This window comes from Schistocerca cancellata, chromosome 11 (assembly GCF_023864275.1).
Source record: "Schistocerca cancellata isolate TAMUIC-IGC-003103 chromosome 11, iqSchCanc2.1, whole genome shotgun sequence".
In the NCBI taxonomy this organism is placed as follows: Eukaryota; Metazoa; Arthropoda; class Insecta; order Orthoptera; family Acrididae; genus Schistocerca; species Schistocerca cancellata.
In genome coordinates this window covers 95,534,358-95,678,536 of record NC_064636.1, presented here as the reverse complement: position 1 = coordinate 95,678,536, position 144,179 = coordinate 95,534,358, and the positions used below count along the sequence as shown (strand labels likewise).

Sequence of the window (144,179 nt, the reverse complement as noted above, 5' to 3'; positions counted from 1 at the left end):
GAAAGAACGCTAGCAGGAAACAGACTGCGTCCTCCACGACGTCAGCCACAACACAGTGGCCAAGTATGTGTAACACGGAAATCGATGGCATAAACGATAGATCGCAAGCCCGTACCCGTGTCATTACATAGTGGAGCAACTTAGAATCTGTAATTTTTCTCAGAAGGGACTGGTCCACCTTTGTCATGTCTTATCCTGATAAATATTACATGAAATGAAATGTTCACGTTTTGTATATGCGGCAGGCCAAACGCAAGAAACATTTCTGAAATATCTGAGGCAACCTGAAGAACACTACGTGAATTTTAGCTGTAGAAGGTTGCCTTATAGGAAGGAAAATGTGTTTGTCCTCGCTCGCCATGTTTCCAAGCGGCGCAGTTTACTCTGAGGCATACATAGTTCTCGCCGGGCGTAAGAAGCGACTCAACTAACGAGGGGAACTCGCCAGGTGTCGTAGGCTGATTGTCCGGAAACTGCTCAGTGAAGGAGAGGACAAAATAAGAGAACCTGTGGTTCGGCTTATATGCAAACACTCGATCGTTTCCGAGAAAGCTACGGTCCAAGTTATCAACACGCTGTTACTATGGTGTAGATACAGGGTGTTTCAAAAATGACCGATATATTTGAAACGGCAATAAAAACTAAACGAGCAGCGATAGAAATACACCGTTTGTTGCAATATGCTTGGGACAACAGTACATTTTCAGGCAGACAAACTTTCGAAATTACAGTAGTTACAATTTTCAACAACAGATGGCGCTGCGGTCTGGGAAACTCTATAGTACGATATTTTCCACATATCCACCATGCGTAGCAATAATATGGCGTAGTCTCTGAATGAAATTACCCGAAACCTTTGACAACGTGTCTGGCGGAATGGCTTCACATGCAGATGAGATGTACTGCTTCAGCTGTTCAATTGTTTCTGGATTCTGCCGGTACACCTGGTCTTTCAAGTGTCCCCACAGAAAGAAGTCACAGGGGTTAATGTCTGGCGAATAGGGAGGCCAATCCACGCCGCCTCCTGTATGTTTCGGATAGCCCAAAGCAATCACACGATCATCGAAATATTCATTCAGGAAATTAAAGACGTCGGCCGTGCGATGTGGCCGGACACCATCTTGCATAAACCACGAGGTGTTCGCAGTGTCGTCTAAGGCAGTTTGTACCGCCACAAATTCACGAAGAATGTCCAGATAGCGTGATGCAGTAATCGTTTCGGATCTGAAAAATGGGCCAATGATTCGTTTGGAAGAAATGACGGCCCAGACCAGTACTTTTTGAGGATGCAGGGACGATGGGACTGCAACATGGGGCTTTTCGGTTCCCCATATGCGCCAGTTCTGTTTATTGACGAAGCCGTCCAGGTAAAAATAAGCTTCGTCAGTAAACCAAATGCTGCCCACATGCATATCGCCGTCATCAATCCTGTGCACTATATCGTTAGCGAATGTCTCTCGTGCAGCAATGGTAGTGGTGCTGAGGGGTTGCCGCGTTTGAATTTTGTATGGATAGAGGTGTAAACTCTGGCGCATGAGACGATACGTGGACGTTGGCGTCATTTGGACCGCAGCTGCAACACGGCGAACGGAAACCCGAGGCCGCTGTTGGATCACCTGCTGCACTAGCTGCGCGTTGCCCTCTGTGGTTGCCGTACGCGGTCGCCCTACCTTTCCAGCACGTTCATCCGTCACGTTCCCAGTCCGTTGAAATTTTTCAAACAGATCCTTTATTGTATCGCTTTTCGGTCCTTTGGTTACATTAAACCTCCGTTGAAAACTTCGTCTTGTTGCAACAACACTGTGTTCTAGGCGATGGAATTCCAACACCAGAAAAATCCTCTGTTCTAAGGAATAAACCATGTTGTCCACAGCACACTTGCACGTTGTGAACACCACACGCTTACAGCAGAAAGACGACGTAAAGAATGGCGCACCCACAGACTGCGTTGTCTTCTATATCTTTCACATCACTTGCAGCGCCATCTGTTGTTGAAAATTGTAACTACTGTAATTTCGAAAGTTTGTCCGCCTGAAAATGTACTGTTGTCCCAAGCATATTGCAACAAACGGTGTATTTCTATCGCTGCTCGTTTAGTTTTTATTGCCGTTTCAAATATACCGGTCATTTTTGAAACACCCTGTACCTTCTGCACGCGAGAACGCAATTGAGGCGGTGGCTCATGGCTATCGCCGTTCCTTCAGAACTTTGATTCCCGTCTTCGAGACCATCTTGGTTTTTTTTATTATTATTTTTTCTTGCCGCTCTATCAGAATTATCTACGAATGTTTTTTTTCTGATTTATGTTGAAGTAATTTTGTCGTTATTCGCCAATTAACTTTATATGGAATTAATGAATTTACAAAAATAATAAACGAATGAGACAAGTTGATCTAAAATCATCTGGTCTGCCTCATGTATCGTTATATCCAAATTGTTTATAAATGTTAATCTACATTCAGATCCGATGATGGCACCTTTAATGTATTGAAACCGGTTATCCAGTAAACAGTATTTAAGCGATCTTCGCTTCTGAATTATTTCTACAACAGAGTGATCGCCCCACTACGCACTGTGTGTTCCCTTTTTAACTTCTTTCTTTACACAGTAAATTAACTGAAGAAAAACGACAACATTGTTTCAACATAAATTGGAATAAACATTCGCAGATAATTCTAAGAGTGAGGGAGGAAATAAGAGGAAAAACCAGGTTTCGAACTCGTAGCGCAAAGTTCCGAAGTCGCGATGGTAGCCACAGAGCCACCGCTTCAGTTGAATTCTTACCCGCTAAGAGGTATCTACATTATAGCAACAGCGCATTGAAAACTTTGACTGTCGTTTTCTCAGAAGCGGTAGAGTGTAAGCAGATAAGCCGAGACACGTGTTCGCTTATTTTGTCCCCTCTTTCACCCTCTTTCAGCAAGATCAGGGTAGGTAGTAACATGTATTAAATTCTACAAACGTGGCATATTGACATCCTCAGTATAGGATAAAGGTAGCGATGAAACGTTTTGGGGGCGCGAGAATTTCTTAAAATTGCTTTACTGATATTCTACCTGCCTCCATCGAGATTAGAACCGAAAACAAACCAGACCTTCCTTTCACTACACTAGCAGACAACCCAGGCAAACAGCCCTCCATTATTACCCCTGACATGAATAAGCCGGTAATTTCGCAATGAAAATGGCAAAATGAACTGCAGTTTCTGTTGCATAGGGCTTTCTGGACTGAAAAACATGAATTTTCTACCTTTATGTCACTGCTTATGTGACAATCATTCGGGATGTTTATCGAAATAACAAAATTCTGTTATTAGCGAGTAAATTTAGTAGGATAATTCTGCACCAAGCAAGGAAATAAACGGCTTCATAGCTGCCAAACGTATTCTACGTTGTTTCGAATTCTCCACTAGACTCGCCACAGCCAGAAAACGTTCGTTAGCCGATGTGTTTCTTAAGCTAGCTAGCAATGGGAATGTTCGCACTTCTAAAACGCGGTGGCATTAATACTGGGATGTGAATTACCACGTGTATAGGCAAATGGATTTTATTTGCTTTCCTGTAAACGTGATTTGGATCGAAAGCGTAGCTACGATTAATATGCTGATGTATCGACTGCAACTAGAACATTTCGAATAAAGAGTTGCGGCCGTCATCTTCAGTAACTGTCGTAGCTGTTTTTGTTGTTAGGATTTCGTCACCTAAACCGGCAAAAACGGAACCCTACTAGTCTCACTTTCTTGACCGTCTATCGGTCTACCCAACCCTTAAAACCCGTTTACCTCGAGAACGGGTAGACATAATAAGCGGAAATGTATCGCACTTCTTGCGGTAACCGGTCACTTGGTGGTGTAAAAATGTGAGCTTCTATGTCAACGCAACGTAAAGATACGGCCGTTTGTGTAAAGAAAATTTACGCGAAAGGTAAAAAAAATGCCTTTAAGAATTATGCGACCAAACTGCTTAGGTCATCAGTCCCCTAGACCTAGAACTACTTAAACTTAGGTCTATGCCCGAGGTAGGATTGCAACCTGCGACTGAAGCAGCCGTGCGGTTCGTGGCTGAATCGCCTGGAACCGCTCGTCCACCGCACCCGGCGAAATCCTATTCACCTCATGTATAATGATAATATATACTGTCTAGTGAGGATAAACTGTATACGCCAGCAACTCAGATCGTTTGATCACGGAAGTTTTACGAAGCTACATTCAAACTTTGTTCGAAGTCGTCTACAATATCCATTTATAAACACCCTAGGAACGTCGTATGCGATATCCACTACTGAAGACGCTGGCAGATACTGCAGTACCATAACAAGTAGGTAAGAATTTATTGTTATTGGTCCATGCATGACACTTTATTTCAGTAACAATTTAACGCGCCTAGGTGTTTGTATATGGCTGAAAATAATGAACAAAAAGTAAATAAACAGCAAATAACTTCGATGTTCAAATCAAACGTAACTCACATGTCGCAATTACTACATAATTTCGTTGTTACATCTACATGACTACATCTACAGGATTTCTTTGCAATCCAGACTTACGTGCCTGGAAGAAGTTTCGGATTATTTCTCTACCGTCCCACTCATTAACAGTGTGCGGGAAAAAGGACCACTTAAACCATTTCTTACGAGCCTTGAATTACATTATTACTATGGTTTCTTCCTGTGTAAGTTCACGAGGAAATAATGTTTTGGCATTCAGAACAGATGTTGGTGATTGATATTTCGTGAAAAGATCTCGCTGCAACGAAAAACCCTTTTGTTTTCATGAATGTTACCCCAACTCGATTATCAAATCTGGGACTCTCTCTCCCCTATTTCGTGACATTACAAATCGTGCTGCCGTTCCTTGGACGTTTTTGCGTGCACAGTCAATCACGTCTGTCAAGGATATTATAGCAGTGGACGGACAAACGTAGTGTAGGCAGTGTTTTCAGTTGGCCTGTTGCGTATTCTCAGTGTTCGGCCAATGAAACGCAGTCTTTCGTTTGCCTTCCCCATAATTGTATGTTTTCGATCGTTCCAGAGTAAATTTTACTGGGTACTGAGATGAACTGACAGTGCTTCGACTTGTGCTTTGTCGTGTAACCGAAAGTTAATTATTGTTATAGGACGCAGCTTTCGTGTTTAATGTATTCCTCATTCAACATAGTACACTCCTCATGCACCACACATAACTGTTTCAAAGTATTAATTTGTTTCTGATGTTACCAAGTTTCAGTGGTCATCTAAAAAAAATTGTTCAAATGGCTCTGTGTACTAACGGACTTAACATCTGAGGTCATCAGTCCCCTAAAACTTAGAACTACTTAAACCTAACTAACCTAAGGACGTCACACACATCCATGCCCGAGGCAGGATTCGAAATTGCGACCGTAGCGGTCGCGCGGTTCCAGACTGAAGCGCCTAGAACCGCTCGGCCACTCCGGCCGGCTGGTCATTTTAACTTGCCGTTTTGAAACAAAGGAAAATATTATAGCGAAATATAGCAACTAAGAAGCGGTGTATCCAAATAAACAAACATTTCCGGTTCAAGTAGTTGCAGGAGGTCTACTACACAGTAACTTAACCGTTTGTTTCCTGACATAAGAAAAACTGTACTTTTTAACATTTTCTTTGCAGAATTTATGCTATTGTGGCCTCAAATGACGGTAGGATTTTTTGTAAAATTTTATTTTATTTTTCACAACTTTTTTCTCTCCTGGTACTCACAAGTACTGTCAGACTCCATGGACAGAATCACAACATGCGCAGAAAAATGCTCCAATTTTTATAAGTTGTACTTTATTCCACATAAATATTAAATATTTTAACATTAGAAAATTAATTAACAGAAATATGATATTTCTGAATTATTTTTTAAATTTCACATAGATTTAATCTAGAGCAACTTCACAATACATAGTAACTTAGCTACACATTTTTGACAGTATATACATATCACATATTTAGTGATACCTCATGAAATTGTAGGAAACAGTTCTTTTTCTCATTGCAGCACAAATACACTTTACATGTACTACATTGTGAATGTGGTCACGACTGAATTTTATTTTTCGCACACATTTCGCATCTTCCTCTTTTGCAACTGAACACTACAAAATTGTTTCCTCTGTTGCCAAGACGTACATCCTTCGGAACAGGAAAGTTATCCTTCCTTCTCTTTGGGAGAGTTATTTCATCTTTACAAGAGTTTCTCTTTTTGAGATTTGGCACTTGCTGTTCATTCATTAGCCCTAGTGCCACAGCACGCCTGAATTCCAGCAGTGGCAGTGCCCCATGTAGATCACTGAAAATGACGTAAGCATTGACAAAAGCAATTTCTATTGCTCTCCAGAAGAGACGGTGCCACCATTTCTTTGATCGCTTGTCAAGACCATAAGTTGAACGTAATCTGTCTGCATGATCCACATCACCCATGTTTCTATTGTAATCACATACAATAACTGGACATGGTATAGTCATACTAGTTCCATCTTTCTGTTTTCTTGTCACTACGCTCTGTTCAGTGCCATGGAAGTTTGACGCAAAATACACTACTTCATTTTCCTTCCATTGAAATACTGTTAGGTCTAAAGATGACTCTCTGTGATTTGATTTAGACATTTTTCTTTAGGTAAATTGCCTGGCAAACCTTTCCTGTTTCTTCTAATTGTTCCACAAGCAAATGTATTTACCGATTTCTATGTGAGAAAAAGTGGACAGAACAACTAGTGAGAGGTAACGCATTGTTGCTACAATAAAGTGTTCACACAACCTGACGGTACTAATAAGTCCGCCTTATATTTTCCACTTTATCTCATTCACATGTAACGTAATGCTTCAAACTATTATAAAAAAACAAAGAAGATAAGTACGTGCAATGGAAAACTCAACGGAAGTTTCAATAAATTGCGCACAAATTCAGGCAACACCATGGAAACAAGCACACACAATCTTCTGTTTTCACAGCAGCGCGCGAAAAACAATTTCAAGCTCTGACCGCCAGAGAGGTCTATGTATTGCACAATAACATCTATGAAACAGTAGAGCAGAGTTACTGTTACGTACCGAAAGGCTCTCAGATCACGAAACAGCACCACGAGAAAATGAGAGTCAAAACTTACTGTTACTTTTAAGTACCGTCAGGCAACAAAGGGTTAAATTAGGAGCAAAGTCCATTAGTAGATCGTTATCAGGAAAACCAGCCCTCATAATGCAAAGTGCCACTACAAGAAAGAAAGTTTCCAAACACGTGCACGAGTAGTCGAGGAAAGTGGACGCATTCTGTCTACTGAATCGCAACGCACGCCACTTACGAGGGAACACGCCAAGTGCCATACCCCGATCTTGCTGAAACTTCGCTCAGTGAAAGAGGGGACAAAATGAGCGAACACGTGTCTCGGCTTATCTGCTTACACTCTACCGCTTCTGAGAAAACGACGGTCAAATTTTTCAATGCGCTGTTGCTATAGTGTAGATACCTCTTAGCGGGTAAGGATTCAACTGAAGCGGTGGCTCTGTGGCTACCATTGCGACTTCGGAACTTTGCGCTACGAGTTCGAAACCTGGTTTTTCCTTTTTTTTCCCCTCACTCTCTGAATTATCTGCGAATGTTTATTCCAATTTATGTTGAAACAATGTTGTCGTTTTTCTTCAGTTAATTTACTGTGTAAAGAAAGAAGTTAAAAAGGGAACACACAGTGCGTAGTGGGGCGATCACTCTGGTGTAGAAATAATTCAGAAGCCAAGATCGCTTAAATACTGTTTACTGGATAACTGGTTTCAACGCATTAAAGGTGCCATCATCGGATCTGAATGTAGATTAACATTTATAAACAATTTGGATATAACGATACATGAGGCAGACCAGATGATTTTAGATCAGCTTGTCTCGTTCGTTTATTATTTTTTTAAGTTCATTAATTCCATATAAAGTTAATTGGCGAATAACGACAAAATTACTTCAACATAAATCAGAAAAAAAACATTCGTAGATAATTCTGATAGAGAGGCAAGAAAAAATAATAATGAAAGAAACCAACATGGTCTCGAACACGGGAATCAAAGTTTTGAAGGAACGGCGATAGCCATGAACCACCGCTTCAATTGCGTTCTCGCGTGTAGAAGGTATCTACACTATAGTATCAGCACGTTGATAACTTGGACGGTCGCTTTCTTGGAAACGGTCAAGTGTTTGCATATAAGCCGAACCACAGGTTCTCTTATTTTGTCCTCTCCTTCACTGAGCAGTTTCCGGACAATCAGCCTACGACACCTGGCGAGTTCCCCTCGTTAGTCGAGTCGCTTCTTACGCCCGGCGAGAACTATGTATGCCTCACAAGGGGAGGCCGCCAATTGTGAAATTCAGATTCGATTCAGACTGCGCATAATAAAAGCTCATGGCCAGAGGTGTAATGTGGCAAAGCACCAAGATGCACTTCTCAGCAGTTGTCGAGAAAATCGACAGTCAGAAGAAACCGTTGCGGTGAAATACTCTCTACGACTAATCATTTTCTACAAAGTCGTGGCGCTGCGGTAAGCGCTCGGGTTCGTAATCCGAAGGTCGGCGGATCGAATATCGTTCCGTGCAACGATTCTTTTTTTTTAGTATTTGTTTTATGTAATTCAAATGTGTGTATAAACACACACACACACACACACACAAACACACACACACACACACACACACACACACACACACACACACACACACACACACATATATATATATATATATAATTCCCGGCAATCAGTTGCAACAATTATGCATATAATAAGTTGTTGAAAGTCGTTTGGTCGTGGAAAAACTGGCGACTTCGAACATCATTAGGTTTTCCGCAAACAAAGTTGTATTTCACAAATGTTATTAATTGTCTTCATAATGTTAAGCACGTATAGTTAACGGAAGACGTAGAAACGATATTCCGAAACGAATATGTATAGCGTACGTCAAACGTTCGAATTAGTATAGAAACCCCACGAACACCAATTTGCTGTGGCAGGTATGAAATATAAACTGCGTTACTCGCTCGTTACACATGAAGGACAGATGTTGAATGGGCCGAAACGAGCCGCCGCATAACAGCGTAGTTGCCTGCTAACGTCGACAGAAGGTAGATGCGGTCCCTAGCGCAACTTATAACATCGTCGAAAATCAGTGCGGACGTGAGAGCTTTGGTACACCCTGTTAAACAAACGGAAGAATGGAGGCGGTACAATTGGAGAGCGATCCACCTTCACCTACAAGCATAAACAATTCATTAATAGTTTATATATATATATATATATATATATATATATATATATATATATATATATATATATATAATGAAGGTGCTGGCAGGTCGACAGGCACACAAACATACACACAAAATTCAAGCTTTCGCAACAAACTGTTGCCTCATCAGGAAAGAGGGAAGGAGAGGGAAAGACGAAAGGATGTGGGTTTTAAGGGAGAGGGTAAGGAGTCATTCCAGTCCCGGAAGCGGAAAGACTTACCTTAGGGGGAAAAAAGGACGGGTATACACTCGCACACACACACATATCCATCCACACATATACAGACACAAGCAGACATATTTTTCCTACGTGGAATGTTTCCTTCGATTATAATTTGAATTACAAAAAACCAATAATAAAAAAAAAGTTGCATGGCACGAGATTCGATCCGGCGACCTTCGGATTACGAACCCGAGCGCTTACCGCTGCACCACGACGCTGTAGAACATTATCAATCGTAGAGAGTATTTCACCGCAACCGTTTCTTCTGACTGTCGATTTTCTCGACAACGGCTGAGAAGTGCATCTTGGTGCTTTGCCACATTACACCTCTGGCCATGAACTTTTATTATGCGCAGTATGAATCGAATCTGAATTTCACAATTGGCGGCCTCCCACCGTCAGAGTAAACTGCGCCGCTTGGAAACATGGCGAGCGCGGACAAACACATTTTCCTTCCTACAGGGCAACCTTCTACAGCTAAAATTCACGTAGTGTTCTTCAGGTTGCCTCAGATATTTCAGAAATGTTTCTTGCGTTTGGCCTGCCGCATATACAAAACGTAAACATTTCATTTCATGTAATATTTATCAGGATAAGACATGACAAAGGTGGACCAGTCCCTTCTGAGAAAAATTACAGATTCTAACAAGGGAACCTCCCCATCGCACCCCCCTCAGATTTAGCTATAATTTGGCACAGTGGATAGGCCTTGAAAAACTGAACACAGATCAATCGAGAAAACAGGAAGAAGTTGAGTGGAACTATGAAAAAATAAGCAAAATATACTAACTATACGCAATATAGGCAACATCAAGGGTGATACGAGCTCAGGCGCGCCGTGGTCCCGTGGTTAGCGTGAACAGTCGCGGAGCGAGAGGTCCTTTGTTCAAGTCTTCCCTCGACTGAAAATTTTACTTTCGCAAAGTTATGATCTGTCCGTTCGTTCATTGACGTCTCTGTTCACTCTAATAAGTTTAGTGTCTCTGTGTTTTGCGACCGCACCGCAAAACCGTGCGATTAGTAGACGAAAGGACGTGCCTCTCCAATGGGAACCGAAAACATTTGATCGCAAGGTCATAGGTCAACCGATTCCTCCACAGGAAAACACGTCTGATATATTCTACACGACACTGGTGACGGCATGTGCGTCACATGACAGGAATATGTTGTCGACCCACCTAACTTGCACACTTGGCGAATGGGTAAAAAGATTCTTCTACCTTGCCCGATTTCGGTTTTCTTGTGGATGTGATAATCACTTCCAAAAAATCGATGAAAACATAAGAGTGTGTCACATAAACTTCAACAAATGAATGCAACAGTTTCACAGTCGCACAGTTTTCTCTGTGCTCTGTCAAAACATATGTTTTTAAGGTTTTCAAATTTTTCCGTGAGTAGACCGTCAAATTCTGCATATGTCCAAGCAAATCTGAACATGTCCTGGAATTTTGCACAGCGAAGTTGATTATGTGTGAGTGACTGAACTCAGATAATTGTATGAAAATAAAAAATTTTCACCCGAGGGAAGACTTGAACCAAGGACCTCTCATTCCGCAGCTACTGACGCTAACCACGGGACCACGGCGCTCTTGCGCTCACATCGTCCTTGATGTTGTCTATGTTTCCTATGGACTGCTTAGTTTGTATATTTTGCTTATTTTTTCATAGTTCCACACAATTTCTTCCTGTTTTCTAGATTGATCTGTGTTCAGTTTTTCAAGGCCTATCGACTGTGCCAACTTGTAACTGAATCTGAGAGGGGTGCGATGGGGAGGTTCCCTTGTAAGTTGCTCCACTATGTAATGACACGGGTACGGGCTTGCGATCTATCGTTTATGCCATCGATTTCCGTGTTACACATACTTGGCCACTGTGCTGTGGCTGACGTCGTGGAGGACGCAGTCTGTTTCCTGCTAGCGTTCTTTCGGCAGCAGATATTAACTGCGACGAATCATTCAGTCAACCCAAAATGGCCCATCTGGCTGAGGCAGACAAGGGCGCTATAACAGCACTCCATGCAGAGGGATTTTCAAATGGCTATATAGCAAGAACTATGGGTCTTCACAAGTCGACGGTAGCCAGGTGGATCAGACGAAAGGAAGAGAGTGGTAACCTGAATGGGAGGCCTCATGGCGGTCGCCGCAAATCAACAGCAGCTCAGGATCAGCAGATACGCCGTTTCAGTGAGAACCACTCATTTGTCAACGCACGACAAACTCAGCAAACTTTGGGTCTCAATGTTAGCAGTAAGACCGTCACTCGTCGTCTAAGGGAAGGTGGACTAAGAGCAAGAAGCGCTGCTGTGAAAGAGACATTGACAGTTTCCCACAGAGAAGCTCGCCTTGCTTTTGCTGCTGAATATGTCGACAGACCTCTCCAGTTTTGGAGGCGAGTGATTTTCACGGACCAAAAAGTTTTCTCTACGGCATCAACCGGAAAAGTACTTGTTTACCGACCTAAAGGTGCTAGGTTAATCGAAAATATATTTACAGTTGCCAAAGGAGTGGCAGGGAGTCGGTAACGGTATGGGCATGGATATCGGCCGAAGGGTGTGGGCTCCTGTGGGAAGTGGAAGGAAGATTCGATGCGCGCAATTACATCTCAGTTCTGGAGAACGTGATGTTGCCTTCTGTGACAGCAAGATTTGGCGATGATCAGATTATGTTCCAACAAGATCGCTCGCCCATTCATATGGCACGTGTGGTTAAGAGGTGGTTCGACGACCATAGTAATATTACTGTAATGGAATGGCCACCTAAAGGAACTGACATGAATCCCATTGAGAATATTTGGGCAGAAATGGTCAGAGTAATACGAGAAAACGGGCAGGCACCGTCGACGCGCCGACAGCTTTCTGATGTGATTCATGACGCTTGGAATGAGTTACTTGAAGCTCCTAGTTATGTGGCTCGAGTTGTGGGCTCAATGCCCAACAGACTTCGAGCTGTTGTGGAAGCCGAAGGAGGCGTTACTAAGCAGCATCACCAGAGGTGTTTTTTTTTTTTTTTCAGCCCTTCACCAATCAGCTGCAACAGATGTTTCAAGGTTTTTTTTGTTTTTTTTTACAGACGTATATTTCATATAATTTTAGGGAAACGCAGTAAGTGGATTGTGGACAAACAAACTAATTCACAGCAAGATATGTAATAATTAATTTGCTACGGGAAGAAATACTCACCTTATATATTTATGCAGTCTCTAAAAATATATGACACACGTGTATATGCAAGAAAGGTACAAAACAATTCAGCACAAATTAAAAATATTGACGAGAAGCTCGCCGATGAAGGCGTAATTGGAGAACAAAGGTTGGGCTAGAAGAAGAGGTAAGGAGGCCCGAAAAAGCAGAGAAAAATCGAATACCCAGTAGACTTTGAGTTGTTGTCGCAGCAGAGGGCGGTTGGTATATGCGATTCGGAGCAACAGTAGAACAATAGATTTATTTACTGATTTTTGAGGCTTAATTTTCTGGCAGCTAAACAGTGCTGCATCATGAGACCCACTACTTGTCCACAATCAGAGGTGTAAAAAATTTTGGAAGGTGCCGAAGTTCTCTGGAACAGTAACGTGTTTTAGACAAGAAGATGATTTTTAGTTCATTTCATTTTAACCATTCACACTATGCTTTGACATTCTAATCTTTGATTTCATTTTATTTTTATGTATCTTTTCTACAGTGAAAGTGAACGGTAGTAAGTTTCAAGATATGAAGAATAACTCGAAGTTTTTAATTTGTGGAATAACGTATTTAACAGTTAATATTTTCAACAAATCTGTAGTTATAGGACCTATTAAGAAGCAAGTCAAAAATGGCATTGTGGAAAGATCAGGTTGGTCTCTAAAGGGTAACGACGGTCAAATAGCAAATACGAAACTATGGGTAATAACTATTGTTAATGGTGACGAGCCATAATCGATATGCCACTACTCTGTAATTGTATTTCTGAAGTTTATCGTCAGTCCTAGGACTGTAACCGATACTCTGTTTTACGTAAAGAATATAACCTTCAAAATTTATTTAGCAGCGCAGAATATTAAATCATAGTTTATAGATCAGGAACCTAATCCAACTGCCTTTAATTTTATTCTCACAGATAACATTGAGACAGTAAATAACAAGAGAAATAACAAAACTTTCACAGTCAATATAGAGAATTCAAGTGCCCAGTGGATTCAAAAGTTTGCTATAATTGCGAATAATTGCTTTTACTGACTCCTTCATGCCTCCGTTTTCTGTCAGACAATGTTTGAAACTAGGACTAGCAAGATAAACAAAGCCTGAAGAGTCACAATTTTTCCACAAATTGTCAAATTGGAATTCGAAGAGCCAGTTAAAATCGTTCGATCCCTTAAGGAACTTTCCGATTCCTTGGAATTCGGAAAATATTCATTGACCTTGTTATTGAAGTCGCGAGCTATATTTTCTGGATTCATATTGCCCACGGAATACATCTCACGTATTTATAGCACTCTTGTCCAAAATAGCGAACAGTCAACGGCCAGCCAGGCAGCCTCGTTAGCAGGATTACTCTCTCTTCCGTGAGCTGTAGTCGACTGACGTGTGTTTCGACGTTTGTTTAGGTGTAGCGTCCCCATACTACGGCGCAGTTACCTCGCATCGGACGGACGGACAGATAATAATTGTATGAAAATAAAAAATTTAACTTTTCACTCGAGGGAAGACTTACACCAAGGACCTCTCATTCCGCAGTTGCTCACGCTAACCACGCGACCATGGCGCTCGTGAGTAAACAGTGTCCTTGATGTTGCTTATCTTGTGCAGGGACTACTCAGTTTGTATAATTTGCTTATTTTTTTCTATTTTTTCTATATTTTTCTCGATTGATCTGTGTTCAGTTTTTCAAGGCCTATCCACTGTGCCAACTTATAACTAAATCTGAGGGGGGGGGGGTTGGGGTGCAATGGGGAGGATCCCTTGTAAGCTACGAAACAACTGTAGCAAAACGGAGCATCCTCGTTATCCATGTGATGGATAAGACGACTAATTCGCAACATAAATGTCAATGTAAGCATCAATTTCTATTGGAACGTGCTTCCTGGACCAAATAACATACATTTCCTACGTCTTCAATGCGAATCATGTAGCAAATGTAATTTAAAGAACATAAAAATATCGAGTGAATTTACTAACATAATTATGAACGACTCACGAACGTAAATCGATGGTCACATAGTTGTCAAAAGTATTCTACAGTATTTCCGTTGTCCATTAGACTAGCAGCTGTGCTGAGACATCTTGCACTGACGAAGCTCGCGCTTCGAAGACGCCACAGCATCGTCTGCCACCGCTTCATGGGAAACGAAATATCTCAAGTGTACGCCAATGTGTTGCAATCACAGATCTATGTGGCGCTAAAGTGTGGTTATGGATAATACGTATGCTCAGATTGCGAATCTAACATCATAAATAAAGTGAGGGAAATGAATTAGGCGTCCTTCGTCTTCCGTAACATCAAACATATTTTAGTTATTCTATCTTAAATGAACTGCGCATAAAATCATTCACCAGAAGTAAATTACTTCTTAGCAACATCAGAAGATATTAACAGCTTGCCAGCGCGGGTTAGCCGTGCTTCCAACGGCGTCATATCGCGGAACGCGCGGCTGCTTGCGCCGTCAGTTCGAATCCTTCCCCGGGCATGGATGTGTGTTAGGTTAGGTTGGTTTACGTAGTTCTAGGTCTAGGGGCTGATGACCTAAGCAGTTTGGTCGCACATTTCTCGGAGCCATTTTTGACCTTTCACGTAAACTTTCTTTACATAAACTGCCGTATCTTTACATTGCGTTGACATAGAAGCTCACTTTTTATACGCCACCAAGTGACCGGTTACCGCAAGAAGTGCGATACATTTCCGCTTATTATGTCTACCCGTTCTCGAGGTAAACGGGTTTTAAGGGTTGGTTAGACCGAAAGACGGTCAAGAAAGTGAGACTAGTAGAGTTCCGTTTTTACCGGTTTAGGTGACGAAATCCTAACAACGAATACAGCTACGACAGTTACTGAAGATGACGGCCGCATAAATAACACCCCCAACTCTTTATTCGAAATGTTCTAGTTGCAATCGATACATCAGCGTATTAATCGTAGCTACACTTTCGATCCAAATCACGTTTACAGGAAAGCAAATAGAATCCATTTGCCTATACACGTGGTAATTCACATCCCAATATTAATGCCACCGCGTTTTAGAAGTGCGAACGTTCCCATTGCTAGCTAGCTTAAGAAACACTTCGGCTAATGAACATTTTCTGGCTGTGGCGAGTCTAGTGGAGAATTCTAAACAGTGTAGAATACGTTTGGCAGCTATGTAGCCGTTTATTTCCTTGCTTGGTGCAGAATTATCCTACTAAATTTACTCGCTAATAACAGTATTTTGTTATTTCGATAAACATCCCGAATGACTGTCACATAAGCGGTGGCATAAAGATAGAAAATTCATGTTTTCGAGTCCAGAAAGCTCTATGCAACAGAAACGGCAGCTCATTTTGCCATTTTCATTGCAAAATTGCCGGCTTAATTCATGTCATGGGTAACAATGGAGGGCTGTTTGCCTGGGTTGTCTGCTAGTGTAGTGAAAGGAAGGTCTGGTTTGTTTTCGGTTCTAATCTCGATGGAGGCAGGTAGTATACCAGTAAAGCAAATTCTCGCGCCCCCAATACGTTTTATCGCTACCTTTATTCTATACTGTGGATGTCAATATGACACTTTTGTAGAATTTAATTCATGTTACTGCCTACTTTTTCCGCTTCTGTCAATAATGGAATTGACTTAAGTGTGGCACTGAATGATCTTTAACTGAATATCGTTATGAATCTTCACGCATTGCTAAATTTGCACACTTTCATGGTAGGTCAGCAACGGTAATCCAGTATGACTGATCTGAACGTTGACACAGACCGTTTCGCGGCCGAATGCGGATAAAATTTTGCTAATTCGTAACGATCTGGGATTCTTTGTCCTACTAAAACAGTTAAGTTTTCTTGATAAGTTGATATTCATTTTTATTGGTACAGTTCATACCAATTAGCTTTTCTTCTTTCATTTCTGTCTTACATTTACAGTTTGTGTTTAACACATTAATCAGCATTAATATAGTCTTACAAATTATGGAAAACAGTCTAAAAAAGTTCAGATAGTTTGTCAATTTCACGCCTGTGCATAGTATGTTGGTAGCACCTCGTCGCCTTGCCTGTTATGCTGTGTAGCAGACTTTAAAGCCATGCGGATCAGTACAACGAAAAGGCGAGGGGTCTCGCTCGTTTTGTCCACGACTGTACATGCAACACATCCCATAGCATGATTTTGAAGTTACAAAGGAGGAAACTATCAGTGCTGATTCCAATAATAGTAGTCCATTCTTAGATATTTACATAAACAAACATATTTAAACTGAACCTACTATTCTTTTCTTACTGCCTTTATTTGAAACACAGTCCCTCTTTGAAAACTGTAGCAAAACACATACAACACTAACAGATATGAAAATAAAATAATTTTGCTACCTGCAATAGCAACATGCACTGCATTTGACAACATTAACAAATTACATATTACATTAATCAATTGGCTGCCCATTTTGGGTTTTGGCAGTCTATTACAGACATAGTTTTTTGCCCCACTTTGGCAAGTCTTCTATGCTGCCCATTCTGTATTTAAGGAATTCCACATTTCTTTTCAATTTGGCAACATTTGCTTGTAGCCCTTTCAGTACAGGGTATCACATATTTTACAACAGTTTTTAGAATCTGAAACTTCTAAGATAGTAACAGCAATTTTACATACATAACATTTTAATAAGAACATAAATTACAGTTAAATACAGTATAGTAGCTTCATAAGATAGATACATTATTTCATCTACAGTATGATATACATTTTTAGTCCGATATGATTTCTTTATTTATTCATTCCTAGGTACATGCAGTTTGAGATCCACTACATTATGGACATCAAGGAGCTTTTTCGACTCTGGGTAGATTAAATAGTAGGCGTTGTTGTGAGGTGTGTCTTGTCCTGTGAATGGCCCATTATATATACATAAATTTAGAAATTTCGTGGTTAAGTTCTCTTGATTATTCATGGGTCTTCAGAAGAACATAGTCTCCAATTTTGAACATGGCAAACTTCAGGTTACTATTGTGCCTTTTAGATCTCGTTTTGGCTTTGTTTTCTCTTTTACCAATTCTTTCTTCTGGGCTAATCCAAAATCTGTAAAGGGTGGGAACTCTAGTTTTTCCTCAATTAAACATTTGCTCTCAGTATTGAGCAGATTTCCCCAAGTGTGAACTCAGTAAACCCATGAGGCAAGGTCTTCATTAAAGTCTCAAATTCACATACAAATCTGCCCTACGCTCAGTGGTTATGGTGACAATAGGTCCTACATAACCATCCTATTTCCCTCGTATACCACTCAACAGGGTTGCTGCCTGGATTGTAGGATTGTAGGCCGCAATATATTTAGTTTCTGCACCATTCTGCTCCATGCCATCTTTCCAGGTTTTGGAATTAAATTGGGGCCATTATTGGGCAGTACTGCACTGGGTTTTCCAATGGTTCTTAACCTTTTTCAGGAGATACAATTTTATAAATTTAGAAAATACTTCCAAAATCAGTAAAATACATTTACAATTACGAGAAGTTGTGGGGAGGGGTCCATACAGGTCCACAGACAGTAAATCCATGGTATCTTTAGGTAACGTGTTCTGCATTGGGCCTTGATTAGTTCTATTGGTTACCTTAGCTCTCTGGCAGATGTCACAAGACCTAATACATTCAGTTACCTTTCAACTCGTACTATTGGCAATCACTATAACACTAGCCAATTTATCTAGACACTCCTTTGGCCCAACGATAGTGAAAATAATCTGACAGCTGTATCAAATTGGGTAGGCCAACACACCATCCATTCTTCAGTAATGAAGACTTTCTTCTTATACAAGATACTTTTAAAAATCAAAATTTACTTTAACAGATTTCCAAGTTGGATGCTCATTTTGATGATATCGCATGCTTTTGCAAATCTGTTCAAATTAATTTTTGCCTGAACTTCTTCATGTAATTAATTTGGAAAGTTCCATCTCCATTGCATTCATTGGGTACTTCATCAGTAACATTGGGACAATTCATTGCCACATAATTTTTTCTACCCTTTACATAGCTGATTTCATAATTAAATTGTTGCAGGTATAAAGCCCATTGGGTGCGCCTGCCATTTAGAAGGCAACAATCTTTAAGGAATGTTTGAGCTTTGTGGTCTATGTGTGATGATCTTAAAACTCCACCAATAATCTATAAATTTCTTGAGGTCCCATAATATGGCCAAGGCTACCTCCTCTGATATGGTGAAGTTCCTTTTGTTTCCTGTCAATGCCCTGCTGGCAAAAGCTATAGTTCTATGAGCTAAATCTCCTGTACCATTTATCTGCTGGAAAATTTCAATACAATCCCATAGGTGCTACTGTCAGTATTCATATTGAAAGACTCTGACAGTACTGGGTGATGTAAAACATTATCATGTCAAATTTTAATCTTTAAAGATTCACAATCCTGCCGACTCTCGTCTGTCCAAACAAAAGCAATAAATCTTTTTATAGATTGTTCATATGTGGATTATTCAAGGGTTGCCCCTTAACAAATTTTCTGTAAAATCCACACCAACCTAAAAGGGCTTACAACTGTTTCTTATTTTTTGGTGGGGGAAATTTTTCTAAGGCACGTAGCTTTCTCCAGGTCCTTATTAATGCCGGTATTAGTAATTATATGGCTCAAGAATTTAATTTCTAATTTTACACGTTTACATTTCTATAAATTTAAAGTGATGCCTCCTGCTTGAAGAGCAACAGTTTGGAGCTTTTTTGCCAGTTTTCATTGGAGATAAATAAATCATCTACATAAATAGTTAACCTGGAAATCAACTGCCCCCCTAACACAAAGTGCAGAGCTCAATCAAACACTGCCAGAGAGGTATTCAGTCCAAATGGAACTACTTTGTATTGATAACATTTCCCGGTAAACAGGATTGCTTTATATTCATGCGATTCTAGACTTAATGGGATTTGCTGATAACCAGCAGTCATGTCGAAGCTGGTTAAATACCTCATTATGAAATTTTATCAACATTTTGTCCAGATTTTCAGGCCTGTTCACCTCTCTTTTTACTTTGTTTATTGTTTATGCATCAATGGCAACATGTACTCCTCCATCCTTGTTTACAATGATAAGTGGGCTGACATATTCGCTGTTACTGTGTTATATCACTCCTCATTCCATAATCTTATCTGTTTCATTCTGTATGACCTGTTCTTTAGAAAAAGGTACCGAATACGGTTCCACAAAGAATGGATCATGATCCAGAGTTGCAATACAGTATCCAAAATTTTGAGCCAGCCCGGGTTAGCCGAAAATGATCTACTGTCGCTTTCTAAGATAGTAATAAATTCTGCTTTCTCAGGGCCGGCCAGAAATTGTGCACGCGTGCGGTGCTCCTGCACATGTGCAACTTCTGGGTCACAGCGTGCATGCCGCAGCCGCCAGCGTTCATGTAGTGCATGTTTCTATGCACAGATGTCGCTTTATGCACTTGCTGGGGTACTCTGTACCAGCGCATTCTAGTGCTCTTACCACAGCTTGCAAGCCAACCATGGGAAGATATTTTGCGTATTAAAACATTTAAAATACTGTCACAGTCTACTCATTGAGACGTCTACTTTTATGTTACCAGTTTAACCCAGTAAGACAAGTAATACAGTTAACAATCGTGGGTTTCTATTAAGGCAGCTTGCCTGACGGCACGCAAATACGCGTAATGTTTTTGATCTAGTATTTAAGAAAGAGAGCAGTTAGTGACTTACAGCGAACCTTATTCATGATTTCAAATAACATTAAACTAATGCAAGGTTTCCTATAACTAATTCTCGGTGCCCTCAGTTACAGCCACTAAATGTAAGTATACATTGGAACAATCGGTTTAATGAGCAATTTTCCTGATAATAATGTACCATGGAGCAGAATGATGCAATAATGCACATTTAGTAAACAATAATTTTTAATTATGAAAGGAATAAATCCAAACACGTTTATCACTGGTCATGAGGAATGATATAGTTAAAATCGGGCATAAAAGATCAGCTCATTGAAGAACGCAAGCAGTTGTGAAGATTTTCATCACTTATGCTTGATAGAAACCTTGATTTATTCATTTTCATCACCCAGAAAAACCTTTCACAAACAAATGTCAACCCGAACATGGACATAAGTCTCGCGGCATCTTTGTGCAGGTGTGGAAATTCTTGTTGTGAAAAATTTTCGTAGAATTCTTTTCAACTTCCCACTGCAAAGAACTTGTCCTTCAGTCTTGTATTGCACTGTAGGTCGATCAGTTCCGTCTGTAGAACATTCGGAGCATCTTCAACTGACGACGAGAACGGTCGAGCAAAGAGGCGAATGGCAGGAGACAAACTCGTATCATCTGTAAATTGTGCTCGAAATTGTTCCTTAATTTTTACAATTATTGATATGTATTCTTGAAATCTAGCACTTTCATGGACCAGTCCAAGAGTCGGGAAATGTGCAGTGTTTTCAGTCATTAGCTGGCGCTCCCAAAGCGCAAGCTTCCTTTCAAAGGCATTTGCTTTTTCCAACATGTCAGAAATTAAATTAATTTCACCTTACAAACTGATGTTCAGGCTGTTCATGTGAGAGATAATGTCCACAAGAAATGCAAGGTCTAATATCCAACAAGGGTCTTCCAACGTAGGTTCACTTTTTCCCTTCTCATGTAAGAATGTTACTATGACCAAACGTAAATCAAAAAATATTTTCAGCATTTTACCTCAACTGATCCAGCATACTTCAGTATAGTAAGCTATGTCGCCGTACTCCGCTCCTAATTCCTCCAAGCACCGCCGAAACTGGCGATGCTTTTGCCCATGTGTCTTCAGGTAGTTTACAGTATGCACAACAATTTGCATGATGTTTGCTAACGTTACTGATTTTGCACAAAGCACCTCTCGATGCAGAATGCAGTGAATTCCATACGTCTCATTTGTGCACCCTAGCTTTTGGCGCATCCGTTTTATGAGTCCTCTCCAATGGCCTTGCATTGATGGTGCTCCATCTGTGGTCACTGAGACTCACCGATTCCAATCCATACCGCCACCATCAATCGCTTGCTCGCCATCTTGGAGTAAGTCCGCACCTGTAGTAGTCCCTTGCAAAGGTACTAAGTCCATAACGTCCTCTGTTACACAAAGTGCGTTATCGACACGTAATATGTATATCACAGCTTGGGCTGTATCTGTAAGGTCTATTGCTTCATTGAGTGCAACAGAGAAAGCAACAAATTCTTTTGCGTAATTTATTAGCTTTGTGTGCACATTGCCGGCCATAGCACTGATACGTCTTGTCATTGTTTGTTTGGATGGACTGATTTCTTGAAACCTGCTAATGTTCGTGGGACACACAAGTTCTGCAGCATCAGTGAGACACCCTTTCACAAACTCCCCTTCGTAAAAGGGTTTCCAGATTGCGCAATTCTTAATGTGATTCTAAAACTTGCTTGCAGTGAAGAATTAGGGTGGTTGTCATTCTGGAAAATTGAAAACAGTACATTGTACAGCATACAGTAAAATAGACATAAATGTAACACAAGAAACTAAGAAGTATCAGTTATATTGACATCTTCAACTTTTGTAGTCCTGTCTTCCTCAGTTGCGTGTAATATTACGGTATATTGATAATTTTTATTTATGAACCGTCTGACAGCAACTGAATAAAACACAATTTTAGTGCCATACGCGTTTCGCCTTTATTTTCTGCAAGGCATCATCAGTGGCCTGGAATATGTACATATGATTGCTATTTTATTTACATTTTTGTCACTGTGCCTATAGGTTATTAACTTCTGGTGGTTGCTATTTCCTATTAAGTAGTAATGTTTTGAACTGTACGTACAGGTTGCGTGGACAATTTCTTATATATTACTCTCCTGTTACATTTTTGGTGTTGTTCTTCTTCTTATGAACGCCAATTTGCGGTTTTTTCCACATTCCACAGCACTATGCACTGAACTCTTGTTTTAATGCAATGTTTTGGTTTCTGTTGCCAACTGTCAAATGTTTTTGCCAAAGATCGTAACTTATGAGTGTAATTATTGAAGTATCTGTGGTCTGTTTGTGTACACATTTGGGTGTGCGTTTGTGTGTATGTGTGTGTGTGTGTGTGTGTGTCATATTAATTTTATTTTATTTTTTTGTGCTGTGTGTTTTATGTTATTTCCTTTATTAAGTGTAGTAGGGAGCCTGTGCTGATGTGTGTTTGTTCATTTATCAAATGTTTGTTTTCTGCTATGGCTTTCTGGATGTGGAAGTTTTCTTGTGTTTGTATAAGATGTTTGTCATGGTTGCTGATTCTCATTATTTTCATTTCTTGTTCCATGTTTGTAGGATGATGGTTGTAGTGTTTTAAATGTTCTGCAAATGTGGAATGGTTTGTTTCATACTTCCAACATCTGATATGTTCTTTGTATCTTGTTTCAAAATTCCTGCATGTCATGCCTGTGTATACTGCATCACAATTTTGACATTCAAGTTTATATATTCCTGATTGTTGGAATTTGTCCCTCTTGGTAGCTGGCTGGTTTAGGTGTGATTGAAGGCTTATACGCTATTTTGAAGCCCTGTCTCTTTAGGATGTTTGCAACTCTGTGTCTTAGTTTATGTGTGTAGGTCATGGTGTACCATCTGGTTCTTTTCTGTGTGGTGTTGTCATATTGGGGATCCCATGGGCAGTCCATCAGTTTGTAGATAATATTCTTTCTCAAACTGAAAGTAGTTTTGTTCAGTTGTCAGTCTGAGCATATCTGTTATTTCTTTTATTGCGTCTGTGGTGAGGTTGCTGTGGGATGAGAGGTTTTGTTCTATGATTTCTATTGTTTCTGTGATAGGGATGGAGGTGTACATATTTTCTATATCGAATGAAATCAGTGATGCTGTGTGTGGTACCTGTATGTTCTGTATGTTTTCTATTAGGTTTCCTGTGTTTATCACTGTTCTGTTGTTTTCTACTGTATAGTGTTTTGTAACTAACTTTTGGAGGTGTTTGATATATGGTGTGTTGGGGCTTTCTTGAAGTTGATAACAGCTCTCATTGGCATTCCGTCTTTATGTACTTTCGGTTGACTGCGGAGTGTTGATGCTTGTGGGTTTTTCTGTGTTAAGTAATATTTGTGTTTGTCTGTGAGTGTGTGTTGAATGTTTTTCAGTGTTCGTTTCACATTTGCCTGGAATCTTGTAGTTGGATCTGACTTCAGTTTTCGTATGGCATTGGTGTTTATGTATTCCTTGGTTTTTGTGATGTATTGCTCTTTATCCATTAGTAGTGTTACATTTCCCTTGTCTGCTCTTGTTATTAATACGTTAATGTTTGTTAACTTTTGTTTTAACCTTTTCATAGTGGCTGCTTCTGTGTGGTTGTTCTTATTGTGTTTGTTTTATTATGCCTTTTATTTCTTCTTTTACTAGTTCTCTTGTCAGTCCTATGTTTATTTCACAATTATTTTGTTGTTCTTCACGTGTAATGATGTGTTCAGTTTCTACTATGAGATTTTCTATGTATTGATTGTTCACTTTGCTATTGGTGCAGTGTTTCAAACCTTTTCCCAAGAGCATTTTTTCATTTTCGTGTAGTTCTGTCTCTGTTAGGTTTAACTAAGCGTGGATGGAATGTGTGTTGGTATTCATGTGGTTTCACATTTAAAATGTAAATGTATTTTTGCGTCTTTTTTACTGTTAGTTTCATTATCTTCTGTTTATATTTGTTTTTGTAAATGTTTCATTGCTGTGGACGTGTTGTGTTCAGTTTTTTCTACTAGTGCCATGAAAACTGCGGCGTTTCCTACGTTTTTTGCCAATTCTAGATGAGTCTCATAGAGCATCATGTTTAGGTGCTGTTTTTTCGAATAGAGCATCTTAATTTCATGTAGTAACCAATATCGTTCTGCAAATAATTTCGACTTTTGTGCCACTGTAGAACTGTTTTTAACCTTTGCATTAATGTAACTTGGAATTAAATCGTTCTCTTTGCATGTTTTGTTGAATTTTATGTGCTGTATCGTCTGTAAGAAATTGTCCACGCAACCTGTAAGTACAGTTCAAAACATTACTACTTAATAGGAAATAGCAACCACCAGAACTGTTTATAACCTATAGGCATAGTGACAAAAATGTAAATAAAATAGCAATCATATGTACATATTCCAGGCCACTGATGATGCCTTACAGAAAATTACGGCGAAACGCATATGGCACTAAAATTGTGTTTTATTCAGTTGCTGTCAGGCGGCCCATAAGTAAAAATTATCAATATACCGTAAGTATCAGTTACTCTGATGTACTGTAAAATCGAGTTGATGTGTCTCATCCATTTTCTTAAGGACATTTAATTTTGCTTTCCATTCTTCACTGTTGAGTACACTACACTCGTCTTTGTGATATGTATTGTAGTGTCTTTCAATTGAAAACTTACGTAGGCTGCCTATATTTCGGTGGCACAGCGAACACTGAGTTTTCACCAATGGCTACAAAACGGAACTGCAGTACCCTGTCATTTTTAAACAACTGAGAACATAAATCTACATCTACATCTACATACACACTCCGCAATCCACCATACGGTGCGTGGCGGAGGGTACCTCATACCACAACTGGCATCTGCTCTCCCTGTTCCACTCCTAAACAGAAAGAGGGAAAAGTGACTGCCTATATGCCTCTGTATGAGCCCTAATCTCTCTTATCTTACCTTTGTGGTCTTTCCGCGAAATATAATTTGGCGGCAGTAAAATTGTACTGTAGTCAGCCTCAAATGCTGGTTCTCTAAATTTCCTCAGTAGTGTAACAACTACTACGGCTTCTGACATCAAATGTATCAGTTGTGTTACTAAATGTGACACTTCTGTCACTCAACGTAACTGGGATTTCTCTTTTGATACTGTCAATTGGCAGGATGAGCATTCTCAAGCATTCTGTCAGGGTGAAAATATTAAATAAATAAACTTTTCTCTCTTACAAAATGTGGGCAGGGTGGGTTCTTCCTTGGCTCGGGTATGAGGTCGAATGAAACATCATTTTTACATAAGATAACTTTTATTGAAAGTTTCGTACAACTGTATCTTACTGGGACGTTCTGGTTCGGAGAGCGGCAGCTGTGTCGTTTACGTAGCCTTCTGCTGCGGCAGCGGCGGCGGCGGCGGCGGCGGCGGCGGCGTCTGATTACGCGTAGCGGTGTGTGTCTCGTGTCGCCGTCTCGCCCAGCTGACGGGAGACGCGCAGCGCGAGATGGCCGGTTTAATTATTGCGAGCGACGTCGTGCATTGGATGGTGATACCTTGAATGTGACGTCCCAGTGTTTCTCTTCTCTCAGCGGCCGCGTGCGTTGTGCGTCGGCCAGCAGAGCGGCGCGGCGGGGGAAGGCCAGTGTCCCGGACTCGAACCACGGACTCCCGCTTGCCAGTCTTCGGCTGTCAGGTCTTCATCCCAGATCACAGGTGACTGCTGAAGTGAGGCCGTCTCCTTCCCGTCCTCACGAGTCACCCGGGTACGTAAAATCAGACTTCAAAATACCTTTTAACTTCTTCTTCTGGCACTGAGGCTGCTGCTTGCTATTCCATTACAGCGGCGGACTCGGTGCGTCTGTGCATGATGTAGTCTCTTCTTGCCTGACGATCTTCAGCACCGAAACTAACTTAAAACAACTGCTACGCTTCTTCTTCGTCTTCTTCGTCGCTCGTCTCCGTCTTCGTCTCCGTCTTCGCCTTCGTCTTCCTCTCGTCTTCATCTACATCTGTCGGGCCCACTGCGTCTCGCGTATTTATTCACTTCAGTTTACTGGAGGTGAACGACTTCACGGCCATTGCCTCTTCTGTCACGTTGAAAAGCTTCTCGAAGAATCTTCTTAACGTCGGTCATTGGCTCTTGGGATGTAGGTGAGGGCCTTTGCTCACATGCGACCACTGAGAAACACGTGAGCCGGTCGGGCGATGCCCTGACGGCTGAATCGACAGCGCCCGCTTATGTGGAACTTGCTGACTTCACGGTCATTGTCTCTGCTGTTCGGCCCGCTGTGTGCCAGTATGTAACTCTCCAAACTAAACCAAGTTTTCCATTTATATTCTAATTTCTAGTTCACTTTGATTTCACTAATTTATTTACTTAAGTACCACTCAACAGTAGGGATTCACGAAAAGAACGCCCCCTTTCCTCTAGAGACTCCCACCCGAGTTCCTGAAGCATTTCCGTAACACTCGCGTGATGATCAAACCTACCAGTAACAAATCTAGCAGCCCGCCTCTGAATTGCTTCTATGTCCTCCCTCAATCCGACCTGTTAGGGATCCCAAACGCTCGAGCAGTACTGAAGAATAGGTCGCACCAGTGTTCTATAAGTGGTCTCCTTTACAGAAGAACCACATCTTCCCAAAATTCTACACTCTGAAAGCTTAGTGCTAATATCTTGATAACTGAAGTGTCTTTACACAGAGCGCGTCTTGATTTCTCTGCCTGCACGTCGACTGGTGAGTGTTCATCAGGACACCTCGCACTACTGCCTAGCCTAAACAAAACCCATATGCATGCCACAAGTACTCTGCTACCCGAGTAGCCGCTTCCTTTGTGTAGTGTACCCCTGACCTATCTAGGGGCGTCCCACAATTTCCCACCCAATAGCGCAAGTCTAGAAATCTGCAGCCGAGACTGTCACAGAGTCGACGAAGCCTCTGGTTGAGACCCTCCACTCGGCTGCAAACAAATGGACCCCAGTCTACTCTGGGAACGATACTACAAATAGAGGGCTCCACTTGCACCCCGCGCGCGAGGCCAGCGGTCTTCACCAAATCCGCCAGCCGCCCGTACGAACTGAGGATCGTCTCGGAACCCGAGCGACAGGCATCATTGGTGCCAACGAGAGCAACTACTTGCAGGCAACTGCGCCCCGTACACTCGATAGCCGCAGGCAAGGCCGCCTCCATCTCGGATGAGGCCCCCCGGCAGACAGACAGAGTGCACGTTGGAATTCTTTCCAGTCCTGTACGCTGCTTCCCTAAGGGGCTCCATCACCCGCTTAGCGTTGGAGCTCCCAATAACCAGCAAGCCTTTGCCCCCGTGTGGCTGCTCGGACCCTGCTGAAGGAGCGGCCACCTGCCCACTGACAGGACGAACGGGCGAGGCCAGCCGGCCAGCCTCCACATTGGCGCTCCGCCTCGAGCGACGCGAATGCGTTGCAGTCCGCCACTCACCCTGAGGTGAGTCCTTTGCTTTTTCACAGTACCTGCCATTTCTCAGTACTTCTCTGTTAAGGTTTCGGACACCAGGGGTAAACGGGACTGGGTATGTTGCGGTCTTGCTTGTACCACATAAATAGGGAAGTGGAGCCGCCGCCGTTCATTTAGGACACATGTCTAATAACAGATGTCACTGTCGTTTGCTGTCGCACATGTGCGCACATGATCAGCACATCCGCATGTCTTCACACTCATTTCCACTTTGACCTTTTTAATACATGACACATGGTCGTGTGACTGTTTTCATTTCTGAAGGAGTCCTAAGTACGATACATGTGAACGTGATGCTTTCAGTTTATCTTGTTCTCATCATGGAAGCTGGTTAGTCCAAAGACTGTGTTTATGTATACATTTTCTGGGAATTACCTTTCATTTTGAGTAAAGAGGTCCACGTGACAGTTTTCGATTATGCTCCGGTAGCGCCGAAAATAAGCTATTGCGATCCCACAGTTGTTATACTCAAATTCCAATGATTCATGCTGTCCATCGACCCTACACATTTCGTCAAACTCTTTCCGCGCCCTTTATAATGTTGTTGGATGGCAAACCTCGCTCCCCCAGCACTGCTTAAATTATTCATTTCTTAGGTACGTTATGCATTATCACTGAATGACCGCCAACCCGGGCGTCCGCCTGTATTCCGCCAAGCGTCAGCAGCTCGTGGTCTTGCCGTAGTGTTCTCGGTTCCCGCGCTCGGAGTCCCGGGTTTGATTTTCGACGAGGCGAGGGATTTTCTCTGCCTCGAGACGATGTTGTGTGTCCATCATCATGTCATCATCATTGGCGTCAACTAAAAAGGATTTGCAATACGGCGGCCGAACTCCCACGCGTGGGGCCTCCCACCCAACAATGCCAAATGTTCATTTCATTTCATTCCGCCATGTCACTAGAAAGCCAGCACACTATCTACAAAATTACGAAACCAGCACCATACTTGATTACTGATTACTGTTTACTTGATTACTGATTGTGAGCACATTCAGACATTGATCACAAATTCACGTGGTAGTAATGGAGAAGCCGAGTTGACTTTTCCGTTAATTCCCCGTGTAATGCAGCCCATAGACCTTTGTCGCTACCTCAGCGAATGATTGTTGCCGCTAGCGCCGAGGAAAGTTGGAATGTTAAACTCTCCCGCAAGAACCAAAGACACTCCAAAGTTAGCACATACTCACAGCACTGCGTAGGACGAAGTTCGAACATAATGTACGAGGTAGGACTGGCAGCTTGCATTACCAAATACAATTTTTTCTTCTGTTTGACACAGTTGCACTCAAAGATTTTGATTTGTGGGGACAATTTCTACATAACACTGTCCATCTCAAACACGTGCCTGCATACAATTTATAGCTGTTAATGTGATCTTCACAAAATTTTTCATTCCAGAAAAAATTAGATGTTTCCCATTAGTGTAATTAACATTGGACTCTGTCGTTGGAAATGATAATGTACAAAGCAATTAGGGCACGCGTATATAATAGCAATAACTGGTATTTTCATATATGTACAGATTAGTAACGCTTATTCAGGTTCCAGTAACGTTACTAAGACAACTGGTGTAAGTTTCATCCAAACGTACTTGTTGTATAATATACTGAATACGACATTGCAGAGCCCGTGTTATTCCGAATCACAGTGCGAAGTTCCGCTGCATATGCTTGCGTCTCCAACGGAACAGGCACTACGGCGGCTACAGCGTCTTCTCGTACATCTGTACAGGTGAGACATTTTACCTGGAAGTCGTTTGCCTGATGTCGGCGAGTAAATACGATATTGCGACCGGTCGCGATAAGCGGGTCCGACACAAACTTTCACTGTCGTCATTCCACTGTACATCTGATGGTTGTCCGTATTCGCGATTGCGGAAGCGTTTCTCGTATTTCGTAGCACCTGTAGTCGCCGCTTCGCCCGTTCCTTCGGAGGTGCACAGGAACTTTGCATCGTAATTCGGAATACCACAGGCGCTGCAGTAACGCAAGTACATTCGATGTTAGTCTGCATCCGTAAAGATAAGATTGTGGCGGTAACTCTGTCATTGACGCAAGCTTCCGATTACCCTTCCAGGAAAAAAAGTCAAATGTAAATACAGCGCATCGAAAGAAGCAGAGCAATGGGCAATTCCGTTGAGTTTTTGGTACTCAAAGCGACATCAGTGAACCGCTGTATCATAGATCGTATCTCTGCTTAGCAACGTAAACAGAGATCGCAGTTTGGTTCGCACTGCTAAATATTTTAAAAATATATTTGTATTACGGACAGTTGTACTTTGGGGCGGTGTCCATTATCGTTCATAGCCTTTCGACAAGCAATTACACAAAAGTTTCGTTTGTCTAGGACCAGAATAGCGGCTTTTGCGGCCGCCCTGACCGGGCGCGCTGTGGCGCTTCTGTTTGGGTTTTAAGACTTTACGTTCAGTCTCTGCGTTACAGTGTTGTGAAAAATTGATTCTGGTGATGCAGCATTTTAGTTTCCTTGTTTTCGCGAGCTGTTAACTGCTGACATGGCAACCACGTTTCCCAGAAAGCTTACCCTAAGATTTGGAATTGACAAAGCAGCCCGTAATGTTCAGCCAAGTTAACTGGAAACTCATGACTGGATCGTTGACGTTATTGGCGTTACTTCGGACCAGACGCACACTGCTGATTATAACTTGGAGCAATACTGCTTTTTTGTGAAGCTGCTTTCCTCGTTGGTGCTGGAACGGATTTTGCGGAAATTTGAAGGAAAAGCTGAATTCCACCATCGCGATAATTCGGTGAGTAGAGTTACCATTTCAAATGCTGATGTTGATTATAAACAAGTCAGAGAATTTAATTTCCCCCCTGCGGTAGAAAACTGCTACTTAAATCACGTATTATCTAAATAAGGTGACATCAGGCAAATTTGTAATGAACGATGGTCCAGCCAGCATAGAGTGCGATGCTTTAGTGGCGTTTGTTCTGTCGATATGCATGTCAAACAAAACATTCCATCTCATATTTTGGTTTGTGGCTACTAAGCGCACGTTATATACAATGGACAGACTTTGACTTGTCACATATGAAAGTGGGCATCTCTGGCAAAAATGTAAAAATAATATGTTTGTATTGCAGAATAATTTACAACAGCCTGAAAGGTTATCACTGGCTAATCTTGTGACCGAAAATCAATGACGGGTGGTGACCTTTCTAGCATTACGGGAAATGTGGAAGAAAGGCCACAAAATATTCTTGAAGAATTTCCACCTTTACTCAGGAAAGACACTGTAGACAATCCGGCTGGAAAAAGTAGTATAGCCACTAACAAGAGACGTCGAACTCGTAACGGCAGTAGCACAGATGAAGAAGATATCAACCTGTCGCTGAAAGCTGTAGGTGACATTCAGAAAACAGTACTGGGAACTACTGTTTCAGACAGTATTGTCAGCATAGATTCAAACTCTTGAGTCAAGTGCATCAGTAGACAAATCGAATCCGCCAAAGTGACACTACAGTCCCATTCTGTAGCGCTGGACGCTCCAGTAGATGGCAATGCGCTCGTCTTGGTGACGCCACAGCCCCGCCCTGCAGTACCCGTACGTCAACCAATGCAGACAGATTCACTCGCAGGTGCAACTGAAACCAAACGTGACGAGGTAGCGAGTGATTGTCAACAACAGGCGACGTCACAGCCCAAATCCCAAGACGAAGAAGCGGAGTTTTACAGCAATAACACACAAACAGCAAACGAAAGTGATCATAGAAGTGACGGGGCATTGGAAGAACGTTTGCAAACTGCGTCTGCGCCGACTTTGGCAGACGAGACGAGATGGTGGCACACGACTGCCCCTCAGATCCACCGACACCGCCCTCAGTGGAAAACTACTCAGGGGGTGGGCGGAGCAGACATTCGGTGAAGGCCAGAGTCAGTCCAAATCGCAAGAAAAGTAAAAAGAAAGGTTCTAATGCAAAACGGGACGGTGGTCTCCAGTCAGATTCTCAGGAAGTATCCGGCATGGAGTGGCATCAAATGATAGACTAGTGGGGAAAAAGGTCACTCCCCTATGTTAGTCATATACGATTACCACGTTAAACATTAATAGGATACAGTCGAATGTTAAAATAGCTGCTCTGAAACAGTTTCTGTATGAGTCAGCGTCGGATATTGCTCTCCTGCAGGAAGAGGTATTCCCACAATTAAATTTGTCCAATTACGTCGATTTTCACAATATTTCCACTGAAACGAGTGTTGCACGGCCATTTTAGTTAGAGAAGGCATCCCCGTACATAACGTTGATAAATTAGAATCGGGGTGAGGTATTGGAATAAACGTAGCAGGAGTCACTATAGTCAGTTTATATGCTCCTTCTGGCAGCAGTAATAAAGCTGCAAGAGCCACATTCTTTAATGAAAGCGTAATTTCTTTACTGAGGAAAAACCCCATCCAACTTAATAGGGGGAAATTTTAATTGTGTATTGAGTTGAAAGGATCAAATCCCCAACTTCAATTACTCACGAGACTTGAGACGTCTCGTTGTTGATTTAAAATATGCGTGGGAAATAAAATAACCAACAATGGTGAACTTCACTCATTGTTGCGAATTCATGTAGTAGAATTGACAGAATTTACGTATCGGAAAATTTAGCAGATAAAGTACTGAAAACAGAAACTGTTCCGGTTAGTTTTTCCGATCACAGTGCATTGTTGACCTGCGTAAATTTAACACCACAACCATAACAGAAGAGTAAGAAGCCAGAGGAATCTAAATATTTCGTTATTATCAGAAGACGACTTAGAAGATGCCCTAACGAGAGCTTGGGAAATGTGTCTCCATTCACTGAACAACTTTCCAAGTGTGATAGAATGGTGGACCCAACGAGCGAAACCGAAGCTAATCAAAGTTTTAATATGGCCAGAGAAAGGAAACAGACTGTAGAATTCTACTACAGCGTGCTAAGGGAACTCTATGATCAGACAGATGCAATTCCTACAAGATTAAAAGACATCAAGCAAATAAAAGCAAAATTATGAAGTCTGAAACGTAAGAAACTGGAGGGACTTGAAATGAAATCCAAAGCAAAGTCAGTCACTGAAGATGAGACTGCTGCATTGTACCACCTTGTCAGACACGCCAATAATAGAAGCTTCGTAGATGAACTTCAGAGCGATGATGGTACCATAATCACCACCCAGAAGGAAATAATTACAGAGATCTCAGCGTATTATGGACGTATGTATGCGTCAGGGGAAACAAACGAAGAAGAATACGATGAGCTCTTTGGTGCATATCTTCCACGAATATCGCGAGATGATGATGGTGAGAACATTTCTTCGGACATCACCAAGGAAGATGTATTAGAAATCGTGTGCAGATCCCGCACTAAGAAATCTCCAGGATCTGACAGACTGCCCATTGAATTCTATAAACGATTTTGGAGCCTAATAGAAGAAAAGTTCACCGAAATTGTCAATGAAGTCTTACAGGTGAAGCCAGTGCCTGCAGAGTTCAAACAATGCAAAATCGTGTTGATCCCGAAGAGAAGAGGCTGCAAAAAAATAAACAACCTACGGCCGATTTCGCTTTTAAATTCGGATTATAAAATTATAGCTGGAGTAATTAACAAGCGCTTTACACCATGCACCGCTGACGTTATAGGCCAACAGCAGACTTGTGCTTTCAGAAGGATGGTTTTACAAACTGCGGCTTTGTATCGCGATGTCATTGCGCTAGCGCAGGCAAGTAACATAAAATGTGGACTGCTTTTCATAGACGTCCATAAGGCATTTGATCAAATTAATCACAAATACTTGATAGAGACAATGCGTCGAATTGACTTCCTGCCAAAAACCATCAACATCCTCGAGAACGTGACTATGGGTGTTACTACACAAATCTCCGTTAGCTGTCAACTGACAAAACAAATTGAAATAAGAAGGGGTGTTACCCAAGGCTCCTGTTCGTTATACCGCTGTAACCTCCCCTGAGACAGCTACAGCACAGGCTGACAGGCATTACCATTCAAGGAACAAAGACCGTGGTAGGCGCTTACGCTGGCGATGCGGGCGTTATCATCAGAGACCAAACAGATGTGACGCAACTAGAGATGGTACTTGCAAAATACTGTTCCGCATCAGGTGCGAGGGTAAATGAAGACAAAAGTAAATTTCTAGATATAAAGCGGCTTGAGTGGGTGAGCCATGTTAATGAATGCAAAGCTCTTGGAATAGCATTGACAACTCCCCTTTTAAAAATGATAGCAATAAGATGGCGGGAGGTCGCAAGAAAAATCAAGGGAGCTTTGATTGGAAACTGTCAACGTAGCATAGACCAGTTCCAGAGAATACTGTTTATCAATACGTATATTTTATCCAAATCCTACTGCATAGCACAGGTTCTCCCCATTCCATCAATGGTAGCGAAGACGACCATGTCCACCTTAGCAAAGTTCTTGTGGAAAGGGGAACTGTTTGGAGTACCGGTGAAGACGGCAGTTTTGGATCCAGGCAATGGAGGAATTGGTCTGACATAAAGTGTAAAGCGATGGCACTGTGTGTTAAACGAACATGGGGCATAATGTGTAACGATCCAGCGTGCACTACAGCAAAACTATACGACATTGTCAGGCCAGAAAGTGTAGAGCCGCCGATAAATATACAAAAAATAAGTTTTAAGCTAAAACACATTAGGGAGTATAATCTTGAACTAAGTTATCCCAGCAAAAAGCTTTTAAACTCCAAAAAAGTTACAGCAAAGGCAATTTTAGCTGAAAGATGGAAACATGAAAATGTGGAAAATGAATTCGAGATAATACTTAAATATCAGAATCACAATAAGAAGTATGGTAACATGCTCCGAATTATCTTCAATAGAATGGGTATTGGTTAGGAACTGGATTCCTAGTAGAGAGGGAATGGGTTGGGTTCACGTTCCCGTCCCCAACCTCACCTGCAAGTCGCACATGAAAAATAAATCAGTAGTACAGCAGACACAAGAATATGACGGCAAACATCTGGTGTCTGATACGAAGGAAGATCTTGAACTCCCCAAGGATGCGTTTAGAAGGCTGGAACTGACAAACATAACAAGGCAGTGAAGGATTTTGCGATGCCGCTGTTCGGGACTGCTCCTCTGTCCACGTAATTTACCCTGGAAGGAACACTCGTCAAGGATTTACTGAATGATTAATTTGAGTCTGGGAAATGATGATGAGGAACCTCAGGCTGCAAAAGAAGAAAATGTGCGTGCTGAACTGCCGCCAGCTGAAGGTGACAGTGAAGGTGCTGATTTGTGCTACTGCTAAAGACTCATTCTGTGAACACTGTAATTTATGACTGCAATTATCTTCACCTCATTTATGTCATTTCTTTCTTTTTGTCCAACAACACAATTCATGGCAATGGGTTTTCCATTTCCCACTGTAAAGTATATGAGGAGAAACATTGGTTTTTTAATCAGAATAACAAAGTCGATTGGGAAACATTCAATTTTTATACATATAATAATGATAAACAAGAACCGCAGTGGTAATTATCGTAAAAACAAACAAAGCAGTAATTTTTGCGACATCTTGCGCAACATATAAAAACGGGCGTTTGCAATAAATCTGTACAAAAACATGCCCCATTAACATTTACGAAAATGTTTCTAGTTTATGATAATTTTGAGGCAAACCAGTCATACTGAATCATGTCTCGGAATATTGTTGACGATGATTGATGGAGAATTATAGAATGAATTTTGATGCAATCTTCCCGGGAATTAATTTCACGATTCTCCTGTTACAATGCGCTGCAATTTTGCAAGCGCTTTACGAAATTTTTAACTTGCCTGTAAAAGTAAACCTCACAAGGCTGCACCAAAGAAGTGCATTTTTGAGGTATGAGTTTCAGAGACCAATTTGGCATATTTTCGTCATCTTGAAAAATTGCATCATATGTCTCCGGAATCGTTTGACCTCCCCAAGAGTCAATGAGAGGTAAATATTTACTCTCCCCGACGAAAGATTTTAAACATTTGCGGAGAAAATCCATGTATAAAACAGTTGTTCCTTTTCCGGACTGCGATGATGTTACGATGACGTTCGTATAAGTACTGCCATAGCCATCTATTAATTAGTGAATACGAGGTCCGAAATGACTGGTCGCTTCTTGTAAGCATATGAAGACATGTGGGAGCAGTTTTCCGGATAATGTTATTGAATATTGTGCGGTGTACGAATGCGTCACTTTATTCCAATCCGACTTTTTCACGAAAACTGTTTTACTTACTTTTTCAGTGAGATTGTTATTGGTATCCTAAAACAATAGAATTATTAATATTAAACAATATTCGAATGTGTATGTAAATATTTTTTTCTATAATTAAATTTGAATTTATATATTTTACATCGGTAAAAACATTTTGTACGCAGAAAACATGTATTTACGTGTTTGGTCAGTATTTATCGCATAATCCTCGTCGTGGTATTGAGGGATTAACCTGCACGTCTGTTTTCGAAACCAATTTCGTGATCTTGCGTTGTGAAATTCTGTGCTTCTGTTTAAATGCCGTGACCCATCGATCACACGCCTTGAATTTGAAATCGACGAATTGTGCAGCCGCAGGCAGTGTCCATTGCTGTAAATTTCCTGTCGTGACTTGCTGATGTTGCTGTCTTGCTTCCACAAAACGGTCGTAGGTCCACGAATCTATCGCCTCAAATTTATCCATTCGCGTACCACCACTTTTAATATCTTTCTCCCATTGGGAAAGATATTATTTTCTGTTCAATTGGCGGCATCCTTTTTTTCCAACGTCGCCAAGGACCACTGAGGTGCGGTTTAGCAATATTCACGACTTTGTAGGCAATGGGAATCATGTCACTTTTAAATCTTTTCGGTGACGGTTTATATTCGTCTGGAGACGAATCATTTTGTGGCACTTCGAACTGTTCGTCGTTCTCCTCACATTCTTCACAATCCTCACGAGCGTGAATTAATTCCTCTTCAGTTACGAATGTTTTTGCACCCAAAAGTTCCAGTGTATTATCATAAAGTTCTCCGGCCAATAACATAGCATCGTGAGAGATTTCTTCCGAAGATGTCGATGCAATTAAAATATTTTCCGTCAACAGCTTTTCATAATACACCACTGCGCCCTTCAATCGTAATTTTAATAGATCACTATGAACGGACTCTACAGGAATTTCTTCTCCTATTCCAGATGAGCCAGCAACTTCTTCAGTCGACGTGTTTAACCGCGGATCGGAATAACACGTCGAAATTTGAAACAGGCATGTCTGTTCACGACAAAGTCGAAAAACAAACTGCCGTTTACTTCTCACGGCTCGCGCACAGTCCTATGCGCAGATGGCCGTTACAATCCCAAGGGGAGCCTTACAAAGCCCCCTCTAAACCTCGAAACCCCATGAAACGAAATAGAACAACGAGCACGAATATTTTTCAGTGAATGAAAAATTTTACATTCTAGGGCTAAAATAATGTCAGTTTGAGAAACTTTTGAATAATTGTGGAATAACAAAAGAAAATGAAACAGAAGAAAAAGAACCCAAGGCCTCTGGCATATGAGTCCGAGCCCTAACCATTTTTTTAAATTGGTCATAACATTCCACAGTAGTACATAATTATCAACTAACTTTTAAAAGTAATAAAACAAACGAAAATTACAGGTTCCTTGACATTTTAGAAGAAATCAAGACCTAAATCAGATAGTAATGTTCGTCACTTGATAGTATTTGTTTTTCAAAGCTTAAATTGTCTCGTTTCTTCATGTTCTGAATCGCACAATCGAAAATGGAGTTCACATGACGCTTCCTCTGAGGAAGTTGGCGTATGTATCATAGTAATTATTTATGCGTAGTAGCTTGTGATGCTGGTCGGAGATTAACGTCCAAAAGTCTCCTCTGCTCCTTTCTTTACTGGACAGCAGGTAAAATACCGCGTGTCCCTTCAACCAGTTGTTGGCATTTTTCTTTGAGGTGGGGTATAATTCTTCTTCCGGGTATAAAAGGCACGTTGGCGTTATCAAATACGGCGGTTTTCTCTGCATAGTTGCTGATTTTTTTCTGATTGACAACCGTATATTATCTGCATTTCCACAGACAAATTGATGTTCATCTCTGTCAATCAGGTTGCAAGTGGTACACGAAGGGGAATCAGCCAGATGAATGTAATGTAGACTGGAGTTCGTAGAAAATTTCCTATTCACAAAATAATACCACAATGACTAGGACAAACAGCGGCTCGGCACTGGACCAACATTTTATACTCTTAAGGGACCTGAGAAACTTTGGATCGATTTTTCTCGGGATTTTCCGAGTAGCGCGTCCTAATATTTTAACCACGTGAGGTGTTAGGGGTCCACGCAAAATTTCGGACAAATCCCCGACCCCGTGGTCGTGCCGCCTCCTTGTGAGTTACGGTGGGGAGGTGGCTGACCTCCACGTGGGCTGCGTTTACGTTTAGTGATTTTGCTGTCTCCTCTTCGTTTATTGCTGTCACGTCAAACGAAAACAAAATTGATTTCTGTGGCCGGGAGCTATCGAGCGAAGTAAAATACACTGATGAGAGTACACTAGACTAAAATATGTTATTAGTTTCAGATTTTACTTTATTTCCACCTTCCTGACAGTCGGGCCTTAATCGCCTTGCAGAACAATAGTTATTTTCGTCGGTTTGCTAAAGAAATTTGGCTTTTATTAATCTTCCTCGCTGAGGCAGTGAAGTTATTTTTTTAAATCTACATTATTGGCTAGGTTCAGCTGTTTGCTGCATTTCAAAAGTGCACGTTTTCATCCAACCAATTATTATGTTACTAGCGCCTGCAAACACGATTTAAGTTTTGACAGAAACTTGTCCAGTTTTTAGGAATAATCTACCCTGGTTCCTTACATACTTCAGCACTCTCCCCATAAAATGCTGCAGGAATGCAATTATGCGAGACGAAATCCAAAGACGAGAGTATGTTCGATATCTGGCCTTAGGGTTTACACAAATTTGTGAATAGACCCGAAATACTATGAGCGTAGAATCGCAAGTGGAGAGACACATCCTGCAGAAATCTGCGCACTGTACCGTGTTGCCCGTTCGTGCAGCTGCCTCTTAATGTGATCTTATTTCGGCGATAACAGAACCAAGTCAGGAGCACGCCTTAGGTAGCCAAGGTGGCCAGTGACTGTCGATGTGGACAAACAAAGAAATGTTTCAAACAGGTTGTAATCGACCTCCACGGAATCGGAATTTTCCATTAGTGCGCAAAGGCCTTCATTACGACACAGTCATGAACCAATGCTCTGTGCAGACGGGAGTTCATTTGGAATGATTCTTGTGATGGTCGGGGCTAGGTTCTCATGTAAGGCAATCAATTTAAGAAGTGCAAACAGCACATCTTCACCTCTGGTGACGGCATTTGAAGAATGTAGTGTTGCACTGTGGTTCCAAACGTAAGAGACGTCACTTTGCTACGTGTTGCGCGAGAGTCCTTATAGGTTGGTCCATGCGGAGGCCTAATCATGGGCAGGTTGAAAGTCAGTCACCAGTAAGCTTTCTTACGCGAGTGTTTTTTTTTGATGAATGTGCCACCCATCGTGCAAGATCACTGCGCAGCTGATTCTTATTTTATTTCGGCATGAGATGTGCAAAATATCGGTGCTGGACTGAGATTCGAACTCGGATCTCCCTTTTCGTCACGTCTGATGGCTTTGTGTCGATACTTTCCACCGTTCTCCTTGCGGTCTGCGTGGCTGCCCCCGGCGGAGGTTCGAGTCTTCCCTCTGGGATGGGCGTGTGTCTCGTCCGTAGCGTAAGTTAGTTTTAAGTTAGATGATGTGGCGGAGGGTACCGTGAGTACCTCTATCGGTTCTCCCTTGTATTCCAGTCTCGTATTGTTCGTGGAAAGGAGGATTGTCGGTATGCCTCTGTGTGGGCTCTAATCTCTCTGATTTTATCCTCACCGTCTCTTCACGAGACGTAGGAGGGAGCAATATACTGTTTGACTTCTCGGTGAAGGTATGTTCTCGAAACTTCAACAAAAGCCCGTACCGAGCTACTGAGCGTCTCTCCTGCAGAGTCTTCCACTGGAGTTTATCTATCATCTCCGTAACGCTTTCGCGATTACTAAATGATCCTGTAACGAAGCGCGCTCCTCTCCGTTGGATCTTCTCTCTCTCTTCTATCAACCCTATCTGGTACGGATCCCACACTGCTGACCAGTATTCGAGCAGTGGGCGAATAAGCGTACTGTAACCTACTTCCTTTGTTTTCGCATTGCGTTTCCTTAGGATTCTTCCAATGAATCTGTCTGGCATCTGCTTTACCGACGATCAACTTTATATGATCATTCCATTTTAAATCACTCCTAATGCGTACTCCCAGATAATTTACGGAATTAACTGCATCCAGTTCCTGAGTTGCTATATTGTAGCTAAATAATATGGGATCTTTCTTTCTGTGTATTAGCAGCAAATTACACTTGTCTACATTGAGATTCGATTGCCATTCCCTACACCATGCATCAATTCGCTGCAGATCCTCCTGCATTTCAGTACAATTTTCCATCGTTCCAGCCTCTCGATATACCACAGCATCATCTGCAAAAAGCCCCAGTGAACTTCGGATGTCATCCACCAGGTCATTTATGTATATTTAGAACAGCAACGGTCCTACGACACTCTCCTGCGGCACACCTGAAATCACTCTTACTTCGGAAGACTTCTCTCCATTGAGAACGACATCCTGCGTTCTGCTATCTAGGAACTCTTCAATCCAGTCACACAATTGGTCTGATAGTCCATATGCTGTTACTTTGTTCATTAAACGACTGTGAGGAACTGTATCGAACGCCTTGCGGAAGTCAAGAAACACGGCATCTACCTGGGATCCTGTGTCTATGGCCCACTTGAGTCTCGTGGACTTCTAGTTACAAGAAAAGTCATTATACTCGAACGTAATACGTGTTCCAAAATTCTGCAACTGATCGACGTTAGGGATATAGGTCTATAGTTCTGCACATCTGTTCGACGTCCCTTCTTGAAAACGGGGATGACGTGTGCCCTTTTCCAATCCTTTGGAACGCTACGCTCTTCTAGAGACCTACGGTAGACCGCTGCAAGAAGGGGGGCAAGTTCCTTCGCGTACTCTGTGTAGAATCGAAGTGGTATCCCATCAGGTCCAGCGGCCTTTCCTCTTGTGAGCGATTTTAATTGTTTCTCTATCCCTCTGTCGTTTATTTCGATATCTACCATTTTGTCATCTGTGCGACAAACTAAAGAAGAAACTAAAGTGCATTCTTCCTTTGTGAAACAGGTTTGGAAAAAGAGATTTAGTATTTCGGCCTTTAGTCTGTCATCCTCTGTTTCAGTACCATTTTGGTCGCAGAGTGTCTGGACATTTTGTTTTGATCCACCTACCGCTTTGATACAAGACCAAAATTTCTTACGATTTTCTGCCAAATCAGTACATAGAACTATACTTTCGAATTCATTGAACGCCTCTCGCATGGCCCTCCTCACATTACATTTCGCTTCGCGTAATTTTTGTTTGTCTGCAAGGCGTTGGCTATGTTTATGTTTGCTATGAAGTTCCCTTTGTTTCCGCAGCGAGTTTTCTAAATCGGTTGTTGTACCACGGTGGCTCTTTTCCATCTGTTACGATCTTGATTGGCACATACTCATCTAACGCATATTGTACGATGGTTTTGAACTTTGTCCACTGATCCTCAACACTGTCTGTACTTAAATCAAAACTTTTGTGTTGAGCCGTTAGGTACTCTGCAATCTGCATTTTGTCACTTTTGCTAAACAGAAAAATCTTCCTAACTTTTTTTGATATTTCTATTTACGGCTGAAATCATCGATGTAGTAATTGCTTTATGATAGTTGATTCCCTGTTCTGCGTTAATTAATTCAAATAGTTCGGGTCTGTTTGTCACCAGAAGGTCTAATTTGTTATCGCCAAGAGTCGGTTCTCTGTTTAACTGCTGAAGGTAGTTTTCAGATAATGCACTTAAAAAAATTTCACTGGATTCTTTGTCCCTGCCACCCGTTATGAACGTTTGAGTCTCCCAGTCTATATCCGGCAAATGAAAATCTCCACCCAGAACTATAACATGGTGGGGAAATCTACTCGAAATATTTTCCAAATTATCCTTCAGGTGCTCAGCCACAACAGCTGCTGAGCCAGGGGGCCTATAGAGACATCGAATTACCATGTCTCAGCCTGCTTTAACCGTGAGCTTCACCAAAATTATTTCGCATTTCGGATCTCCGTCAATTTCCTTCGATACTATTGCACTTCTTATAGCTATAAACACGCCTCCTCCTTCACTGACCAGCCTGTCTCTGCGGTATACATTCCAATCTGAGTTTCGAATTTCATTACTGGTTGCATCTGGTTTCAGCCAACTTTCTGTCCCTAGTACTATGTGGGCATTGTGACCGTTTATTAATGAGAGCAGTTCCGGGACATTTCTGTAGACGCTTCTGCAGTTTACTAATAACTCATTAATATTGTTATTCCCCATTGCGTTTTGCCTACTACTACCTTGTCGCGTCTCAAGAGGGATCTTGTCGGGCCTAGGGAGGGAATTCTCTAACCTAAAAAACCCCCATGTGCACTCCACACTTACTCCGCTACCCTTGTAGCCGCTTCCTCACGCCTGACCTATTCAGGGGGAGCCTACATTTCTCCACCCGATAGCGGAGGTCGAGAATATTGCACCCCAGATCTCCGCAGAATCGTCTGAGCCTCTGGTTTAAGCCTTCCACTCGGCTCCAAACCGGAGGACCGCGATCGGTTCTGGGAACGATACTACAAATAGTTAGCTCAGATTGCACCTGCGATCGAGGCTTTCCGCCTTCACCAATTCCGCCAACCGCCTGTACGAACTGATGATGACCCCTGGACCCAGACGGCAGGAGTCACTGATGCCGACATGAGCAACAATTTGCAGTCGGGCGCACCCAGTGCTCTCTATCGCCGCCGGCAGGGCCTCCTCCACATCTCGGGTGAGACCCTCCGGCAAGCAGACAGAGTGAACACCGGCCTTCTTCCCCGACCTTTCCGCTATTTCCCTAAGGGGCTCCATCACCCGCCTAACGTTGGAGCTCCCAATAACTAATAAACCCCTCCCCCCGTGTGCCTGCTCGGACCTTGCTGAAGGAGCGGCCACATGTCCACTCACAGGCGGAGCGGGCGTTGCCACACTGCCAGCCTCCACATTGACCCTCCGTGTCGTGCGCCGCGAACGCCGCTGAACCCGCCACTCACCTTGGGGAGAGGGTGGCCCACCCGCGCCCTGTAGCCGCGAAGATGTCTCGACAGCAGGGCCAGTGGGTGAAGCATGTAACACCTAGGGTGTACCGTGCGACGCACCGGACTCCCCACTGCCGCTACACTCTGAGGCAGCAGGCTGAAGACGGCTGACCCCGGCCATCAACACGCTCAGCTGTTCGCGGACAGTGGCCGGCTCCCCCTGCGTTCGTACACAGCAGTCACACATCTTATCCGTCCTAAGAAATCAATTTACTGTAGAGAGTTAGTCAACTTTTAACTAGACTGCTAATTCACTAAAGGCGACTGATAGTTGACTAAACTGTGGTTACTAGACACTTCTTGTAGAAAACAATAAAAAAGCACTACCTGTCTAAGGACTGTATTGAAAACACTAGCACTACTGGCACTATGGCTGACTTAAGGGACTCTCTCTGACTGTATTCAAAACAAACACGAAATCTATAGAACACTATTACTAGCACTCGACAGTTAAAGCTTCCTAAAAGCAAAAACACACGGAGGAAGCAGTGACAAGTAAAAAAAATACAGTTAATACTTAAATTAACGTAGCTCGCTGCACAGGAGACGTCAAGCAGACGGCACTTACGACGACACTGACACTATGGCTGACTAAAGGGACTCTTGAGATCAGTTATTGTCCTGAATGGTGGTTACAAAATTAATGGTGCGCGTTCTTGCCTGGAGAGTGAAAATGATAATGCATGAGGTCACTGGCCCGTATGGAACTACGGTGGGTAGAGACAGAACAAGTATTCAAACTGTCCGTGAATATAGAGACATCGTAGTTGCGGCACATGTTCACACGCTCGAATGCGCCGTAATGTCGCTCGATTTCGGGAATGCTTTCGATAGGGAGAGTCACCAGTGCCTTCTTGAAACAATGACCGTACTCTGGATTTTCTGCAATATTTTGTCAAGGTAATTTGTATAATGTTGAAGAACAGCAGTTTGCAAATCATGATGAGTGGTCAGCTAACAAGGCAGCTCGCACTCAAGAGCTGTGTGCGCCGAGGTGGTCCTGTGTGGAGGGCCTCGTTCGCCACTGCCGCAGAGCCCCTGCTAGCCGCTCTGCAGAAACAGCTACGAGGGCTGCACGCATGCACACACACACATATCGCCAGAATATCGTGTGTAGGCCATACACAGGTGATATGGATGTAGTGATCTCCAGCGAGAGCGAGTCGCAGAAGGCATTGCAGGTCACCAACAAATACCAACTTGCATCAGGTTCAAAGCTAAGCAACTCTAAGCCACCCATCATGAATGTGGGGTGCGGAATATCTTCGCGAAACATGCGAGACCTCGGTCCAAGTTCTGGCTCCGGACTACAGGTCTAACGTAAATCGTACTGCAGCCAGCGTGCCAGTTGGAGTCAAAGAACATAGAGAAGACTTGACGACATCCAAAGGCCACACTTTGCACATATGTAGATCGTCTCTAAAGTCAACTGTGTGGCACATGTTTTACCCATACCAGGTGAAACAGCAGCAAGATTTCTGTCAGTTTGGGTCATTTTGTAACTCGTGGTAATATTTTTAAGATAAAGTTTGACACGTTGACCATCTCAGGTGGAAACGGGGGGAGGGGGGGGATTAAACCTCACCGACTTTGGGAGAAAGTCAGAAACTATATTCGTGTGTTCCACACACGACATGCGGAAGAAGACACACACGGCCCTCACGCCGCACTTATCAGACGAAATTACTCCCACTGTCTCGAATCCACCCACAGATGTACGGCACGTCGCCAATGGCTTTTATCATTTTGAACAATTTTGATTCTAACTCAGTTATACTCAAACCAGAGTTGGCCGTCGAATATGGTAAAAGTCAAGAACATGTACGTGGAATTAATGAGAAGCAAAAGCGGTAACGTGACTGTACAAAAGTGGCCGCACTACAGCTGGGGGGCCATCTGGACAAACATCGGCACCCCTCACCTACCAACAAGTGTGAAAACTACTCGGTAGAGGGCAGTAAACAGGAAAGTAGCAACCAAAGCGAAACTTGACGCAGTCCACCTGGGTGGTCGGCAGCACGTGAGAATCACGACCTGACAGCAGGCGAGGTTTGTACGCGCTCAAGTGAAGGACATCTGGTGAGTTATCAGACAATTGTTAGCCACAATAGCACGAACTCTACTCCCAATACCTTGCCTTCCAATTTTTTTGAATCGTAGCGACGTGCCGTGTGAATAAAGGAATGCTGTAAACTGGCTAAGAGGACAGACAACGCACCACCTGCCAGCAGAGGGAAACGAGACGGGCGGGCGCTGGGTGGGTCGCCGCACGCACGCCGGGCACAAGCGGGCCACGGGGCGGCGTGTGCGTCGCTGAGGCGGAAAACTGCGAGAGGAACTCGGCAACATGTTTCAGTGCATACAGTTACGTGGAGCAGTGTGCAAACTGAATAGAAAAAGACGTAAACGCAAGAACATCATAATGTATCGTCCTTAAGCTCTTTTGTGTTAAACGGTGTTTCTTACTGCCTTATTTATTTTTAAGGAAACAAATCTAATTTGAAGTACATAGCTCAGAAGCACTCTATTCTGTGTTGAAGGAATCTCGGAGGAAAAGCTGGTCCTCTCGACAGAACACGTGGTACTTTTTAGTACACTTTATTTCACTTCATTCTGTATGTTAAAACTCCTTTTAGCCAGAAGCGCCCGCTGTATCAGGAATCGCAGCACGGAGCTTCCAGCGCGTGCAGTACTCAGGGATGGCAGAAGACCAACTTTCCAAACGAGCCTCGGGAACTGAGGCATTGGGCGAGTTACAAGATGTTGAGAAATAAATCAGTAAGCAAACCATCGTGAACACAGAGCTTGGAAGGCGTCGTCTCAGCTGAGTTAGTTTGTGTGCAAACACGGTCTTTCAGATGAAGTGCTAAAAATAAAAAAAAAATTAGAAATAAAAAAATAAAAAAATTATGCGCGAAAATAGCGCAGCGACTCTGTGACAGGTATGGGGGAGGCGTCGTGGCCAGACCTCGGAATGGTTAAAAAATTAATTGAAAGAAAAGGGGTTAAGGGCGCGAGTTTCTAGTCTGCATGTAGTGGATTCGAATACCGCAACTCGCATGAATTTTAATTCGTGGTAATAGTTGCTAGTTAAGAAAAAGTTGAAATGATTCTTGCTACATATGCTGAAGGTCTGGGTTCGTTTCTCACATCCGGTAATCATTTTTAACAAGCATAAGCAGCATCTCTCCCACCTCTGGTAGCCTGGAGGAGAGGCGCTAGAGGTTGGGCCCTGACAGAGGCGGACGTCACGCCGGGTCGAAACTCTGTCACCAGTCACCTTTCTGAAGCGATATCTTTTTAAATCAATGAGCCAATTGCTGTACACGGCCGCAGCGCACTTGACTCTTACTGTATTCGAGTCTGAGACGTGGAAAATATTGACGATGGACTGGAATTCGAACTCAGATCTCCCTTTTCGTCACGTTTGATCACTTTCAGATGATCCATTTCCGCTGCTTCATTGTCTCCACTTGTCTGCAAAGTCATAAACACATTCACAAGAGACATCCCTGGGTTCGAATCCTGGCATGTCACTTTAAGTTGCAACATGAGCACAGCAAATTACATGTGATAAATTATTCTGATTTTTACCGATTCTCTGGGCTTTGTTAACAATAATGGTGGTACTGGTTTCGAGTCCCAAGTCAGACAGGCAGCTTTTCGTCCTGTCGTATCAGTTTCAAACATGCCACTCCTAGCTACTGGTGAAAGAGAATAGTACAGTCGAGGTAACTTTGTATGTAGTCAACAACGATGTGTCTAGGGTTCCATTCCTAGTCAGCAGAAAATTTTCATCATTGTACGAGGGTTATTCCAAAAGTAAGGTCCGATCGGTCGCGAAATGGAAACGACTATGAAAATCCGATAAAGCTTTGCACAGATGTGTTGGGTAGTGTCTCTAGTATAACCCCAGTTAGCATCACGTCGCTCTTCTCATTTCTGAGCTCGCAGTGAGTGCGTAAAGATGTCTAGAAAATAGTGTCTGCCGCCAAGTACGAGGGCCTGGTGAGAAATTTCGCCTGAAGCTATGCAGCCAACATTACATAACTGTCGTGCTGTTTCGTCTTCACGACAATTCTCAGCCGCATTCTGCAGGGGCAATGAAGATGCTCCTGCATCGTTTTCAAATGGAAATGTTAGATTACCCACAATACAGTCCGCAATTGTCTCCCCCTGAGTTTCATCTCTGGTCACATGAACCGCTGTCTTTGAAGACAACATTTTGACACAGACAACGAGGTGTAGGCCAGCGTGGAGAATTGGCGGAAAGCACTGGCGGCTGCCTTCTATGATGAGGCTATTGAAACGTTGGTACAACGCTATGACAAAAGTCTAAGTCAGAACGGCGACTACGTAGAGAAGTAGCTGAAAGGTGTAGCTAATTGTTACAAGTAAAACATTTCTGATGTTCACTGTGGTTTCAATTTGGCAATCAATCGGACCTTACTTTTGGAATAACCCTCGTATTTAAAATTATGACATGTCCACATTCCGCTGCTCAACGTCTACGCGTGACTAGAAGTCAGTGTCGATAGGTGTTGGTTTCGAATGCCCATTACACAAAACACTTTCGTCTCCTGGGTTTAGTTTGTCATCTCGTTGCTGGTTAAAAATGACGATTTCTAACGTTTGATTAAGCTTAGTTAAACATCCGATTAAGTGCTGCGTTCGAATCTCCGCGAAACACACAACTTTATGGCAGATCATTTCAAGTTTGAACTTGCACACTCTGTTACTTGTGACTGAAACCATACTTGAGATATTTCTTCTTTACTTGTTAGATTGCATTCCCCGATAGTAGCGCAGTAAGAAAACTTTTGTCGTGTCATTTAAAGGAGGATGTTGCTTTCTGAGGTTTCATTTATTACAATAAGTTTGAATATGCAAGCGTAATGGCCGTGTAATGTCCAATAACACGTTTCCTGGTATTTGCATTATCGAAGTGTCAGTTTGCATGTAAACCGATAATCACACAGAGCAGTTTTCTCTTGTGGCCTCATGCAGTGAAGATTTTGTACAGGCAAAGACTGTACCGAAAACAGAGCAGAGGAACAATGTTATGAGGACTGATTACAAATCAGGCGAAACACAATTCAGATCGTTCCGTAAAGTTTCTGGCGTGCAGCCGCATAAATTCAGCCTCTTTTCCTAATATTTCGGCTGTACACCGTCCCGCCATCCCCAGAGCGAGCCGAGGTGACTGACGCTGCCGCACTTGGTCCGTTCTTTTAAACCCGAGGACCGAACCACTGCGTAAAAGGACGAAGCAAGTCACCTCGGCTACTCTGAAGATGGCTGGACGGTATTCGGCCGAAATATTAGGAGAAGAGGCTAAATTTATGCGGCTGCACGCCAGAATGTTTATGGAACAGTCCTTATGCCGCGAAAACATTAAGATGGACGACAACTGAGATCGTTCAGATGATTTTGAGCAGGATAGCACATGTTAAATACATTTGCGTATGCTATGAGGCCATAAAATGTGACACACACACACACACAGATTTTTTTATGGGGGTGATGTTGCCGAGTTGGTGTTTATCTCTCACATGTTTTGAATAAATTGTTGTCTGTGTGTCAGAAAGTTTCAGTGTTTGGTGAGGCTGAATGATGAAAACTGCCGGTAACTGCAGTGAATTTTTTTTGCCTGCGTACCAGGTAAGTGTCTGTTTGAAAACCAGGAGATGGGATTCTTCTTGTGTGTGACCTCTGGCAGCTGCAAGAAGCCTGTTCTGTAGTGGAGGTGAGCGACTGGTTAGGTGTTGCGTCCCGAGAGCAAAGGAGCTGACTTGCAGGAATGAGTGTGACAAAATGTGGTAATGAAATTCTTTCAGAGGTTGTATAATGCTGTTTGTAATGGACGGTGAATGAAGATTTTCTTATGAGGGAGATAGAACATATTTGCTGTAATTTAATACATACACACAGTTGCGCACTGTTTTGTACTGTAGGAGGGGGAATACGGTAGGTTTGTTTCAGGACAGATTTGTATTCACAACAGTTGTTTCCTCGTGTGGCTGTTTTCCTCATTTTGTGTGTTGTGTGTTTGTAGCAGAGAGTGGCAGTTTGTGTGTTTTGTGCAGGAGGCTCTCTGCTAAGGAGAGGGGCAGGAGGCTGGTCCAGGCGGCTGAGTGGGGGGCAGTGGGGCAGCTGAGGGCGCTGATCGCCGCAGGGGCCGACATGGCGGCGAGGGACGTGAGGGGGTTGACCGCCCTGCACTGTGCAGCGCGCTGGGGAGGCGGCGAGGCGGCGAGGCTGCTGGTGGTGGCGGGGGCGGCGGTGGACGCCAGGAGTTACACTGGGTGGACGCCGCTGCACTGTGCGGCAGCCTATGGCCGCGCAGAAGTGGCGGCTGCGCTGCTCGACGCGGGGGCCGACAGGAGGGCCACAACTGGTGATGGGGAGACAGCGCTGGACCTCGCCAGGCGGTTCAACCAGAGCCGGCTGGTGGAGATGCTGTCATGAGGCAGCCCGTCCAGCGAACTCTGTGCAAAAAACAGGAACTGAAAGAATTTGTAAGAGAGCAATATTCATAATTTTTTAAATAAAGATCGAAAAAACTCAATCCTATTATGACTCACTAATTTCAGCCCTCCTCAAGTAACATACAGCACACAAATACTCTAAGCAATGCTGTAGCAAAACCCAGACAACGCCAGATAACAGCAAAATTATTCAAGTAACAACGGACAATCCTTCCGTCAAGAAAAATGTCTCGAGTACACTTCCAGACTAAACATGGCAAAAGTCAACAGTTCATTGTGAACAAACACAACTGCTCTATAATATCTGATCGCTGAAAAGTATTTCACACCAGTCTGCAAGGTGCTACATCAGCGTCTTCTAATTTGCAACATACCGAGATCACTGCTATATCAGTTCAATCACCAGAATTTTCGCTCCTGATATCAGACTCGATTTACTTCTCCATATTCAGCAAACATTCTACTCTACCGTACCTGTTGTGTTTAATAGCAACGACATAGTAGTAGCAGTATTCACACCACATAATGCGACTATCACCTGGAACCATACAGTCAGTCTACATTTAACTAAACACAATCAGACCACAACATGACATGCATACAAAATGTGAATGAAATCCTATCTGGTACTGTTGTCTCTAATTGACGTAAAAGATTGCAACAAGCAAAGTAATTCTAGTTGTATTGGAGACAGAACACCGAGGCCCCAGTTTCAGCACACAAAAGCAATTTCGCAACGACGCACACGAGTCACCACACTCATCGGTCACAACGGCACAGCTGAGACGGTGACGCAAGTCGTGCAGCTACAGGTAATAAAATTACACTTACCTTCACTCAGACATCGAGTAAATAAGTGTAGTGGAGAGTGCACGCCTGTCAACTCAGCTGCTGTCACCTCACTTCATTCCCTGCGGCCGCAGCTGACGCAGCTCGCCGCTCCCCGCCAGTCCGTGGCTCCTGCCACAGCTGTCAGCGGCCTCTCTGCTTGTGAGGCGCCAGCAGGCAAACGGCAGAACAGTCCGTGAGGCTGTCACTCAAACTTCACTCACAAAGAGTACTGACAAGGCGCAGAAGAAATGCTCAGACACAACATTGCCTTCACGAATCCTTTCAACAGTAAAATTTCTTCTCCGAGACCGTCGTTATTAACGTCTTCACTGTAGCAAGATTCGTCGTTTCCCACAAGCTCTTGGACCGGAGAATCGTGTTCGCTTACGTAGTTCCACGGGAGACGGAACGTCTCCGTGTTGCATGTGGCTGCACGCGGTACAGTCAAGTTCCCTACAGCTGTGTAATACCGTGTCAAACATTTAGTTGAAAACTGTTCCTCGAGCTATGGTTTAAATCGTCCCCTGCTGCTTCATCAACAAAGCGTTTTCTTCTGCCTTGCCGTTTCTCTCCGTCATCAATCATTACATTCACTTCAGGTGATATTCCAATATTTTCTGCTACTTCGCAACTTCCTGCGTAAATAGTATCCCAACATTTCTCAGCTGATTTAATTCTTCCGCGAGACTCTTATTACTACTACTTGAAACACATGTTTCTCCAGTTTGAAGTACAACTTTACGTATATTTATTGTAGCCAATAATTTCAAATATTTCTGAACGCTCCTTAGTTCAATCTGTTGCACCCGCAGTCCAAGTTATTAGCAAGTTCAACCGCCCATTGTAATCCTGGCAAATCCTCAGCAAATGGATGCATGGCACCTACCCACACAGACCCTCTCGTTGCCGATATTTTCTTTTAAAACTTTCCATAGCTGCCACTTTCATTTATAATGAGTTTCCTAGAAACAGCAGTTGTACTGGAGACAGAGGAGAAACGTCATGCAGAAGTATCGCAGTTCACTCGAGTGCTTCTTTTTGCCACGTCTCCCCCACATGTGGCACATGTAAGCTGACGTTTCGTTGCTCTGTGTGCAACTATGACTTCCATATCAGACACAATCTTACACACTGCCGTGATATTAAACGCTCTTTGTGGAGGTAACAGAGAGCCAAGTTATACATCTCGCCGAAAGTTCGGCACGCGCCTGTCGCCCTCCACCTGCTGTTGTCTGCTGCTGCGGCTCACTGGAACGGCACAGCACGCTACAGCAGAGGGGAAACAGCCCAGAACTCCATCCCCTTTCCTCGCATCGTCAAACACGCCAGTATTCACTACTCATATCGCTCAATAACCGGACGCCAAATAGTCTGAAAAGTGTTCTGTTTAAACTCGCGTATGTAAATGTCTGGTTGGTATCTGAGAAATATGTAAAATTTATGTTGATATGTAAATATCATGACATCGATACCTCTCCTAAGTACAGCACTCCGTGAAGAATGGGCTGCCATTCCGCAAGAAACCTTCCAGCACCTGATTGAACGTGTGCATGCGACAGTGGAAGCTGTCATCAGGACTAAGGGTGGGCCAACACCATACTGAATTCCAGCATTGCTGATGGAGGGTGCCACGTACTTGTAAGTCATTTTCAGCCAGGTGCCCGGATACTTTTGATCACATAGTGTACATGGTGTGGAGACGTTTCGCCCCATGGTTACTTGTAGCACAAAGACAAAATAGGGCGCGTATTCCGTGATGACCTACACGAGACAGACGTTCGATTATCAAACGAAGTTCACTCACCGAATGCGTCGCACACCCGCCTCCTCAAAAGTGGTTGGCGGCCATCGAGCATCGGGTCCTCACTCTCTGGAACAGCCGCCACAACCCTGTTTCAAACAATTATCCCTCGCACAGCAAACTGGATTTTACAATTTTAGATGTTTACACAATGGCGTAAGTTCTTTGACTGTACTTCCAAGAGGACTAATTCCTACCTGAAAGATCGCTGCTTCTTTCGCCGCCTGGTTTCCATAGTCCCCTGCTGCGTTTGCTGTAAATATGGGAGCTCCTAAGGTTGCTGATAACCTGTAGTTTAGAATTATCAAGAAGAAACTCTTCTACGTTCATCAGGTCACGTAAAGAAGATTTCGCTACGACTGTGATCAGCAATTACCGTAGAGGGACGCTTTGCATTGTGCAGTTAACAATGAGCGTATAGGCGCGTTCTGCACTTCTTGCCGAGATACGAACTCTGCTGTATCTGTACTGAAAGATTCCATCTGACCAACACAGATCGGGTGTATTTGAATATCCGTTCAGAATGGTTATACGCTTCAGCGGACAACTGCTGAGAAGAAACGGTCACTAAATCAGGATGATTAGAGTAGACAGTCTGGATGGAGATAAAGCCGAATTTTTGTCCCAATAGTTCTCATGATGTAATTTACAACTCGACAGAAAAACCTCAATTGCAGCCACACATTAACAAATACCTTCTCAGAAATGATCACGAAACGTAAGAAATCTACCATTTATTTTATTATGACAAGAGACTTGGTAACTGATACAAACCCGCGTTATATTTGTGATCTGAAACTTCTAACAGAGGAATACGAATTTTCCATTTAAATGCCGTTGAAGTTGCATCTAATGTTACTCCGTGAAGAGGGGGCTGTGACTGTTTGTGTGGTGGGGAGGGGGGGTTTGGGGTGGGGGGGTGCGCAAAATTCCCATCTTGAGAGACACACACACACGTCCGTGCGCGCACATGAGAGCGTGTAGGTGTGCGCATGCGCGAGTTTGCGCGCTCAAATTCACTGTCAAAAATGAACTCATGAAACTTTTACGCAACCTGCTAACAAATAATTTACATTATTGCACATAGTGCCAAGACTGACTAAATGCATTCTAGAGAAAACGCCTCACGGAACTATAGCACCAGCTGAGTGGTACTAAACGTACGAGGCAGTCATTGCCATCAACAGAATGTTTGTAAGTTTTGAAAAAAAAAAAAGGTTCAAATGGCTCTGAGTACTATGCGACTTAACTTCTGAGGTCATCAGTCGCCTAGAACTTGGAACTAATTAAACCCAACTAACCTAAGGACATCACACACATCCATGCCCGAGGCAGGATTCGAACCTGCGACCGTAGTGGTCGCTCGGCTCCAGACTGTAGCGCCTAGAACCGCACGGCCACTCAGGCCGGCTGTAAGTTTTGAACATTAACTGGACAGGCAGTAGATCACGAACGTAAAACTGACCAGGAACTTACTACGGAGCAGCGACATTAAAGACACACGCAGCTAGTTTTTTACTATTCCAAGCCACTGACAAGCAAAAGAAACACCATTTCAGTTATCGTAGCGATTTTGCTTATGGGTGATCACGAAAGAAATGACTGTCCCAGAAGCATCAGAACACGAGAAACTGCGTGCAGGTAGACCACGTATGTTTTTCATATATGTCGACATGTCTAATAAAGACGCAAAAACCTTAACATCCTAGAAGAACACAAACATCACACATTTTCGCAACTACCTATGAGCACGATCGCTATTGATTACGCGTCAGCCACATCTTGCGCTACAAAAGTTGAGTATCTCTTACCTTTTCGCCGAGAGAATTTTCTGGTGGACGCTGGAAACCGAAAATAAAAGCTTCTGTTACAGAACTCTGTTGTAGAATTCTGCAGACTTTGAATTCGCGTCGTATGTAACTCTCGAGGGCAGCGCAACAAGACAAGTGTCGCAAGCCGACAGCTGCTCGTATAAATACGCCATTCAGAGAGCAATTATTCGTCGCGGGAAAACGCTCAGAGAGTAAATAATACGTGGCGGGAAAAACAATCTCGCAGCGAATATGACTGAAAGATGCGCATCAGTCGTACAGAGTTTTGACATGAGCTAAAAATAGAATATATTAACTGAAGTAATGTATAGTTTTGTAAATAGCACCGCCGATTGCACTAGCCCTCTGTCAACCTGTATGTTTACAGAAATAACCCTCCAAATTTTTCCAGCCATTGATATGACGCTATTTATACACATCAAAAAAAGTTTTTCCGAGAGTTTCGGAACCTGTACAGAAAACTGGAATAGAGATCAACATAAACACCATTTTCGCCCTTTTTATTGCTCATGAAAACCACACATTCCATTTCGTACCACCATACAGCGAGACCTTCAGAGGTGGTGGTCCAGATTGCTGTACACACCGGTACCCAGCAGCGCGTCCTCTTGCATTGATGCATGCCAGTATTCGTTGTGGCAAACTATCCACATGTTCATCAAGCCACTGCCGGTCCAGATTGTCCCACTCCTCAACGGTGATTCGGCGTAGATGCCTCTGAGTGCTCGGTGGATCACGTCATCCATAGACAGCCCTTTTCAATGTACCCCAGGCATGTTCGACAGAGTTCATATGAGGAGAACATGCTGGCCACTCTAGCCAAATGATGTAGTTATCCTGAAGGGAGTTATCCACAAGATGTGCACGACGGGGGCGCGAATTGTAGCACATGAAGACGAATGCCTCGCCAATATGCTGCCGATATGGTTCCACTATCGGTCGGAGGATGGCATTCACGTATCGTACAGCCGTTACGGCGCCTTCCGTGACCACCAGTGGCGTACGTCGGCCCCACATAATGCCACCCCAAAACATTAGGGAACCTCCACCTTGCTGCACTCACTGAACAGTGTGTCTAATTCGATCAGCCTGACCGCATTGCCTCCAAACACGTCTCCGACAATTGTGTGGTTGAAGGCATATGCGACACTCATCAGTGGAGAGAACGTGATACCAAACCTGAGCGGTCCATTCGGCATGTTGTTGGGCCCATCCCTACCGCACTGCACGGTGTCGTGGTTGCAAAGATGGACCTCGCCATGGACATCGCGAGTGAAGTTACGCATCATGCAGCCTATTGCGCACAGTTAGAGTGGTAACACGACGTCCTGTGGCTGCACGAAAAGCATTGTTCAACATGGTGGTGTTGCTGTCAGGGTTCCTCCGAGCCATAATCCGTAGGTAGCGGTCACCCACTGCAGTAGTAGCCCTTGGTCGGCCTGAGCGAGGCAAGTCATCGACAGTTCCTGTCTCTCTGTATCTCCTCCATGTCCGAACACATTGCTTTGGTTCATTCCGAGACGCCTGGACACTTCCCTTGTTGGGAGCGCTTCCTGTCACAAAGTAACAATGCGGACGCGATCGAACCGCGGTATTGCCCGTCTAGGCATGGTTGAACTACAGACAACAGGAGCCGTGTACCTCCTTCTTGATGGAATGTCTGGAACTGATCGGCTGTCGGCCCCCCGACGTCTAATAGGCACGGTTGTTTACACCTTTGGGCGGGTTTAGTCAAAAGGACTGTGTCTGTGATACAATATCCACAGTCAACGCCTATCTTCAGGAGTTCTGGGTATCGGGGCATGAGTTAGCAAAAACACATATTTTGCATGAAAAGGTTTGATTTGTCGTGAGCACTTCGTTCCGGCAGTTTTGAGGAAAATTAACTAATGACAATCATCGCAGCACAGCATAAAATTCGTTGTACGACATATAAGTTGGTAGAATTAATTAATCCTGCCACCTTATACCGCTAACAGATTAATATACTGACCCTGTGAAGATATAGGACACAGGCCAGGAGAAAGAAGAGTAAACAACTTAAATTTGAATACCATCATAGTTGATATTTTAAGGTTTCCAACCGGAGACATTCCAAAGCATGTTTAACCGATTTTTCTTTTCATAATGCGGGGCCACAGTCATAACATATTTCCTTAAAGTCAGTACCGCCATTAGACTGTCGTTTATTTGCAAGATGGTATACTCAGTGATGAAACAAAGCAGTAGGCTTTACCAGAAATACCGACCCTTAGACAATGTGTCTAATAGTGTATTTTAAATACGAGAGTATGCCATATTAGGCACTGTATAACACTTAAAACATTTGATAATGAAACTTTGAAGCGAAATTTATCTTGTAAGTGTAAATGTAACACCAGATAAACAACAGTCTAATATCGCTACTGACTTTAAAGAAAGGTTTAACAGATTTCAGCTCTCGTTTTTTTACAAGCAATGGCGGCTATGGCGTTTGGCACATGGTGCACAGTACGATCTAAATGCGAAATGAATCACCTATCAGCAGCTGGAATTTGAGCGAACGCTACCACTTCATTACAAAGGAGACGAGAAGCCAAGGAAATGTGGCAGCACTAAACTATTATTAAGGATGCGAACTGCACTAGCACAAAGGCGATAAAGCATTCCCACCTTATTTAACGACACTTAAAGGGACCATACCGTGGTTCAGGTCGAAAAAAATCGATTTTAGGTTTTCATCATATTTCGACGGCTTAAGGTTTTATTTAAGTAATCTGAAAAGGATTGTACTGAAAAAAATTTTTTTCGAGCATTTTCCTACCACGTGTGTTCTTGTGCCACGCCCACTTTTCTGTCAGCCACTTTTCTGCATATATTTTAGATCTTTATATTCCCTACATTGCAAGTTAGGATTTTTTTTTTACTTCCGAGTGTGATGGCTATCCTTGGAATGCAGCAGTCGGTGTTCTTTTGTTTCTGCTGTTTATGAACAACACATTTTCAAAAACGCGGTTAGTTTTGTTCAAGTGTGATTGCGAGTAGTTGTTATAGAAAACTTGAGGATATACTATGGGCAGGCAATTAGGAGAAATAAAGAAAATCTGTAGGCAATGAAGAGATATGTTTGGGCCATATTCTTCCATAAGTTCTCTACTGATGATAGGCCATGTCATGGGTTGTGTCCATCAGGAGAAAGTTCGTGGTGCAAATACAATAGGGCTCAGGCAACTGGAGAATCTTATTCTCACCAGCATTTTCTTCCTGCTGCTGTTATTACAGCAATTAAACCTATTTTCAGAGACTTGGCTCATCCTGACCTTCTAACGAAATGTCTGTAGGGGCAGACGCAGAATCCAAATGAATGTTTCAACAGCATAACTTGGAACCACCTTCCTAAAACTGTATTTGTAGGCATGAATACAATGGAACTAGGAGTTCATGATGCTGTTATTACATTCAGTTGTGGTAATATTGGAAAGTGTTGAGTACTGAAAAAGCTGGGAATTAGTCCTGGTGAAAATATGATCACTGGGCTGCAACATTGCGATAAAATGAGAATACCCGATGCAGACAGGTCTGCATGTAATATGGCCAAGAAAACTGGACAATCATCCAGGAAGGTGAAAAAGAAGCTGGAAGACCTGCTAGAGGCCAAAGAAGGGCCATCATATGCAGCAGGACAGTTTTAATTAACTGTAAGTAACAAATTTCAAAAGTTTTTTCTTTAAAGTCAATTTTCCGCAAACTAAAATTTTCAGTACATATGCCCCTTATATCTGAAACTGTCATAGATAAATGAATGAAATTTTCAGAGACTCTGCATAACATAAAAAGCCACCTCTGGTACTACATTCATTAATATTTCCCCATTAGAAAGTTAACAAAAAAATATTTTCTGCTGAAAAAGCTTAATATTTTTTGTTAATAAATTTAAAAAGTATATCTTGAAGACTATAAAATGGATAAAGTAGATTTTAGTACAGTTGACTCTCATGTAACATACAGAAAAAATATTAACGTCTTGCATCAAATAATTTATTTCAGAAATGGGTCAAATACTTGCCTAAATTAACAAGGGTTAGATAGGCAGGGTGTGGTCCCCTTGAACAGGAAAACAATTTCGAAAGGCATTTCGTTCCATGAACTAGACAGCTATGATTGAAATGGCAAATAAGCGTTCTGTCGAAAATAGAGGATAAATTCTCGCTTCCGTTTCCAACTGTCGGCTTCCACCAATGACGTCATACCTAAGTCACGGTCGCTACTTACAACGTTAACTCCCCATCGCACCCCCGTCATATTTAGTGGTAAGATGGCCCAGTGAATAGGATAGCCCGTCAAAAACTGAACACAGACCAAGCATGAAAACAGGGAGAGGCTGTACTGGACTGTGGAAAAAAAAAGCAAAATAGAAAGAGTGAACGGTTGAAGAACAAGAAGTGCAATATAGGGCAGCCTGAAACATTAGCGGCGCCGTGCGAAGTGGTCATGGTGTACGACTGTATGGTGCGAAAATTGGCAATTGACCCTGAATAACGAAAAGTGTGACTTCATCCACATGAGTGCTAAAGGAAAACCGTTAAACTTCGGTTACACGATAGATCAGTCGAATCCAAGGGCCGTAAATTAAAAAAAAAAAACCTAGGAATTACAATTACAAACAACTTAAATTGCTAGGAATACACACAAAATGTTGTGGGGAAGGCTAACCGAAGACTGCGTTTTATTGGCAGGACACAAAATGTAACAGATCTACTAAAGAGACTGCCTACACTACGCTTGTCCGCCGTCTTTCAGAATAGTGTTGACCGGTGTGGGATCCTTACCAGAGAGAATTGACGGAGTACAGGTAAGTCAAAAAAAAAACCCTAGGAATTACAATTACAAACAACTTAAATTGCTAGGAATACACACAAAATGTTGTGGGGAAGGCTAACCGAAGACTGCGTTTTATTGGCAGGACACAAAATGTAACAGATCTACTAAAGAGACTGCCTACACTACGCTTGTCCGCCGTCTTTCAGAATAGTGTTGACCGGTGTGGGATCCTTACCAGAGAGAATTGACGGAGTACAGGTAAGTCCTGAAAGAACTAGGGACTCACGCCTCCTGAAAATGACGTAATAAAGGAACGTGGAGTCAATAATAAGAGCGACACCAACTTGAAAATTCTAAAAGAATGCATAGCAGGAATGTGCAATGGTTTGTTATACGATACAAGTCTCTGGACTGTAGACCACAACAACATCTGTTTAGGTGTTGCTTTCGGTACTACTATTGTTGGTGTAGCTGTGTACTATCCATTCTTTGAGTATTGCCATGTATGGTATCACTCCATTTGTTGATTCCACGTTCTATTATTATTCATGATTTTTATTGGCTGTTAATTATTTCGTCAAGGGTTTAACTTTTTCGTATCGCTTGCTATGCTCTTGGAAGCACGAAAAACACTACTAACTTTGGAATCGACAACTACACTTAACGCAGCGTATATCAGACAATAAATGAGTAAATAATCCTAGAAGAAACAAGAAACACTTTTGAAAAACCACGAAAAATAACGAACCGAGGGATGGAGAACTACAATTGACCTGTGTAACTGTCGTCTTTGGTTGCTGCCACACCTCACCCTCGGCAATCGTGGCACATTCGGAAAAAAACGGCCAAATATTTGTGAGAAGCAAGACTATAGATGCAACTGAGGATCGCCTCACACGCAGCAATTTCAGCTACACTCTTTAAGTTCCTGTCCAACCCCGCTTTCGGAAATCATGCCGTATTAGGAAAAAATAGCCATATATATTTACGAGAATACAATTATAAATACGATTGCTACTTGATTGACACGCGGCAACTTAAGCTGTACACTTAGGTTCTTGACTAACCGCAACCTGGTAAATCGAGATATGTTTATAATAAACAGCGTAGTTTACGTCAGACACTAAGACAACCACAGATAAAATTTAATAACAAGCCACTTGAACATCGTAAACTCATGGCGTCCTTCACTCGGGATGTCATTGGTCAAAGCTGACAGGTAGAAACGGACACTAGATTTGTTTCAACATAGAACTTAATGCCTGAAATTCATTTAAAATAAGTTAGAAAGCGTTTAAAATACGTTACTTCTTACGATATTGCCGTGGAAAATGTGTGTTTCACGGCAGCACGGTGATGCACTGAACATGTCACGTTGTCTACGCGAGCGAATACAGCAAGCACTTCGGATGGGCATCTTCGTGGCACCATGTATAATTTGTAGTAATTCCGAGCTTACTCTGTGTGGTGTCACCGCCAGACACCACACTTGCTAGGTGGTAGCTTAAATCGGCCGCGGTCCATTAGTACATGTTTGACCCGCGTGTCGCCACTGTCAGTACTTGCAGACCTAGCGCCACCACATGGCAGGTCTAGAAAGACGGACTAGCACTCGCCCCAGTTGTACGGACGACATTGCTAGCGACTAGACGTACGAAGCCTTCCTCTCATTTGCCGAGAGACAGTTAGAATAGCCTTCAGCTAAGTCCATAGCTACGACCTAGCAAGGCGCAGTTAACCATATCTGGAGAGAGTCTTACTTGTATTCACCATAGAGATGTACCACACAAGAGAATAAAGTTAAGTATATGAGACGCTCCGTTCTTTTCTTATTAGCATTCATTGAGCATCCTGTTTCAGACTTCACGATATTCTGGGTGAGATTATAGCGTGCCTATTCGGCCCGTCTAAATAACACTGTGTCGGCACTTCTGTCGACACATAACACTCTGATTACAAGATTTATGAAGTTAACGGTTCTCCAACACAAACTGCTTTAGACGAACTGTAATAAACAGTCCGGACGCCTGTTATGCAAAACTAAATTGCCTCGAATATAACTGCTGTGTCGAAGACCGTATTCACCCAACATACGTGATGTGAGAAGTAATGTTATGTGTCCGCGGAATCGTACTGCGATTTAACGCTTGTGCTTTGGCTGCCAAGGATTGGCGGAAAACAGATGCTGGTTCAAGACTTACCAGAGACGGCTATTGGCGTTGCCCGTGGCGCTACAGCATTTCACGGTTTTTTAAGGTTTTGCTGAGCGCGGACAGGACCATTCGTGATGCTCGCCATTCGACTCGTCTCAGACTGTTGCTAAGACACGACACGGGCCGTCGAAGAGACTCCTGTATTGTTGAAAACTGCGTCACGTCGCGATTGCTGTTGTTTACTCTAAGAGGGTATGAGGACAATTATCGCCATATAATTACAGGAGGCGTATATGGGCTGTGGTGTCCGGGGCAATTTCGCCGAAAACAACGCCCGCACAGCCTTACTTCCTGCCCCGTCTAACACTTTCCGAACATCACAGAGGATCTCCTGCGAAACATGGCCGGCCGGAGTGGCTGTGCGGTTCTAGGCGCGTCAGTTTGGAACCGCGTGACCGCTACGGTCGCAGGTTCGAATCCTGCCTCGGGCATGGATGTGTGTGATGTTCTTAGGTTAGTTAGGTTTAAGTAGTTCTAAGTTCTAGGGGACTGATGACCTCAGATATTAAATCCTATAGTGCTCAGAGCCATTTGAACCATTTGCGAAACATGCAAGACCGGGAGTCCTGAAAGAAAGGACACTACGGAGACACGGCGTAGCTCCAGGCTGAAGCCAAGCAACGCCTCCGCAAGTTTCTTTCTTCCAGGAGCGCCGGTCTTGCACGTTTCGCAGGAGAGCTTCTGTGAAGTTTGGAAGACAGGAGCCGAGGTACTGGCGGGAGTACGGCTGTGAGGACGGGGCGCGAGTCCTACTTGGGTGGCTCAGCTGGTAGACCACTCGCCCGAAAATGGCAAAGGTGCCGAGTTCGATTCTCGGTCTGGCACACAGTTTTAATCTGCCAGGAATTTCACATCAACGCTCGCTCTGCTCAGAGTGAAAATTTCATTCTGGCAAGTAGTTTATTATTATTTTTTTTTATTTTACACGTCTAGTTCATTAGGACCAAATTTACGAGGAAATGTCCGTGGTCATGGAACGAGACAGTACATGAAATTAACATCAGAAACGTTGACAACAGATAACATCTACACGATGATGAGCAAAAAGTAGCATAATCAACAATATAACACACGAATTTTCTTTCTTTTATCCAGAAACTCCCTGACACACTAGAAGGAGTGAGCTATTTTCTTCGCTGCAGCTTACTGAAAATGGATGCACCGGAGTACCACATGCCTTTCTGCACAGTAGTAAATGAGGTGCGGGCCAAGTGCAGGCTGGATCCCTGCCTGGTATTAACCGAGCGGACAGCTGCTGCTCCTCGGCAGTAGGCTCATGTTGTTAGCAGCGAACGGAACTGAAGAAAATGCCTGTTGAGAAGCCAGTGACAGAATCCCAGGGGTCTACAAGAGGTTCGGCATCGTGTACCACATTTTGCTCGAGCTTCCCATTTCTGAGCCAAAAATACCCTTTGAGAACGGGAAGAGTTACCCCAGAGAAAGTAATATTACATGCCATAAATAAATGAACAAAGTAGACTAATTTCCACGTTCGACTACCACTTATTGCAGATACTGTACTAATAGTAAATAAAGCAGCATCATGTTTTTGAACACGGGCTTTCCATGACCGCTTAGTTCTTAGGAATTTGGAGTGTTCAGATTCACTTACTATTTGCCCACGCTGTGTAATCAGAACGACAGTTTTGATTGAACTGTGTGATAGAAAGTGCAAAATTTGAGTCTTATTGTGATTTAGCATCAGTTTTGTTTCTACAAGCTATGAACTTAATTCTTGAACTGCACCATTTGATACGTTGCCTATGTTGCACTCGACATCCTTCTCTATGAAGTTAGTGTGATTAGTAAACAGAAATATCTCATAATCACCTGTGATATAAACATATATCATTCACATATATAAGGAACAGGAACGGTCCCAGCACCGACCTCTCAGCCCCCCCCCCCCCCCCCCCGCTCCGCCCCTGCTTTACATAACCGTCTCCCAGTCAGAGTCCATGTTATGCCCGTTCTTATTACTGTGGACACATCATCTTTCGCTGTATGTTCTTAAGATATGGGTAGAACCAGTTGTGTGTTACTCATCTTATTCCATAATGGCCCAACTTCTGTAATAACATTTTGTGACCAACACAATCAATCACCTTAGTTAAATCAAAGAACATCCCTGGTGTTCGCGAATTTTTGTTTATTGCGTTAAGTGAGTCACAGAGAAAAAAGAATACAGCATTTTTAGTTGTTAAAGCACTTCTAAAATGAAGCTGATCGCTTGACAGCAAATTATGTGAACTAATATGATCAATTAAGCTTATATGTACAGTCTTTCCGACAACTTCAACAAACATCGATGTCATAGAAAAAGGTCTCAAATTGTCGACATTATCCCATTCTCCTTTTTTATAAAGTGGTCTCACTTCTGAGTACTTAAATCGTTCAGGAAACTGACCATTACTAAAGGAAAAATTACTAGTATAACATACGCATCACAGTGCTTTAGTATTCTGCTACGTACCACGTCATATCTACGAGAGCCCTTAGTCTGCAGCGATCTAAGTATTGACTCAGTCCCCCCTCTGTCAGTATAACTGAAGCGTGTTTCAGAAAGCAGTCTCGAAAAGCCTAAGTTTTCTTTAATTCACCTGCTATATTGCTCATATGGTTTTAATTTTATCCAGAGAATTCGGTATTGTATTTGCATATCACGCTTTTTGCCTCCGTAATAACACTTTAAAGCAGTTTACACTTCTGTCTGTAATGGGCTACTGCAACTCGATTGTGGCTGTTTCTAACATTATAAATTCCCACTAGTCAGCCACCAAGATTGCCTGTTAGTGCTAGTATCCTATTTTCAGTGTTCTAATGGAAAGCGACTTCCAAACGCCATGAGAAATGCGATAAGGAAAGCGTTTATTTGTCAGTCGTCTATGGTACCAGCAGTATAAACGTCCTGCCACTCTTCTTCTTTAATGAGGTTCGAAAAAAACGTCTGTTGGCGCTGGGTTAACTTTTCTAAATAGTTTGCAATTATATTTAACATTAGTGTACGCACAGATTCTTTTACCGTTAACATTTGTGTGTCATGTTTTGAAGGCAATTCACCCTTTCACAAACAGAATGCCTCTCTAGCAATGAAGAATGAACCAGAATGTTGTCCTTGGATGTGCTACCCTTCCCCTGCACTCTTGTCGCAAAGAATATAATCTGCATTAGATGATGTGAATTTGGGATATCTTTCAGCATTCTTTTTGTTGCACAGTCACTTGTAAAATTAATATTAAAGTCACCACGCAAACTACAAGGTGTACAACTTTTGTTTCCGCCGTCTTTTTCCCCAACATTTGAGGCTTTCATGAAGCAAATTGGTCACGCATCTATCATTCAAAGTATTTTCCATCGGTGTCCACTACTTTCTCCCATCTTTCCGGCAGTGTACGAATCCCACGTAGAAAAAACTGTTCATCTTTTGAAGCGATCCACGAACCGATCCAGTTTGTGACTTCTTCCTGAGACCGGAAGTGTTGGTCAGCCAGGCCATGGGCCATTGATCTAAACAGGTGATAGTCAGAGGGAGCAATGTGTGGAGAATACGGCGGCTGGGGTAGGACTTCCCATTTTAACGTTTCCAAGTACGTTTTGACTTCTTTTGCAACGTGGGGTCGAGCGTTGTCCTGCTGCAAAATCACCTTATCGCGCCTCTCGCTGTATTGCGGCCGTTTGTCTTTTAATGCTCTGCTCAAACACATTGATTGCGTTCGATATCGAGCACCTGTCATTGTTTCACTTGGTTTTAAAACCTCACAGTACACGATGCCGAGCTAGTCCCACCAGATGCAGGGCGTGATCTTGGAGCCGTGAATATTCGGTTTGGCCGTCGACGTGGAAGCATGGCCGGGATATGCACATGATTTTTTGCCTTTGGTGTATCGTAATGAACCCATTTTTCGTTCCCGGTCACAATGCGATGCAGAAATCCCTTCCGTTTTTGCCTCTGAAGCAACTGTTCACAAACACACAAACGTCGTTCAACGTCTCTCGGTTTCAGCTCACACGGGACCAAACTTCCATCTTTCTGAATCATGCCCATAGCTTTGAGACGTTTTGAAATGGCTTGCTGTGTCACTCCCACTAATTGTGCCAATTCCTCTTGAGTTTGACGTGAGTCTTCACTCAGCAATGTTCCCAATTCTGCATCTTCGAAAACATTCTCTCTTCCACCACTATGCCGGTCTACGACGTTACAATCGCCGTTCTTGAACCGTTGAAACCACTCGCGACACTTTCTTTCACTAATAGCGTCTCTGCCAGACGTACTTGAGACCAGTCGATGAGACTCAGCCGCTGTTTTCTTCATACTGAAACAGATCAGTAACGCCTCTCGCAAATGACGATGATTATGCTCGTAAACTGACATTTTCAATCAAGAACAACTTTATGATGCAGGCACAAATAGACTAATGTTTGCGTGAGGTTATGTTGACCGAGTTCCAAGCTAACTGCCTGACGTCTGCGATCTGTTTCTTTCGACCGCTACTTACCGTTGTAGCCAACTATCGGCAAACGGCGGAAGCAAAGTTGTACACGTTGTAAGTTTTGGTGCTTTCTGTAAAGTGAACCAAGAGCTCTTCTTAGCTGGAACGAAAATGTCCTAAAATCAGAGTTTGGGGAGCTATCAATAACTGTAAATAAAACTTAAATTTCACTAAATTCGACTGCTTCAGCAGAACACTCGTAGACATAATACGGTGCAGTGCTTTCTGTGTTAACAGACTGAAATCGAATACCATTTTTCACGTACATGTCCATACCCCACTCCGACAATAGGTCCTTGAAAACTAGCCAGCTAATCTGTAAACTGGTAAAGGACCCCTATGAACTTTCACATTATTTCAGTGATGCTCTGATATTCCAGCAATGGCACTATCAACATCTATATGCATTTCACTAATTTTAACCCTATTAGTTCTTATATATGATGAAATGTGCTAATTCCTTAATTACGTAGATTCCTGACTTTTTCTAAAGGTGAATTCTTGATTAGAGAGACTTCCCTTAAGCAGAGATACCTATCAGCCGACTTCAAAAATGGTTCAAATGGCTCTGACCGCTATGGGACTTAACTTCTGAGGTCATCAGTCCCCTAGAACTTAGAACTACTTAAACCTAACTAACCTAAGGACATCACACACATCCATGCCCGAGGCAGGATTCGAACCTGCGACCGTAGCGGTCGCGGGGTTACTGACTGTAGGGCCTAGAACCGCACAGCCACTCCGACCGGCAGTACTATACACGCTGTTGTCGGTGGACTCCGCCGACCACCGACGTCGGCCGGAGGCGCCGCCACACTACGGCACCTCTTCTCTCCCGAACGTACAGACTTCGGACGACAATCGGTGAAGTTCAGATGAGTTAGTTTTCTTCGGTGAAACCGACTGATGTTCTCATGCACTAAATATGGAGCGTCAGAAACCGATAAGAGTGAGTTTCTGGCATCCTGAGGATCAAAATATATCGGGATATAATCCGGAATTTATGGACTGAAATCGCAGATTTATTCGAAACCTCAAATAGCCAAATCTTTATTGGAAATATCAGGCGTAGATCATAGCCTGAAAAAATAATTTATTCGAATCAAGACGGTGGCGTATCTTATGCACTTATAGCTACTGTACTGGGTCTTTTTTGGGGCAGGCTGTCGTTAGTTGTGCACAACTTATTATTACTCCTTACTGGCGTTTTATGCCAGTAGGACAGTGGTTCAGTTGATATGAAGTGGTTTGCAAAGGTGGTGCACAGTATGTACTTCCACTTGTAAGTGCTGTAGGTTATCACAGTGTCTTACGCTACACCTTATGTTTGTGTCTTACTCGTGTGGTCAGTGACACTCATTGACGCACCTCTGCACATCTTTAAACAAACACAGCGAACCTGAGTGTTTACAACTCGCTTTTATCTCGAGTATTAACGGATCGTTTCTCCCGTCATCTCATATATTCATACAACTTGGCTGGTTATTCCGACAACAGCGTGTATAGTACTGCCGGCCGGAGTGGCCGAGCGGTTCTAAGCACTACAGTCAGTAACCGCGCGACCGCTACGGTCGCAGGTTCGAATCCTGCCTCGGGCGTGGATGTGTGTGATGTCCTTAGGTTAGTTAGGTTTAAGTAGTTCTAAGTTCTAGGGGACTGATGACCTTAGCAGTTAAGTCCCATAGTGCTCAGAACCATTTTTTGTATAGTGCTCGGCACGTTCTTTACGAGACAGGAAAGCTCATTCCACGGATTCGGCGTCCCTTTAAAAACAGAAGCCGATATGCAGCACTCGTATCCAATGAGAGAGGCGTCGTTAGAATCTAACCTACTTGATTCATAGTGTAGTTTCTAACCTAACCTAACCTCCTTTGGCCGAGTCAAAAAATGACGAAGGAGATCGGGCCCAGCGTGCGCACGCTGTCGGCTGACTCTGTCCGGCGACGTCTGGCGACGGCGTCTGACGACCGTTGTCGGCGCCACTGTGACGGCAACCGTACGGCCGGGGACGTCGCTGTCTCAGCAGTTCCGTACCGGTTCTTACGCCCTGTGTTTGTTCCTCGTTTCTGTCGGCGTTGTTAGTAAAATAGCACTGATCGCCTTTCCCATTTTGTATACTAAAGCAATATTTCGAACTGATATTGCGGTTTTTTACTCTGTATTCAGTAAAAAATAAAAAAAGCGCCTGTTACAACGGAGACCATAGAAATACCGGAACTAAAATACCGGTATCGGCTTTAACCGGTCGGTTTTTCCCATTCCTGCCAGGCACTACTGTGTCACCAGCCTTCTGTTGACAAAGCTGTGAGCTGTGCAGGTAAAGTCATCGCTAATCACCCTGGGCTCCCGAATGCCACATTTCGAAACATTTCAGTCCGAGCTTCCTTTATTCTCAGGACAGAGTTAACGATAGTCTGTGCGAACGCGCAGGTGTAGATTACCTATGTTTACTGTAACGGAGATGAGCATTTATGTTTTCGCTGTGGACAGAGAGATTTCGCATAAACGACAACATGACAGACGACGCGAAGTCGGCGATTTTTACGAAAAATCGCGAAATTTGTCATTTTCCTCGTTCGAGCGCTAAATCTTATAAATCGGATGCCAGTAGTTTACAGACTTTGTAAAGTGGTAGTTACTTAATGTCGACGTTAGAGCTGGATTTTTGTTCTGAAGACTGAGATGCTGACGCCGCCCTTTGAGGCGACCCTTTCGCGGAGGAGCCCGCGGTCGGCGGGCAGCACAGGCGCTGCCAGGGCGGCCACGCTCCACCCCAGGGTGGGCCGCACGTGTGGTTCGTGAACCAGTCTCGGACCGGCTGCACCTCCTCTGTATCCTACCAACAAATCGATGCCCACCACCGTCTCCACTCACTGCAGAGCCCGCGTGCTCATTCCATTCCGTGTCCCTACAACGTGTGACACGCAGCCATTTGTAAACGATTCCCGCTGTGACTCATCGATAATGCAGTCACAGGATACTACGTTTTTTCGTTTTCTGAAGTGCACAATACTACATTTCCGTACATTTCAAGCAAGTTACCGATCTCTGTACACTTTGAAATCTTATAAAGACATAATCGTCCAATTACAGATAATCAGTGGTGCCGACCACCAGTAATGATTTTAATCCAAATGATGAACAAATTCAATTACGTCCACAGTAAATTTAACGACAACTGATGACGCTGCTGTTCCGATACACTGAACGCTGCCCAGTTTGACACACTGGATTAGCAAAATTTACACAGTGGACAGATAAATGTTTCTAACGAAGGTGAACAATGTACTAAAAAAAAAAATGTTCAAATGGCTCTGAGCACTATGGGACTCAACATCTTAGGTCATAAGTCCCCTAGAACGTAGAACTACTTAAACCTAACTAACCTAAGGACATCACACACACCCATGCCCGAGGCAGGATTCGAACCTGCGACCGTAGCAGTCCCGCGGTTCCGGACTGCAGCGCCAGAACCGCTAGACCACCGCGGCCGGCGAATGTATTCCAAATACGTCAGATTTGTTTGATTCCGATGTAGTGACCAACAGTGCACATACAATTAGCAAACCTTTTCATGAATCAGACAATGACCAAATGGTTACACAAATCGAGACAAATGCAGATACACCATCACACAGCACAAAGAATAGAATCGCTAATTTTGGCATGGATCAAGTTATGGCAGTATTGCTACATCTTAATGAAAATCTCAGACAGTCGAATCAAAAACAAGACAACAATTTCAAACAACTTAACGAAAAACAGGACAACAATTATGGACAACTTAGTGAACAGATTACAGCGGTTGCCGTGCAATGTCATGATACCAAAGAACAATTACGTGAGGAAATTAAGGCTTGTGCTAGGAATAGTAGTGAAGAAATTGGATCCGTTTCACAAGAATTACGTAATACTCACGCACCCACAACAAAATTACTTAGAGATGAAATTAGTGCAGTCACTAAGCATTGTTCAAGAAACGCAACACAGTTACGCGACGAGTCAGCAGAACTTCCACGCACACTGGATGCGAAAGTCGACAAGAAATATGAACAACAAAACAGGCAAATTTACGAACGTTTCAACCACAGCCCACAAAACAGTGAAACGCCTTACCGTAAATTCATACAGCAACAGAACAAAGTAAAGAAGCAAGTCACGGAAACAATTACTGCACATAGACAGGAAGATAAGCGCAAGTTGTTTACGAAAGCGACAACAGACTTGAACAATTAGAATTCATACAGTATCCAGATTCCATTAAAGCAGACGTCAAGAAATTAAACAAATCCACACGTAAAATGCAAAAACAAATTAATGCTTGTGACACTAAAAATGATGATCAGATAAAAGCACTGACTGAAACAATTGATGAATTGTCCAGTTGTATTCACGTTATAGAAAATAACAATGACACCAAATCAGACGAAATGACACCAATTTCGTGCAATCAAACACCCGAATTCCAAAACATACAGCAGACAATCAGTGAGATAGATTCGTCCAATAATACATTACGTAGAAAATTGTCATCTTTGCAGCAAGAAGTGACATAAATAAAAAATGTTGAAAGGTCTCTGTTGGATTCCTTTCATGTTAATTTCTTAAATCTGTTGTCATTTACGGCATAAATTCCTCTTCTAAATTTACTGTGGTGTTTATGACTATCTGGGAACAGACTGAGCAGTGAAACGTGTTACTTTTACACATAAACAAGAACGATCTGTCACATTACTACACTTTAAATCACAGTTTATATGTAATTCATGTCACACAGTCTCATATGGAACCTACATCCGCTTTCTTTTATATACTGTCATCCCCCTTCCCTTCTGTGTGAGAGGATGAATGAGCAAATGTATTTCTAGTTGCATGCTGGTTGGTAGCAGACAAGCCTGTCTGCTAGAGAACAGTAGGACCAACGTCAGAACAGGTAGCTACGCTTTCTAAAAGCAGAGAGGTTTCTACTCTTAGTATGGTCCTGTCTGTCCCTTGTCACATTGGTATAGGAAGCTGCCTCTCTGGTCACTTCCGTTTGTATCTGTTAAGCACACTCAGTAGGGGCCCAGGTCAGTCTGTCCGCGGCGAGCGTCTGAAGTGGTAAGATCTCCGGCTAAGTGCGTGTCTGCTAAGTCGATTGGACAATGGATTTCTTAAGTTCAGCCTAACTGAAAATTTAATCACCTTTATTTCATGTTTAGCTCTAAAATATATAGTATTATCTTAAAATGCAACGCAGTGTAATTCGAGTGTGAACTTCAGAATATCTTCTGGCAGTTGCTTTGTCACTACTTTGTGAGTAAAGTGGAACCATGTGTTGATCAGTAACTCTAACTAAGATCATCAATCTTAAACGCGATTTTGCGTGAGATTATAACGTCTCGTCTTGACAATATTTTTCAATATTGCAACTTTTCTTTATGTTCAACCCACGTACGGTGTACTTCGTGAGACCAGTACCACATGCTTATACAATTGTTTGACCCATCAGGTTAATAGTAAGACGATAGTAACCAGTTCGAGGATTTTTCTTTTGTAAATTGTGTTTCGATGTAATTTATTTTAATTATCAAAAGTATTGTGGAGTTACACGCTTTGTGTAAACCAAGTTGACCACGTGAAGCATGTGGTGTAAGCATCAAAGTAGCCCTCAGCTAATCTTTTCGGGAAGGTTTCACAGAGAGTTAGTATGAATTTAGTATAACAGTGTGTGGTAATTTCGTGACGGACAGGATTGCGCTACGAACGTAACTTCTTTGGGCGAAAATTGAAACTGAAAAATTGATATATATATAACACCGGTTATCGTAAGATGAGTACTAAAAGATTAATTATTAATGTTAGTCTGGTTAGGAATTTGGTAAGCTAGACTGGATACCTGGTGAAACAGTTGCGCAGTAATGCAAGGTTAACTTCCTCAGATAGCTCACAGCTTTTAACCCACTTTTATGGTCTTGAATATCAGCACCGCTTTCAGAACAAATTAATGCAACAACATTACAAACTCACTAAATCAGAAGCAAACTAATTTGTGGTGTTTTATAGTGGGTAGTGTGCAGTCAACTCAACTAAAAATGTGGAGTAGGCAATCTATTGAGTAATTCTAATTTTCGTTGCTGTATTCATTTTTTCTTCATAAATTGAACAACATGGAACTTTAATTGAAAAATCGTCCCAGGCATGCTTCTTGAGTTGGTCAACGTACTTTTCAGTAATATACACTGAAGCCCCAAATAAACTGCTACAGGCGTGCGTATTCAAATAGACAGATATGTAAACAGGCAGAATGTGGCGCTGCGGTCGGCAACGCCTGTATGAGACAAGTGTCTGACGCAGTTGTTAGATCGGTTAATGCTGCTACAATAGCAGGTTATCAAGATTTAAGTGAGTTTCTACGTGGTGTTATAGTCGGCGCCGAGCTATGCGACACCGGATCTCCGAGGTAGCAATGAAGTGGGGAGTTTCCCGTACGACCAATTCACGAGTTTATCAGCAATTTCGGGAATCCAGAAAAACATCAAACTCCGACATTGCTGTGGCTGTAAAAGGATCCTGCAAGAACGGGACAAAGGACCACTCAAAAGAATCATTGAACATCACAGAAGTGCAACCCTTCCGCCAATTGGTGCAAATTTCAGTGCTGGGTCATCAACATGTATCACCGTGGGAGCCATTCAACGAAACATCATTGATAAAGTATTTTGGTGCCGAAAGCACACTCATGTACCCTTGATGACTGCACGACACAAAGTTTTACGCCTGACCTTGGCCCATGAACACCGTCGTTGGATTGTTGAAGGCCGGAAACATTTTCCCTGGTCGGACGAGGCTCGTTTCACATTGTATCGAGCGGATGGACATGTACTGGTATGGAGACGATCTCACGAAAAGCATGGACCGTGCATGTCGGTAGGGGACTATTCAAACTGGTCGAAGCTCCGTAATGGTGTGTGGCGTGTGCAGTTGGAGTGATATGGGACCCTTGATAAGCCTAGATACTAATCTGACAGGTGACACGTACGTAAGCATCCTGTCTCATCACCTGCATCCACTCATGTCCATTGTACATTTCGGTGGCCTTCAGCAATTCCAGCAGGACAGGGTGCCACCCCACCTGTCCATAATTACTACAATTTCGCACTGGGAACGCTAAGTTTAAACACTTCCACTGGCCACCAAACTTCCCTGATATGAACATTGTTGATCAAAGCTGGGATGCCTTGTATCGTGCTGTTCAGAAGAGATCTCCACCCCCTCGTTCTCTTACGGATTTATTTCAGCCTTGCTGGATTCATGGTGTCGTTTCCCTCCAGCACTACTTTAGACGTTAGCCAAGTCCATGCCACGTCGTTTTGCGGCACTTCTGCGTAGTCGCCAAAGCCCAACACGATATTAGGCCGGTGTAACACTTTCTTAGGCACTTTGTTGTATGAAACGGCCATACTCTTCGTTCATTTTCACTGAAAACTGTTGCAACTGACAATCCATGTGACTTCAGATATTTTACCATTCTTCAAGTGCTCCAGGACTGAAAATTTATTATAAATTGCATTTTTACGTACAGAACAATGCATTCCATCTGTCGACCATTCCAATTTTCCGCCCTTTCATTGTTAGTTAAACCTTCTGCATGCATTTTAAAGTCTTTTTGCAACGAACATGTAGTATCTGTCATTTATGGAAAGTCAGTATTCTCATCCCTCCTTCTTTGCAAACAGTGAGTGGACTTTTGAACATCCTTCATGCAACGAAAAAGTAGCGAACGTTAAACCGCGCTTACAGCACGATTCTGCCGAAGAAGGAGAGGTTTTTTGCCCGCATCTCGTGGTCGTGCGGTAGCGTTCTCGCTTCCCACGCCCGGGTTCCCGGGTTCGATTCCCGGCGGGGTCAGGGATTTTCTCTGCCTCGTGATGGCTGGGTGTTGTGTGCTGTCCTTAGGTTAGTTAGGTTTAAGTAGTTCTAAGTTCTAGGGGACTTATGACCACAGCAGTTGAGTCCCATAGTGCTCAGAGCCATTTTTGGAGAGGTTTGGCGACCGAAAAATGCCGCACAGTTGTGCTGAATGAAATGTCGCGCTGTTCTGCGAACTTTGAGAGGGTCCGAGAAAATCCGAACCTCGTCCCACACGTGGCATGCGCACGCTGCACGTGTTTGCCACGCCGCGGCCGGCCTTGCCCTAGATCAGGGCCTCCCAACCTTTTTTAGCTGGCGGACCCCTTCTTCAGTCGAAAATCCATGGCGGACCCCTAGTCAGTCAAGAGCACAGTAACTTTAAATTTCAGAGAGAAAGCCATGGCAACTGAAAGCTTCTTAATGTAAGTGCCATGTTCCAAATGACCCCCCCCCCTCCCCTAAGTATCAATAGTCTTTGGTTTAGAGATGAATGAAAAAACTCGAAGGTCACAACTCGACTTATGAAACAGGTAGTGCACTGACAAGGCAAGTTTAACATTTCATGATGCCTGGGGCCGCATACGTACCAGCGAGCGCTGTGATTGGTCGACAAAGCTCCGCGCATGCGTAAAAGGTTTCAGCGCATCTAGCGCCGTGAGCCGGGGCACAAACGACCCCCGTATTGTTGCGAAACAGTCGATCAGAGAAGCCGCATTCTCCGGCACTAAACTGTGTGTGCGTTCTCATTTAGGAACCGCAAAGGCTGCTTGGGAATACGACCTGAAGTAAAAGTACACATGTTCTTCACACGAAAAAAAGTGGTGAATTTGTTCACATTTTTATTTAATAATTTTATTCATTATTTTACATGATTTGGTGAAAGCTGGCCGCGGACGCCCTAAAAAGAACCGGCGGACCACACGTTGGGAAGCCCTGCCCTAGATAAAAGCTTCCAGGTGACGGCTGTAGATGGCAGCACTTTTCATACTCAGCTGTTTAATGAAGTGTACCATGTGCTGCTCAGTTACTCTGTGTAGCAGCGAGTCTGTGGTTTATCGACTGCTTTGGGCACTGAAAGGTAATCACATTGGAGTTCGAAAGAAGGGGGTCAAGAAATACTTCAATGAAGACGACACAAATTCTGAAACAGTGTAAAATTTTCAAAACTAATATGTTCAGTAACAAATGCCATATTTGCTACTTTAAGAGTCCACTGAAAATCTCTAAGCATTGCTAAGTGTGAAGAATTCAGACTACTCAAGACACGAAAGAATATTTATGTCACCATCTCTCACTTCAACGGAAACTAAGACACTGGTGATGTAGGTAATACTTTCGGTAGGAAATTAAAACGTTTATATGGAACATTAAAATTAAAGAAATTAGTAAGCTGATTTGGGAAATTTCTACTAATACTTTGGTGAAGGTCCGCTGAATACAAGTTGTGAAGCGATAGTATCAGTAGCCACTCAACACTCAATTCTATTTTCCACTGAACATCATAATCATTAATTATATAAGAAGTCCACAACAAAACTATGATTCGTTAGTTAAATAAACGGCTTGACCAGCTCACATCCTGTTGTTGCAATTCAGAAATGATAATTATCTACATTCCTCTCTAGAAGAACAAATGACTAACCTCCTATTGCGGTATTGGCTCCAATTAACCACCTACTTATCGTCTCTACAATAAACTACTGTCTGCTGGTAACAGAAGCGCGAAATAAGGAGCGTTTGAGAAATACAAGGTGTATCCAGAAAGTATGTTCCGATGCTGGCACAGAAAACCCAATCATCACTAAGCAAACTAGACTACTGTCCATTAAAATTGATACACCACGAAGGTTACGTGCCACAGACGCGAAATTCAACCGACAGGAACAAGATGCTGTGATATGCAAGTGATTAGCTTTTCAGAGTATTCGCACAAGGTTGGTGCCGGTGGCGACACCTACAACGTGCTGACATGAGGAAAGTTTCCAACCGATTTGTCATACACAAACAGCAGTTGACCGGCGTTGCCTGGTGAAACGTTGTTGTGATGCCTCGTGTAAGGAGGAGAAATGCGTACCATCCCGTTTCCGACTTTGATAACGTTCAGATTGGAGCCTATCTGGATTGCGGCCTATCGTATCGCGACATTGCTGCTCACGTTGGTCGAGATCCAATGACTGTTAGCAGAATACGGAATCGGTGGGATCAGGAGGGTAATACGGAACGCCGTGCTGGATCCCAACGGCCAGGAATCACTAGCAGTCGAGATGACAAGCATTTTATCCGCATGGCTGTAACGGATCGTGCAACCATGTCTCGATCCCTGAGTCAACAGATGGGGACGTTTGAAAAACGACAACCATCTGCACGAACAGTTCGACGACGTTTGTTCGGAGACCATGGCTGCGGTTACCCTTGACGCTGCATCACAGACAGGAGATGCAAGTGATTAGCTTTTCAGAGTATTCGCACAAGGTTGGCGCCGGTGGCGACACCTACAACGTGCTGACATGAGGAAAGTTTCCAACCGATTTGTCATACACAAACAGCAGTTGACCGGCGTTGCCTGGTGAAACGTTGTTGTCATGCCTCGTGAACCTGGGTGCACTAATGGCAAAACGTCATTTTTTCGGATGAATCCAGGTTCTGTTTTCAGCATCATTCGTGTTTGGTGACATCGCAGTGAACGCACATAGGAAGCGTGTATTCGTCATCGCCATACTGGCGTATCACCTGGCGTGATGGTATTGGCTGCCATCGGTTACACGTTTTGGTCACCTCTTGTTCGCATTGACGGCACTTTGAACAGTGGACATTTCAGATGTGTTACGACCCGTGGCTCTACCCTCCATTCGATCCCTGCGAAACCCTACATTTCAGCAGGATAATGCACGACCTCGTGTTGCAGGTCCTGTACGGGCCTTTCTGGATACAGAAAATGTTCGGCTCTGTTTGACTCAATGCCCAGGCGTATCAAGACCGTTATTACGACCGAGGTGGTTATTCTGGGTACTGATTTCTCAGGATCTATGCACCCAAATTGCGTGAAGATGTAATCACATGTCACTTCTAGTATTATATATTTGCCTAATGAATACCCGTTTATCATCTGCATTTCTTCTTGGTGTAGCAGTTTTAATGGCCAGTAGTGTATTACTCTTGGTTCATACCGAATGCTGCACATATCGCAGCTCCATTGCATCGCTTGCCTTGCAAGAATGTCCTCCTTGTTTGGAGAGATGAGTGCAAATAGCTTTCCAAAAACTGAAAGACGCGTTGCTCAGTGATCGATGCTTACTTCACTTTGATTCTGACAAATCAGTTGTGTTGCAAACTGACGCTTCGTCTTATGGAATCGGTGCAGTGATTTCGCACAGAACTGGTGACAAAGACAAACCTACCGCTTTTGCGTCAAAAGTGTTGTCCAAGGCTGAGTGTATGTATTGAAAAATTCAGAAAAAGCTCCCATACATGCTAGTCAATGGGCAAGTCCACTGGTTTTGGTCCACAAGCCATCAGGTCTAATTCGCCTCTGTGTTGGCTTTAAGTCAACAGTCACCTGACACGCTGTGATTGGTATTTATCCATTGCCACTCCCAGACGGTCTCGTGGATAGATTAGACGCTGGTCGCTACGTTTCAAAAATTGATTTGCGGGATGCATATCTTCAAATACTAATAGATGAAGAATCACAAAAAGTATGTCTTGTTTAAATGTTTGTGTTTGCCTTTTGGCAGTGCCTTCGCACCCCCATTTTTCAACGGTATTCTGAACAGCTGACTGCTCAAGTACCAAACCGTTCAAACTATTTAGACGATATTGTCGTCCAAGTCGTACACCTGAAGAACAAATTGCAAATCTACTTGCTTTGTGTGTTATCTGATGCATTGTAGACTGAGCAAGTGTGATTTTCTTAAACCTGAAGTACAATATCTTGATCTTGTAATAAACATTCTAGGTTAACATCCTCTTCAGTAGCATTTGTTAGCCATACGAGACCTGCCAATACCTCGCAACGTCACAGAATTGCAGTCAGTTTTGGTAAAAATGAACTATTATTTTCGGTTCATACCGAATGCTGCGTAAATTAGGTGCATGTTTGGTGGTATGTGCAACTTCTATAAAACTGAGCCGGGTTCTCATGCCATTTATTGTATGTCATCTTCTCTTGCGGTACTGCCACCACGTTTTCTTATTCCATTTACTTCCTGCCTTACTTCTCCCTGAGCGGCAGCAGCAGCGCGTGTCGATAAGTGCACTGTCATACCATCCGTGGAGCGACCGATGGTATTTCCGGGTCGTCGTATGTCTGGCAGTCTGTTGGAGACGGACCAGCAGTGCAGTCGGGATGCAGCAGCAGTGAAGTCGGGGACGGAGCGGCGGTGAGGCGCCGACAGCCAGTGCTCGCCAACCACTGGCGACACACACGAACTGTCCAACGGAGGGAGATTAGAGAGGGACGACCGTTGGTTGGTCGTCCGGTTGGTCGTCTCATCGGCCGACGTATATTTAGTCCTCTCACCATTTCCAGGCCTGGGCAGTCGGTCAGTTGACATGGAGCAGCAGGGAAGTCGCCGTCGCACGCAGTAGGGTCAGAGCCACTGGCGGCATGCACGCGCGGTTGGAGTGGGAGACGCTGCTTTCAAGTGCTACAAAGTTCGTCGCCCACCGATCTAGCTCATGAGAGTTGAGGCCTCACTTAACATACTATCGATTCTCAGCTGTTTACATTTGTTGGTTTGATCCTAGTGGTCACTTTTGGGACATTCTTGTGAGCAAGAACGTGGGTGTTTTCAAGTTGTCTAATATTCTAGCCATCTTCCTGTGGAGTTTAACTTAATTTATTTTCTGTAATTGAAGTTGACGAGCGGTATCTTCTGCCTTGTGGCCTTTGACGTTCCAGTTACCTGTCCTGGTCGTTGATGTAATTTTAGGCAGTGTTTTTTTTCTCGTCGTGTTGTTGCTGTTTTGCACAGTGTGTAGTTCGGCGGCTGCGGTGTTATTGGTCGTTGTGCGCGCCAGTATTCTGTGTGTCGATGTATTGAAATCTTGTGATCGTTTTGCTGGCTGCATGGAGCGGAACTCATCTTGTTCATTGGTCGGACGACTGTCTGTCGGCTTCGTTGCCGTCAGATTAAGAAGTCGATGCACAGGCTCCCTGTCTTACCTAAACGGGCGTTAGCGTTACAATCCCAGGCCAACCCTTGGAAACTTCTGAGCGCCGTTCCTTGTGTGTTACATAGTAATTTCCCTCTTTGGGTTTTTAGTTACTTGGTTAATTGTGTGGCATTCAGCCGAGTATCAATATCTCTCAATTAATGTTCTTGTCTTGCCCTTAAGGCATGAGATTGTTATTCTTTTATATGTGGCCTTTATCCCAATTTTACGCGAGATGTTTTAAGGTAAGGCTTTCTGCCTAAAAGGCATGTGGCCTTCAGCCGAGTATTAATATCTCTTAAATTAATTTTTTTGTCTTGCCCTTAAGGCATGAGATTGTTATTCTTTATAGGGCCCTTCCATATGAAATGTTTTAAGATACGGCCCTCTACCTTCTAAAATAGAAACTTTTCTTTCTAGGGATTAAGCCGTTAAATTATTTGTAGATGTGGAGCCTTCAGCCGAGTTTTAATGTCTCGTAAATTAATGTTCTTGTCTTGCCCTTAACGCATAAGATCGTTATGTTTTTGTTTTAAGATAAAGCCTTCTGCCTTTTGATTTAAACTCTTCTTATTTCTTAATATGCAGCCTCGAGCCAAGTTCAATTAAAATTAAATTGCTAAGGCCTTCAGCCTGTTTGGATTGAAGATTTAGAAAATATTCTTGGGTGAAAGCTACAGAAGAAGCTTGTATTTCAATTTCTTACTTAGGTCTTGTGTCTTGGATTTTGAGTATGGCCATCAGCCGATCTAAGGTTAATCAAAGGAGGTCGATTAAAGTTTTCAGTGGTTTGCATCCTTGTTGTAATATTGTGTGAGTTGATGAGTATTATGAGTGAACCTGACAGCAACTTATTTTGGCCGCTTTCCACAACCTAATCTGCTCTGTCCTGCTGGCCCTGGCATTTCAAAAACTTCTATTAATTTTCTCATTTTATAGAAGTTCCACATAGTACCAAAAATGCACCTAAAAAGCATCTTCCACTAATAAATTACTGTAGAAACCTGGTGTTTATTAGTAATCGAGAATTATTCAATTTCTTTTGAATTTTCAGCAAAAGGAGTGCCCCTCCTTTTACCTGTAGTAGTCTATAAGCATTCTTGTTGTAACGGTACTGGGGTCGTTGTATGTACTACGTAAATATGGGTGCAAAGCAAGACTGCAGGATTTTCTTAATTCTTTATCTTAAAAGTAGCAGAGGTCGCATAGAAAGCTTTATTCATTTTACTCCAGATTCGTTTGCATTACACTGAACTTGATCCTAGGATGTACGTGAGCCGCTGGTGGTCGATCCGCTCGGCTAGTGCCAGCGGCGTGTCCCCATCGTCATTCCTGACTTCCCTGTCGGCCCCTGCCTCCAGTAGCGCAGTCGCCGCATCTGCGTGTCCACGCCGTGCTGCATCATGCAGTGGTGTGTGCCCAGTGCTATCCCTGGCGTTGGGGTCGGCAGAGGATGCTGCCAGCAGACGCACCACAGCCGTATTTCCCTTCCATGCAGCCAGGTGCAGAGGTGTGTTCTGCCAGCGGTCCCTAGCGTTGACATCTGCTCCATCCTCCAGCAGACGCCTCACCACCTCCACGTGTCCCCTGGTTGCTGCCCAGTGCAGTGCTGTCCACTTGTCGTCATCCTTCGCCTCTACGTCCGCCCCCACTGCCACCAAAGTTCGCACCTTGCTCACTGATCCCTCCTTAGCTGCCACGATCAGCATCTCGCCCTTCTCTTCTCCGGAAAGATCCCTACAACAAAAGAAAGATACTTACAAATTGCCCCCAACACACACGTCTGAGGACGAAACACTGTTGCAGAACTGTGATGAGTTCCAACAACTCATCTCTCCAAGAAGTTTACCACAATAGACCGGTGTCCAAAATTAAAGCAACAAACTGCGATTTCCCCATCGTGTGTCTAATTCCCAATGTTATCATGCCAACTGTCAGCAGATGCCTGAACCATGGTGTTTTGCGTGGTAGCTGGCATTCCAGTCAATGAACAACTACAACGATGGTGAAACTACAAAATGGGGTAGTGTTTGCTGGGTAGTCCCACATCCACAATCGCTGTAGGCACAGTCACAGACGGTGGACTATGGTACAGAGAAGACGCCTACCAGGCTCCCTGCGCTCTGGTGTTTCTCAGATGTGGGGACAGTTTGTAGAGGCAGAAACTGTATCTCAAAGACTAGGGCAGGACCCAACACGTGTGATACCAGAAAGGGAGGACCGCTATCTGGCTAAAAGGGCATCACTGCACCGCCTTGCTACTGCATGGAAACTGCCATCTAACCTCGCAGCATGCACTGGGTGTGTTGTATCGAGGTAGACGTTACACAGAAGGCATCAGCAGAGTGGCCTTTATTGTCAGAGATCTGTTGTATATGCACCTCTGACACATCTTCACAGAAAGAAATGTTAAAGTCATCAACATGCCACCTAGATGGCCGAGCAAAGGGTCCATGTCCTTGTCACAGGTGAGTTCCAATATAGTCTGGAGAGTGATTCTCGACGGATTTGCATATGGAGGGAATGCGGAACACGATTTCGGAGACCTAACAGCTTTGTAAGAGACTGATATCGAAGAGGACGCCTGGTGGTGTGGCCACAGATTATGTTGACTACTCGAACACCTCTTCATGACGTTGTATGGGTGAATCGGCTAGGTTTAACTCCTGTCAGGTATCGCTACGAGATCTGGGGACCTCATATGCGGTTTTTGCGAGGTGCTCTGGCGTAGACTTCGTATTGGTGGACGATAGTGCTAAGCCTCATAGAGGTCAGGTGATTGACGTTTTCTTGGGAATTGAAGATATTGCACATTTGCGGTGGTTCGCTCGATCTCCCAATTTGAATCCCATAGAGCATGCCGGGGACACACTAGAGAGATGGGTTGCATCACATGAGCATCCACCAACAATTCTATAAGAAACTTCCCAGCAGATTAAAACTGTGTGCCGGACCGAGACTCGAACTCGGGACCTTAGCCTTTCGCGGGCAAGTGCTCTACCAGGCAAAGGTCCCGAGTTCGAGTCTCGGTCCGGCACACAGTTTTAATCTTCCAGGAAGTTTCCTATCAGCGAACACTCCGCTGCAGAGTGAAAATCTCATTCTGGGAATTCTATAAGACTTGCGAGTAGCTCTGCAGGAAGAATAGTGTAATTGCCTCCACATGAGATCGATGACATCATTAACAGCTATCCCTGTCACTGCCAGGCTTGTATGAGTCAGAGGTGGTCACACTCGATGCTGAACACATTAACCAGTTGTCGAATTGTGTGTGCAAATCGGTTAAGTTTTAAAAAAAAGAAGAACATTTCTATCTACCTTTGTGCATTTCGTAACTGTTTATGTTTTTATATATTGCATAGTTTCTATTTTACTATCACCTGTTTCTACTATTTCATGGCAAAATATACGCAACTTTGCAAAATTTCCATTTGTTGCTTTAATTTTGGACACCACGGTACATCAAATTTCACGCGCTTTTTATACCATTCAAATTACTAGCCGAGCTGCATGTTGGCTTCGTAAACATACTAAAGACCGAAACGTCGGTTTTAGTTTATTATTGTTGTTAGTTTTTAGCAATGACGCGGCATAATACCCAGAAGAATTTTAATCACTATGACACCGGCCGCGGAATCCTACGTTCTTAAAACACTAAAGACCTGACAGCATTTAGGTATATTGCTGTTGTTATTGTGGTCTTCTGTCCAGAGACAGCTCTGATGCTGTTCTCCATACTACTCTAGCCTGTGCAAGCTTCTTCAACGACAAGTAACTTCTGCAACCTACATCCTTCTGAATTTGCTTTGTGTATTCATCTTTTGGTCTCCCTCTACGACATTTATCCTCCACGCTGCCCTCCAGTACTAAGTTGGTAATCCCTTGATGCCTCTGAACATGCCCTACCAACCGATCCCTTCTTGTAGTCAAGTAGTACCACAAATTCTTCTTCTCTCCAATTCTGTCCAGTACCTCTTCATTAGTTACCTGATCTACCCATCTAATCTTCAGCATTCTTCTGTAGCATTGCATTTCTCTTCTATTCCCTTCTTGTTTACATCGTTTCTTGTCCATCTTTCACTTCTATAGAGGGCTACACTCGATAGAAAAACTTTCAGAAAAGACTTCCTGACACTTAAATCTATACTCGATGTTAACTAATTTCTCTTCTTCTGAAACACTTCCCCTGCCATTTCCAGTATACATTTTATATCCTCTCTCCTTCGACCAAGATCAGTTATTTTGCTTCCCAAATAGCTTTACTCGTTTACTACTTTAAGTGTCTCATTTCCTAATTTAATTCCTTCGGCATCAGCCGATTTGACTGCATTCCTTTATCCTCGTTTCGCTTTTGCTAATGTTCATCTTATATCCTCCTCTCAAGACACCATCCATTCCATTCAACTGCTCTTCCAGGCCCTTTGCTGTCTGTGACAGAATTACAATGTCATTGGTAAACGTCAAAGTTTTTGTTTCTTCTCCATGGCTTCTAATTCCTAATGTAAATTTTTCTCTTGTTTCCTTTACAGCTTGCTCAACATACAGATCGAATAACATCAGGGATAGGCTGCGAGATACGCTACACTCTCAGCTCAAAAGTATCTAGATACCTCTATCTAATGTGTGTCTGGCCAACAAGTGTAATGAGAGGCCGATCCGCCAGTATAAAAGGAGGCAGAGAGACTTGTGTCGTCAGTACAGAACCAGAAATAGCAGAATGGGTCCATCACGGGGGTTAGGGACTTGGAATGTCCAATAGACACTGGATGTCACCTGAGTAACAAATGTACCAGGAATGTTTCGACCCTTACACAGTAGCTCTAGGCGACTTTTGGAGACGCTTTTGTGAAGTGCAAATGCAGAGCAACAACCATAGCAAAAGGTAGAGGCGGCATATACTGATGGACAGAGACCATGAAGCTTTATGGAGGGTCGCTGTAAAAAATCGCATCAAGCACTGCAGCCAGCACAACGACTGTGCATAGGGAGGTAAAAAGAATGTTGTAAAATGGTCGAGCACCCCCCCCCCCCCCAATGGGGCACACATTTGTGTAGTCAGTGCTACGCAACACTTAAATTGGTGAAAAGCGTGACGCCACTGGGCAATGGATGAATGGAAACGAATGGTCAGCACAGATGAACCACCTGTGGCAATCCGATGGAAGGCTCTGTTTTTGGCTGATAACTGTTACCAGCCATATTGAGTAACGTCAGAAGTGAAGGAGAGAGGAGATGGCGTTAAATTATCGGCATATTTCCATGGTTATGGTATCATTCCCCTATTGAGCTTAAGAGAACACTAAATTCGACAGCATTGCAAGCACGTTTCCCAGCTTTGTGTACTGCACACTGTAGATCAACAATGTTTGCGTTAGCAAGACAGTGCTTCTTATCATAAATCATTACCTGTCAGGCAACAATTTTTGGACAACAGCATTATATGAATGTACTGTCCGTCCAGAATTCCGAGCTAAATCCAATGCAATTGCTCTGGGATGAGTTAGAAGCTGGCTTCGCTGGAGACTGAAGCGCCAACGTTGAGGAATATTGGGTTCTCATTTCTCCATATAATTTCACACCCATTACTCAAAGTTCCCTCAGCAGAATAAAAGCCTTGATAGAGATGAAACTTTAACACACCCTTTATTAATTTTCTCTAATACGTGTCCATATACCGTCGATGAAACTGAATGTCTACTGAGAAACGGGCCATGATATTTACATGTGACATAAACACCTACATTTTGATACTACGAACTGCGTGTTGCATGCTCAGGAATAATATGTAGCACTTCCTTTATGAAGTAAAGACAATTAAGTACAGATTCGTTCTATTAATCTGTCAAATGAGATTATTTTAGCCAGTAGTTTTCTACTCGGTTTTATGTGGCCTGCCACGAATTCCTCTCTTGCACCAACCTTCATCTCAAAGTAGCACTTACACCCTACACACTCAATTAATTGTTGGATGTATTTCAATCTCTGTCTTTCCCTTCAGTCTTTACGCTATACATCTCCTTCGTCTTGCCAGTGCTTCCGTATGACGCTGATTCTGGAGAGTACCCCCTCATTCCATATCTGACAAGTCCACCTAATTTTCAACACTTTTCTCTAGCACCACATTTCACACGCTCCTAGTCTCCTCAGTTCCGGTTTTTTGCCACTGTCCACCGTTCAATATCATACGAAGTAGTAATCCGAACATAAATGTTTCATAGCAGCAGAATTATGTTGGCTACTACGCTTCTCATGCCCTTCTGCCATTGTATATCAAGGGTTATTTTGGTTCCAGAATTTCTTAATATCGGCTACTTCGTGACCACCAATTTAAGTGTTAAGTTTTCTGACATCTGCTATTTCTCAGTAGAATTTTCTTTTAGTGATTCATTCTCAATTCACATTCCTTGCTCACCCGACTCTCCATTCAATCAACAGATCCTGTAACTATTCACTTTCGCTGAGGATAGCAATGTCATCAACCAAATTTTTCATTGGCATCCTTTCACCGCGAATTTTAATTCCACCCTTGAACTTTTATTATATTTCCATCACAGCTTCTTGAATGCGTAGATGGAATAGCAGGGGCAAACGACTGCTCCTGTCTTACACACTTAATCTGAGCACTTTGTCCTTTATCTTCCAGTCTTACTGTTCCCTCTTGGTTTCCTGTACATGTTGTAACCTACCTGTCCTTCCCTGTAACTTAATCATATTTATATAAGACTTACGAAGATCTTGCAGAGTTATATAATGTCGAACGCTTTTTCTAGGTCAAAAAACTTTTTACTTGCTTCCATTATAACGTACAACTTTCGAACACCGTGTCTGGTGCCTTTACTTCTTCTAAAGTCAAACTGACCGTCATTTGACAGTTTCTCAATTTTCTTTTCACTTTTTATGTATATCATTCTCGTCGGCAGCTTGGATGCATGAGTAAGAAAGGTGATTGCGCTCTAGCCCTCACACTTATCTGCCCTTGCTATCTTGGGAAATATGTGGATGATATTTTTGTAAAAGAGTGATGGTATGTGCACATATACAGACAGCGGCAGTGTCACACACACAAGGTACAAAAGTGCAGTGCATTGGCAGAGCTGTCATATGAACTCAGGTGATTCGTGTGAACGGGTTTCCGTCGTGATTATGGCCACACAGTAGGGATTAACTTTCAACACCAAATAGTAGTTGGAGGTAGATGCATAGGAAATCGTTAGGGAATTCAATATTCCAGGATACACAATGCCAAGGGTGTCCCAAGAATACTAAATATCAGGCATTATCTCTCATCACAGTCAATGCTGTGGCTAACAGCCTTCATGTAACGACCAAAAGCAGCGGCTTGTGCATGTAGTGGTCGGTGCTAAGAGACAAGCAATACTTTGTGAAATAACCGCAGAAATCAATGTAGAATATACGACGAACGTATCCACTAGGACAATGCGCCAAATTTGCCGTTAAGTGCTGTGGCAACAGATGACCAATGCGAGTGACTTCACTACCAGTATGTTACCACCCGCAATTCCTTTCCTGGTCTCGTGACCATAATGGTTGAAGGCTAGACGACTGGAAAAGTGTGGCCTGGTCAGATAAGCCTCAGATTCAGTTGGTGAGAGCTGATTGTAATGTTCAAGTGTGGCGTAGACCCCACGAAGCATTGGACCCAACTTGCCAAAAAGGGACTGTGCAAAATGGTGTTGGCTCTGTAATGGCATGCTATGTGCTTACGTGGAATGGGCTGGGGCCTCTCGTCCAACTGAACGAATCATTGACTGGAAATGGTTATGTTTGGCTACTTGGAGACCATTTTCAGCCATTTGTTGACTCAATTTTCTCAATCATCGATTTAATGTCCGAGAGCAACAACTGTCCACGATTGATTTGAGGAACATTGTGGACAACTGGTGTAAATGATTTGGCCACCCGGATTGCGCATCATGAATCCCACCGATGATTTATTGGACATAATAGAGAGGTCAGTTCTTGTACAAAATCTTGCAGCAGGAACACTTTCGTAGTTGTGGATGGCTATAGAGGCAGCCTGGCAATATATTTTTACAGGGGACTTCCAACGACTTCTTGGGTCCCCACCACCTCGAGTTGTTGCTCCAGGTTGCGCACAAGGAGGTCTGACATGACATTAGGAGGTATCCCACGACTCTTGCCACCTCAGTGAATGTAGCTGTATTCCTGTCTTTCTCTGAACATTTACATGCTTTCTTATTTTGTTGATCAGTTGCAGTCTTTCTACAGTTACTCAAGGTTTCTTCGAAGTTAGCTTCCCTTTATCTGTGTGTATCTGTCCACCACCTGTGATTTTACGTTCTAGAGATGTCCACTCCTCTTCAATTGAATAGCCTACTGTGATATTCCTTACCGCCGTTTACACATCGTTCATCGTTCATTAACTTCAAGCACATCTCATCATTTCTCATTACTGCATGATGCTTCATCCTTCTATGCTGATTCTTATGGACGATTCTGTTAAACGTCACTCTACTCTTCATAATTCTTAAATCTTTGTGTACATCTGGGTACACCTTACGTTCCAATATCTGATGTCGCAATCTCTGTCTGACCATGAAGTAATCCAGCTCGAATCCTTCAGTGTCCTTGGGTATTTTCCAAGCATATTTTTCCTCACATGATTCCTGAACAGAGTATTCGTTATTACCATTTCAATTTGACTGCATAATTCAACTAGACTTTTACTTCTCTCATCACTGTGCCAAACCCATAATCCCCATGACAATTTCTTCTTTTCTTTCCTCTACAATCGCATTTCAATTCCATGCTCCCTCTCTTTTCTCCTTTTCTTGTGTCGTTGCCATCTGTACCTGAACTACTGTTGTCGGTGTTCGTTTGATGTCGAATCGCCGGCCGGCGTGGTCGAGGGGTTCTAGGCGCTTCAGTCTGGAACCGCGCGACCGCTACGGTCGCTGGTTCGAATCCTGCCTCGGGCATGGATGTGTGTGATGTCCTTAGGTTAGTTAGGTTTAAGTAGTTCTAGGGGACTGATGACCTCAGATGTTAAGTCCCATAGTGTTCAGAGCCATTTGAGCCATTTTTGATATCGAATCTGGTGAGAAAAACTGTGTCATTGAGCAGTTCACAGTAGCCCACACACTCCCCTGCTTTCCTATTTATAACGAATTCCGTTATACAATTTGCTGTTGATATTACCCCAATGTGTCTTATGACAAATCCTTTGCTTTCTTCTATTTCACATCAATGACCCCCACTGTATCTACACTGGGTCTTTGCAGTTCCGTTTTTAGACTCCCTAGCTTTCCAACTACAACCAAACTTAGGAATTCAAAGCTCCAAGTCATAGAATGTTATCCCTCTGTAACTTATTCTACGGTCACTTCCACCTTGACAGTACATTCCCAGGGATCCAAAAAGGTAAATTGTCCAGAATATTTTCTCAATGCAGATGGCGTCACGACAAGTTTCTTCTGGAGGTTTCACCCTAAAATATTTTCTAAATCCTCAACCGAAAGAGGCTGAAGGTCTTAGCAATTAAATTCAAATGGAACTTGGCTGGAGGCTGCATATAAAACAATAAGGAGAGTTTCCATCAAAAGGCGGAAGTAGATATCTTAAAATATTTCATGCGAAAGGGCAAGACAAGAACATTAATTTAAGAGTTATTGAAACTTGGCTGAAGGAAACACATCAGTAAATAATGTAATGGCTTAAGCCCTAGAAAGAAGAGTTTGAATTTTAAAAGGCAGATGCCCGTATCTTAAAAATTTTCATACAAAATTAGGCTGAAGGCCCCTATACAAAAATAAAAATCCCATGCCTTAAGGACAAGGTAAGAACATTAATTTTAGGTGATATTGATATTTGGCTGAAGGCCACATATCAAACAAATTGTTCAACGGCTAAAGGCCTAGAAAAGAGTTTCAATTTAAAAGGGACAAAGCTTTATCTTAAAACATTTCATGCAAAAGGGCAAAAAAAGGAAATTAATTTAAGAAATATTAAAACTGAGCTGAAGGCCGCACATCAATAAAATAACTAAAACCCAAACAGGGAAATTACTATGTAGCACACAAGGAACGGCCCTCAGAAGTTTCCAATGGTTAGCCTGGGATCGTAACACTAATTCCCGTTTAGGCGAGAAAGGCAGCCTGACCAACAGTCTCTAAATCGGAAGGCAACCCAACCGACAGTCAGCCGAAGAAGCAAGCACCTGATTTCGGTCACCGGACCAAAACCACTACAACGAAATTGCCAACGAGGCGAAGAGACCATTAACACTCGTCTTCAAATATTGTTGTGTTAATAGGCCCAGGCACAATAACTACTGACATGTATGAACATCGCAACGGCTGTAGAACTACACGTCGTGGGGGACCGCATCAACTCGGTAAGAAAACATTCACTCGCTGCTCTGTCTTAGCCGATCAACTGGCTACTGCAGTAAGCAGACAGCATTACAGAACTTCTACATCTACATCGATACTCTGCAAATCATATTTAAGTGCCTGGCTGAGGGTTCATCGAACCACCTTCAAAATTCATTATTCCAATCTCGCATAACACGTGGGAAGAATGAACACCTATATCTTTCTGTATGAGCTCTGATTTCCGTTGTTTTATCTTGGTGATCGTTCCTCCCTATGTAGGTTGGTGTCAACAAAATATTTTCGCATCGGAGGAGAATGTTGGTGATTGGAATTTCGTGAGAAGATTCCGTTCGCCTTTCTTTTAATGATCTCCAGCCCAAGTCGTGTATGATTTCTGTGACACTCTCTCCCATATTTCGAGACAATGCAAAACGTGCTGTCTTTCCTTGAACTTTTTCAATGTACTCCGTCAGTCCTATCTGGTAAGGATCCCACAACGTGCAGCAGTATTCTTAAAGTAGACGGACAAGAGTAATGTAGACAGTCACCTTAGTAGGTCTGTTACATTTTGTAAGTGTCCTGCCAATAAAACGCAGTCTTTCGTTATCCTTCCCCACAACATTTTATATGTATTCCTTCCAATTTAAGTTGTTCTTTACTGTAATACGTAGGTATTTAGTTGAATTTACGGCTTTTAGATTAGACTGATTTATCGTGTAACGGAAGTTTAACGAGTTTCTTTTAGCACTCATGTGGATGACCTCACACTTTTCGTTATTTAGGGTCAACTGCCACTTTTCGCACCATTCAGATATCTTTTCTAAACCATTTTGCAGTTTGTTTTGATCTTCTGATGACTTAATTAATCCATAAATGACAGCGTCATCTGCAAACAACCAAAGACGGCTGCTCAGATTGTCTCCAAAACCGTTTATATTGATAAGGAATAGCGAAGGGCCTATAACACTACCTAAGGGAACGCATTGCTCAGTCGAACTGACCCAGGGTACACAGTGTTGCACGAAACGCTGCCACAAGAATCTCGAACACTCGTATAGGGAATGACTCATGAACAACTAGGACATATCACAGGAGGACACACACACACACAAAACCGAAGGACAGTCGGTGACGAAACACGTCGTCTGACCACACGACCGACCAGCAGCCAACCAAGCTCATTGACACTCAAACCACGTGTATCAGTAATGGTCGGGCGAGTCTTGCCTATCCGGTGCTCACTGCAGCTCCAAACCGACCGAACCCGATGTGTGTCGGGAAGTGGGAGACACGGCGATCCTGGCACAATGGCTCTGACCCAGTCATGCAGAGGAACTCTTGCCCATTGGCCAAGACGTTCCGCACAAGAAGGAACCGAACCACATCCAGCAAGATGAGCCAGTGATGAGGCCCAGAAGCGGTGAAAAGACCAAATATACGTCGGCAGATGAGAGGACCAGCGGTCGTCCCGCTCCAATCTCCGTCCGTCAAACAGTTCATCCTGTGTCACGAGCGGACTGCGACTACTGGCGCTCCTTCCCCGACTTCACTGCTGCTGCGTGCCGACTGCATTGCTGGTCCGTCTCCAACTCAGCCGACTTTCTTCGGATGGTCGACGTCCCAGAGACGCTGGCTCGGACCCAGCCACGCAGAGGGAACACAACCGACATCTCTGCACAGGAAGGAACCGACAGAAAATACACCTCGTCGATGAGGTGACCGACCGAACGCCCAACCAACGGTAGCCCTCGCTGGTACTAGCTGCGCGGACCTCCCTGAGGCTCAGTATCTGACTGCACCTACGTATCTACTGCACTTCTGCCGCGTTCCAACTCCAACCGCTCCAGGTCCGACCACCCTCACTGACTACCAGACACACGACGACACGGAAATACTGTCGGTCGCTCCAGAGATGGTACGACAGTGCACGTATGGAAAGCGCTGCTGCTGCCGCTCACGGACAAGTAAGGTAGGAAGGTAGTGACGCTGGTAAGTAGAATAAGTAAACGAGGCGGGAGTATTGTAATAGAAGATGACATGGAATAAATGGCATGAAACACGAGCCATACACGGCTCAGGCGTTCCCACAGACCCTGTGAGAGAATATCTCGTTATAGTGTAGGGAGAGTAATCGTGGAGATGCAAGACAATGCAAGTTTCAGAAAGTCCTGGTCGTGTGGTGATGCATCCTAATAGTGAAGGTGATTGCTAGGCATAAGCAACAATCAAGATCTAGCCCCTACAGAATTAATTCATAAGATAGGGAACCATCCCAGAAAACGGAAACTGCCTCTAACACACCAACACATTTGCTATCTTTGGGGATGTATTCAGTATTATCGCATCTTACAACAAGTAATTTCATTCAGCTGCTCAGTTCTGTTAGGAATTGAAAATACGACAAGTTGCAAACCTGTGGAAGAGTGCAGAGAATCCCTTGCATCCTTGCCTCGTCGAACGTCACAGTTTACAAAAGCAGTAACTTTAAACGGGTACTATTACTTCTGCTTTGTGAAAAACAGGAATCAGCGACATTCCATTTCTTTACTTTAACACTAGGCTATCTCCCCAACATGTCGCACTTTGATTGTGGACAGTCTACACGTAAAGTGATGGAACTCACCGCAGGAGAGAGACGGCGGCGTCATCAGGCTGTGGAGTGGCCTGGGGAGTGGTGGGGGGCGCAGCTGTGGCTGGGCTCCGGCCGTCGTCGCTGTGGCCACTGTGCGGCTGCGAGGAGGGGCCGGTCCTGCTCTCTCCAGCGCTTGGCGTGCTGCACAGAAGGAACACTGCTTCCTAAAGGGTTTTCACATTGAGTCCACAGTGGTCAGATTACCACAGACAGTACTGCTGAGGTACTGTCCACACACAGATAATGGAAAACACACTGGCAACTACAGTAGCGAGCCCACTAAGATGACTCACTCAGAATTCAGATAATCAGTTTACACACTGCTTCTCCTAATTTTCTCATACCTGTAGCCTAGAATATTACACAGTATTTGGTACAAAATAAAGCATAAATATAAGGCTCGTACGAAGCTCAACAATTGTGTTTATGACCGCTATGTGTTGACATAGTTTCAAAGCACAACAGCATAAATCACAAAGGAACTAGAATGACAGTTCCCCTTGAATGCACTTAATGTGCCGCTGCCGTCATGAGATGGTGTTTGTAGCTCGTGTGTTAAGGGGGCTGAACGTCAAATGGGCAGACGTGGAGCAGGTGAGGCAACACAGGACACTTCAATTTTCACTGTCTATACTTTTACAAATAAATTCGTGAAGATGTGTCAGCACGAGCAAGAAGTTCTAGATTCACACTCCTAACAGTGGAAGTTCAAAAACATAACAAAATAATTTTTTTTAGATGTGACATTTCATAATTTTTTTCACTTACTGTTGGCTGCATTTATTGTTATAGGTACACTTCCCTTCATAAGCATGAGAGATTCTTAGATGAATATCGCACGCCATACAAACCAGTTATAGGTGTATGAAACTAAAAAATTTATTTAATTCATGAAAAAATTAATTAGGTGCTTCATTTTGAACTTCGTCTTTAGAAACAATTCAAATTTTGTAGTTAAATATTTCATTTATTACCATAATTTTTAATAGATTTGAAAAACTCTAGAATTTTGCCCTAAAGAATTTGTGTTTAATAAACATACCAGGTTAGAAAGTAATAGGATATTTATTTTGGATGTTATATGTACCAAAGTACAGAAATCTTTGTTTTGCGGAATATGGCAGTTAACGTTTCTCCTTGTATTTGTTATTCATTTACAGCTGCCCACCTCCATAAGAAGGTCCTCTTCAATTTTCCTAAACCAGTTTTCTTTCTTTTCACATTTCTATGATACACTCTTCTCTCATCCGCAAAAATAATTTATCTGTTTCACTACACTCTCTCTCTGTCCATTGCATAGAAAGCTTTCATGGAGTTCCCTCCTGGCTTCATTCTCAATTTCTCTGAAACTTATTTCCTGCTTTTCGCTCCATCATTAGAACACGAAATTGGATCATAAACACCAATAGCATTTATTCCCGCAAAATATGGTTTTTATGACTCTTTCCTATACACATTGTTTAAAATTTTGATTTGGGTTTTGGGTACCACCAAGAAGACATTTCTTCAATAAGTTTTCATTTTCAAGTCTCTGAACATAGGTTTGATGGCTTCCATTACACCAGTTGATAGATAACTCCTGTGATGATATTCTTCACTACCAGCACTAAGAGATTACTGTCCTGAGCCACTGGTGTCATTTTTGTTGCAGCACCCTTCACTGTGTATATGTTGCCCTGGTGACGTTGTTTAAGGTTGAAGCAACGAATTCTAGGCATCTTGTGCGATAATATGCCACAAACGAACACAAAACATTCTGTGTAAATTTGACCCGATTTTTCAACCATGGAAATAATGTTACGTACTGTCTCAACCTGTGAAGAATCATTTCATTTCGTCAGCCATTCTGGATACTTCGGTTCTTGTTGAGGCACTGTATACTTAAAGATAGTCTCTACATCATAGTCTTAGATGGAGGTTATCTTTCCAGTCTTACCTGCTTCACTGTCTACAGACTCTACCCTTCTCTTCTGTTGCTGATAAACCCCATAAATTTATGTTCATGTATGTTACTCGTATAGCAATGCACCATCAACCTGCTTCCACTTCCATTCCCTTCAGGATTAATTTGGGAGATATCTAACCAACAGTGAAACTAGAAACTCTATCCACTACATCAAGATATCCAGTATTGTATTGCACTGTATTGTATGTTAACTGGGGACCTAGAAACGAAGGAGAGGCTCCATTCCCACCACAGCCGCAGTGGTCTAAAACCCCACGACGACTACCACAGTCCACTGCACCCCTCCGCCACTCCACACCGAACCCAAGGTTATTGTGCGGTTCGAGCCCTGGTACACCCCCCAGGGAACGTCTCACACCAGACGAGTGTAACCCCTATGTTTGCGTGGTAGAGTAATGGTGGTGTATTCGTACGTGGAGAACTTGTTTGCACAGCAATCACCGGCATAGTGTAACCGAGGCGGAATAAGGGAAAGCAGTCCGCATTCGCCGAGGCAGATGGAAAACCGCCTAAAAACCATCCACAGACTGACCAGTTCACCGGACCTCGTCACAGATCCGCCGGGTGGATTCGTACCAGGGACCAGGCGCTCCTTCCCACCCAGAAAGCCGTGCGTTAGACCACACAGCCAACTGGGCGGGCTAATATATACAGTAACTTTGGAAAAGAACTTAGCTTAGCAAACATTCCCCATACTACTACACTGAGCAAACATTTGGTATGAAAATAATCTACACAGTCAGTGCAGATGAATACATGGAGATTCAAAGTCCTTACATTAAATCTGTAAATTGAACGCCATTTCCTCTCTGAATCCAAAGAAAGATGGCGACATCGATTAAAACAATAAGTTTACTGTTAACCATCACCACCTCTGCTTTTAGAAACTAAAATATTTTTTCATCATAACACTTCGCTAACGCCACCCCGTCTAATTTGTTTACATATATAGTTATGTAGTGACAGAACTCAGGACATGACAGAGACAGTGGTACTATCTTGTGCGGGGTTGAGTGGGGACCTGTGGTCTGCGCAATTGTGACGAGTGTCTGGCAGTAGTTGCTGTGCTCGCTGTGTGGCTGTATGCTGGTGGGCCCACATCTCGTGGTCGTCCGATAGCGTTCTCGCTTCCCATGCCCGGGTTCCCGGGTTCGATTCCTGGCGGTGTCAGGGATTTTCTCTGCCTTGTGATGGCTGGGTGTTGTGTGATGTCCTTAGGTTAGTTAGGTTTAAGTAGTTCTAAGTTCTAGGGGACTGATGACCATAGATGTTAAGTCCCATAGTGCTCAGAGCCATTTTTTTGTATGCTGGTGGTGGTCCTGTTGTGTCCAGTGGCTGGCACGCTATGCAGATGTAGACTGCTTGGATATGTGTATTCACACAGAGACCAGACGCCATCTGCCCATCCACAGATAATGGGACAAATACAGCCAAAGACAACATCAGGTCCACTAATTCACTAAGATAAATGACTTACTAGTGAGACAATCACTTTACACGCTGCTTCTCCTGAGTTCCTCATACCAGCAGGTTAACATACCAAACAACAATTACACAGAGATTAGAAATGCAGTAAATCTTAGATGTACTTAATATGCTATTATGTCCATCAGATGGTGTTTGTAGGTAAAATGCTTCAGACCAGGCAGTGGGGGGAACATATAGTAAATATGATGAAAGATGCTTCTGAAATAACCAGTGAAGGAAATTCAGAGAAAAACGTTTTGTCGTATTTGTCATATTACGAAGGAACTACAGTAAAAATTTGGATTCCATTAAAAACTTTATTACAGAATTGAAACATCAGCCAATAGATGTATTTGACACCAATGAGCACTCACACGAAACAGTGAATGTTGAATACCACCTGACTGGAAGGATGAATGAGCCTATGGGTATGATCGGTAAAATAAGCAGGTACATCAATTTATATATATATATATATATATATATATATATATATATATATATATACACCTACTGAAATTAAGAATTTAGATTCGTTACTGTGTTCAGTGTAATCATATTTATCAGACTGTGATTATTGGATGTCATGGATGCAATATGAGTGAAAACCACGAGAAAGAGGTTACATAAGGCTATGTACGAAGTATATCTATGTGAAGGCTCATGAAATCATGCTTTTACGTAGAAATTAGGGAAAGTCCACTGAGTGTTCTCCAACTAAAGAGAAGATACAAGCAAATGTCTGGAAACTGAAAGGTCGGCACTGAAGTCAATGAATGTGTGTGTGTGTGTGTGTGTATCTGTGTGTGTGTGTGTGTGTGTGTGTGTCTGTTATATCAGTGTTTATTAATTGTAGATCGTGTTTGGATGACATGGAATTTACAATTGTTGCATATGAAACAAGTTTTGTCATGGTAAAAGACAAGAAGCAATTCAAGAGTTTTGTGAACCATGCTAGATGTAACAACAGTGTTTAATGGCTGTAACTGTTTGGAAATCCATGGATCAAATGAGTGAGAACTACGTTACTGAAGATGTGGCAGTTTCTAGGTCTGACAGCTGTAGTTGTGTTAGGTGTGTGAGTGTGTCTGTTGGTTAACGTTTGTGATTTCTCATGAGGGGCAGTGAATATACCATTGACATAACAAGAGAGGCTTCATGTATATGCATGTGACATGGATGGATAACTGTGTGTGAACTGGTTGTCATTGTAAGCAGATGAATAGCTACAATGCAATAGTGTACATAGCTTGAGGCAATGAAGAAGATAAGGGTTAGGTCTAGTGACATGCATCCTATTTAAGTTAGGAACTGCATTTCCAACTTTGCTTCTAAATAATTCAGATAAAATTACATATTTAATGTGTGAATAATGGGCATCTTGCAAAGCTAGCTGTGGCGATAAGCATTTTCTTTCAAACATTAATTTTCGCTTATAATTATAGAATACAGTTCTATAACAATAAAAATAAATGTCATTCAGTGTAAGGATTATTGTCTGAAGGATAAGAAATCCAGTTTTTCAAGCAACTAAGTAAGTAGTGCATAAATATTGAGATATTTCTAAAAATAAAAGTAATTTATAATAATTACTGGTCAGAAGCATTGTAGACCCGCCACATTAGCTGAGAGCGCTAATGCGCTGCTTCATAGACTCGGGTAGGCGTGCCGGCCCCGAATCGAATCCATCTGGCGGACTAACGCCGACAGATGTGGTTTTTAGGCTCTTTTCCACATCCCCCTAGGTGAATACCGGGCTGGTCCTCACGTCCCGCTTCAGTTACTTGGCTCGCAGACCTCTGAACACTTTCGCATTATTCCACGGACTACACTAGTCGCAGACAGGTGGGGTACACTAATTCTGTCCAGGGGGGTACAGGGAAGGGCATCCGGCCACCCCTTAACCTAACATTGCCAAATCCGATTAACCATGCTGACCCTGCATACCTGCAGGACGAAGGCACAAGCAAAAGGAAGAAAGAAAGATAGTGAGAAGCATTGTAGCAAGTATTTATTATTTGAAATGTTTATAACAAAGAAAAGAAGGATCTAAAAATCTCTGTCATATTGACGTGGTTAGGGATGGACATGTAATTGGAACAGACCACATATGGAAAATCCTAAGATCTATCAGGACAAAACACTGCAGGACTAACCTTTACTAAAGCCACATCGAAAATTAAGCGAAGATTGGTCAGTAGATATTTGACAGCCTCTAAGAGGCAAGTACGGAGTTTTCGCACATAAGAGTGCCTTTCACTGTTGTTGCACAAGGGAGTGCACCGAAGTATGGCAATATCATGAGAAACAACACAGTAGAAGTGGGAAGGAAATGTGAAGGAAGACAGAGCGTTATGCAGAACGGCCTGAAGTGGCAGTGCTGGTCTCCTTTCTTGTGAGGTGTTCATGCGGTGTTTAGGTTCTTACATGACCTTCTTTACCGGCCAGTGTGACTGTGTGGTTCTAGGCGCTTCAGTCTGGAACCACACGACCACTACAGTCACAGATTAGAATCCTGCCGGCCGCGGTGGTCTAGTGGTTCTAGGCGCGCAGTCCGGAACCGCGGGACTGCTACGGTCGCAGGTTCGAATCCTGCCTCGGGCATGGATGTGTGTGATGTCCTTAGGTTAGTTAGGTTTAAGTAGTTCTAAGTTCTAGGGGATTGATGACCACAGATGTTAAGTCCCATAGCACTCAGAGCCATTTGAACCATTTTTTTTTTTTTTTTTTTTTACCTTCTTCAAGAGAAATGTTCCATATATGCTCCGACTGGGAACGACACCAATTTCCTTCAAGCATAGTATACTTCACAAAAGTTATTTCTAATTCCCGTCGACTACATGATTAGAGTGAACGAAGTTTTGTAACAGAAATGGTCACTGAATCCCTCATATGTATGTAGAAAGTAAAAGGGAGATACACAACACACATAAAACGTCCAACAGACGAGGTTATTGCCGTGTAAACACTCCGCTATAGGCTGCGCATTACGAACAGGTTCTTGAAAGTGTTGAAAGATGCAAACGCCATTCCCAAATTGCTCTTCAACAGTGGAAAGAAAGAAGGTACATAAAACATCAATGTAGGCCTGTGCTGTGATAGTGCCACGCAAAATCTCCATGAAAAATACGTCCACATCATAAAACCAGCGCCTCCGAATTTTACTGTTGTCACTACACACGCTGGAAGAAGACATTCTTGGGGCATTCGCCATACCCACACCCTGCCATCGGATCGCCAGATTGTGTACCGTGATTAGTCACTCCACACACCGTTTTTCTACTGTTCAATCGTCCAATACTTACGCTCCTTACACCGAGCGAGGTGTTATTTGGCATTTACGAACGTGATATGTGATTTAAGAGCAGCTGCTTGACCGTCAAATCCAAGTTATCTCACCTCCCACCTAACTGTGACAGTACTTGCAGTGGATCCTGATGAAGTTTCGATTTCCCGTGCGATGGTCTAGATAGATGTCTGCCTATTCCATATTAAGACCTTCTTCAACTGTCGGCACTCTGTCAGTCAACAGACGTAGTTGGCCTGTATGCTTTTGTGTTGTATGTGTCCCTTCACGATTCAACTTCACTATCACATCGGAAACAATGACCTAGGGATGTTTAGGAGTGTGAAAATATCGCGTACAGACGTATGATACACGTGACACCCAATCACCTGACCACGTTCGAAATCCGTGAGTTCCTCCTAGCGCTCCATTGTGCTCTCTCATGAAGTCTAATGACTACTGAGGTCGCTGATATGGAGTACCTGGCAGTAGATGGCATCGCAATGCACCTAATATGAAAAACGTATGTTTTGGGGCATGTTCGGATACTTTTGATCACATAGTGCAGATGTTTCTCTGGTTCAGGTAAGAAGCGACTGACTTGCTCCGCTTCTTCACTTTCACTTTATACATCATAGCGCCATTTATAGGTACCACATTGTCAGTAGCGGGGTAGACAGCAAACGAGTACAAAGGTTACTTTGAACTAATTGGCCTAGGTACCAACAGTACATGTCACTGTGTCTCTCTCTGATCTGAGCCGCCCACCATTATGTCCATCACTAGAATGGCACCTGCAGTGTCCACAGCTCATTTTCCTTGTTCTTTAAACATATGATGACGTAAATAATAGATTGTTGTACACATGCAATTTAATAGAAGTGACGACAGCAAATAGGACCTAAATAATGCATGAAGTTATTAAAATTTTATCTATTGCATGAATTTTGCGGGCTAACCTATCTGCTAACAAACTCTGTTCTGTGCAGAGATTCGATGAAACTGTTGGGAGAATTCAACGAAAGCATCGTGAGCCATCAGAAAATGCTATTGCTATTTCCAGTGTCTATGTTTAAGGGTCTACTATGCAATGGCCTGCAGACATGCATGCATGTTTGAAGAAACAGGTACAGCTGTGACCTACAGCTGCTTGAAGTACAAGAAACGTATCCACAATAGAGAATACTATGACACTCTAACTGTACAGTTTACTGGTGACGTAAGAAGCTTGATGGACCTGCACTGGAAACCGAATTTCCCACTTCCTCTATGCGTGCATGCTTCAGTAATCGACCCAAACCTGCAAACATCACCATCAGTTTCCATGTCTTGCTGTAGAACGATCACTGTAACACAGGAAGAAACTTACTCATTTTTAGTGCGGCCTTTGCCTGGGCATGTAAATACTACTTAACATGCTTGCGCTTAAGAGCCTTCTATGGCATATCCTTCAGACAAGGATGCGTGTCTGAAGGAACGGACACTGCTGCAGTTCACAGATCTACAAAACATAAGAAATGTGTTCGCAATAGAAAATACGATGAGATTCCAGCTCTACAATTTATTGGTGACATATAAAAATGTGCGCCAGACTAGGACCTGAACCTGGATTTCCCACTATATGCGAGCAATGGCCTTAACAACTTCTGCTATTCGAGCGTACTTTTATCATCCGGGTTGGAATCTCAGTTTCGAAAAACAAAATTGCTGTTTTTATACAGTGTATTGGTAGTCCGGGGCTCGTATTTGAGCCGTGCATGGCTCATGTTCCCGCTGTTTTTAACGTACTTCCACCTCACTACGGTAATTTATATTACTACTGTCACTGAGTTGTTGTTTTGCCTGACCGTGAGCGGCGTTAGCAGCGTGTATCGATGTACCCCCTCTCGTAGTACCTTTGCTCGACTGCTGTTACTTCCCAGTTGTTGTCTGTCGTCAGCTGTTCGGCTCTGGAGTTCGTGACGGGAGTTTGGGTCTGCCAGTCAGTTGGAACGCGTGTGGAGCGCAGTCCAGTCATGCCAGTCGGGGGTTGCAATGCGGCATTAGTGCAGTCGGGTTGGAGCAGCAGTAAGGTGTGCGTCGACATGGCTCGCCCGACCAAATGCCGCCACGCATCACTTGAGCCGGGCAATGGTCTATCGTCGGTCGGTCGTCCTACCAGATGACGCGTTTTGGCTCGCCAATCGTTCATGAGTCAGCTGTGGAATTGTGCGTCGACTCCCGATTTGTCTTCCTGTGTGCTTAGTTACCGTTGGGTATCGTTCAGGTCTTCGTGCAAGTGTTTGTCAGGTTGTGTGTGTAGTGGCGTTATTTCCACAGACAAATATTTTAGATGTTGTCGGCATTCCCACGTGGTCTGGAGTGAGTCGGTTGGTTGTAGCAGACGAGGGAAGGTATATCCATGCGGTGCAGTCTTCTGGGGCCGCTGGCAGCCCCTGGCGAGTGTCGGAGCGTGTGTGGAGCTGTCTGATCGCTACGTGCTTCGTGATTCACCGACCCAGGACGTCAAGGTTGAGGAGCGGTTCCAACTACCTAAGCCACGTCCATTTATGTAGTGGTGGTTCGCTTCGATGGTTTGCTGTTAGGGAGATTTTCTGGTGAGCAACATCGAATGGTTGTACTGCTGAGAGTTAGCTGGCATGCAGTGCAATTAACTATTTTGGTGAGCTACGATTTGAGTGCACCAGTGGAATTTTCTGTCTTGTGGCCATTAGTGTTCTGGTTACCTGGCTGGCCACTATCGTAATTTCAGGCATCGTTCTTTCCTCACCTGTTGTCACAGTCCAACATGGTGTGTAATTTTGACAGCTACTACATACTCCACTGTCGATTTTCACGTTTGTAACATTGCCGGTTTCAGTTCTCATGTACTGATTGACAGGAAGCAAGTCGTTGTGTCGGTCGGTCCGTGGCTGTCCCCTGGTTGGGTTCCGATGGAGTCAAGTATAGTTGGGCTCACCACCTGTCTCACCTAAGTGAACGAGAGCAGACCGACCTCTCCGGAGGCCATCTGAGTGCAACCGGTTTTTAATTTTCTGTTGTCAGTTATTTTAAATTTTAGGCTTATGGTTATTTGTTTTGTTTTCTTAAAATTTTGCAAACTTAATTTTTAATTGTAAGCGTAGGCTTCCGCGGCCGTTGTCATCTTCAATAAAATTCTTCAGGGTATCAGACCGCATCGTCATAATTTAAAATGTGCCAACGTTTCGGCCAGCGTTGCAGCTAGCCTTCACACTAAGTCAGCAGTGGCGGAACACCGAGACGAGTGCGGGAAACCAATATTTTTTCAAGAAGCCCGCGTCCTGGCGAAACAGCCTCTCACTTTCAAAAGAAAGATTAGAGAGGCGATAGAAATAGCCAAAAGACCCGCCAACATGAATAGAGAGGACGGGTACAAGCTTCCGAGGTCTTGGCTGCCTGCAATAGCAGGGCTACGGAGCGGCGACAGAGCCGCGGCGGCCCATGCAGACACGTGGAGAGCCGCAGTAGTGGTCGCGAGCACACAAAGCAATGGCACGCCGCAGCCGGTTTCTGGACAGCATGTAAACAGTGTGACGTCACAGCCATCACCTGTTCGCTATTCGTCCGATTCCTCCAATGGGGTGGATTAATATAAAGACCAATAGAAAACAGCTATTTCAGCCAATGACAGATAATAAAGGAAACACCAATAAAGCATACCTTTCACCCCTCCTCCTCCTCCTTTTACAGCCAATCAAGTACCGACACGGTTTTCTCGTGCAGCTATTTAAGGAACCAAGTGAGTTTCATTTAGCAGTTTAACGTAAGGCCCTGATGAAGGCTAGCTGCAACGCTGGCCGAAACGTTGGCACATTTTAATTTTTAAATTTAGCTTTCAAGCTTAAACACTGCAGCCTTCTGCCTTTAAAGATTAAGATAATATAATTTAAAATTTTGAAGTTTAATTGTGGCCCTCAGCCATTGGTACTGCACTTTGCATATGTTGCCCCTTTAAATTATTTTGTTGCTATCTTAACTGGATTTTTATCTTGCTGATTTTTAAGATTTTTGGTTAAACATGCTGGCTTTGTGCTTTTAAAGGTCTATGGCAATGTAGTCTGAAGTTATGAAATTTGTGTCCCTCAGCCATTTCTGTTGCACCTTGCATATGTTGCTTTTTTTGGGGTTTTAAATTATTTTATTGCCATCTTAACGGAATTTTTGGTTTTTGTAAGGTTTCTTGTTCGCCTTCTTCCTTTAAAGGTCTATGCCAATATATTCTGAAATTTTCGAATTTAATTGTGGCCCTCAGCCATTTGTATTGCACTTTGCGTATGTTGTTTCTGAATTATTTTATTGTTTTCTTAATTGGATTTTATCCTGTTAAGATTTCTTGTTGGAGGCCTTCAGCTATGGAAGAGTTACATTCGGTAAAAATTCGGCTATGTGCTATTTTGGTTGTAAAGGTTATTAATGTAGAATGAATGACAGTTGGAAGCAGTAACTGACTGCAACCCTTGGCCCTTCCCACAATCTTATTACCTGTTCTGCCCAGCCGGTTTAGCGGGCGTATCAGTATTGTTAGCCAATCAATAGGTTGTAGTAATACCTAGGAATCGTATTTTTGTGCAAAGATACACGTTTTTAAATAGAACAACTCCTCTTGACATTAACAGACCAAAAGTAGCGTAAATCAGAATGTCAGTGGTGTTTGTTGCAGGAGTCCTTTACGAGATACCGAATTTTGAAATGTTCCAGATCGGCACTTCTTTGAGGCATCTATCCTGCTTAGGTACTAATTACAATTTCTTTATATTGGCTTACATTGTGCTTGCGTGTTCTTTGAGAGCATTTCAACATGCTATTCAGTTAGTGTGTGACAGTCCAATGGTAACAACTCCTGTGTTTGTACGACATACACTATGTGACCAAAGGCATCTGGACACCCCCAGAAACATTCGTTTTTCATATTAGGTGCATTGTGCTGCCACATACTGCCAGGTACTCCATATCAGCGACCTCAGTGGTCATTACACATCGTGAAAGAGCAGAAAGAGGCACTCTGCGTAACTCAAGGACTTCGAATGTGGTCAGGTGATTGATGTGTCACTTGTGTCATACACCTGTAAGCGAGGTTTCCACACTCCTAAACATCCCTAGGTCACTGTATCCGATGTGATAACGCAGTGGAAACGTGAACGGACATACGCAACGCAAAAGCGTACAGGCCAACTACGTCTGTTGACTGACAGAGTGCCGACAGTTGAAGAAGGTCTTAATGTGGAATAGGCAGACATCTATCTAGACCATCACATGGGAAATCGAAACTTCATCAGGATCCACTGCAAGTACTGTCACAATTAGATGGGAGGTGAGATAACTTGGATTTGACGGTCAAGCAGCTGCTCTTAAATCACATATCACGTTCGTAAATGCCAAATGACACCTCGCTCGGTGTAAGGAGCGTAAGTATTGGACGATTGAACAGTAGAAAAACGTTGTGTGGAGTGATTAATCACGGTACACAATGTGGCGATCCGATGGCAGGGTGTGGGTATGGCGAATGCCCCAAGAATGTCTTCTGCCAGCGTATGCAGCAACAACAGTAAAATTCGGAGGCGCTGGTTTTATGATGTGGACGTATTTTTCATGGAGGTTTTGCGTGGCACTATCACAGCACAGGCCTACATTGATGTTTTATGTACCTTCTTTCTTTCCACTGTTGAAGAGCAATTTGGGAATGGCGTTTGCATCTTTCACCACTTTCAAGAACCTGTTCATAATGCGCAGCCTATAGCGGAGTGTTTACACGACAATAACATCCCTATAATGGACTGGGCTTCACACAATCCTGACCTAAATCCCATTGAACACCTTTGGGATACTTTGGAAAGTCGACTTCGTGCCAGGCCTCGCTGAACGACATCGGTACCTCTCCTCAGAGCAGCTCTCTGTGAAGAGTGGGCTGCCATTCCCCAAGATACCTTCCAGCACTTGATCGAACGAGAGAGTAAGCTGTCATCAACGTTAAGGGTGGGCCAACACCATATTGAATTCGAGCATTACCGATAGAGGGCACCACGAAATTACAAGTCATATTCTGCCAGACGTCCGGATACTTTGATCACATAGTGTATACTAGAAAATGGATATCAATTTTAATGTGCAGGCACATCTAATTAAACTTAGTGGAAGACGTTTTATACTTGGCAGTACACACACTCAGAGCTGTGAAACGTAGATGAGTGGCTTACCTGGTGTCTGTTGGCGTCTCTGCAATCAGGTGAGTCAACTCCACAACAGTTTGTGGGTCGTTGACTACAGCCTCACCCCAGCCCTGCGTCGCCACCACGTGGAGCAAGTGGGCCTTTATGAAGGCGATGGCGGCCTGCTTCAGCCTGTTAGCAGAGTGTCTAATCGCAAGAACACCTGTGGCTGCCGCAGTCTCGACAGACAGCTGTGAGGCCACCTGTTGCTCGCAATGCGCCTTCAGTACCGACAAGCCGTATTTGTCGGCGGCGACCAGCAGCTTTGGGGCCATGCTGGGCAGCTGGGGCACCTGCAGGGTGTAGAGGTATGCCAGCACCTGGCGCAGCACAGGACCCTCTGTGTCCGAGTGTACGAGCTGGTTGCTGCTGCCCTCTACAGTGACGCGACGGAACATGTCCGCAAACACGGGACTCCTGGCGGCCAAGACAGCCCTGTGAGCCACGAGCCGCGTGTCTCCGGCCAGCAGAGTCACCACAGCGCCGTCCCCGGCGTCCAGCAGGGCGCCCAGATCCTCGGCCGTGGCCTCCTCAGCCGCCTGAACTCGTCCCACTGTGAGGGATTCTGGAACACAGTGTCACTGAGCAGTCCTTTGCCCTCACACAATACTCTCTATACTTGTATGAGCCGCAATCAAATCTGTATGAACCTGCAGTTAGGATATGTTTCCAATCGCATGCCAGTTACAACAATATGATTTCTTTGCTGTGTCAGACTGATGCCGAAAGTGTATAGGTAAAAATCATTAAAAATACTTTATAAGGGGGGATGTAACGGAAAATGATAACATTTATTTAAAAATTATTACCGTCATATTTATTAATGTGCAATCTAAAATTTTGTATGCATAAAGCAAAAGAGCTGTGTTTCAACAGCAAAATATAATAAAATATGCATCATTAATATTTTGCCTAAATTTGAATTTTTCATTTTTTATTGTCTTTTTTATAAAAAGCCATAGCTCATATTCTGGTCATGCAATTAATCTGAAAATTTTATTGTAGTGTCCTGAAAAGGTTATAAGACCACTGAATCACAGTTATTAATTGTGGTACAAATTGTATCATTAAGAGTTTTTAATTTTGTGCATCCAAATTTCCTTTTTCTACATACAATCATCTAAATATCCGAAAGTAAGTGGTGGATCCAGAATTTTTTAGTTCCAACGAGACAGCAGAGCGTTGTGAACAGTTCCTGAAAATTTCATAGCATTAGAGAATATACTTTTTGAGGCAAGGCTTCCAATAAAGTAAAAAAAAATGTAAAACAGAGAAAATGATGTTCAAAGATTTTCTTCTCATACTTCTATATGTAATAAGCTTACCTCAATTTTAAAATCCTCCATACTAATATTCCTCATCCTCCAGGTTTATCTTCTCTCCTCTTAGAATATGCATGGTCTGTATTTGCAGGTAAGACACTGATCTGTTAGCTTTCTTGACCCTGCTCTCGTCGATGGTGTAAAATGCTTTTCTTGTATACACAGCAGGATCTGTACCAACTCTCTTCAGAACTTCAATTCTGCCATTATTTCCAGTATTGTAACATATAACGGCATCATAGACACCTATTTTAAGTACTTCAAGTCCACAGAATGTCCTTTTTAAGCATGTAATCCAAATTAAATTACTGAGGCTTTCATATGCAATTTTGTGACTTTCCGTGAAGACAGTTCCTCAATAAATCAGGGCTTGCAAGAAACTTGAATGTGGGATTAAATAAATTCATTACATATTCTGGTAATGAGTGTTATGGGAATACATCTCATTTTATATTGTTCAACTTACACTGATCGTCTGTTTGACACAGATTGTACATTGGTGCTTTGTCACTGGATAAGCTAAGAGCTTAAGTTCTTCACTTCTAATTTCTTCCTCTTTCTTTATGGTAACCCGATTTCCATGAAACCTCCATTTCCTAAACATAGTTTTGCCACCACCAATTATGCATAAATCTGGACTCCCACGTAAAGATTTGTGAATTTAACCTTCCACCTACTAATATGTGTTAGTATTGTCAAAACGTAAATGAACCACATGCAAGAAAGTTTTCAGGCAATGATATAGATGTCAGCCAAAGGAATCGAAAGAAAATAGCTTTGACACTGACAAATATTCCGCTGAAGCAACCAGTTTCCCAATTGTTGGAAAAGGTACCGGCTGTGTAGAGTTAATCAGTTTAACAATTTAATGGCATTTCTAAAACCGCTATCACGATAAAATTCACACACAGCATAGAGTAAACTGTGTAGATGAAGAAAATAATATTTTTGAAAAATCCATTTTTGGACCTAAATCTATTACATCCCCCCTTAGAACTTTCCTATTTGCTTGTACAAAAAGCCCAGAAGGAACAGACCTCTTATCGTTAATCTGTTTCTACAATTACCTGTGCAGAATATCAAAATGGAGATCTAGCACAATACTAAGAGCGTCAGAAGGTAGTGTATTCAACACACAGTCCTGATTTCTGCAGTTATTTAAGGAAACAACGATATTTTGCGCCTGAAATCTGTATCACTCTGCCCTTAACCGCTAATCCAGCATGTTTCTCTGCAGGAACTGATACTCACAGGGGATCGACTAACTGCTATCACGGTCTGATATGACTTTCTACAAACATAAGATCGAGATGGCGGGCATAGCTAGATCCAAATCCTGACATCCTCCAATCTCACAACACCCAACATTGTGTAGAGTAGAGACATAATTAGCCCCCCTCCCCCAATGGATAAAATTAAATTTATGAGGAATGAAAACAAATGTGTCTAAATGTGTTTCGCTCACAATACTAAATTACTTCCAAAAGATTACTTTTATTATTACTATTTCATAATGATGTGATAGTTATTGCATAAATTACCACTAATTAATGGTTATTTTCTAATAAAGCATTAACGAATTACACGATGTGGTGCAAATAGAAGTTGCCAAACGAATGTATGGACTTCATCTTCCACACATAATCCTCATGCTGTACACAGTAGTTTGTACTTTGTACCATGGACCTATGGTAGAGATATCGAGGCACATAAATTGCATACGGTAAATATCTCATATAATGCACAGTAGTTTGTACCATGCACGTATGGTAGAGAAATCGAGATACACAAACCACATACCTTTAAATATCTCCATAACAAGAAATGAAATAAATTAAACTTTAACTCAACACATATTATGTAGTGGCCCCTGTTCTGTTGTAGGGTGTGTACAGTATTATTATTATTACTATTATTATGATTATTATTTGTAGCACCTAGTAAGACACAAAGCATTGGTAAAATGAAATAGTTCGATTTCTGACAGTACAGGAGTAAGGAGTCCAGCAATCAAGTGATTCAGAAAAAGTAAGTAGAGTGCAAGGATTTTAACTTGATTGATTTTAAATAAGGCTGTAGGTGAAGCAAGTGCCATGAGAGAGAGAGAAGTGGTGTGGAGGAAGCATGTTTTGCAACAAGTATATACCTTCGCTGGAGACAGTTAACTTGCGTTTTCAAGGAGTAGTAGATGCAATGAGAAAGGCTACATCATACTACGAAAAATGGTTGTTACAAATAAGATGTACCAGTCATGTCATTGACTCATTCGTTATGGTGATGGGTATGACGCGCTGAGTCCTCCCTGATGCATGGAGCCCAGTCCTGCCACTGACAGACTTCTCAGAGTCAAGTGAATGAGTGGTGACAGATCATGGACTTCCTGTAGAAGCTGCTGACAGTCCAGTGGATAAGCGGCGACAGATCATGTACTTCCCATAGAAGCTGCTGACAGCCAAGTGGATAAGCAGTGACAGATCATGTACTTCCTGTAGAAGCTGCTGACAGTCCAGTGTATAAGCGGCGACAGATCATGTACTTCCCGTAGAAGCTGCTGATAGCCAAGTGGATAAGCAGTGACAGATCATGTACTTCCCGTAGAAGCTGCTGACAGCCAAGTGGATAAGCAGTGACAGATCATGTACTTCCTGTAGAAGCTGCTGACAGTTCAGTGGATAAGCGGCGACGGATCATGTACTTCCCGTAGAAGCTGCTGACAGCCAAGTGGATAAGCAGTGAAAGATCACGTACTTCCTGTAGAAGCTGCTGACATTCCAGTGGATAAGCGGCGATAGATCATGTACTTCCCGTAGAAGCTGCTGACAGCCAAGTGGATAAGCAGTGACAGATTATGTACTTCCTGTAGAAGCTGCTGACAGTCCAGTGGATAAGCGGCGAGAGATCATGTACTTCCCGTAGAAGCTGCTGACAGCCAAGTGGATAAGCAGTGACAGATCATGTACGTCTTGTAGAATCTGCTGACAGTCCAGTGGATAAGCGGTGACAGATCATGTACTTCCTGTAGAAGCGACAGCAAGAGGCGATAGTAATTCAGGTATCTGTGGTATATCTGATAGATGACTGTTGAGAACTCACCAGAAACACCCATGCACAGCAGCTCCCAGTCGATTGATCCTAGCTTATGAACGTCAGGTGACTCTTCCCACTTTCAAGGATAGTTTACAGAGTGTGGCTGCAGTATGGTTGGTGTAATGTCTTACAGAACGGCAAACAAGTATCGCTAAAGTAATCCTGCTATTCTTTTTTATACTCTGGACCAGTTACGTTCGAAGGATAGCTAGTTACCGTTAAGATCTGAAGCAGTCTGAACACAAATCGAGATTTTCTTTACGGCAGCAGTAGCACCTTCTATAAAAGCTACTAATTTCCTGAAAGTGTTTAGATGTAGTAGTCGAAAACAAAATCAAAATCATCGTTAGTTTACAGCAAATGCAAACAACAGAACACGACATGTTACTTACAACAAGCACTACACACATACTGGTTTTCTATGACGTACCAATACACATCATTGGGAACTTACAAAAATTTACGTTTATTCACGTTGATACACAATGAAATATTGGGTAAATGTGTCTTTGAATGGGGTTGCTAGTCCAAAGTTTTTATCGAGGAGAAATGTTAAACGCAACTGATGTTATAGCTCAAAGTACAGTTCCCGTGGCACACAGCGTACGAAAATACTTAATTTATTGCAACACAAGCTCTGATTTTGATGCAGTTGACACAAAGAACATGTTTAAAATTGATGTGAAGTTTTGGGACCTGAATTTTAGAGGCGAATTAATCTGACACATCTGATTTTACTTGGACACGAAGGAAATAGAGGAAATTGTGAGTAAATAGCCATGGGAAAAAAGTGCGGTGTGGAGCACAACTCAACTAAAGGAGTGTTGGTAAACTTTTGTGAAAATTCCATGTACAAACCCTAGGAGTCGATGAATGGGAGTATACGGAACAAAAACTGTCTAATGATGTCCGGAAATGCATGCTAGGCACCATTTATTGAATCATACTTTGTTACAGAAGCTACAGTGTAATTCCATGCAGCCACGGTTACAGTATTCACGGTTTCCTCCTAGAGGGTGATACTGTTTCTCGCACATCATGACCTAGGATGCAGGAAGTCATGAAGGACGTACCCTAAATGATCGGACACCAGAGTTGGAAGAAAATGTAATCAGCACTGTGGAAGGCGACCGCCATATCAGTAGCAGGCACTTGGCCCACCACTACAGGGTAAGCCAGACGACCGTGTAGAACATTCTCCATGACAACTGGTACTACCCTTATCAGCTAGAGCGTGTGCAGGGCTTAGTAGTGACAGACTTTCCACATTGTACCAGTTTTGTCACTGGTTTCTTCACCAGGTAACCACGATTCCGGGATCTGTGTCATCCATGCTATTCAAAGATGACGCCATCCTTACGTGATCTTCAGCTTTTACAACAGCCATCTTTGGGATGGTATGCAGAAGGCCCATGGTATGATGACAGTGAATCATCAGCATCGTGGCAGCCTGAATGTCTGGGCTCGGATAATTGGCGACCTATTTTGGGACCAGTCTTCCTCCCACGTCGCCTGACAGGTCGGGAAAATCGGCGTTTCTTGTGGGTGACTTGCTGGAAACAGTGCACTGATGATTCTAAGGGTTATGTGGCCGCTACACGATGGTGCTCCAGCCCACTTCGCCATTAACGCCTGGACGCATCTCAATCGCGCCTTCTCTGGTTGAAGGATCGGACGAGGAGGTCCAGTTATACGGTCTGCTCGTTCACAAGATTTCAACACGCTACATTTCTGGTTACAGGGTCAACTAAGGAGTAGCGCGTATGAAAAGTCCATTCCGGACGTGGAGACACTGGGGCAGCGTACTCACCCTGCCTCTGACACTGTTCGGCTGCAGCCTGCTCGATGTGAGCGTGTGAGACAGAGCACGCTACGGCGCGTATACACGCATGCGTTGGAAACGATTTTCAGCACACACTGTAATTGTCGCTGCGTGGTACAGCGCGAATTGTACGGCAGTCTTTGTAACAGTATGTGACTGAATAAAGATTCTCTAGCGTGGAAAGCGTGCATTTTCGGACATAAGTTCGTTAGACATTTCTGTTCCGTATCCCCTCATCGATCAATCCCTAGATTCTGTACTCTGTGGTAAAAATCACCCAGTATGTGCAACATGACGACTAAATGGCATTCCAACGGGAGCTTTCTGCAATACCAAAGGCAATTATACACTGATACCCAACGGTGTTGCGTAGTTCGGTCGCAGAATTCTTGTGACTTCCCATTGACCCAAATCAGATATTCCAACAAGTCCACGCCGGCGTGTACCACGGGTGGGTCACGCCCGACTCTGCCAGTTATGCTGCTGGAAAAACAGTAGCGTGTGAGGTACGTATTGCCTATCATGTAGGAGCAACGAACAGTGCTGAATACAAGTTTGTTTGACCCTTGGACGAGAGAGATTTCTGAACAAATGAGATATCACATAATTTGTGATTAATTTAGTGTACAACTATCTTACATCGTCTTTCGCCGTTCTAAAAATAGGTAGCAATGCAGTGTGTTTGAATACGACCGCCACGCCACGGCGAGAAGCAGGCAACAGGTGGCGCAGGCAGCTGGAGGGAAGATTGCACACGCTCGCCTCCCCACGGCGCCGGCGAGGACGTTTCAAACCACCAGATAAGACTACCGTGATTAAATAAACTAGTACCAAAAGAACCACGTGGACCATGAGGTATCTATAGCAGCAATGGATGAAACACTTACCTTTGTTGGTTGTTAAACTATGTGCGGTGACTTCGGTATAGAATTCTGAAAGAGAAATTCGTAACAATCTCAACGAAAAAATTAAAAATATATTTCATTTCTTATGGTTATCTACTACCATACCCAGACTCATATGGATCGAACAAAGTAAAATTTTTACCTGTAACAGAAATTGGGTGGCTGCAGCCAGTAGATATGACTACCGCCACAAAAATGCGGATGAACCAACTAAAGCTTCTGCAGAACATGGCGTAATGTCTCAGGTGTCGCGACAAGTAAGGAACTTTTCTGTCAAAATAACCTCACCAAACTTGCAGTCTGCTGAACAACCTGAAATTTACGGAATAAGTGTAACCTAAAAAGACATTTTCTAGCAGCTAGCTTCATAATAAATAAATTAGCTTAAATTAATCTTGATTACACCATTTTACGAGGCGGCTGCCACTCCGTTGTTCCGAATATACTGGGTGACTCACGAAGATATACAGTTGTTTTAATATCTTATTCTACAAGTAAAATCAAAGAAAAAAGTTCATATAAACATAGGTCCGCAAATGTTTATTTACGCAGTTACGGTTAATAAAGGTTTTTGCCTGAAATTTACCAACTTCGCTAATATAAAGGCATCGCAAAACTGTACGAGGTTAAAGTAAAGCACTATTTCCATTTATCTTGTTGTTGTTGGTCTGGTGAATCTAATAAAACATGTCCCAGGCGTGTATCTGCAGTAATTTTCCAGAACATTCAGAAAAGAAAACAAGTAATTTCATAAAGTTTTCAATTTATAAACTAGTTGGCCCAATTTGTTTTATAAATTCCAGATGTTTCCACAAATTATTTAGAGAATTTGATTTTGTAGAGAATTTGATTTTGAAAAATAATGCTAATAACGTTAACTGAAGGTCTATGAATGTGTCAGATAATCTGCTTTAATTAATACCACAGCACACGTGAATTCCTGTTAAACCAGAAGAGACAAAGCTCACCGTTAAGGAAGTTGTACATTGAACATACAATTTCTCAATACATTCAAAATAAATGTTCAAAAATGTCTCCACCGAGTTCAGTGCTTTTACCTGCACGAGTAGGTACAGATTTTGTTGCTCGTTTCAGTTTCACAGGGTTCTTCTTAATTTCGCCTATTGCATTCATAACGTGAGCAAGTAATGCCTCACGTGTACTGACTTTTTCCTCACAAACTATGTCTTTCATCCATCCCATACAAAAATCCATTGGCGTTAAATCGGGCGATCTGGGTGGCCACAGACGTGTAGCACCTCGACCAACACATTTCTGAGGAAAACGATCATTTAAACGTTTAGTAACGGCGTTGGCGAAACGTGGGGGCGCACCGTCATGTTGAAAATACATTTGCAATCGCGTACCTAGTGGAACACCTTCGAGGAAGCGGGGAATTTCTTGTTGAAGGTGTTACAAGTACGTCTCGCCTGTTAGACGTCGTGGGAAAATGTTTCATTAGATTTACCTTATTAATAACAACAAAGTAAATGGAAATAGTTTTTTACTTTAACCTCGTACAGTTTTGCGAAGGCTTCATATTAGCGAAGTTGCTAAATTTCAGGCAAAATCTCCTATGAGCCGTAACCCCGTAGCTAAATATTTGTGGACCTATGTTTATATGAACTTTTTTCTTTAGTTTTACTTGTACAGTATAATGTTAAAATGTTTGCATACCTTCGTGAGTCACCCTGTATACTGGCTGATCAGCTGAACTGTTTACGTCAGTTTCGAAACCATTCAAGAGATCGTTATCGTGTTTGCAGCTGCTTAACTGCGAGGAGCTGCTGGATGAGCGACGTCCTACTCGTATTAACTGCAGGGGGCGGGGACCAGCCTCTCTTTTTCAAATGAAACTGCAGTATGTGTCAATACGTGGAGATGTATTATGCAGAGCTGGAGGAGGGCAGGGGGCTGTGTCTCGCCTACAGCAGTGTCGTTAGCCGGCTAGGCGAGCCTCAGGCGGCTAAGGACACGCCGGCGGGTACATCCGAGTGCGGTGCTGGTGGAAACTGCGCTCTGTGAAACACAGGGTGTCTCAAAAAGTGTCACCCGATTTCAAAAGGATCATAGCTATTATGGTATTTGAGATATGTGAGCCGGCCGCTGTGGCCGAGCTGTTCTGGGCGCTTCAGACCGGAGCGGCGCTGTTGCTACGGTCGCAGATTCGGATCCAGCCTCGGGCATGGATGTGTGTGATGTCGTTAGGTTAGTTAGGTTTAAGTAGTGCTAAGTGTAGGGGACTGATGACCTCAAATTTTAAGTCTCATAGTGCTTCGAGCCATTTGAACCATTCTTTGAGATATGTGGGTGAACAGCACACTCCTGGAAAGAGCAGACTCTCGAGTTTTACATGGTTACCACTAGATAGCAGCGGTGTGCGCCACCTTTAGTTCCCCTAATAATAAAAATGGTGTCGGGACAACGGAAAGCGTTTTGCGAACTGCGTGTCAGTAACAACCATTCAGCGTGACTTTCGTACTGTGTATGATGTGGATCCTCCTACAGCATACAGCAGTAGTCGATGACGTGAACTATGCCGAGAAACAGGTTGTTTGTGTAAAGGCAAATCGCCAGGTCATCCCAGAGTGTCTGACACACACGTCGAAAGCATCCGCCATAGTTTCACAAGGAGTACGCACAAATCCGTTCGCCGTGCATCTCGACAGCTTAACACACCCCCGACGTCCGCCTGGCGTGTGATGCGTACACGTTTACTTATGAAACCGTGCCGGCCGCGGTGGTCTAGCGGTTCTAGGCGCTCAGTCCGGGACCGCGCGACTGCTACGGTCGCAGGTTCGAATCCTGCCTCGGGCATGGATGTGTGTGATGTCCTTAGGTTAGTTAGGTTTAAGTAGTTCTAAGTTCTAGGGGACTGATGACCACAGATTTTAAGTCCCATAGTGCTCAGAGCCATTTGAACCATTTGAACGAAACCTTACAAAATTAAGCCACTGCAAGCTCTTCGAGAAGGTGACAAACAACAACGTGTGGAGATCTGTCATTTAGGTCTTAGCAAGATGGAGGATGAAAGTTTCTTCCACGCTTAGTGTTTAGTGACGAGGGAACATTCCATTTAAATGGAGAGGTGAACCGTTATTATGTGAGAGTATGGGGTAGCGAACAACCACATGAACTTGTACAACATGAGAGAGGCTCTCCAAAATTGAATGTGATTTGTGCAGTTAGAACAGTAAAAGATGTACGTCCGATTTTCCTTGGCCTAGAACACTGTTACAAGAAGTACATATTTGGATATGGTGGAGAAAGTTCCTATCCCACAGTTGCAGGCTAATTCGAACGACTTCATTTACCAACAGGATGGGGCACTGCCACACTGGCATCTGGAAGTGCAGGAATTTTTAAATCAAAGGATAGCCTAACGATGGATCGGCCGCACTGGACCAAATAATTCAGTCTTACATTCTTGCCTCCAAGGTTACCGGACCTGACTATGAAAGACTCTGTTCATGTGCCTCCATTACCAACAACAGTGAATGAACCGAGACATCGCATAACAGCAGCTGTGGAAGCTGTAACTCAAGACATGCCCGCTGCAGTGTGGCAACAATCTGAATACAGCACTGAAATATGCCGTACATTTCAAGGCCGGCATATTGAACACTTATCAGAAGGAATGAAAAAAAAATACTTTTTTGAGTTTTCCGTTCATCAAAACACAAAAGTCATTGCGTATGTTTATTAGTTACAGAAATATAGACATGTCAAATAGGATAAATATTTTTGATATACCCTGTATATGGTGGCAACTGAGTGCTGACTCGAATGGGGGCAATCTATCATGAAACCGAAGATATCACAGAGATATTGGTGAAGAAATGAGCTCACCGCAACATTGATCACAATTTTGTGACAATTATTACAACATTTACGAAGCTTTTGATTACGGATATTGTCAGAGGCCACTGACAATTAACAACTAACACGCTCTTCGAGCTGTAGCAGCATATGAGGTGTCACATCAAAGCTAAACACTACAAAAACCAGATTTCATTTACGCGACTTGCTCTGTTTTGTAGCATTACGGTTTTTTAAATGTGCCAATACTCTGAACTTGCCACAGTTGCACGTAATAAGGGGAAGGTTGAGATATTTAGATTCAAACGTAATCATAATCGATGATGATTACTGTAGCTGATGTTGAATGCTATTTAATCCAAGGTTTACTGATTAATGGAAATGGGCATTAGTAAAAATTCTAAATGAAAAAGGAAAAGCCCCACTTTATGTAACTTCTTAGAGAACAAATGAACAGATGGCGGATGGGCACTCCTCTTACATTAGCGACACGTTAATCGTATATCTCTAAGTATCACATTTCGTGTGTGCACAGAACGACTTACTTGAATATGATTTACGTTTTTTGTTAATATCTTATGTAATATCACACTGCTCATGCTTCGAGTGGCCAGAAAATGTCCGTGACGACTAAGATTATTTTGAATTTAACTATTTTGAATTTAATGTAAAGTACGTATGAGGGACAACCTTAAATATGAATATTTCTCAGTGTTAACGTCGAGTCAGTGTTGGGCGATGCCACAGAGAATGTGGAAGGGCGTGGATCACTGCGCGTGTTCTCTTTGCGTCTTTCGGTTCATTCGTTATTTGGTGTTTCGTCGTTCGAGTTTCGGCAGCTTTCTGTCTCGGAGGGTCGTTCCGCTGATCTCACGAGGGGTAGATCTGAATAGTGATGTGGTCGGCGAGTTAACGCGAACTGTTTGTGGGTGCAGAGGGCTGGACTTCCCTTAATTTACAGAGCTCTGCCCCACACTTTTACTTCGTGCAGGATTTGGAATACTCTAAATAAAGTTTCGATGATTTATTTTGGAGAACTTGTTGGAACTTTAGCTTCGTACTAGTGAGAACCAAGGCAGAAACGAACTTGCAAGGTGAATATTATTGAACTGAATGAAATAAAATCGCCATAACTTGTCAACGGTTTGCTTTAGGACGTTAAAACTGCACGGTTAGCCACGGGGCATGATGGGAATTAATATGTGCATGCGTTTGGTTTGCTTTAGCGACGAAGCCCACTTTAATTTGCGTAGATTCGTCGATAAGAGAAACAAGCGCATTTGTGGGACTGAGAATCCGCACTCCGCAGTCGAGAAATCTCTTCACCCTCAACGGGTCACGTAGTAATCGGTGTGATACTCCTCGATGGTACGGTGACTGCCGAACGGTACGTGTAGGTTTTGGAAAATGATTTCATCCCCATTATCCAAAGACACCCTGATTTCGACAAGATGTGACTCATGCAAGGCACAGCTCGATCCCATCGAAGCAGGAGAGTGTCTGATGTCCATGAGAAGCACTTTGGGGACAGCATTCTGGCTCTGGGGTACCCAGAGGCTACTGTCAAGGGTCTCTATTGGCCGCCATATTCTCCGGACCTGATCACATGCGACTCCTCATTGTGCGGCTATATTAAAGACAAGGCGTACAGCAGTAACCCCAAGACCACTGCTTAAGGGGCTCCGGAACGCCCTATACTTGCAATGTTAAAATAACGCTTATAAATTACATCTTTCCTCACAAAGTATTTGAGGTAGGAAGTTGAACTTTTTACAGATTATTTATTGGAATATGGGCTACAACTTAACACAGGGATTTTACAAAATTTTAGTTCAGTTATTAAAGATGATTTTTTTTTCAATTGTAATGAAAATTCACAAAATTTTTTTGCAATTTTTTATTTATATATTCAAAAATATACAGTTTTTTGGAAAAGGGATGTGTTAAATTATGCAGAAGGTACTGCGTAACATTTACTGAAAGTTTGAAACAAATATGTTTGGAAGATCCTTAGAAAACATGTAATTTGTATGAGAAAATAAAAGTTTTGGGAATCGAGCGACAAAGATTGTATTAACTTTTTAGTGCATTCCAGGTCCATAGGATGGATTATCTTCATCCTCTGCAAACTCCTCCTCCAGCTTCCTTTTGTTCCTCCTCCTGTTTACTCTTGCTTGTATTTCTAGACTCTTTACAGCCCTTTCTGCTGACGAAGGCGTTCCTTGTCTAAAGCAAGCATCGCTCGTACCATGTTAGAACCTATCTTCATTCCCATATTTCTAAATACCTTGCACCTTACAATGTTGCCATCATTGAAAGTCGCAACAGCATCATACACACCAAAGTGAAGTGTTTCTATTCCAACAAATACAGTCTTGGGATTCTCGACCATATAACACTATTTACACTTTCATTGGGGTTTTGAGTTTTTCCGTGAATGCACTTTTTCTACAGTTTAGGTGCTGCTAAGTCTCTGAAAATAGGTTTTATCACCTCTATTATTGCATGAGGCAGACTATGCTTATGAGTGTACACTTCACCAGTTAGCAATCCTTTGTTATATTTACACCAACTGTCTTCTTCTTTGGGACACAAGCTATGTTGGGGATTTTCAGCGGTTGAAGAAGTATGAAAAAAAGAGCCCAAACAGCCTTCTTCATTTCGTCGACACTTTGGATTTCTAATTTCTAATAACTTTACTTTTACTCATTATTATACTTCAACAAAACAGGGACTCAAGAAACAGAATTAATTACGAATATTTTCGAGATAACGACAGAGTAAATAAACATGAAACAATTGACAATCACACCAGCGATATATATTGAACCATCACAGGTTAGCCACAACACATACTTTATCTCACATCATTAAAATGTACCTGATGAACACGGACGTTAATAATAACACCATTTGACAGCAGTTTAACAGCGCCACAGTGGGTCACGCCCATGTAGAAGACATTTCAAAAAAAAATTAAAAATAGTTGTAGTCTTCGGAATTGAATAAATTATATATCTATTAAAAGGTCTGCAGATTCAGAAAACGCAAAAAAAGTAAAAATTGAACTTTTCATGATTTTGAGCCTTTCCGGAGCCCCTTAAATGAAAACAGCCATTCAGGAGGTCATCGACAGCATCGACGTTCCGACACTTCAGCGGGCCGTGCAGAATTTCGCTTTTCGTGTGCACCACATCATCGACAATGATGGCAGGCATATCGAACGTCTCATAACCGATGGACGAATATCAGTAGTGATATTCACATGCTGAATAAAGAGCGTGCACGCCCGACAGCTTGTGACTAATTCGCGATTTTTCTCATACAGTTGAATAATTCTGACCCTGTAGATTATTTTGCTACAGCTGTGTTATTGGTTGCATGTGAGCAGTGAACGATGTTTTGCATCGTGTGAAGGATTAAAATTTTTTGAAATGTTTGCACACAGTTTTGATAATTACTGCTTTGAGAAAAAAAGAAATCTGCAAGCATATGTTCTGCTTTTACGCTGTACTTCTGCACTTTATTTATGATTATTTGTTAATGACTTTGCTTTGAATCCACAATGAAGTGAGATCACCATTCACAGACACTTCAGTAATATCAATAAATATTTATGAATGATGAACTGTAATTCGATTGTGTTAGTCAACTTTATTAGCCCTACGGTTTTGATTGTTCAGTCCATTTCTCAATACATCCTATAAACGTCCTATAAATTGTTAGACAAATGGATCATTTCTTATCTGGGTACCGGCGCATTAAAACACCAGTGTGCGACTATCCTCTGTGACACATAAAGGCGAGCAGTCAGCCCGCAGTGCAGGTCAGATATTCCGGCCTTGCGACGTCCAGACACCGCTGCCAGAAGGTAGGGAAGAGACCAATTTGCAAATAAAATGTACAGCTTAGGATTTATCTCCTTTGAACACCGAACCGAAAGTTTTGTTATATGTAAATTCGCGAAGTCTTTTGACAGTAGCGCAATACGAAGTTTTCTACTCACAGTACAGAACTCTAAAATAGGATAAATAAATTATTTAATGAAGGAACTCAATTCTACTGCTCTGCAAGTCCTGTGGACAAAAGAAAATAAGAAGATTCAACGAATTGGAAAGATACATTACGTCTGCTGACTTCAAATAAAATGCTGAGTGGTTTTATCCTTCTATTAGGTCAGTCAAAATATTGAAGTGATAAGTCCCCACATTACGGCATCGATATGGAGGATGACAGGGATAACCGACATACTACACTTTTTTCCAAAATTGTTTCTCTGAGGAAGATCTAACAGTGGTTCCTTATTTAATTCGTCAAGAGAACGCCTGAATGACATTTGCCGAAATAAACGTCCATTGGGCACAAAAACTACTGAAATCACTCTACAGAGGAATAGCCACTGGATCTGACAGAATGTCAATCTGTTTCTATTTAGAGTATGCGAAAGAATTTTCTCCTCTTCTAGAAGCACTGAACCGTATCTCATTTCAGGAGCGAAGCGTTCCTAGATTTGGAATTGTCTCTTTTCAGTTTCTGATTGTATTGTTGTTGTTGTTGTGGGCTTCAGTCCTGAGACTGGTTTGATGCAGCTGTCCACACTACACTATCCCGTGCAAGCTGCTTCATCTCCCAGTACCTACTGCAGCCTACATCCTTCTGAATCTGCTTAGTTTATTCATCTCTTGGTCTCCATCTACGATTTTTATCCTCCACGCTGCCCTCCAATACTAAATTGGTGATCCCTTGATGCCTCAGAACATGTCCTACCAACCGATCCCTTCTTCTAGTCAAGTTGTGCCACAAACTTCTCTTCTCCCCAATCCTATCCAACTCCTCCTCATTAGTTATGTGATCTACCCACCTAATTTTCAGCATTATTCTGTAGCACCACATTTCGAAAGCTTCTATTCTCTTCTTGTCCAAACTATTTATCGTCCATGTTTCACTTCCATACATGGCTACACTCCATACAAATACTTTCAGAAACGACTTCCTGACACTTAAATCTATACTCGATGTTAACAAATTTCTCTTCTCCAGAAACGCTTTCCTTCCCATTGCCAGTCTACATTTTATATCCTCTCTCCTTCGACCATAATCAGTTATTTTGCTCCCCAAATAGCAAAACTCCTTTACTACTTTCAGTGTCTCACTTCCTAAACTAATTCCCTCAGCATCACCCAACTTCATTCGACTACATTCCATTATCCGCGTTTTGCTTTTGTTGATGTACATCTTATATCCTCCTCTCAAGACACTGCCCATACCTTTCAACTGCTCTTCCAAGTCCTTTGCTGTCTCTGACAGAATTACAATGTCATCGGCGACCTCAAAGTTTTTATTTCTTCTCTATGGATTTTAATACCTACTCCGAATTCTTCTTTTGTTTCCTTCGCAGCTTGCTCAATATACAAATTGAATAACATCAGGGAGAGGCTACAACTCTGTCTCACTCCCTTCCCAACTTTCATGGCCCTCAACTCTTATAACTGCCATTTGGTTTCTATACAAATTGTAAATAGCCTTTCACTCCCTATATTTTACCCCTGCCACCATCAGAATTTGAAAGAGAGTATTCCAGTCAACATTGTCAAAAGCTTTCTCTAAGTCTACCAATGCTAGAAACGTAGGTTTGCCTTTCCTTAATCTAGCTTCTAATATAAGTCGTAGGGTCAGTATTGCCACACGTCTTCCAATATTTTTACGGAATCGAAACTGATCTTCCCCGAGGTCAGCTCCTACTAGTTTTTCCATTCGTCTGTAAAGAATTTCCGTTAGTATTTTGCAGCTGTGACTTATTAAACTGACAGTTCGGTAATTTTCACATGTGTCAACACCTGCTTTCTTTGGGATTGGAATTATCATATTCTTCTTGAAGTCTGAGGGAATTTCGCTTGCCTCATACATCTTGCTCACCAGATGGTAGAGTTTTGTCAGGACTGGCTCTCCCAAGGCCGTCAGTAGTTCTAATGGAATGTTGTCTACTCCTGGGACCTTGTTTCGACTCAGGTCTTTCAGTGCTCTGTCAAACTCTTCACGCAGTATCATATCTCCCATTTCATCTTCTTCTTCATCTACATCCTCTTCCATTCCCTGAATATTGTCCTCAAGTACATCACTCTTGTATAGACCCTCTGTACACTCCTTCCACCATTCTGCATTCCATTCTTTGCTTACAACTGGGTTTCCATCTGAGCTCTTGATATTCATACAAGTGGTTCTCTTTCCTCCAAAGGTCTCTTTAATTATCCTATAGGCAGTACCTATCTTCCCCCTAGTGATATATGTCTCTACATCATTACATTTGTCCTCTAGCTATCCATGCTTAGCCATTTTGCACTTCCTGTCGATCTCATTTTTGAGACATTATATTCCTTTTTGCCTGCTTCATTTACAGCATTTTTATATTCTCTCCTTTCATCAATTAAATTCAATATTCGTTCTGTTACCCAAGGGTAACTGATCTGGCCTTGTAACAATAACCAAAACGGCCTTGCTGTGCTGGTACTGCGAACGGCTGAAAGCAAGGGGAAACTACGGCCGTAATTTTTCCCGAGAGCATGCAGCTTTACTGTATGATTAAATGATGATGGCGTCCTCTTGGGTAAAATATTCCGGAGGTAAAATAGTCCCCCATTCGGATCTCCGGGCAGGGACTACTCAAGAGGATGTCGTTATCAGGAGAAAGAAAACTGGCGTTCTACGGATCGGAGGGTGGAATGTCAGATCCCTTAATCGGGCAGGTAGGTTAGAAAATTTAAAAAGGGAAATGGATAGGTTAAAGTTAGATATAGTGGGAATTAGTGAAGTTCGGTGGCAGGAGGAACAAGACTTCTGCTCAGGTGACTACAGGGTTATAAACACAAAGTCAAATAGGGGTAATGCAGGAGTAGGTTTAATAATGAATAGGAAAATAGGAATGCGGGTAAGCTACTACAAACAGCATAGTGAACGCATTATTGTGGCCAAGATAGATATGAAGCCCACACCTACTACAGTAGTACAAGTTTATATGCCAACTAGCTCTGCAGATGACGAAGAAATTGAAGAAATGTATGATGAAATAAAGGAAATTATTCAGATAGTGAAGGGAGACGAAAATTTAATAGTCATGGGTGACTGGAATTCGTCAGTAGGAAAAGGGAGAGAAGGAAACGTAGTAGGTGAATATGGATTGAGGCTAAGAAATGAAAGAGGAAGCCGCCTGATAGAATTTTGCACAGAGCACAACTTAATCATAGCTAACACTTGGTTTAAGAATCATGATAGAAGGTTGTATACATGGAAGAACCCTGGAGATACTAAAAGGTATCAGATAGATTATATAATGGTAAGACAGAGATTTAGGAACCAGGTTTTAAATTGTAAGACATTTCCAGGGGCAGATGTGGACTCTGACCACAATCTATTGGTTATGACCCGTAGATTAAAACTGAAGAAACTGCACAAAGGTGGGAATTTAAGGAGATGGGACCTGGATAAACTGAAAGAACCAGAGGTTGTACAGAGTTTCAGGGAGAGCATAAGGGAACAATTGAAAGGAATGGGGGAAAGAAATACAGTAGAAGAAGAATGGGTAGCTCTGAGGGATGAAGTAGTGAAGGCAGCAGAGGATCAAGTAGGTAAAAAGACGAGTGTTAGTAGAAATCCTTGGGTAACAGAAGAAATATTGAATTTAATTCATGAAAGGAGAAAATATAAAAATGCAGTAAATGAAGCAGGCAAAAAGGAATACAAACGTCTCTAAAATGAGATCGACAGGAAGTGCAAAATAGCTAAGCAGGGATGGCTAGAGGACAAATGTAAGGATGTAGAGGCTTATCTCACTAGGGGTAAGATAGATACTGCCTACAGGAAAATTAAAGAGACCTTTGGAGATAAGAGAACCACATGTATGAACATCAAGAGCTCAGATGGAAACCCATTCCTAAGCAAAGAAGGGAAAGCAGAAAGGTGGAAGGAGTATATAGAGGGTCTATACAAGAGCGATGCACTTGAGGACAATATTATGGAAATGGAAGAGGATGTAGATGAAGATGAAATGGGAGATACGATACTGCGTGAAGAGTTTGACAGAGCACTGAAAGACCTGAGTCGAAACAAGGCCACCGGAGTAGACAACATTCCATTGGAACTACTGACGGCCTTGGGAGAGCCAGTCCTGACAAAACTCTACCATCTGGTAAGCAAGATGTATGAAACAGGCGAAATACCCTCAGACTTCAAGAAGAATATAATAATTCCAATCCCAAAGAAAGCAGGTGTTGACAGATGTGAAAATTACCGAACAATCAGTTTACAGCCACAGCTGCAAAGTACTAACACGAATTCTTTACAGACGAATGGAAAAACTAGTAGAAGCCGACCTCGGGGAAGATCAGTTTGGATTCCGTAGAAATACTGGAACACGTGAGGCATACTGACCTTACGACTTATCTTAGAAAAAATGATTAAGGAAAGGCAAACCTACGTTTCTAACATTTGTAGACTTAGAGAAAGCTTTTCATAATGTTGACTGGAATACTCTCTTTCAAATTCTAAAGGTGGCAGGGGTAAAATACAGGGAGCGAAAGGCTATTTACAACTTGTACAGAAACCAGATGGCAGTTATAAGAGTTGAGGGACATGAAAGGGAAGCAGTGGTTGGGAAGGGAGTAAGACAGGGTTGTAGCCTCTCCCCGATGTTATTCAATTTCTATATTGAGCAAGCAGTAAAGGAAACAAAAGAAAAATTTGGAGTAGGTATTAAAATCCATGGAGAAGAAATAAAAACTTTGAGGTTCGCCGATTACATTGTAATTCTGTCAGAGACAGCAAAGGACTTGGAAGAGCAGTTGAACGGAATGGATGGTGTCTTGAAGGGAGGATATAAGATGAACATCAACAAAAGCAAAACGAGGATAATGGAATGTAGTCGAATTAAGTCGGGTGATGCTGAGGGTATTAGATTAGGAAATGAGACACTTAAAGTAGTAAAGGAGTTTTGCTATTTGGGGAGCAAAATAACTGATGATGGACGAAGTAGAGAGGATATAAAATGTAGACTGGCAATGGCAAGGAAAGCGTTTCTGAAGAAGAGAAATTTGTTAACATCGAGTATAGATTTAAGTGTCAGGAAGTCATTTCTGAAAGTATTTGTATGGAGTGTAGCCATGTATGGAAGTGAAACATGGACGGTAAATAGTTTGGACAAGAAGAGAATAGAAGCTTTTGAAATGTGGTGCTACAGAAGAATGCTGAAGATTAGATGGGTAGATCACATAACTAATGAGGAAGTATTGAATAGGATTGGGGAGAAGAGAAGTTTGTGGCACAACTTGACCAGAAGAAGGGATCGGTTGGTAGGACATGTTCTGAGGCATCAAGGGATCACCAATTTAGTATTGGAGGGCAGCGTGGAGGGTAAAAATCATAGGCGGAGACCAAGAGATGAATACACTAAGCAGATTCAGAAGGATGTAGGTTGCAGTAGGTACTGGGAGATGAAGAAGCTTGCACAGGATAGAGTAGCATGGAGAGCTGCATCAAACCAGTCTCAGGACTGAAGACCACAACAACAACAACCCAAGGGTTTATACTAGCGCTCGTCTTTTGGTCTACTCGATCCTCTGCTGCCTTTACTATTTCATCTCTCAAAGTTACCCATTCTTCATCTACTGTATTTCTTTCCTCCATTCTTGTCAATCGTTCCCTAATGCTCTCCCTGAAACTCTCTGCAACCTCTGGTTCTGTCTGATTATGCGGGTCCCATCTCCTTAAATTCCCACATTTTTGCAGTTTCTTCAGTTTTAATCTACAGTTTATAACCAATAGATTGTGGTCAGAGTCTACATCTGCCCCTGTAAATGTCTTACAACTTAAACCTGGTTCCTAAATCTCTGTTTTACCTTAATATTATCAATCTGAAATATGCCAGTATCTCCAGGCTTCTTCCATGTATAAATCTTCTCATATGATTCTTGAATCAAGTGTTAGCTATGATTAAGTTGTGCTCTGTGCCAAATTCTACCAGGTGGCTTCCTCTTTCATTTATTAGGCACAATCCATATTCACCTACTACGTGTCCTTATCTCCCTTTTCCTACTACCGTATTCCAGTCACCCATGACTATTAAATTTTCGTCTCCCTTCACTATCTGAATAATTTCTTTTATTTCGTCATACATTTCTTCACGTTCTTCGTCATCTGAAGAGGTAGTTGGCATATAAACTTGTACTACTGTAGTAGGCGTGGGCTTCGAGTCTATCTTGGTCACAATAATGCGTTCACTATGCTGTTTGTAATAGCTTAACCACATTCCTATTTTTATTCATTATTAAACCTACTCCTGCATTACCCCTATTTGACTTAGTATTTATAACCCTGTATTCGCGTGACCAAAAGTCTTGTTCCTCCTGCCACCAAACTTCACTAATTCCCACTATATCTAACTTTAACCTATCCATTTCCCTTTTTTAATTTTCAAACATTCCTGCCCGATTAAGGGATCTGTCATTCCACGCTCCGATCCGTAGAACGCCAGTTTTCTTTTCCCTGATAATGACGTCCTCTTGGGTAGTCCCCGCCCGGAGATCTGAATGGGGGACTATTTTACCTCTGAAATATTTTACCCAAGAGGACGCTATCATCATTAACCATACAGTAAAGCTGCATGCCCTCAGGAAAAATTACGGCTGTAGTTTCCCCTTGCTCTCAATCGTTTGCAATTCCAGCACAGCAAGGCTGTTTTTTTTTTTTTTTTTTTTTTTTTTTTTTTTTTTTTTTTTTAGTGTTACATGGCCAGATTAGTCAATCATCCAGACTGTTGCCCCTGCAACTACTGAAAAGACTGCGGCCCCTCTTCAGGAACCACGTGTTTGTCTTGCCTCTCAACAGATATCCCTCCATTGTGGTTGCACCTATGGTACGGCTATCTGTATCACTGAGGCACGCAAGCCTCCCCACCAACGGCAAGGTCCATGGTTCATGGAGGGGGGGTCTAATTGTATTAGAATTACTTCTAATTGTATTGTATTAGATGTAAAAAAAGGAAATGGAACGTTGTCTACACCTTGTACAGATATTGAACTGCAGTTATAAGGACATGAAACGATAGCTTTGAAGCCTTTAGCGTACGTAATTGAATCTGCACATTGAGTGTCTTACGAAGAAACCAAGGACAAATTGAGCAAGGAAATAAAAAACTAAGGGAGAGGAATTGTAAAATTTAAGGTTATCTGACGAAACTGTAATTATGTCATAAATAGCAAATGATTTGAAAGATCAGTTGAACATAATGGATACAGTCTTGAAAATAGGGTGTAAAATGAGCATCAATAAATGTGTAACAATAGTTCTGAAATGTCGTCGAATTATATGAAGTGATGACTAGAAACGTTGGCTAGGAAATGAGTAAGTAAAAGCAGTTGCTAAACTTTGTTATACGGAGAGGAAAATAATTGTTGATTGCCAATGTAGATGGGATATAAAATGCTGACTGAAACATCAAGAAAAGAATTACTGAAAAGAAGGAATCTATTAAGATCTGATATCAATTTAAGTGCCAGTTAGTGGTATCTGTTACGAGTGCAGCCGTAATTGGAAGTGAGCCATGGAGGATGAATAGTTCAGACAAGGAGATAATGGTACATTTTGAAATGTGGTGCAACAGGAGCACGCAGAAGATTAGATGGGTAGATTGAATAAGAAATAAACATGTAATAGATACAAAATGAAATACAGATATTTTATCTTGAGTGTAATGGTTCTACTGTACAATACTTTCTGTCACTGAAATGAAATGTCATGTGACGAGCGCCTCCCGTCGGGTAGACCGTTCGCCTGGTGCAAGTCTTTCGATTTGACGCCACTTCGGCGACTTGCGCGTCGATGGGGTTAAAATGATGATGATTGGGACAACACAGCACCCAGTCCCTGTGCAGAGAAAATCTCCGACCCAGCTGGGAATAGAACTCGGGCCCTTTGGATTGACAGTCTGTCGTGCTGACCACTCAGTTGCCATTTGTGTAGAGTCACAGATATAGAACATGCAGTATTTTCGTTGGATGAGACTCTTATTGTATGACTACTACTTCATATGGCGGACGGTCATGTATTTATTTCAGAAAAGGATCAGAATTCGAAGCAAGATATGAGCTTAGCACGATAAATACAGAAAAACTCTGCTACATCGGCTATTTAATGGCGAAGAAATTAATCAATATGTATGTGTTTATCTCGATCTCCTGGTGATAGTGTGGACATTTTCCTCAATAAATTAAGAGAAGTACCAACTAAAATCTCAAGTAGAATAGTCTACATATTGTTGTGCGAAGACATAAACATGAAGACGAGTATCACAAAAGAAACTAGTAGCATCCCCACAAATGTCCTTCAGGGTTTTGGGATATCCCAGTTGGTCAATAGTACAACAATGGCTACTACAACAAAGGCATCAGTGATTGACCATGTGGCCAAAAGCATAGACAGAGAAAAGTGTGAAATAGCTGTACTAGATCTTAGATTATCAGAGCGTTTCTGTCAAACAACAGTAAAATCGGGTATGGAAAATTCTCTAAACTGCAAACTTATGAAACATATTTATCAGAAATCAAAGTACAAGATTTTCCAAAAGAACCAGCAAACCAAACATGGGATGAATTGTAATGAGAAACGAATGTAAATGTAAAAGCGTCTATATTCTCAACATTAATTAAATTGAATTTTCAAAAGACCTTTTGAAAAGCACCCAAATCACTAAAAATGTTTCACAAAAATAAATGGATAACAGCAGCTGTTAAGAAATCTTTCCAAATGCTTCTGTACCTCAGTTACATTAAAAACAGTCATAATGAGCCAGAATTATTAAATCTTTATCGCACGTGGCGAAAGATTTAAAAACGTTGCTAACTGCGGCAAAAAGTCATAAGTATACTTTTGTTGCTAGAACAACAGAGCAAGAAGCTAGTAAAACTATGCAAAACTAAAATATGAAAGGTCAAAAGGATTAGATGAAGTAACAATGTGTGTACTGAAACACTGCATAGAGAGTGTACATGCTCCCTTAATACACACGACAGACGAGTTCTTAACATCAGGGAAATTTCCAGAATGTTTAAAATAGGCAAGATTTGCACCCCTGCTAAAGAGAGGTAAGCAGACAGTATAGAAAATTAGTGGCCCATTACGCTGTTGTGACCATTCTGGAAAATATGAACATTTATGAAAGATTAATGAGTTACTTGAATAAATACATTTTAAGTGAATAATTGTTTGACTCTCGAAGTAGTAGGAGTATAGAATGAGCCATAGTGTAATCATAACTTAATGCTCTTGACAAAGATAAGTGTGTCACACGTAGTTTTTAGATGATTCGATTGCTTGTGATACTGTTGACCATAACATTCTACTAAATAAGTTAGAAACATTAGTGATAAGAGCAGTAGCTAGTGACTGGTTCTGACCATACCTATCACACAGGGTAAAAATCATACAGATAACACATACCTCACATAAGCCTAAGGTCTTAGTAAAACATTTATCAGAGTCAAAACATATTAATACAAGAGTGCCTGAGGGTAGCATTTTAGGAACAATACTCTTCCTGATATACATCGAAGGCTCTCCCACTAGTGACAGTCATGGAGAAATAATATCTTTGCTGAACTCTGAGAAAACTAGGGAACTCCTTGTAGAGGGAGCAAACAAGGCCCTTAAGGAGTTTTACAATCGGAAAATAAGCAATAATGTGACATTTAACATAAAGAGAACAAACGTCATGAATTTCAGTTTGAAGAGGGAAAGTGATCCTATTCATTTAAATGTAGTGGCACCTCTATAGACAATGTAGCAAATGAAAAGCTTCTAGGGATGAATACTGAATCTCAGTTGAACAGCGAAAGGTACTTGCTACTTGATGTATTCAGCATCCTATTCCCTTAGAGACCCGCCGTCATTATACACTGAAGCACCAAAGAAACTGGTATAGGCATATGTAATCAAATACAGACATACTTCAAAAAGGCAGAATACAGAGCTGTGGTCGTCAACGCCTACATAAGACAACAAGTGTCTGACGCAGTTGTTGCATCGGTTACTAATGCTACAATGGCACTTCATCAAGATTCAAGTGAGTTTGAACGTGAAGTTACAGTCGGCGCACGAGGGATGGACACAGCATCTCCGAGGCAGCGATGAAGTGGGGGTTTTGCAGTACGACGATTTCACGAGCCTACCGTGAATACCGGGAGACCAGTAAAACATCAAATATGCTACATCACTGCGGCCGGAACAAGATCCTGGAAGAATGGGACCAATGGTGACTGAATAGAATCGTTCATCTTGACAGAAGTGCAACCATTCCCCAAATTTCTGCAGATTTCAATGCAAGTGTCAGTGAGCGAACTATTCAACGAAACGTGATTGATACGGCCTTTCGGAGCCGAAGGCTCGCTTGTGTAACCTTGATGACGGCACAACACAAAGATTTTCGTCTCGCCTGGACCTCTCAATACCGAAATTGTGTTAGTGACGACTGGAAACTTGTAGCCTGGTCGGGTGGGTCTCGTTTCAGATTCTATCGAGCGGACGGACGAGTACGAGTATGGAGACAAGCTCATGAATCCATGGACCCGGCATTTCAGCAGGGGACTGTTATAGCCCGTGCAGGCTCTGTAATAGTGTGGGTCATGTTCAGTTGGAGTGATATGGAACCCCACATATATCTACATCCGACACTAACAGGTGAAGTGTGCGTAAGAATCCTGTCTGCTCACCTCCACCGATTCACGTCCGTTGTGCATTCCTACGGGGTTGGCCTACTCCAGCAGGACAATTCTAGATATGAACATTATTGAGCATATCTGGGATGCCTTGCAACGTGCTGTTTACAAGAGATCACCACACTCTCGTACTCCTACGGATTTATGGACAGCCCTGCAGGATTCATGGAGCCTATCCCCTTCAGCACTACTTCAGACATTAGTCGAGTCTGTGGCACGTCGTGTTGCGGCACTTCTGCGCACTCGAGGGAGCCCTGCACGCTACCAGTTTCTTCATCAGTGTATAACAGCCAGCATCTTGTAGTTACATTCTGTTCATATGTACGCTCAAATCTTGATTATAATATTCTCTTCTGGGAATCAAATGTACAAAATACGAACACAATTTTCAAAACTGCAGAAAAGTGTCATATCATAAGTAACCAAGCGTAGAACTGGACGTGATTGCAAAGATCTGTTCAAAACACTGAGGTCTCAAGTGCACCGTGTGTGTACATTTACAAACAAGTTGTACACATGATAGATGACATTCGCTTTTACTGTCCGAAGAGCTGGAACAAGATGAAGACGGAACTTACTTTAGCAAGAAAAAATAAGCATAATTTTAAGTAAAGGAATAGAACTGAACGCTAAGTTTCCGAAGGAGATTACGCAAAATTGCTTGCTCAATATACAGATTGAATAACATCGGGGGTAGGCTACAACCCTGTCTCACTCAATTCCCAACCACTGCTTCCCTTTCATGGCCCTCAACTCTTACAACTGCCATTTGGTTTCTGTACCAATTGTAAATAGCCTTTCGCTATTCTACAACTGCCCCCTTCAGTATTTGAAAGAGAATATTCCAATCAACATTGTCAAAAGCATTCTCTAAGTCTCCGAATGCTAGAAACGTAGATCTGCCTTTCCTTAATCTATCTTCTAAGATAAGTGTAGGGTCACTATTGCCTCACGTGTTGCAACATTTCTACAGAATCCAAATTGACCTTCTCCGAGGTCGACTTGTACTAGTTTTTACAGTCATCTGTAAAGAATTCTTGTTAGTACTTTGCAGCCGTGACTAATTAAACTGATAGTTCGGTAATTTTCACATCTTTTAATGCCTGCTTTCTTTGGGATTGGAATTATTATATTTTCTAGAAGTCTGAGGGTATTTCGCCAGTGTCATACATCGTGCTCACCAGATGGTAGAGTTTTGTCAGGACTGGCTCTCCCAAGGCCGTCAGTAGTTCTAGTGGAATGTTGTCTACTCCTGGGACCTTGTTTCGACTCAGGTCTTTCAGTGCCCTGTCTAACCCTTCACGCAGTATCATATCTCCCATTCCATCTTCATCTACATCCTCTTCCATTTCCATAATATTGTCCTGAAGTACATCACTCTTGTATAGACCCTCTGTACACTCCTTCCACCTTTCTGCTTTCCATTCTTTGCTTACAACTGGGTTTCCATCTGAGCTCTTGATATTCATACAAGTGGTTCCCTTTCCTCCAAAGGTCTCTTTAATTATCCAATAGGCAGTACCTATCTTACCCCTAGTGATATATGTCTCTACATCAATACATTTGTCCTTTGGCTATCCCTGCTTAGCCATTTTGCACTTCATGTCGAACTCATTTTTGAGACATTATATTCCTTTTTGCCTGCTTCATTTACTGCATTTTTATATTTTCTCCTTTCATCAATTAAATTCAATATTTGTTCTGTTACCCAAGGGTTTCTACTAGCGCTCGTCTTTTGGTCTACTCGATCCTCTGCTGCCTTTACTATTTCATCTCTCAAAGTTACCCATTCTTCATCTACTGTATTTCTTTCCTCCATTCTTGTCAATCGTTCCCTAATGCTCTCCCTGAAACTCTCTGCAACATCTGGTTCTGTCTGATTATGCGGGTCCCATCTCCTTAAATTCCCACCTTTTTGCAGTCTCTTCAGTTTTAATCTACAGTTCATAACCAATAGATTGTAATCAGAGTCAACATTTGCTCGATGGAAATGTCTTACAATTTAAAACCTGGTTCCTAAATGTCTGTCTTACCGTTATATAACCTATCTGAAACCTCCCAGTACCTGCAGGCCTCTTCCATGTATACACCCTTCTTTCATCTACATCTACATCTACATCTATACTCCGCGAGCCTCCTTACGGTGTGTGGCGGAGGGTACTTATTGTACCACTATCTGATCCCCCCTTCCCTGTTCCATTCACGAATTGTGCGTGGGAAGAACGACTGCTTGTAAGTCTCCGTATTTGCTCTAATTTCTCGGATCTTTTCGTTGTGATCATTACGCGAGATATATGTGGGCGGTAGTAATATGTTGCCCATCTCTTCCCGAAATGTGCTCTCTCGTAATTTCGATAATAAACCTCTCCGTATTGCGTAACGCCTTTCTTGAAGTGTCCGCCACTGGAGCTTGTTCAGCATCTCCGTAACGCTCTCGCGCTGACTAAATGTCCCCATGACGAATCGCGCTGCTTTTCGCTGGATCATGTCTATCTCTTCTATTAATCCAACCTGGTAAGGGTCCCATACTGATGAGCAATACTCAAGAATCGGACGAACAAGCGTTTTGTAAGCTACTTCTTTCGTCGATGAGTCACATTTTCTTAGAATTCTTCCTATGAATCTCAACCTGGCGCCTGCTTTTCCCACTATTTGTTTTATGTGATCATTCCACTTCAGATCGCTCCGGATAGTAACTCCTAAGTATTTTACGGTCGTTACCGCTTCCAATGATTTACCACCTATGGCATAATCGTACTGGAATGGATTTCTGCCCCTATGTATGCGCATTATATTACATTTATCTACGTATAGGGAAAGCTGCCAGCTGTCGCACCATGCATTAATCCTCTGCAGGTCTTCCTGGAGTACGTACGAGTCTTCTGATGTTGCTACTTTCTTGTAGACAACCGTGTCATCTGCAAATAGCCTCACGGAGCTACCGATGTTGTCAACTAAGTCATTTATGTATATTGTAAACAATAAAGGTCCTATCACGCTTCCTTGCGGTACTCCCGAAATTACCTTTACATCTGCAGATTTTGAACCGCTAAGAATGACATGTTGTGTTCTTTCTTCTAGGAAATCCTGAATCCAATCACAAACCTGGTCCGATATTCCGTAAGCTCGTATTTTTTTCACTAAACGTAAGTGCGGAACCGTATCAAATGCCTTCCTGAAGTCCAGGAATACGGCATCAATCTGCTCGCCAGTGTCTACGGCACTGTGAATTTCTTGGGCAAATAGGGCGAGCTGAGTTTCACATGATCTCTGTTTGCGGAATCCATGTTGGTTATGATGAAGGAGATTTGTATTATCTAAGAACGTCATAATACGAGAACACAAAACATGTTCCATTATTCTACAACAGATTGACGTAAGCGAAATAGGCCTATAATTATTCGCATCTGATTTATGACCCTTCTTGAAAATGGGAACGACCTGCGCTTTCTTCCAGTCGCTAGGTACTTTACGTTCTTCCAGCGATCTACGATAAATTGCTGATAGAAAGGGGGCAAGTTCTTTAGCATATTCACTGTAGAATCTTAAGGGTATCTCGTCTGGTCCGGATGCTTTTCCGCTACTAAGTGATAGCAGTTGTTTTTCAATTCCGATATCGTTTATTTCAATATTTTCCATTTTGGCGTCCGTGCGACGGCTGAAGTCAGGGACCGTGTTACGATTTTCCGCAGTGAAACAGTTTCGGAACACTGAATTCAGTATTTCTGCCTTTCTTCGGTCGTCCTCTGTTTCGGTGCCATCGTGGTCAACGAGTGACTGAATAGGGGATTTAGATCCGCTTACCGATTTTACATATGACCAAAACTTTTTAGGGTTCTTGTTTAGATTGTTTGCCAATGTTTTATGTTCGAATTCTTTGAATGCTTCTCTCATTGCTCTCTTCACGCTCTTTTTCGCTTCGTTCAGCTTTTCCTTATCAGCTATGATTCGACTACTCTTAAACCTATGATGAAGCTTTCTTTGTTTCCGTAGTACCTTTCGTACATGATTGTTATACCACGGTGGATCTTTCCCCTCGCTTTGGACCTTAGTCGGTACGAACTTATCTAAGGCGTACTGGACGATGTTTCTGAATTTTTTCCATTTTTGTTCCACATCCTCTTCCTCAGAAATGAACGTTTGATGGTGGTCACTCAGATATTCTGCGATTTGTGCCCTATCACTCTTGTTAAGCAAATATATTTTCCTTCCTTTCTTGGCATTTCTTATTACACTTGTAGTCATTGATGCAACCACTGACTTATGATCACTGATACCCTCTTCTACATTCACGGAGTCGAAAAGTTCCGGTCTATTTGTTGCTATGAGGTCTAAAACGTTAGCTTCACGAGTTGGTTCTCTAACTATCTGCTCGAAGTAATTCTCGGACAAGGCAGTCAGGATAATGTCACAAGAGTCTCTGTCCCTGGCTCCAGTTCTGATTGTGTGACTATCCCATTCTATACCTGGTAGATTGAAGTCTCCCCCTATTACAATAGTATGATCACGAAACTTCTTCACGACGTTCTGCAGGTTCTCTCTGATTCTTGAACCAAGTGTTAGCTATGATTAAGTTATGCTCTGTGCAAAATTCTACCAGATGGCTTCCTCTTTCATTCCTTACCCCTATTCTATATTCACCTACTACGTTTCCTTCTCTTCCTTTTCCTACTATCGAATTCCAGTCACCCATGACTATAAAATTTTCGTCTGCCTTCACTGTCTAAATAATTTCTTTTATCTCATCATACATTTCATCAATCTCTTCATCATCTGCGGAGCTAGTTATCATACAAACTTATACTACTGAGCTAGGCGTGGCTTCGTGTCTATCTTTGCCACAATAATGCGTTCACTATGCTGTTTGTAGTAGCTTACCAGAGCTCCAATTTTTTTTTATTCGTTATTAAACTCACTCCTGCATTACCACTATTTTATTTAGCGTTGATAACACTGTAGTTACCTGACCAGAGTTCTTGTTCCTCCTGCCACGGAACCTCACTAATTCCCACTATATCTAACTTTAACCTAACCATTTCCCTTTTTAAATTTCCTAAACTACCTGCCCGATTAAGGGATCTGACATTCCACGCTCCGGTCCGTAGAACGGCAGTTTTCTTTCTCCTGATAACGCTGTCCTTCTGAGTAGTCCCCTCCCGGAGATCTGAATGGGGGACTATTTTACCCATGGCATATTTCACCCAAGAGGACGCCTTCATCATTTAAGCATGCAGTAATCTGCATGCCCTCGGGAAGAATTACGGCTGTAGTTTCCCCTTCCTTTCATATACATTTAATTTCACTTAATGATTCCTTCATTTTTTGACAAATTATTTCATTCTGTTTGAATTTAACTAAATGCCTGTCTCGGTGTAAAGTTCGAAGCAACCTCTGCTGTGAAGCATTGTAATGTTGCTAGATGACCTCGGAGTAATAAGTACGTTTAAATTTTGTTATCATGTAACACAGATAATTCTGTAATTTTTCAAGACATCGATTGTGTTTGATGAATTCGTATTGTGTTGTAAACTGTTTCAGGTAGTAGCTTACCCCTCCAACCGAGTTCCCTGCCGCCTGAAGTACTGTACGCAAGGGATAAACCGAATGAGGTAGCACTGTCTTAAACTGACTGGCCTTGTATTCGGGAGGGTGGATGGTCCGCTCTTCATTCTCCCACCCTAATTTAGATTTTCGTGGTATCCGTAAATCATCTCCGATAAATGCTAGGTTTTTTCCTACTATAAGACCACGGCTAACTATTTGTCACGCTCTTGCCATTCTAGACCTATAAGCCTACAAATGTCTCTATATGTGAATTATCTTATTTTATCGTTCCTAGATTGTAATACCAGGACGTGTCCGATATGCCTGTAAATAGTGATCTACTAATAAACAACAACAACTACTACTACTACTACTACCACCATTACTACAACAACTACACACAAATGCTAAAGTACGCTTACATACCCGGTCAATACATGCATGGGAATGTGATCACGTGTGTTCTGGACATAATGTAAAGCGCTCATGCGGACTTATTACCTCATTCCTTCCTCAGTTTATCTACAATCAGAAGTACAGTTTTCAGCCCTTTCTGGCCTTCTATAGATAATGGTTGACCTATCGTAGTGGCTAAGTAGAGCGCCATACAGCTATAACTGCTGTAACCAAGTGCGTACTTAGTATCTGAGCTAAGAGGTAATTCCTACTAATTTTGTGGATGGGGAATGTGTGGAGAAAACGAAGCATAATTTATTACGACGAGAAACTAAGGAATTATGAAAAACAGTTTATCAGTGCCACATCGTCGTAGTAGGTACCTACCAAAATAAATAGCTCCCTCATAATCTGATTACCGTGTGGGTCAGACCCGCTACCGTGTCAATCTCTCCCATAGCGACTCTGGTTACTTCTTCAAAGTGGCAACAAGCCCAGTACAGGCGCATTAGATTTATTTCTATTTTAATCTGGTCCAGAGTTGATAGGAATATAATTAAGTCTGTTTGTAATCATTCAATGACTGGGGCCGTACTTGCTGACAGACTTCAATGAAGTTTGGAAACAGAGATCTGTAAAAATGCAGATAAGCGAAATTAGTTACAGACCTATTAGAGTCCTTCAATTTCTTTCAAAAGTCTATGAGAATGTGGTTCGGATAGAATACTGATTTGTGTGACTGACCAAAACGTCTTACCAGCCGCACTGTTTGCCTTTCGCAACGAGTTCTGTATAGAGAAAACACTACCGAACCTCAGAAACTGAACGATTGCAGAGGTAAGCAAAATTAAATATCCCGCTGTATATTTTGCGAAGTTGTCAAATTCTTCCACTCTGTGAGCCACAAAGCTCTACAGAGCAGACAATTATCTGTGGCATTAACGGCATCATTTCTACACTGGTGCAGTCAGACCTTCATAACAGAAATCATAGGGTGTCGCAGGAATGAAACTGCCTCGGAATGGGAGAAAATGTCGCGCGAGGTCCCTTAAATGGCACACTCATGTTGTTAATCCTCATAAAACTATATCGCCTTCTAGCGACTTTAAAGTGAGGTTTCAGACATGCAATAATTACCTGTTGCCAACTCAAGTAGGCATTAGTGATCTTAAACTAAATTAAACGCAGTGTGTATAAGATTCCTATTGCTCTGTGCGTAAACGAGAATACTTTAGTCCGATATGAGAATTTGAACCTGTGCAAATTTTGTGAAGACGAAAGCGAGTTAGCTGGACCAGGTGTGTGGCTGTGTAAAGGTGGGCAGAAGGGAAGTCTTGTTTTATGAGTAGGAAAAGTAATAGTCGGAGGGAAAAGAACTATAGCACGCAGGGAGTTGAAGTAGTTTGAGCACCCAGAGACTAAGGAAGAGGTTAAGTAGCCACCATATTAACACAGCAGCACTATCGCATTACAGTACTAAAATGTAAGAGGAGATCACACTATTCGTTTCGAAACTATCGACGGGGAAGAAAAGTCCGAAGACAAGGAGGAGGAAAGAGAAAAGGTCCAAGAACTTAAATTTCAGCTGTGTATCGACGGAAACGTTATAAGATTATCAAGAAGACGGATGAAGACAAGGGAAGTACGAGAAGGTACCAATAGTTGTTACAGAACACGAGTATACGTTACACAAAGAGAGGATGTGTACGAAATAAAACAGTTATATGGTCTCAGAAATAGAGTGAGATTTTGAACTACAGCAATGGTGCAGACTTTGATATAAAACGTGAGTGTGTACCGACTTGGAGCTTGAGCGAATGTTAAGTAATAAACTGATTAAGTATTGCACAAATTATTTAATGACAGGACCAAAACACACGTTCTCAAAAGTGTGAGTTCAAATAAAGTGACAGCATCCAACGTGAGTGATGGACTGTAAATTTTACTGCAACATGTGTTAACGAAACTGAACTTTTACAGACACCGTGTCATGTAGACAATGTTGCTGATATGAGAAGAGATAAAAAACATTAAGAGGCGTCCGATGAGGGGAGCACAGGAGACATGCAAATTGGTTTCCCCATTCTATCCAGTGACTGGGATATGTAGCATCGTGTATGTCAGGTACTTGCACAGATAAGGCTGCAGGCGTTCCAATTAGTCGTCGTTTCGAACATCTGCTGTTGTGCACAACGTTGCTGAGTAAACTTTTGGAATCAGCCTCTACATAAATTCAACATCCAACTTTCTTAGTTTAGTAAAAACATTTATGAACCCAGAGCATCTGAATTTCTTCCAGCTGGCAGATAGATGTTACATACATTACCACTCTGTAAAAGTGTTCCAGCAACTGTCGCCTGAGACGTCCTGGCAGATCAGAACCGTGTGCCGGACCGAGACTCGAATTCGGGACATTTGCCTTTCGCGGGAAAGTGGTCTACCAGGTAGTTTCATATTAGTCACACTCTTTTGCGCAGTGAAAATTTCATTGCGGAAGCCTCGCCTGCTTCAGTTGTCTTTTAGGTCCGACAAGCATACATCAAAAGCAACATTCGTTCTAAAACCTGTATCAAAACCATCCAACTCCGTACAATAATAACTAATGCTGGCAGCACCATTATTTACATTGTGCTGTAAGAAGGTGTATTTACTAAAGATCATAGCTGACGTGTGACAATACAGGAGTTCATAATAACAGCTGTCGCGCTACAGGTAGAGGAAAATAGTTGGGAAAAGTGAAAAACATCTCAGTCTCCCTTTAGTTTTCCCCCGCTTTCATACCCGCCGCTTTTAAGTGTGGATAACACTGAGAACACAAGAATGTCAAATAGAGGGAAGTTAGACGCACAGTATACACCTACCGTACGTTGATAGAGGGAGTACATGGAGACTCACCAGACACGTCGGGCGCCGCGGCAGCCAGTGCAGTGGTGGCCGGCAGCGAGACTCGCCTCCTGTGCTGGACTGGGCTGCCGCCTCCCACCCACTCTGTCCGCAGTTTTCCTCGAGAACCCCTCCCTCCCCCCACTCCTTCCCCCTCCCCCCTCCGCACCGACAACGATAACCCTTATATAGGTCTGACGTTCGAAATATTTCTGCCATGTGATCTTAGCCGAAACACTAAGAATTCTTGCTGTTACGCAAAGACTGGAAGTGAATTCATATCGCGTTTTCTGTCGCCCAGTGGCCATTCTGGCACCGTAATGCAAAGTGATGCATTCGGTATTTCTAAACTGTTTCATCGCAAAATACGGTCACTCCTTTCAACCATCGCACGAAGCCCCAAATTGCAGAGACTGAGATGAGCGATCGCGGAACAGAGTGGCTGCAACCTCTGACTAGCAGAAAGCCACGGGGGCCACATCAGACGCTGTTCGTTCCCAGTCTCTGTCCACTCCATTCCCCGGCAGCGACGTACTTGCCCACCACGAGGTGCTCATTTCAGTGGCCTTTCCTTCTCCGACATACGCACCCCGGACAGACAATTACTCTCCCTCTGGAGGCGCCTCTCACTTGCCGTCAGCACTATGTCCAGCCGTGACAGTGGTCCCGGTCCAGTGATGCGCCCTACAATTGATGACCAGATTTGTAGAGCTACGAAATTGAGAAGATCTTGACTGCTACATTTCTCTCGCTGTTCCAAACAGTCCTTGGCCTTTTCTACATTCTTCCTGTTGGAGGAGAAGGCGTTCACGCCTGAAAGTGTATAAAGATGTCGATAGTCTTGTGATTGAGGGGGGAAACCACACGAGGAAGCTGTTTGACGCCGAATTTTCGAGATTCTTTTGCGGTGGGAAGATTTAATCAGAATTATAAGCAATTTTTATATCACTTAATTCATATTTCGAACAGTTTTTGTCAATTTTATTGAATAATTTCAGCCAAAATTAACAAAGTTAGGCTGTGATATCCGCTGAAGATTGTGAGTATAGTTCTCCAATTGCGTGCAGTGCAGTCATTCCGATTTTCATCTGAAATCAAAAAGTCTTTGATTTTACATTAATAGCTTGTTTTCTAAGAATATGAAGCTCAGTGCAGGTGAAAATAATGAATATTAAAATGTCTGCAGGCGTTGGAACAATTTACTTCGATTTTCAGGATAGTTTTTCTCTAATTAAGCAAAGAAAAATAGCCTTAAAACCATGATATCATCTCACACGGTGGTTCAAATATTTCGTAATTTTATAAAGAATCATACTATCAAATTTCATAATGATCGGTTCTCTACTTTATGAGTTAGATTGCACGCAAATGTCAAAAAAGTCATTTCGAGATGAACGCCTTTGAAAAATAAATTCTCGGAAACTAGAAATTCAAGGAAGTTACCAATAATGTAAAATGCTTTCCGATCAATCTGCGATTCCAGCAGCATATAGTAACCCTTCTTCTTCCCCATATGCTTCGTTTTGCGCTTGCATCTGTTCTTTCCGAGTTTTACCTTCTTTCGATTCCAATCAACTAAGTGTAAAATTCGATGACCCGGTAAAAATGCAACTATTACGTTACTTGAGATACGTGCGTGAATAACGTACTGATGGAAAGAGAAAACTCTCAAGTTTTACATGGTTCTCGCCAAGTAGCAGTAGTGTGCACCCACTTCAGTTCTAGTAAAGACAAGAGAGAGCGTTTTGTGTTCTACGTTTTGTGCAGTGCGGGACGGTAACAACTTTTCAGCATGACTTTCGTACTGGGTATGGTGTGGATCCTGCAACAGCACAGCTACAGCACATTAGACGATGGCACGAACAATTGCGAGAAACAGGTTGTTTCCGTAAAGGCAAATCGCCGGGACATCTGCGAGTGTCTGACACAAACGTCGAACGCATCCGCCACAGTTTCGCAAGGAGGCCGCAGAAATCCGTTCGCCGTGCAGGCCGACAGCTCAGCATGCCTCCGATGTCCGTCTGGCGTGTGTTGCGTAGACGTTTACACGTGAAACCGTACAAAATTCAGCCACTGCAAGCTCTTCGTGAAGGAGACAAACAACAACGTGTGTTCTGTAATTTCGTTGTCAGCGAGATGGAGGGTGACAGTTTTCTTTCCCCCTTAGTGTTAAGCGACGACGCAACATTACGCAACATTCCATTTAAAGGAAAGGTGGACCGTAATGCTGCGAGAGTATGGGGTACGGAACAACGACATGAAGTTGTACAACATGAGAGGGATCCTCCAAATTTTAATGTGTTTTGTGCAGTTAGACGGTAAAAGATGTACGGTCCAGTTTGCTTTGCCGAGAACACTATTACAGGAAGCACAAGCCTCGATATGTTTGTGAGCGATCCTATCCCACAGTTGGAGACTGGATTCGAACGACTTCATTTACCAACAGTATGGGGCACCTCCACACTGGCATCTGGAAGTGCGGGAATTTTTAAATCAAATGATTACTGAACGATGGATCGATCGCAATGGACCAAATCATTCACCCTTACATTACTGGCCTCCAGGTCACCTGTCCTGACTGTATGTGATTATTTCTTATGGGGCTTTATAAAAGACTGTGTTTATTTGCCTCTATTACCAACCAAAATGAGTGAATTGAGACATCGCATGACAGCAGCTGTGGAGGCTGTAACTCAAGACATGCTCGCTGCAGTGAGGAACAGTTTGAATACCGGATTGACATTTGCCATTCATGTCAAGGGAAACGTACTGAACACCTACGAAAAGGTATGAAAAAGAAACTTTTTCAGTTTCCCGTTAATGAAAAAAGGATATTCATTGTACGAGGGTCACTGAGTAAGTAATGTTCCACATTTTGTTTGGAAAATGCGTTAATGTACAAAGACAAATATCCTTGTTGATGCTTCACATTTTATGTTTGTTATGTGCCCGGTGAAATTTCGAACTGTTCTGGCAGATGGCAGAGCCGTAGTACAGCGTCAACTTGGCGTCTACATACGACTAACGTTACAAGCAGCGTGCTGTTATTGAATTCTTGTGTGCGGAAAAACGAACTGGGGTGAACATCCATAAAATTTTGCGTACAGTATATGGCGATGATGCAGTTGATAGGAGTTACAGTTGGTCGATGGGTAAAGAAAGTTACAGCCTCAGGAAATTCAGAAACAGAACTCCATGTTTAGCCATGCTCGGTACGTCTTGTCACAGCCACTGCTCCAGACATGCTGAGTCGTGCGGAAGCCATTATTCGTGCCGACCGGCGCATCACAACTCAACAATTGCCTCGACAGTTGTCGGCCAGCATTGGAAATGCGTTTGCAATGATCGAGACTCACGGATATGCAAAGAGATACTGACGATTGGTTGCACGAATGCTCTCAGCGGACCACAAGATTCAAAGAAAAGCCATTTCATCCGAAGTTTTGAGACCGAGAGAGGGACCTTTCTGTCACGGATCGTTACCGGTGACGAACGCTGGGTGCGCCACTTGGCGCCGGAAACAAAAAGGCAGTCGATGGAGTGGCATCATCCTCATTCACCACAAAAGAAGAAATTCAAGACAACCCCTTCTGCCGGAAAAGTCATGACGACAGTATTCTGGGATTGTGATGGCGTCATTCTGGTAGATGTGATGCCAAGGGAGTCAACCATCAATTCATTGGCATACCTGAAGACTCTGAATAAAGAACCGTTTCCGACATGTCCCATCGGACAAGAATCCAGATCTTGGTCCTACACGTTAATGCATGCCCGCACGTAAGTATGAGTACCCGGGAACACATCGCCATACTGGTTTGTACATCACTGTGGCATCCATCCTACCGTCCAGACCTGACCCCCCCCCCCCCCCCCCACTTCCATCTCTTTGCGCCACTTGAAGATTCTCTACGGGGAACACTGACGATGACGTAAGTGTCAGTTATGCAGTGAAAACATGGCTACGCCCGCAGGAGAAGAGCTTTTACCAGCGGGGAGTACATGCTCTTCCACAACATTGGGGTACAGCCAAAGATCGTGATGGAGACTACGTAGAAAAATAGGACATGAACAAGACATGTTGATGTATATTGTCACAAAATTCTGAGTCTTAACAATATATACGTTCTGAGGAAAAAATGTGGGGCATTACTTAATGAACTAACCTCCTATATCTTTGTTAGTTTCAAAAATGTAGACGTGCCAAATCGGATGATTCTTTTTCATACACCCTGTATAATGAAAACGACGATATATTCTGACGTGATCCTGTATATTAAACAAATCATAAAATGTGCAGACAGAGTGTGCCTTTACGTCTTTTTCCTCATGTGCAGCGCCCTTCTTCGCAGTTTGTTTGTTGCTCAGCTGCACTGGTGAGTGATTACTTCTCATAAAAGAAAAAATAAACCTTGATAGCGACTGCTGGCGGTCGAGGGCACAGGTTCACAAGCGATACGCGGCGCCACGCCTTCGCTGAGTCGGCGGCTCCCTGCGTCACACCGACAAAGCGCGGTGCACTCGAGAGGCTGTTTCAGTTCGCAGAGTTGCAACATGGCGGGCGAGGCAGGGACGTAGTGGAACCCATCCTCCCCCCACCACCTCGAGTGTTTGTGATATGACGTAAAAAATTTAAAAAGGTTAGAGTATTCAAACATATGTTCATTTTATACTGCGTATCTTTCTCGAGGGTTTGATGCATAAAATATATATGTTCGAGGATATGTAAGACAAGTTATTCGGTCTTAAGTATGCCAAACTGGAGTGGAGTGCCACGCTTCTTCACACAGCATTCTTCTATCACACGTCACTGTATTTTGCTCTGTGGAATTCGATCGTGTATATTTTGCAGTGGAAGCCATCAAACGTATATTCAGGGCAGTGGAAAATAAAATTAGTGCCTTTCGCGCTTCTAGTCATTCGGTTTCACATCCTGCTCCCTCCTAAACAAGAAGAAAAAAAAAACAGTAAAAACAAGAGACCATCAAAACAATGCACATTTGCTCAATCCTTAGGTCCCAGCGTTTTTTTGTTTCTGATCATGCTACAGATTTACATGGTGTGCTTTCCTACCTGTGAAAGAATCTATTACCTCATCAAAGTCC

General features: G+C 42.7%; 1 protein-coding gene across 1 annotated transcript; it reads right to left on the bottom strand.

Moving 5' to 3' along the window:
- Positions 1 to 79,808: 79,808 nt before the first annotated feature.
- Positions 79,809 to 139,181, bottom strand: LOC126108677 (ankyrin-3-like). Its single transcript, XM_049913988.1, has 6 exons — positions 139,090 to 139,181; positions 111,819 to 111,988; positions 111,659 to 111,703; positions 104,529 to 105,105; positions 91,586 to 91,735; positions 79,809 to 80,344 (listed from the first exon to the last, which is right to left on the bottom strand). Exons 2-6 carry the CDS (start codon positions 111,904 to 111,906, stop codon positions 79,852 to 79,854), a joined length of 1,353 nt encoding a protein of 450 aa, XP_049769945.1. The 5' UTR covers positions 111,907 to 111,988; positions 139,090 to 139,181; the 3' UTR covers positions 79,809 to 79,851.
- Positions 139,182 to 144,179: the final 4,998 nt, after the last annotated feature.

Excerpts from the sequence above, each read along its gene's own strand:
- LOC126108677 (XM_049913988.1), bottom strand. The coding sequence starts at position 111,906 with ATGTTCTGCAGAAGCTTTAGTTGGTTCATCCGCATTTTTGTGGCGGTA. Across the intron at positions 111,704-111,818 it reads CCACCCAATTTCTGTTACAG|AATTCTATACCGAAGTCACC; the intron begins GTAAAAATTTTA and ends TTTCTCTTTCAG. Across the intron at positions 105,106-111,658 it reads TAGTTTAACAACCAACAAAG|AATCCCTCACAGTGGGACGA; the intron begins GTAAGTGTTTCA and ends ACTGTGTTCCAG.